This window comes from Piliocolobus tephrosceles, chromosome 18 (assembly GCF_002776525.5).
Source record: "Piliocolobus tephrosceles isolate RC106 chromosome 18, ASM277652v3, whole genome shotgun sequence".
In the NCBI taxonomy this organism is placed as follows: Eukaryota; Metazoa; Chordata; class Mammalia; order Primates; family Cercopithecidae; genus Piliocolobus; species Piliocolobus tephrosceles.
Window position 1 is genome coordinate 34,337,570 of NC_045451.1, and position 144,179 is coordinate 34,481,748.

The 144,179-nt window shown below is 38.0% G+C and overlaps 1 protein-coding gene and 1 pseudogene across 5 annotated transcripts; both read left to right on the forward strand.

The window, feature by feature from the left end:
- The first annotated feature begins 13,456 nt into the window (after window positions 1-13,456).
- LOC111539582 lies at window positions 13,457-13,708 on the forward strand (annotated as a pseudogene).
- A 9,119-nt stretch (window positions 13,709-22,827) lies between these two features.
- Window positions 22,828-117,722, forward strand: SMAD2 (SMAD family member 2). 5 transcript variants are annotated; one of them, XM_023207590.1, is made up of 12 exons: window positions 22,828-23,216; window positions 23,584-23,669; window positions 55,452-55,740; window positions 81,642-81,731; window positions 82,770-82,963; window positions 83,733-83,867; window positions 87,081-87,155; window positions 101,034-101,087; window positions 102,974-103,186; window positions 105,547-105,684; window positions 105,859-106,003; window positions 109,381-117,722. In XM_023207590.1, the coding sequence occupies exons 3-12, from the start codon at window positions 55,505-55,507 to the stop codon at window positions 109,502-109,504; spliced, it is 1,404 nt and encodes a 467-aa protein (XP_023063358.1). In that variant the 5' UTR covers window positions 22,828-23,216; window positions 23,584-23,669; window positions 55,452-55,504; the 3' UTR covers window positions 109,505-117,722. The 5 variants fall into 5 exon arrangements, with proteins under 5 accessions (XP_023063358.1, XP_023063361.1, XP_023063359.1 ...); XM_023207592.2 differs by lacking the exon at window positions 22,828-23,216 and adding an exon at window positions 33,082-33,180 and having other exon boundaries at window positions 23,419-23,669; XM_023207593.1 differs by lacking the exon at window positions 81,642-81,731.
- The last annotated feature ends 26,457 nt before the right edge of the window (window positions 117,723-144,179 follow it).

The following is a 144,179-nucleotide window of genomic DNA, read 5'->3' on the forward strand; positions in this document are numbered from 1 at the left end:
AAAATTAAGGAGGCCCAAATTTGTTAATCTTTGAATTTTTATTGTACGCTTAACTTTACAGAAAATAATTTTAACTGAAACACTACCCTAGAATCTCTTCTGATCTTGTTTGATATATAAACATATTTTATTATTTATTTACGTATTTATTTAGAGACAGGGTCTTGCTCTGTTGCCCAGGCTGGAGTGCAGTGGCGATCACAGCTCACGGCAGCTTTAAATGCCTGGGCTGAAGTGATCCTCATCTCAGCCTCCCGAGTAGCTGGAACTACAGGTGAGTGCCATCATGCCCAGCTTATTTATTTTTATTTATTTTTTATTTTGTAGTGGAGGCGAGGTCTTGCTGTGTTGCCCAGGCGGGTCTCAAACTCGTAAATGCAAGCAATACTCCCACTCTGGCCTTCCAAAATCCTGGGATTACAGGTATGAGTCACCTCACCCAGTTACAAACACATTTTTTGAAATACGTATTGTATTTTTTATTTCAGAGGTGATACATGTTTTTATAAAAGGGTAATTGTATTTTATATTATTTTTATAGACATTTGGAAAACAGAAATATATACAGAAAAAATAGAACTCAGGAAAGAGTGAAACAAAGAAAAAAAGTACTGTGCTAGCAATGTTGCAGATTACTGAAGTCACACTTGGCTGTATTAAAAATGTGGTTTCATTTTGTTTTAATATTGAACTGATATTCAATATTCAATATTAATATATCATCAATATATTTCTGATATTCCCCATGAGCACCTCCTCATTGGACAGTAAGGAGCCCTAAGGCTTCCCAGTGAATAGTATTCCCCTTTCCTCTAGTTTAAACATGGTACTTTCAATTTATAAATTCTTACTTCTCAGAGGCCAGTCCCCCACAAGGTGTCAGCTGCTCAGGGATTGTATCAGAACCTGTAAGTGCTGAATAGTACCTACCCTGACCTGGCCTCTTGGGATTCTGTGCTAGCACATGTTGCTGGGGCCTTTGAGCCCAGCAATTTAGCCTCACTTACTTCTGCCGGTCCCCTGACCTTCTCAGCACTATTGCTTTCTTTACCAGGGCATTTGGCTTCACATGGATCCTCTGCTATCTGTGAGCAGACCATGGACAGCCAGGAGCACATGGTCCATCTAACTGCCTATCACCTGCCAAACCTGTCTCAGTTTCCTCCGTGCTCAAAGTAGCCACAGGTAGGGTTTCTCCTGTATTGTGTCCAGGGAAATGAGCTGCTAGCCCTGATGTCCTTGCACTTCCCAAAATCTATTTAGATGTGTAAGTGCCTGCCTGTCATATGTGGAGAGGAAAATAATAGGGATTCAGCACCTGACCTGCTTGCACTACATCAGTCTTTCTCCTTTGTTCTTTCACCTGAGCAGGAAAGGTCTGTCTTTTGATGTTCTGCTGTCTCTATATATGTATAAATATACACAGAAGATATACGGAGACAAATGTATATATTATATAATAGATTATATATGTTTTATAAAATATAGATTATATATTATATAACAGATTATGTTATATAAAATAGATTATATATTATATAATAGATCATATATGTTATTATATAATATATAATATATAATATGTTACATAATAGATTATATATTTTCTATATTTGTCTCCATATAATATCCTCTGTGTATATCTAGGCATATATGTAAGTATATTCAGAGGATATTATATGTATTATATTTTATAAATATATTTATATATTTACATATGTACTAATATGGATAACTAATATATGTATATGAATATATAAATTTATATATTACATTAAATATATTAATATATTTATGTAAATGTACTTATATATTAAATAGATATATATTAATTATTCTGTATATATAGATTAAATATATTTATGTAAATATAATTATGTATTATATGAATATATTAAATATATGTATGTAAATATAATTATGCATTGTATGAATATATTAAATATATTTATGTAAATAAACATTTATGTAAATATATTGATAATTATATATTGATATTATGTATATATTTGTGTTTGTATAATATCCTCTTTGTCCTTTCTCCATCCTAGACTGTAAGGTTAGCAGACATCATAGTTTAACTGTTATAGGCAGTGAAACTTTCTTCCACAGTGAAAGAGACTACAGAAATTTAGAAATCCTGTTTCTTCTGACAAAGTCTGTCTCTCCATGCTATAAAACCCAATTTTGGTTAGCAGAAGCAAATTATTAACTCTTGCCTTTTGTTACAGTAAGACTTCTATCTGCCCCACCTGACAGCCTCCCACCCCTAATTCCTCTCCTTCCCCTTTACCCAACACAGATGGATTTTGTAGGCTGATCATGGTAAGGTCAAATGCATAGAACCATTAAGAGGGGGGTAAAAGCACATTAATGTGCTTAGAAATATTACTCCAGCTACAACGTCTTTAAATTGCAATGTTTTGGTAGTGGCTAGGAAGATTAAACATTTTTTAAAACATCTCATGTTATATAAATATGAAATATTTTATTACTTTATAACAGCTCTGTATATAGTAAGGCTATTAACTCTTTGCCTTGATGCACATTTTTTTCTATATAATGTTTTCAGTCTTATAAAATTTCCATTTCTTTCATAATTTTATGCTTAGAAAACTTGTCCCCAAACTTTATCTTCTTTCACATTTTTCAGTCACTAAAATTTTTATGATTTTATTTTTTCTCCTTAATATATTGGGAATCTATTCTAGGATATACCGGAAGGAAAAGATCTAACTTGATTACTTCTAAACTGCCAATTTTCCCAGAATCATGTGATGAATATTCTAAAAACATAAGTATTTATATCGCTGTGTCTCATGCAGATGCACTTGTTTGTGCTTTTCCTCACTTAACCGTTTTTGAATGGCAAGCATATGCACAACCTCTTCTTTCCTTTCCAAATGAGTGATTCCCCTCCTGTGTAATCTCCTTAGAAGGTTACTCAGTTATTCTAAGGATGCTTCCATTGATGGAAGATCTTGCTTTTTTATTGAACCCCCAATTACTGCAGCTTGATTACCTGATTTGCCAGGTAATGTGTCTCCAGATGACTCCTTCCTATTTCCAAAGAGCAAACACACTTCTAAAGCATATTGAAGGAGAAAAGGATAACCTCAGTTCTGCTATGTTTGTGTTAAATTTAGTCTTATGACTTTGTAGTTACATGTGATCAGGTGTATGTATGCACATACATGAATAAGGTTTAATCTTCCTGTTCTGCATATTTGGCTGTAACTACAAATTAGAGTCATGTGCACTCGGGAGGAAGATGACTTTCTAAAGATACTGGCCTCTAAGCAAGCTCAGAGGGCAAGAAGAACTCCTCCCTTCTCCCTCCAAGAAGAGACTCATTGGATTCACCTACAGTGGGATTCACCAATGGGATAGTGAGTGATTCTTGGAAACAGATTAGCTCTGCATGTCAGTAGTAGAGCCCATGGTTCCGTTTAATTTTTTTTTTTCCAGTGCCCTATGTATTTCTAACAACAACACTGACTAAAGGAAAGAAATGCCAAAACTGATATCCCTCTGGATTTTATAGATTTCCTAATTTTCTAATTGCTACACTCCTGCCAACAAAACACAGTGAAAGAATGCCCCATGAGGAGAGGTCTCAGAACACACCACAGGATGGGACTACAAATTTCAGTGATTACAAACAATTAAAGCAGGCAGCCAACATGTAATTTTCTTTTTAGGCATGGACATAGAATGAGAAACGACTTACTGGGTTGGAATAGATAGACACAGAGCTGTTTCCCTTTGTGTAAAAATCACACTTGATCAAATAGAGATTACAGCTAATGTGCCCTCCCCCATTTGCCTTTAAAATTGAAGGATGTGGAAATTAGTGAAATTAAATTCACAGCTGCATTATTTGCAAATAACAAAAATTCTATTTGATCCTGCAGAAGCCAAAAAAGGAATGTTTTGCCTTGTGGAAAAAAAGAAAGAGTTGAACATCCAAACAATGGGAGAGGAAGGCATACACTTCTGGGAACAACTGGAATTATGACCCCAAATATAACTGGAACTATCTCCCTCTGTTCTGCATTTTGGCTTCTTTCCACACATTCACTTCATCCTGTCTCACTGTAGACCAGCCTTTTCCATGTATCAGAGTGGATGTCTGCCCTAAGCTCCTGAATTTTATTGTCTCTGTACTGGAGAGATACTGCCTGTCATATTGTTGGTAGTCTGAAGTTCAAAAATCCTGCCGTTGGAGTTACTGCAACAACCTATGGGTGCCACATTCCCCATAAACATTGTAGATTTCAACAGTTTCCTAACACAGGGTATAAAGTGTCTTGAGGAAGGGCCACTTTTTTCCTAATTTACACAAAAGTGCCATACGGACTCATGGTGGCCCTGGGTAGAGTTCTGATGGACGCAGGTTAGGTTAGACGCCCATACCTGGACAAATCACTTATGGCCATATGGTTGAGGTCCTCTAAGAATATGGTTGTCCCTATAAGATTCTTATAAGCAGAAGAGGAACAGTTTATGGAGAAGGGAGATGTGGTTCCCTAAAGAAAAGTATGTGCTGGCAGGCAAAATATTAATTGTCCACTATGCCACAGTAGGAGTTTGGTGAGCCTATTTTACATTTTCTTTCTCCTTTGAAAAAATTTCTTGCTTCTGTTGTCCTTCTTTGCTAAATTTAAACTCTGATAGGGCAATGACTGAGGCTACATATTTTTCCAGATCCAGGGCCAATACTATTTGTTAAAGAATATACTAATTTATTTATTAGGTGGTGCTATGGTTTGAATACTGGTGTCCCTCTAAAATTCTTATTGAAATTTAATCTCCAATGCAATGGTATTAAGAGAAGGGGCCTTAAAGAGGAGATTAGACCACTTCCTTCTTTAAAAATGGCATGAACTTGAATACACTTTACCTGTTGAACACTGTACTCCCAATCTTCTTCTTCTTATTCATAATATTAATTTACTCTCCCTATTATAAGCATGGATCATCAGTTATTTTGATTTTTGTTTCAGTCAATATTAAATTTATGGAAACATATTTTCTTATTCTGTCCTCATAATATTTTCTTCTGTTCTGTGTCTTTAGTTATCATTCCTTCATTTTCTACTTTTTCTTCTTCCTTTCTTATTTCTTTGGATTAAAAGGCATAAGTGTTCTCTTTTACTGAGAATTGAGGGTGGTAAACTCTCTCAGGTTATGTGTGTGTGCCTATATTTTGCCATCTGTTGAACGGCAGTTTAGCTGTGTATAAAATTCTAGCTTGCCAAATATATTTCCTTGCATTTTGAAGATATTATTCCATTGTCCTTTGGCCTGATTTTTTTCCAATTAGAAGCCTATTATTAGTCTATCATTCATTATTAGATGATCTGTTATTTTCATTACTAATTATTAAGGACTTTTGTTTATCTTCTGCAGTTTCACTATAAAGAATCTAAGTGGGGATTTAGTTGTATTCTTCCTACTTGGTACTTGGAACACACTTTCAAACCAAGGACCTATATCATTGCTTAATTCTGGCAAATTTTTGGCTACTACCTCTTCAATTATTACTTCTTCCTTATTCCCTCTATTCTTCTGGAACTCCTATTAGATGTATTATGTGGTCTCTCAATTTATTCTCCATGTCTTTTAATTATTATTTAAAACTTTTTATATATTTTGCGCTGCATTCTGAGTGAATTTTGTAATATTGTAATTCAGTTCATTAATTTGTTCATCAACAGTGCCCATTTCTGGTCTATTAAATTTTTAAATCTTTGTTTCCATTTCAAAATTTATAATCAATGTTTTGTTTTATCTATATAGTTCTTATTTCTGCCTATTTGCTTGCTTTTTTTTTTTTTTTTTTGAGATGGAGTGTTGCTCTGTTGCCCAGGCTAGAGTACAATGGCACAATCTCAGCTCACTGCAACCTCCGTCTCCCAGGTTCAAGCAATTCTCCTGCCTCAGCCTCTTGAGTAGCTGGGATTACAGGTGTGCGCCACCACGCCCAGCTAAGTTTTGTATTTTTAGTAGATACGGGGTTTCACCATGTTGGTTAGGCTGGTCTTGAACTCCTGATGTCGCTATCTGCCTGCCTCAGCCTCCTAAAGTGCTGGGATTACCGGTGTGAGCCACTGCACCTAGTCGCTTGCTTTTTTTTAATGGATTTTAGCATCCCAAGCATATTTATGTTTTAGTCTTTCTCAGAATAACCCCTAAAATATATTTCTAATAAAGCAAATTATATTTGAATAACTGATTTTTTATTCTGGTCTTTCTTAATGTTTTAGCTTTCTTCAAATGCCTTATAATGGTTTTAGTTTGTATCATCATTTTGAGAGGGAGACTTGTTTCTATCTCTCTTCCCTATTTAGCAGGTTTGTGATAGCTTCTACTTAGTTTCCCCCACCCTCGTGCCAGTATTTCATTCTAGAACCAAGTCTTAGGTTTGTGGTAGGGGACTCCTGCCCTATAATTACACTGAGGATGCTTCAGATCCAGTCACTAGCCCAGGAGGCAGCTTGTTCCAGTTCCTAGTTGTGGTGTTATGTTTCTGTCTGCTGCCTCCCTAGGTTTCCCTCCTGCTTTTCTAAAAGCTATAAGCTCACATACAAGTCAAGAAGAATTTTCTTTTTCAGCTTCCTTTCATGACCAGGCAAATATTCCTGGCTTTAATACCCCATCTCATGTGGGATCCACTTGGTCCCTATTATTCTACAGGACTGAGCTCCTAGACATGACTGCTGCCTCTGCACGAGAAGCCCAGAGCACCATAGTTTTAGCCCTATTTACTTTGTTTCTGGGTCATGGAGATTTTTATCTTGTTATTGAGTCCAGTTGTATTACTTCATTTTTTTAAATCATCATCTATTACTGCTATATTTTTTAGTCAAAGGAATGCTTCTGAATTTACCATTTCCAGTAAAAATTTAAACTGTATCACTTTACAGTAAAGAATCACACAAAAGGTGAAGGGATATTCCTCAGGTTGAATACTAGTGTGTGTACTCATTCTTTTATCTTTCATTTTATTTCTTAAAGACAGGGCTTGTGTATGTTGCCCAGGTTGATCTTGAACTGCCAGGCTCAAGCAATGCTCTCATCTCAGTCTCTCAAGTAGCTGAGACTACAGGCATGTGTGCCACCATGCCCAGCTTGTGTGTACCTATTTATTTATTTATTTATTTTTATTTTTTTTGAGACAGTCTCACTCTGTCGCCCAGGCTGGAGTGCAGTGGTGCCATCTTGGCTCACTGCAAGCTCCACCTCCCGGGTTTATGCCATTCTCCTGCCTCAGGCTCCCGAGTAGCTGGGACTACAGGCACCTGCCACCACGCCCAGCTAGTTTATCGTATTTTTTAGTAGAGACGGGGTTTCACCGTGTTAGCCAGGATGGTCTCAATCTCCTGACCTCGTGATCTGCCCGTCTCGGCCTCCCAAAGTGCTGGGATTACAGGCTTGAGCCACCGTGCCCGGCCTTACCTATTTATTTATACTTTTCTTTATTGCATAAATAAGGATTTTTTCTATAGCATTTATAATAAATAGTAAAATTTAAATAAGATATTAAAATTGAGTTTAAGGAAAATATAAATTAGAATATATTCCTAAGATTAGGAGGAAAACATAAAATTTCCATATTCACATTGCAGATGATAAGGTCCCACATGTTGGGCTGTGTATTTGCCTCTGAGCTTCCATATAGCCAAAGTGAATAAACACAATTGATTCCTTAGTTCTCTCTTGATTCACGAAGAAAACCCTTCCCAGTTCTTTGAGAGAAGTCCAGTTCTTCTGGTAACACATTCTAAAATAAATTTCTCCTGTGCATATCATAGAGAGGATACTGACAGGTGAATTAGATGATGCCTTCAAAAACTTAGCTACAACATACGTTAGCAAGGCTGACTTTTAGAGATTCTTCAATGAAACCCTAAGGCACAATGCCCACTTCATTAGCACATGGCGGTATTGAGACAAACTCAAGTATCAGTGGTTGTCAGATGTTCTTTAAGCCTCACAACACTCCCTCCTCTCTAGGGCTTTATTTTTTTTTTATTTCTATTTATTTATTTATTTTTTATTATACTTTAAGGGTACTAATGAACCCTGCATTAGATCACTTTGGCCAGCCTGAGGCAAGAGGTGAATTCCCTTATTAGTCATTTGATTGTTTTTATTGTTGTTGCAAATGACAGGAACTCAACTCAAATTAATGAAAACATAAGAAAATTGAAATTTTTAGTTTTGTTAACTCCAAAACTCAACTGAATAATTGTAGGAAAAGCGAAGATAAGGAAGTGAATACAGGGAATTTATTAAGCAGGTGTGTGGAACAGTCCTTAGAATTATTCCCTCCCCCGCCCAAGGGCAAGGAAATTGTAGTATCCCATCTATTATTAGCTAAAAGTTGCTCCCAGGGGCTTCCTAGCACTTCTGGCCTATTCTAACACAGGCCAACAAGAAGCCCTTCCACAGAGAGCTGCAGGGGCTTGGTGTGAGAAGCCAACAACGTGTGCTGTTATGGGGAGTGCAGAGTGAGGGTAGGGAATTGAGGACCATTATAGCCATTCTGTTGGAAATGCCCTTGCTCATATTTCCAGCCATTGTACTTCCCTAGTAAAATCCCAACCCTGGTGAAACCCAACCACTGCCTAATCCGAGCATCTGAATGCAGTTAGAGAAAAGCACACAAACATACTGACTGATCTCACCTTAAACAGTTCATCAACATCAAGTGAGTCTTTAGCCAATTCCCTCTCTGACCCTCCAAGATATCAATTTCAAACTTTCTTATCTCTTGACAAACCTGTAAAACTCCCATTCTCCTTCTCATATTTGGTTCTTCTTGCTTCTTATTTCACTAGGAAATAGATGCTATCAGAAAAGAGCTTCAACACGTTTCAAACATCTAAACACCTGAACATCAGAACACTGATACCTACTCATATACTCTCTGCCTTCTCTCAAGTTACTGTAGATCAGTGTTTCTCAACCTTTTCTTTTCATTATTGCCCCTTAAAGAGTCTTTTTAGATACTTTTTTCCTAGTTGCCTCATGCCATAAGATTATGTACTGCATGTGTATCTGTGCTTTGTACATAAAAAGACTAGGAACCAACTTTTGTCCTCATTGAGGATACGTGCAATAGGTGAACCATCCAAGTTGCTGTCTTAGGCTAAACGCTCCCAGTGCACTGGGTCCCATTTCCTTTCACCAACTCTAGAGTACCATTCTCACTGTTATCTGTACTCTTTCCTATACTATCATTTCCCCCTTTCTACTGGTTTATTCCCTTCAATCTATAAAAAATATTCTATGTTCCATCTGATTAAAATCTTCCCTTAACTGCGTATCTCCCTTCACTGGTCTTTCCTATTTCTCTATATCCATTCCCCTTTACCAAAGACTCAAAAGACCATGTGTAGGTGTGCTGGCCAGCAGCCAGCATCACCCACCAGACATGTGAGTGAAGATGCCTCCAGACAGTGCTAGCCCCAGCCCCAGGTGTGAGAAGGGCTTTTCATCACCTTCCTTGGAGCTAAAGAGTAGAGATGCAAGAAAGACTCCTGAAAGCTAGCTATAAGATAATTCAACCCCATTTTCACTCAGCTGAACTGGGCGATTGCCCATGTGACCACACTTGGTATATATTTCCTGGTTTTCACCTCAATTGGAAATGTCCACTGTGGCTTGTTGATCTTGGGTTATTTTACCTCTATGGGGACTTCTATTATTTATGAGAAAAATACCTTCCTAATAGGGTTATTGGAAGATCAAATGAGATAAAGTGAGCTTTAGGAACCTTGCACAATGAGAGGAGACAATAAATGCTCCCCCAACCTCCTCTATGCCACCTCTCGTATTCCCAGTAGAATTTTATTGAGAGAAGGAACCATACCTACTATTCCTTTACATTCTTCATAGCCCATAGGACACTACTTTGTCTGTAATGTATAATAAATGCTTTTTAAAAAAATACCCCTAGTGTTCATCCCTGAATTGGACCAGAGGATAAAAAATTTCCAAAGCAAAAGTAATTAAGAGCCTTCTTAGTTGAAGGCCCCTTGGTGTAGGGCTCTTTAAAAAATTGAATTAATTGTAATTGTGCCAATGAGGGACACTAATGTTGATACACTTTGAATCTTTGGTGGTGCCTCTTCTTCTGAATAAGAAATTTATTAAATATGTATAATATGTAAAATATTATTGGTTTATTTATGCACCAATTATGTGATTTAACACTTACTGCCTTCAAGTGAGGAACCAAGCCTTGTGAAACATTTTGTAGCCTCAGAGATTGGAGTAATCTCTTGTACATAGGAGGGTCTACACACATATTTGTTAAATAATAAAAAGAAAATAATTTTAAACATTACTATTATTACAAGTTGACACCAAATTTGAAGATTTTGATTAAAAGAGAAACACATTTACTTCTAACATGAAGACTAAAAAGTGGTATTTCACAAATTCCTTTTCATTTTGTACATTTTTCAATAAGGTTTTGTGTTTGTTTTGTGTTGAGAGGGTCAAATGTTTGATCTGTTGATGTTTTTTTAATCCTTCCCCTTCAAGCAGAGCAACTTTTCCTTAGCATGGCTTTCAAAGCCCTTAACAATGTGGCTCTTCTTTACTGGTTCAGCTTCATTTCTTTCCACAATTCCTCATATCCCTCCCCTCTCTCTCCTTTCCTTTCTCCCTCCCTTTCTTACAAACATGCTCCTCTCACATCTGGGCCCTTGCTCATGTGTTTGCCTTTGCTCTCTTGGCTCTTTTCCTGGCTAACTCCCAGCAGTACCATCCTGCCTACAGTGGCCTTCCCTGACCACCAAGACTGGGTGAGTTGCATCCCCTACAACTGTCTCCTGTAACAGAACAGAAGATCCTGGAGGACGAGGACTGTGTCCTAATTCTTGTCTTCACAGTACAGTACACAGTCTTTAGCAGATAAGACTCTCCAAGAACATGGTTCCTTGGCATCTTTTTGTTGTTGTTGTTTTGTTTTGTTTCGAAACAGCCTCACTCTGTTGCCCAGGCTGGAGTGCAGTGGTGTGATCTTGGCTTACTGCAACCTCTGCCTCCTGGGTTCAAACGATTCTTGTGCCTTAGCCTCCTGAGTAGCTGGGATTAGAGGAGTGGGTCACCATACCTGGCTAATTTTTGTATTTTTAGTAGAGACAGGGTTTCACTATGTTAGCCGGGCTGGTCCCAAACTCCTAACCTCAAGTGATTCTCCCACCTTAGCCTCCCAAAGTGCTGGGATTACAGGTGTGAGCCAACGCACCCAGCCTTCCTTGGCATCTTTTAACAGGTCACAAAATGTCATCGGAGATACAGTTGTTTCATTAGTTCAGTGAAATATTTTCTATATTGGTAATAATTACAGTAACAGGAAAGCTAAATCTTTGCCAGGTAAACTTTAGGCCTTTGATAACCATTAATAATCAATTATAAAAAGCCTAGAAGAACCTTGTAAATTACTGGAAAGCCTACTGAGAGACAAGAGAGTCAGAGGAGTGGAGGAATTTTTGAAACAAAGTTATGATTTAAAAAGTAGTAGAGAAACATATGTGCATGTTTACAGCAGCATTATTCATAAGAGACAAAAAAATGGAAACCAAATGCCCAATATGGTATATCCATATCATAGAATATTATTCAGCTATAAGAGGAAGTCAAATACTGATACATGCTGTAACATAGCTGGACCTTGAAAACATGCTTAGTGAATGAACCCAGTCACAAAAAAACCACATACTATATGATTCCATTTATATGAAATATTCAGAATAGGCAAACCTATAAAGACAAAAAAAGTAGATTAGTAGTTGGCTAGGGTCAAGAGTGGGGGAGAGAAGAATGGGGAGTGAATGCTACCAGTATGGGTTTACTTTTGAAGTGACAAAAATGTTCTAAAATCAGATTGTGGTGATGGTTGCACAGCTCTGTGTATACTAAAAGCCATTGAACTGTACCGTTTAACTGATTGAATTTTATGGTATATGAATTATATCTCAGTAAAGCTTTTTTTCTTTTTTGAGACTGAGTCTCACTCTTGTCACCCAGTCTGGAGTGCCATGGTGCGATCGTGGCTCTTTGCAACTTCTGCCTCCCAAGTTCAAGTTATTCTCCTGCCTCAGCCTCCCAAGTAGCTGGGACTACAGGTGCTCGCCACCACGCCTGGCTAATTTTTCTATTTTTAGTAGAGACAGGGTTTCACCATGTTTACCAGGCTGGCTTTGAACTCCAGACCTCAGGTGATCCACTTGCCTTGGCCTCCCAAAGTGCTGGAATTACAGGTGTGAGCCACTGCACCCAGCCAATAAAGCTGATTGTTAAAAGTAGTATGGAACGTTTGTTGCAAAGTTAAATCTCAAGAGGCCGTGAAAAAAATAATTTTCTACATAATCTTTGCTGATATAGTTCTACTTTGCACTTCTCGGTAAGTGAAAAACCAAATCTCTAAAATCTGGGCCTTTGAAACCCTGTGCATATAGGCCAGAAAGCCCCCTACTCAGTGTTGACCAGCCAAGTGGGTGAGAAGTCACAATTGCAGGATGCTAAAGATGACAGCAAAGCTGGTGCTGTGTGATGAACTCAAGGGAGAGAGCTGTAAATCAGGTGAGTGAAACGATTATTCGAAGGACATAGCATAATTAATGGAAACAGCAAAATTACATTTACAGTGTAAAATGTAAACATACACCTGGAAACTGACAGCTTGTAGAAAACGCAACTGTTTTTGTTGTAGACGTCTCTCTGGCTAGCCGTCAGATTTGGAAAGCATTCGTTTCTGACGTCAATATAATTGGGTGTAGTTGGAAGGAATCTGGTCTGGGTCTTGGGACACCCAAGTTCCAGTTCTGGCTCTCTCATTTATTCACCATTCAACAAACAACTGTTAAGCCTACTGTGTGCTAGGCACTGCAGCTAGCCCTGGTGACCCAAAGTTCAAAGACACACTTGTTCCTACCTAAAGGATCGTACTGTTCAGAGAAAGACAATTTAAAATATAGTTAAGTAAGTGCTGTGGCAAGGACCAAGGTACATCTTCCATCTTGAGGCGTGAAGAAAGAAGGAGTAGCTGTGAGGGAAAGGTTTGCCACAACTTCAAGTTGTATTGTTTCCTTGTTAACTCTTTTTTTAAATACAGTTTTTGTAGAGACAGGGTCCCACTATATTACCTAGGCTGTTATTTAACTCCCGGCCTCAAGTGATCCTTCCAGGCCTCCCAAAGCTCTAGGATTACAGGCATGACCAGTGGCCACTGGCAGCCACCTTGTTAACTCTGCTGTCCCACAAGCTCGTCAGCTCCTTGAGGAAAAGGAGGCTTTTTTTATTACATTCTTTTTTTTATAAAGAGCTTTATTAAGACATCACTCACATAGCACACAATTCACTCATTTAAAGTAAATGAGTCGGTCTCTCGCTGCAGCAACGCGAGTGGGAGCACTAGGATCCCGGGCTTGGAACCTGACTACACAGATTGTTTTAAGAAAATGGCAGACAAACCAGACATGGGGGAAATCGCCAGCTTCGATAAGGCCAAGCTGAAGAAAACGGAGACGCAGGAGAAGAACACCCTGCCAACCAAAGAGACCGTTGAGCAGGAGAAGCGGAGTGAAATTTCCTAAAATCCTGGAGGATTTCCTACCCCCGTCATCTTGAGACCCCAGTCGTGATGTGGAGGAAGAGCCACCTGCAAGATGGACAGGAGCCACAAGCTGCACTGTGAACCTGGGCACTCCGCGCTGATGCCACCAGCCTGTGGGTCTCTGAAGGGACCCCCCCAATTGGAGTGCCAAATTCTCCGGTTTGCCCTGGAATATTATAGAAAATTATTTGTATGAATAATGAAAATAAAACACACTTCGTGGCACAGCAAAAAAAAAAAAAAAAAGTAAATGAGTCAATGGTTTTTAGTATATTCACAGAACTATACAATCATCACTGCAATCTAATTTTACAGCATTTCATTATCACAGAAAGAAACCCTGTACCCATGAGCTGTCACTCCCCTTCCCCACCTCCACTCCCAGACCTTGCCAAACACAAATCCACTTTCTATCTTTATAGATTTGCTTATTCTGGATGTTACATATAATGGAATCACACAGTATGTGATCTTTGTGACTGGCTTCTTTCGCTTAGCATAATGGTTCAAGTTTCAATATTCATCCATATGGCAGCATGTCTCAATACTTCATTACTTTTCATGGCTGAATAATATTCCATTGTATAGATGTGCCACTTTTTACCATTGATCAGTTGGTGGGCATGTGGGATGTTTCTACTTCACGGTCTTAGGAATACCATGAACATTTGTGCAAACGTTTTTGGGTGGATATATGTTGCTATTTCCCTTGGGTATATACCTAGAAGTGGAATTGCTGGATCATGTGGTTACTCTGTTTAATCTTTGGAGGTATTAATACTACCAGATTGTTTTTCAGAATGACTGCACCATTTTACATTCTTGCCAGCAATATATGAAGATTCCAATTTCTCCACATCGTTAGGAACACTGGTTATTTTCTGCCTTTTTGATCATAGCCATCTTAGTGGGTATGAAGTGGTCACTTTATTCATTTTTGTATCCCTGGTGCCTCGAAGACAACTTGGTTCAGGTAGATGCACAATTTATTTGTTGATCAATTTTGAGAACATAGTGGACATTTGTCATTTAGGGGCTCCCCAGAACCTGGCCCCCTTTGTTTAGATAATTATCTGAGGATTACTGGAGAGAAGCGGATCCCCAATATAATATAGAAGCCTACCAAAATGTTAGCTCCTTACTTTCTCAACCCTGCCTGCAAGTAGAGCATGCAACATAGGCTAAGCTTGGTTGACCTAATGGATCTGCCCTGGGCTTCAAAGACAGGGCTCTAGTAATGCAAAATACAGGTGGTGCGGAAACAGTCCCGGTGGCAGTAACAGGCACTGCAGTGATATCTGGTTGCCAGGAACAACAGTGCTGACAGTGAGAGTGGTGGGGAGCGAACGGTGGGTAGTGCCCAGTGACACTGACTTGGAAGTGAAGCCCATGGCATCCTGTGTGGAATGGTGGTGCCAGTGATGGTTGCCTTCCTCCCCCAGTATGCGGTCCTGTATCTTGGCTGTCTTCCTGGCTGTTGCCTAGCCTTCCTTGTTTCTGCTTATTGTCTGAGCCTGTTTCTGCAGCCTTCCCAGCAATTGTGTCAGTCACCCAATATCCTTTCACCAAATTCTCTTTCTCCGTAAGTCAGCGAACATCAATTTCTCTGTTGCTTGCAACTAAGAACCCTGGCTATTACAATAAACACTGAATGGCTGTGTGTGTGTGTGTGTGTGTCTTTGTATGTATGAACAGAGAGATCAATGAATGAATGAGGGTACTGAGGCTCTATACAGAGCTTCGAAGGGTGTGCAGAGGTTGGTCAGGCACCACAGGGCAAGTGCTTTCTAGCAGAACAAAGAGCACAGCACAGGCACTGGGGAATGAGAGAACATGGTGATTAGGGAAACTGTCAGGAGTTCAGTTTGGCTAGGGAAAAGGGAGCAAGGTGGGGAGTGTTGAGATGTGACACTACAGAGACTGGCCTGGGATGGATCATTAAAGATCTTTAGGTTATGCTAAACAGTCTTGATTTTATCTTGGAAAAAAAACAGGACGAAGGCCACTATTAATCAAGGTAGTGATATCAGATTTACATTTAGAAAATATGCTATTAAAAAATTCTGGCAGCAGGAAGGAGGATGAATTGGAAGGGAGCAAGAGTAGAGACAAGAAGATCAGCTGAGGAGCTAAAGCAATACTTCCAGTGAAAGACAGTGAAGTCTGAATCGAGGCAGTGAGCTTGGAGAGGAGGCATTGATCTGAGATACATTAAAAAGGTAGAACCAACGGAAATTTTGTCTTTGATATACAGGAATTAAGAAAGAAGGAAGACCATGGATGACTCCAAGGTTTCTGTTTGAGTAGATCTGGCAGGTGGTGGTGTCATTTATGCAGGAATTTATTCAACAGAAGTTTAATTAGCACGTAGTGTGGTAGGTGCTGTGTATCATGAAGTGGATAAAATAAACCTGGTCCTACCTTTGCAGTAGTAATGATTACCCTATGTCAGCCTTAATTTACATGTCTTCTCAGATTTTCTGGGCCTTACCATCTCTGGGACCCTTGACCTCTTCTTCTGTTTCACCTGCTACCACTAGAGACTTAGTTAAGTCCCTTGTGGTTTAACTGCCTGAGGTCAACCAGCCACATACCCAGTTTCTTCCCACCATTTCTGAACTCCAGGGCATGGGACCTGGCTTTCTGAGTGACTGTCAAAGAAAATGGATAACCCAACTGGGAAGTGAGAAAATTTTTACTCCCTGAAAGACAAGCTATGACCAACAGGAGACAGGAGACACAAGGAAAAAATTCCTTCCTTCTTCACATTGTTTCATGGTGTGATTTCTCCATACTGCCTATCTGGAGATGTCCTGTATGGCCAAGTGGCTGTACCTGCCCAAGAGACAGGCTGTATTTCTTTAAGGCTTTTCATGGAGTAGTGTTTAGCACAGTAATGCATTGCTGTACCTTGTTCCCCATTTTTCTGGTCTTTTCCCTCATACTGTTTCCCTGGGATTATACCTTCTAAAAAAAAAGCATCAAAACTTAATCCTTGCATCAGGTTTGTTTTCTAGGGAACTGGGCTAAGACATACACAGACAGGAAAACAGAAGGAGATGATCATTTCCAGTTGGATATGCTGAGTTTGAGTGAACTTGAGTGAAAATTATTCATCCATTCAAAAATATTTATTGAGTGCCTCCATGTATGCTTGAATTAGGGATACTATGGTGAACAAAACAGACATATTTCCTGCTCTTTTAGAGCTTACATTAAGTGTTAAGGGGTGACAAGTAATAATTCAGTACAGAATAAGTGGACGTGATGATTCTACATAATGATAAAAGTTTTTAAAGAAAAAATTTTAAAGGTGACGTGATAGAGTGTGACATGTGTATGTTGGGAGGGACGTGTGTATGTATGACCACCCTGGACAGGGTGGTCAAGGGAAGAGACAGTAAGTGGAGGAAAAAGCTTATCCAGAGGGATAGGCAAGGCTTTTGAAGAAAGTGGCTGGAAGGGTCGGTCTGGAGACAGGTACATCTGTCCATCATTGGGGGTTCAGGTGTGGGTAGGAAATTTGCCTCTATTTTCACCACGAAATAGTTGGTGAGGACATATGCTTACAAAGTAATGGGAACTTGGAGTTTTGTAGAGCGGCAAAGGTTCAGAAGTGTTGTTTTGCAGCATGGGTGTGCATGCAGACCAGGAACATGAAGAAGAGTCAGTGGGCAGTGCCAGAGCAGAAAAGGCAGATACTACGTGCACAATGCATGGCACTAAGTGGTCACAGGACTTTGGAGAAGGAAGCCTCAGCCTCAGTTTCCTCAACTGCAAAATAAGAGCACTGAATCAGGCTCCATGATTTTACAAAAGCAAAGAAGAGTTGATACGAAACCACTGTATAGCTATATAATTTTTCCTTGAAACTCACCAGTGAAGTCTTTAGGACCCAGTAGTAATTGGCTCTCTCCCACCATTAATTACATTCTGGCCACTTGTCAGCTAACACAATTGTCAGACTCCTTCAGCAAATGTCTGTTTCATAGCAAGGACCGTTTACAGTAAGGACAAACAATTGGGACTCATTAATTCAATAATTAGGACACTGCTTATGCATCTATTGTCTACTCTAGTCAGCTATGTTAAGTAAGCTCTTCAGTTTTCATCAGAGCAATTATGCTAATAAGCTTGAAATTTTCCAAGAGTATTATACCTTCATACACTTATCCTGCCTAGCAGCAGCCTGGCTCAGTCAATATTGTCACCCACAGACAATTATAATGGAAGCATAAGGCCCTATTGTTGGCATATGACTACCAAATAATCTCCCCTCACAATAGAACTTCAAACAATTTCGATATTGTTCTTTCAGGGTTTAGAAACTGGCCTCTTTTATTCTTTTTCCAAAATATGTAGATCTCAGATATTTAAATGCCTTTATGGGAGAGCTCATTGCATTGGAATTGTATTGTAATTTTCCAAGTAATATTTGAACAGTCACTGGGTTATCCAATGATCTATTCTTCTAATCATTATTTATCCATTTAAGTGTAGAGATAAGAAATAGAATACTACGATGCCTGGAGAATGATGAGAAATATAATTTGTTTTGCCATACATTTTTGTCTTTATCAGAGCCAACTTCTCTTTTAATCTCTTTCTCTCTTTAATTATAAAAAATCCTACCTGTCTTATTTCGAGTGACTTTGGCCAAAGAGTGAGAATTTTCCACCAAGATCAACCAATGCTTCTGTGGTAGGTGCATGACAGATACCTGATGAACACTTGTTAAATTTCAAGTTTTTTCCTCACACATGCCTTATTCCTGTCTCCTGCATATTCTATCAGATGTGAAATACTTTTTCTTTATAGCAAAAACTAATGTGAATAAGGATTGTGTGTTGGGGGGCCGCATATGTTCAAATCTGCAACATAAATTCATTTGGAACCTGAAATTTCATTGTATCAATATAAAAATCTAGCTGGTTTTGGATTTCTTCCTTATCATTTACAATAAAAGTAACCCCACACATTTGTTCTTTAAAATTTTTACTTATCTCATTTAATCAGCATCCTCTCAGTTGCAAATAACTGGATCTTTCCTTAAGTAGTAATACTCACTGCAATTTAATCCCACTAGGATGAGCAAATGATGTTGAAAAGAGACCCAACAGTTGTATGGAGGGCCACTATAAACCGGAAGAATGGACGCAAAGCTGTGTAGAATGTTTGCAGACCTGTGGCATGTTTTTCTTTTATACGAATGCTGTATTTCATCTTTCTTCAATTAGTATTTTGGTAAGGGTAGGGGAAGACAAGTGAGAATAAGTTGTCCTTGTCCTTTAGGAATTTACAATCTAGATGGGGAGACAATACATATATACAGAGGAGAAGCTTAAAAAAAAAAAAACTGCTCAAGACTAAATGCATGCATCAATATATTAACCAAAGTGAAGTAATGGTATGTATATCATTGTAGGTATGAGAGAAAATTCATACGTGAATGGTATAGCTTTGGGCTGGGGAAGCCAGAAAGGGCTTTAAAAATTGACCAGAGAGGAGAGAATGAGTTGTTTTTTGAAAGATCACGACTGTGTGTGTGTGTGCATGTCTCTGTGTGTCTTTGTATGGACAGAGAGATCCATGAACGAATGAGGGTACTGAAGCTCTATACAGAGTTTCGAAGGATGAGTAGAGCTTGGTCAGGCAGCATAGGGCAAGTGCTTTCTAGCAGAACTGAGAGCACAGCACAGGCACTGGGGAATGAGAGAACATGGTGATTAGGGAAACTGTCAGGAGTTCATTCTGGCTGGGGAAAAGGGAGCAAGGTGGGGAGTGTTGAGATGTGACGCTACAGAGACTGGCCTGGGATGGATCATTAAGGATCTTTTTTAGGTTATGCTAAATAGTCTTGATTTTATCCTGGAAAAAAAAAAAAAAAACTGGAAGAAGGACACTATCAATCAAGGTAGTGACATCAGATTTACATTTAGAAAATATGCTATTTTTTTTTTTTTTTTTTTGAGACGGAGTCTTGCTCCGTCGCCCGGGCTGGAGTGCAGTGGCCAGATCTCAGCTCACTGCAAGCTCCGCCTCCGGGGTTCACGCCATTCTCCTGCCTCAGCCTCCCGAGTAGCTGGGACTACAGGCACCCGCCACCTCGCCCGGCTAGTTTTTTGTATTTTTAGTGGAGACGGGGTTTCACCGTGTAGACCAGGATGGTCTCGAACTCCTGACCTCGTGATCCGCCCGTCTCAGCCTCCCAAAGTGCTGGGATTACAGGCTCGAGCCACCGCGCCCGGCGAAAATATGCTATTAAAAAAAATGCTGGCAGCAGGAAGGAGGATGAATTGGAAGGGAGCAAGAGTAGAGACAAGAAGACCAGCTGAAGAGCTAAAGCAATGCTTCCAATGAAAGACAATGAAGTCTGAACCAAGGCAGTGAGCTTTTTCACCAAAAAAATCAAACTACAAAAGAAATAATGATGAAATTTAAGTTTTCCACTTATGACCCTCAGGCTCTTTCCAGAAGAAACCACCATTATCATTTTTATGTGTCTTTCTAGTGCACTTTACTACTTTTGAATTGGATTCTGAATTGATTTAGATGTGATTTTGCAGTGTCATGTTTAATGAAGGGTTAAACTTGGTCTCTATCCATATAAAAACAAGACTCATTCAATCTAATTTATACAATAGGGACTTACTGATAGATCTTGAGGTACCCTAGTGGATTTCCAAGCTGTTTGTTGCCATGGCAATCCCTGCTTTATGTGCCTTCAGTTTCTGTCTTGACCCACTTTGGTTTAGAAGCATTTCTAGCAGAGGGGACAGTAGGCATGCTCCCATTTCTAAACCCCTTGGGGACTGCGTTAGTAGCCAGATTGTCCCTCCTCACTCTTCCTCAATTATACATCCTGGAAGGCTTCCTAAATGGAAGAGTTATGGACCCAAAGTCTGAGACTTTGGATAAATGGTCTAAGTTAGACCTCAGACATACTACCCACTTAATTAGTGTAACCTCAAAGTACCTAACTCGCATACTAGGAGTACATCTGGAATTCCAGCCAGACCTGCTTTTGTTCCTATTCCTACTACTCAGGTGGACACCCAAATCCCCACCTTGTTCACATAGGAGAAAATACTTGTGTGACCAGGGAGCTTTTAATATGCTACTTCATATTACAACTGTTGACTTGTCTTAGCAGTAAGACAGAACAAAAACCAGAAACAGCCTTCCTCCTTGTAAGTTGAACAGCCTTTGCCCTAGACCGGCCTCCCTAGTGGCTCTGGAAAGAGGAAACAAGACAGAGGAGGTGGGACAGCTCCACCAATTGGGCTTCCTGGGTCTCCTTCACAAACCATTTTCATTAAGGGGTTAGTAGAGCTATCTCTTTTTTTTTTTTTGAGATGGAGTCTCGCTCTGCCGCCCAGGCTGGAGTGCAGTGGCCGGATCTCAGCTCACTGCAAGCTCTGCCTCCCGGGTTTATGCCATTCTCCTGGCTCAACCTCCTGAGTAGCTGGGACTATAGGCGCCCACCACCTCGCCCGGCTAGTTTTTTGTATATTTTAGTAGAGACGGGGTTTCACCATGTTAGCCAGGATGGTCTCGATCTCCTGACCTCGTGATCCGCCCGTCCCAAGTGCTGGGATTACAGGCTTGAGCCACCGCGCCCGGCCCTGTAGAGCTATCTCTAAACTAATAATGGAAGAAACCACCCTGGAAGGGAATTTTTGGAGGAAGAATTTCTGCTGAGTAGGTTCGTCTTAACATAAATGTTTGCAAGCAACAGAAGAGAAGTTAATGATCGCCGACTTTCCTTGAACTTCAAAGTCCTATGCTATTTACTTTTATTTTATTATTTAATCATCACACAACTATATTTAAGTAGGTGTCGTTGCAGGCGAGTTCCATTTGCAAAGATTACAGATCTGGAACAGAGTCGTACTCTCATCGCAACTTTCCCGTGAGAAAAGTTCCTCTATGTGAGAGGAGAGAGACGGTGGAAAGGACAGAGATTTTCAAAGGACATCTGGAAAACTTGTATGACTCAGGGGATGGCCACATCTCTCTTAAGGTCCATCTGAAGGCACCCTCCTCTGGGACACGTTCATTTCTCAGAGGAAAGAGTATTCTTCAAAAACTCTTACTGTTTGGAGTGCTCATTTGGTACTTCCTGATTACTGATTTGTATTGCTACTGCTTCTTTCCCGCTTATTTGAAGTCCCCAATTATATCTATAAAGTAAGCCATACATGAGAATGAATTACTGGGCAGGCACCCCCCAAAAAACCGTGTTCTAGTCTTGTCTCTGGCACCTGTGTGAGACCTAAGTTTCTTTTCAACTTTAGTTCTACGGTACTCCCTGCCTGTGTCACAGTGGGTACATAGTAAACACCTGATGTGATTAGTTGGGCTCAATATTTTCTCAGCAGAGGCCTGGGTGCTCCTAAGGGTAAAAGCAACAAGGTTTTCCCTGGGTGCGGTTATGGCCTGGGCAGTGTTAAGTTTAGGGCCTTGCTGCCTCCTGTAGGGCAGATGTGCAAGCTGGGGCCTAATCGCCGCAACGGGAGAAAAAGGGGAAGGGAAGATATCCCAGCCATTAGAAGACATCGTGACATGCGTTTCTTTTAGACTTCACAGACCCTTTGGGACGTGGATTATTGATATCATTTTTACTGAAGACGGAACCAAGATTTAGGTTAAACACTTAAATCTGGCATCCCCTACCCGGGCCCTAAGTGCTCTCCAAAGACTCCACCTCTGGGCTTATTTACATCGCGAACCCACCCGCGTTCAGCAACACGAGGGCCCCGCCCACTCATTTGCATAGGGCGCGCCCAGTCGCGGGACGGGTCCTCGGGCTTCTCCCAAACCCCCTTTCTCTCCTAGGCGCGTCCTCCGGGCTGCCCGGGGCCTCCCAGTGAGATGAGCACGTGTCCGCTGCCGGCCTCACGACGGACTGTGGACGAAGCGGCAGGCCCCCACAGGCCCCACCCCACGACGCTAGCGAGGGATCGGGCGGTCGCCGGGAATCGTCTTCCCGCACGGCAGGGCGCAGGCCTTCCCCCCGCTGCCCCCGAACTCCGGTGGGAGCGCGCCAGAGTCCAACTCAAGCGAAACCGCGGGCGTCCAGCCCCGCCCGGCCGCGCCCCGCCTCGCCTCACGCTAGACTGGGGAGGCGGGACCAATCAGCGAGCGACGTCTCCCTTCCGATTCGAGGCCCCCGACGCGCGGCTCACACCCCGAGCTCCCCGCGTGCTGATTGGCTGCGGGGGCCGCCGGTCCGGCCGGGAGGCGGGGCGGGCCGTAGGCAAAGGGAGGTGGGGAGGCGGTGGCCAGCGAGTCCCCGCGCCCCGCTCGCCCCCCGGCCCTGCCCGCGGCGCTCGGCCTCGTTCCATTCCTCCTCCGCTCCCTCCGTCTTCCGTGCCCGCCCCGCGCGGCTTTCGGCCGGCGTGCCTCGCGCCCTAACGGGCGGCTGGAGGCGCCAATCAGCGGGCGGCAGGGTGCCAGCCCCGGGGCTGCGCTGGCGAATCGGCGGGGCCCGCGGCCCAGGGTGGCAGGCGGGTCTACCCGCGCGGCCGCGGCGGCGGAGGAGCAGCTCGCCAGCCAGCAGCCCGCCAGCCGCCGGGAGGTGGGTGCGTGGCGCCGCGGCGGCCGGCGGCCGAGGGCGGAGGGCGGAAGCGGAGGTGGGCTGGCGGTGGAGGGCGCGGCCGTGCGGGCGGCCGGTAGGGCTGCGGACGCGCGCCTGAGGGGAGGAGGGGCAGCGCGGGCGCGCGCGTCCTCACCCCCTCCTTCCCCGCGGGCGGCGGCCAGGCTCCGTCCCCTCCCCTCCCCTCCCTCTCCTCCCCTCTCCTCCCTCCCCTCCCTCTACCCTCCTCTACCCTCCCGCGCGCCGGGGCAGGCGGCCAGGCCCGGGCCTGGGGGCGGGGCGGGAAGACAGCGGCCGGGAGTGTTTTCAGTTCCGCCTCCAATCGCCCATTCCCCTCTTCCCCTCCCAGCCCCCTCCATCCCATCGGAAGAGGAAGGAACAAAAGGTCCCGGACCCCCCGGATCTGACGGGGCGGGACCTGGCGCCACCGTGCAGGTAAAGCCTGAGCGCCCGCGGGCCTCCGGCTAGGGGTGTGTTTGCGTGCGTCCGCGGCCGGAGCGATGGGCTGTGTCACATGGCCGCGGCGGGTGGGGGCTGGGGTGTGGTGAGTTCGGGGGCTGTGGGTGCGCCGGCCCGGGCATGCAGGTTCGGGGGCAGAGAGCCGGGGAGGTACGGTGCTCGGCGGCCCGGCGCTGCCGCCTAGCCTGGCGGGGGTGGGGGTGCCTGCGTCCCTTCCCCTCGCGGCTCTAACACTCCATAGTTTGTGGTTCTGATTTTTAAAGCCGAAGGGCCAGAGCACTGGTTTCAGGAGTTGTCGGGAAGCCTTGTTAGGGGTGCGTAATACTTTACCTCCACTTTTTTTTAAGGTCCCCTAACCTTTGTTAACCATAGTAGTCTCGGGTTTTCCATGGCTTGTGTGTACTCACAAACACGCACACAGCTGATAACTGTGATCATCCTTCACTCACTTGTGAAAGTTGTTCTGCGGGTGGAGCCTATTAGTTTTTATCACACGCTTTTGGAAAAGCCCTCGAAGTGATTTCTTGTATTTCAAACTTGGTTTTCAAAATTGCAACTTCGTTCTCTTGGAGGGGATACTATCTTTGGGTCAGGTCCTTTTTTGTCTTTTATTTATCCTTACGATTTCCTTTTGATCCTAAACAGAAAATACCTGGGTTGGTTTTGTTATTCCTTCCTCTTAACACTTTAAAAGCAAAATACCACCAGTGTATTGTCAACCAAATCTTTTAAAAAGAAATCTCCGGGGAAAACGAGTTTGCAAGCAGCATTTTCCATCAGTCATGTCTTGTTTGTTACAATTCGGACTATCTTAAATTTGGGTGTGTGAAACTTTTAAAACGACATGTGTAAAATGATTGTTAATAAATAAATAACTTGGAGTAGTTACATCTTTTTAGAAATAGTCCTTGCAATGTGAATTTCCAAAATTCTTTTTCTCTCTTCTGACTTAATATGAATTGAACCTGATAGTTTCGTATGAATGAATCGCTGATAGGATGTTTTCCTTTAGCCTAATAATAAATTTGCTCTTATGCTGAAAATTTGCTATTCTACTTTAACCCCCGTTAAAAAAGTTTCCATCTTACAGAGAAATTAGTCAAGTTGTTAAATGGAGTTTCAACAGTTTTAATACATGAATCAGTGAAGCAGAGATGGAAGAAATAATTTAAAATGAGCTTCATAAATATACCATAGTTTGAGGGTTTTTAAAAAGTTTGCCTTTGGAAAACCCATACAAGATATATAAAGAATTTCCTTTGCCAGAAGATCATTTAGCAAACGTTTATATTAAATTCAAAAGTAATACTTTTATTTTTAAAGTTTCTTATCCTTTGCCGTAAACTTACATTTGGTAGTAAATATAAATAGTTCACATCTTTCGGCATTTCTAAAGAGTGTACCCACTTTTACTATAAATATTAAATTCTATTGGATTTAATTGAGTTCAAGGCAGTTCACTGGCCAGGTTTAATGTAATGTGATTGGAAACTTTGATTTTGGGGTTTTAGTAAGAAAATGCTCTTAGAGCTTGGTTTTTATACTTAGCCACACCTTCTTAAGTGTGGCCACAAGCATTGTAGGTGTTCAACAAAACTTTGGTTTTTCAAGGTTGTAACCTACGTATACTTAGTCATAAGTGGTCATGTCTCTACACAGTCTGTACGCTTCATGAAATAATAGTCTTTTAAGAAACCGTGCAGGATAATTTCCTGTTGTTTGTGACTTACCGGGCTTGGTATGTGTTTTAATTCTTGTGTAGGAATATTGGGGATGGTTTTGTGTATTTCAACAAAACTTCTCTTTGATAGGAACAAAGGTTGTTTCTATTCTACTTCAAGATGGCCAGAGGTGGTTGTCACCTTTTCATTTTCACATTGTAAATATTAGAATCATGTTGCTATAATCTGGTTACTTCACCTTTGGGGGAATATATGTGAATGGAAAAGCTCAGTTTAGCTGTGTAAACTGTTGGGCAAAGACCTATTGAATTTTTACATTTTGCAAATTTTGTCAGTTTTAAAAGACTTTCCTTATTCTTTTTTGGTTTTGATTCTGTTGGTTTTGTGCTTTAGGGCTCCAAAAACCTCGTTTTGTAGCAGCTTTAAATACAGGTGTTTTTGTAATGCATATAAAAACTGTATTTAGTGCAGCCTGGCAGATGGAGATTTATTCATATTCTTGGGACAAAGAGTCATTTTTAGAGGGTGGAGAGGGACATGTCTTTTAGATTCCTAGCCTTCTGATGGGTGTGGAAGAGCCATTTTTAGGCCCATAGTTTCTGTAAGAGGTAAGATGTTTTCCACTAAGTATTCCAAAGGTATGTCAGAAAATGTGAAACGTAAAGAATTTAAAACCAGTTTAGGAGAGGTTATGCATTTATTTTCAACAAATAACTTGTATTGAGCAAGTAGCATTTGTTCATTTATTCAACAAACAGCTTTTTCTTTGTGTCAGGCTCTGGACTAGGCAATAAAGTATCTTACCAGCAAACAAGTACACCCCTGTTCCTTAATGGAGTTAGAAAAGTGGAAACTCATGTCCCTTGCCCAATTCTCCAGTGTTCAGAGTAAGACAGTTGTTAGTGTACAAATCAGGGGCACATGCGTTACTGAGCCATTCCTAAAGTATGCTTGCCTTGCTTCCTATCACATGTAACGGATAGCACTAGGGAAGATGTGAAGTGTTAACTCAGTGTCACTGGGAACAATTGTCACCAGTTTTACACAGCTTATACAAACTGAAGATACAGCCAGTCTTTCAGAAACATGTTTATTGCTGAACAGATGTACACTTGTAGAACTAAGCTTCATCTGACCTTAATTTGATCACTTATTGCCCTTTAGTTACAGAAACTGGTTAAGGAAAGAAAGCAAAGTTGAATAACTCAGGTTCCAGTGGAAGGATCAGGAATAAAGTGTAAAAACAGGTAGTTAAACCGAGACCCAGGATTGGACAGCAGTCTCGTGTAGTGGAAAGGCCTTGGGTTTTGGAATCAGAGAGCCCTAGGCTAATATTTTGTTTCTCAGTTACAATATTGGGCAATTTACTGCTTAACCCCTGACGGTTGGTTTTCTGACAGAAAATGGAAGTAATAACCCCTTCCTTATTCAGTGATCACAATTAAAGTACCTAGAACATTGCCTGAGACATAAGGGTCCTCCCAAATGATTTCTTCCTCTCTTGTAGTTGTGGGTTTGTTACTTGGGCTTTTTCTAATCCAAATGATTTGCCTACACTATTATTACTGACCTATCATAAAATGTATATGAGAAGCAGACAATGAACAACAAAGGCCTGGGATAGCCAAATTGTCCCAGTCGATCGCTTAAAGCTTAGGAGAGCCTTGGAGCCCCTTAATAAGAACGCATTGGCATTTACTTAAAGTGTTTCTAACAAGCAAACTTATCTGGCTTCTAAACCTGCACTAGATTAGAAACAAGTAGATTATGGGTACTGGGGGAGGTTTAAAGGGGGTGTGGTGGGGGCTGGGTAGTAGGATGTTAGACTAGTGTCTCTTGTAAGAAAAAAACAGATAACAGCCCGGTGAGGATAACAGAGATAATCTACAAGACACAAAAATAGTCAAAGCCTGACTAGCATGTCTGGGGCCATTGAGTGCAGGACCAGACCTGAAAGCATAGTAACGAATGTTCATCAATTAGCTTAAATCATGTTTGGGAAAATCTTTTTAAGAGTGCAGTTATCTACATAATATACTTTAGATTGTCACTCAGAATGATTAAGAAATGTTCTTAAAGGGGTTGAAGATTGTGCTATAGCTTACGGTTTATTTCATGAAAGATCCACAGTACCTGTTATGACCAAGATGTTTTCATTTGTTTTGCCATTCAGACAGCCATTCAGATTCTAAGCTGAAAGGATAGCCAGCAGTAAAGAAAGGCTGTCTCAGTGTGGTAGCACCCTATGCCACCCCCTTTCTTCAGAGTAAGTAATTTTTTTGTCAGTCTACAGAAGTATCATAAAATTTCACTTGTGCTTTGACAGTAGCGTATGCTTTTCACTGTGCTTTGAGACAGAGTATGCTCGAGATTTCTAGGGTAAAGCAAGAGTGGATAGTTGGCCAGTCTCTTTGTTGAGGGTTTCTTGACTCTTGTAATGTCTGCCCAGTATTAGCATTGATAATACTTCTGCCCAGTATTAGCACTGTTAAGTTTTTTGATCTCGTTTCTTCTAACCTTATTTCAGGGTTACTTTTTAAACCATCTGCACCACCAGATAATTATTGGTGACCTTGTAATGTGTAGCCTTGGCTGTTTTTAAAAATCGGATTTTTTTTTTTTTAGCAGTAGTACAAAAAAAAGTACTAGCCTTTTTGGTTTAAAAATGCATATTTGGAGGCTTATTGCTTGTCACTGATCAATTTTGATCATTTTTTTCAGGTTGGTGTAATTGTGATGTATTCAGTTAGGACATAATTCAATGCTGATTCTAGATTTACATCTCAAAGATAGCTCTCAGCTTCAGTTCAGCAATTTCATGTAGGAAGAATGTAATTTTTCCAAGCCAGGTGGATTTAGACACTGCCTTTAGTTTGGTCAGATAGCCAGAAATACTAGGACAATTCTGTGTCTTCTGTGCTTGCCTCACATTGTACAGTGTGAGTGGTTCTCCTTGGCTCTGTGGGTTCCTCTTATTTGTAACTGAGACACATTGATAGGACAGGTGCTTGATGTAGCTTTAGATTTGTACTCTTAAGAAAATAGAAATTCTAATGTGATTAATTCTTATCAAAGTTTGTAAATTTATTGTGTAATTGTCATTAATTCTCCTAGGTAGCCCTGTCATTTTTCAAAATCTGGTTTTACATTGACCTCAAGGCTGTAGAGTAGTGGAAAGTGAGAACAGACTTTAGTTGCTTCTTTTTAGTACACGTGTCTACCTTAATGTAAAAATGTGCATTTCCTTGAATAATGTACAATGTCATACCTTCCCTCATTTTGTGGGAAAGGGGGATGTAGTTTTACATTTAATATATTCAGTAAGAATAATCCTGAGTGAACCACTGGTGTTCCATCTGTTCATTAGTTTGAGTCTCTTAAGTCAAAAAAGACTCTTGCTCTGAGGAAGTAGCATAGTAAATCTGTGATCTTATAGTTTGCCTATATTTAAAAGTAAACTACATTTTCATATGCTGCTTCAGCTACTTCCAGAAATTCTATAAAGACATAATGGTTAAGGTCTTGTAAATGTCAAGGAAATGTTCCGTCCTCATCACATCTTTCATTTCAGAATGTGGAGTGGTGAGGCCGAAGGCAGTGGCTCACGCCTGTAATCCCAGCGCTTTGGGAGGCCGAGGCGGGCCGATCACTTTGAGGTCAGGAGTTTGAGACCAGCCTGGCCATCATGGTGAAACCCTGTCTCTACTAAAAATGCAAAAATTAGCTGGGTGTGGTGGCAGGTACCTGTAGTCCCAGCTGCTTGGGAGGCCGAGGTAGGAGACTTGATTGAACCGGGAGGCCGAGGTTGCAGTGAGCTGAGATCCTGTCACTGCACTCCAGCCTGGGAGACAGAGTGAGACTCCATCTCAAAAAAAAAAAAAAAAAAGAAAAAGAAAACGTGGGGTGGTGAATCTTTTTTGCAGAGTCCCCTGTATAAAATCCTCATAAATGATGCTGTGGAAGCTGGCCCCGTGAGCCTTCTCCCTTGACTTGAATGAACTATTGAAACTTTTTTGTTGACTAGAGGTACTTTATCTGTGACAGTGAATGCAAATTTTCCTTATTGAGATCAGCTTTTAAAATTCTCTCTCTTTTTTTTTTGAGACGGAGTTTTGCTCGTTGCCCAGGCTGGAGTGCAACGGTGCGATCTTGGCTCACTGCAACCTCCGCCTCCCAAGTTGAAGCAGTTCTCCTGCCTCAGCATCCCAAGTAGCTGGGATTACAGGCATGCGCCACCATTCCCTGCTAATTTTGTATTTTTAATAGAGATGGGGTTTCACCATGTTGGTGAGGCTGGTCTGGAACTCCTGACCTCAGGTGATCTGCCCGCCTCGGCCTCCCAAAGTGTTGGTATTACAGGCGTGAGCCACTGCGCCCAGCCTAACATTCTTAATAGGCAGTTAGGTTGTAGTTCATTTTAGCTGATCAGTTAAACATTTTTTTTTTTGTAACGTTTTAGTTATCAGGAGGGTCCAGCTTTGGCCTGAGGTTGTGCCTTGGCCTTTTCTGCTCTAAACCAGTAGTAGTCAGACTTAAAACATGCACACACCTGCGCACACAGCAACAACTAGAAAGCCTTGAGAGAGAAATACGCAGGGTTTCAAAATGTAAAGCAGATAAAAGGAGTAAAGCTGTTTTGTAGAAGGAAGAATAGGCGGTTGTTGAAGTCCTGCCTGATCAGTTTTCCTCTTATCCTCACCACTAGGAAGCCTTTGAAGCACTACTGAACAGTAGGTCTTGGAGAAATTTTTGCTGTAGACCTGCTGTATCTTAACAGGTAGCTGCCAGCCACATGTGACTATTTAGCACTTGAAATGTGGTTGCTGTGACTGAGAAACTGAACGTTAAATTTTATTTAATCTAAATTTAGATAGCCATATGCAGCTGATGGCTACTGTATTAGACAGCACAGATGTCCAAGGACATTTACATCATTGTATAAAGTTGTGTTGGGTGGCACTACTCTAGACTTTCCTTTAATTGAACTTTTACGGCCTGGGGACCCCACTCACGTGATTTGACGTGATATTAGTTGCTGCTTCAGAAGAGGGTCAGGATAGACTGGGAATTTGAAGAGCAGTTGGAGTACTTGTACTTTATATTTGTGCTGATTTGAGTCTGGGCCTGTGTAGTGTTGTCATAGGTGCTTTTTTTTTTTTGTTTTTTTAAATAATCTGGGAGTGATAAACCAATATGTAAGTTATATGTTTACAAGTTGATTATAGAGTTGTGGATTCCACAAAACTCATTATAGGTGATAGGAATATAACTCCTAGGTAAAAACAAAAACAAAAACAAAACAAAACAAACAAAAACGAATAGGTAGTCTCTTTACACAGCAGTCCCTATTTAATGTGAACTTTTGCTAAAATAATAATTTTCTTGAATTAAATTCAAGCTTGCATTAGGTGTGACAGTCCATAAAGTTGAACACATCAATGTTTTCTGTTTGCTTTTGTTTAAAAGAAACCACCCATCATTCTCCATGAGGGCCAACCTAGGTTTCCAGTTGGCAGTGTCTTTCCTCACTAGCTTACGCTTTGGAAAGAACATAGTTATAGTGATAATTGAAAAATCTGTTTTTAAAAAATTGGCTTTTATGTATTTTAATTTTTTTGAGGTTTTCTGTTATCCCAGTTACTAATGAATTATTTGACTAAAATTCTGCTGCTTTTTTCTCTGCCTTGTAGTATGTTTGAACATATATTGCTAAAAATCTGGGTCTCCATAGAGGATTGCTTCCAGGACCCTCCTGCAGGCACCAGAATCTGAGAATGCTGAAGTCCCTTATATAAAATGGTGTAGAATTTGTTTTATGCACGTTTTATTGTTATTCTTAAATTGTCTCTAGATTACTTAATATCTAATATAATGTAAATAGTTGTTATTCTGTATTGTTTTAGAAATGATGAGAAAAAGTCTGTGCATGTTCAGTACAGTCACAGTTTTTTCCTGAATATTTTTTATCCATGGTTGGTTTGATCCGTGTATTTGGAACCCACAGATAAGGAGGATTGACTGTACAGTGATTTTATATTATTTCTAGTATAGATGTTGCAGATGAGGCAGCACCATCATATTTAAAGTATGTTATATTGAAATAATTAACTTTGGTTTTCTTTTGAAATAAAAATTCACATAGGTATTTGGGGAATATTTTGTATTTCCCTGCAGTTTGAAGACTTGAAATTTCTCTTCCCTCCATACCTTTTAAAAGTGCAATCTACATTTGCATTCTACATTTAGTCACTATCTGTCCTTGACTTCAACTTTGAGAAATTTTTTTTAACCATTTTTTTTCACATTTCCCTTCCTACTGGCCTTCCAGATGAACTGCCAAGTTTAGCAGTCTCTTCTCAATGATCATACCTTCTTCAGTGTTTGCTGTTATTGTTTATACTGTCTTTATCTAAATTTCTTAAAATGAGACAGACACAAGTTAGGCCCATTCTTCCTACTGTAAACAGATGAAAATGTTGGATAAAATATGAAACAAGTTTTCTCTTATGTATATAGGTTATCTTAAAGGGGGAGGGAAAGTGCCCAGGTACCAGAAACTTAGAAAAATCAGTCAACTTTAAGGAAAGTCTGGCTGTGGGGCATTTACTAGAGATAGATTCAGTAGCTGGGGCTGAGATTATAATACCATTCAATGAAAGGAGACAGAACTCTGGGAACTGTGTGCTTAAAAAAATTAAAAAATAAAAACTGTTCTCATATCATTGAAACATCTGGGGCTTCTGGGAGAAAGAAGCCTCAGACCTCTCTATGGAGGAACTGGAAAAACAGGCTTTCGATGGACTTAAATATCACAGCAAGGCAAGGCAGGGTCAATGAAAACAAATCTACAGCTGCATGTGGAATAGTGAATTTTTATATACATAATACATGACTGCAATCCAAAATTCAGGCATATGCATTGAAGAGTCTCTTTATCAGTCTGTTCTTTGCCATACAGTTGCCAATCTCAAAGTTTTGGAATTACAGGTGTGAGCCACTGTGCCTGGCCAGATGTGTGAATATATCGTTAGTCCTCTGTTGAACGTTTAGATGATTTCCAGTTTTGTGGCATTAAAAACAATGCTACAACAAATAACTTCGTTTATATAGCATTTTGCTCCTTTGCAGGTTTGTCTGTAAGATAGTTTGCTAAGAGTAGTTCAAAGAATATCTACATTTGTAATTTATTTTAGAGAATGTGCTTCATTCATTTTTTTCGAATAACACATGCACATGGTATAAAAGTCAAAGAGAACAAAATAGTAAATACTGAGAAAACTAAGTCTCCTTCACATCTCCTACCTCCCGGTGCCCAGTTGTGTTTTCCAGAAATGTAATCACTGTTACTAGCTTCTCGTTTATCCTTCTAGAGTTGTTCTGTCCAGTGTGATAGCCACTAGCCACACGTGGCTATTGAACTCTTGGAATTGAGATGGACCACAAGCGTCAAATACACACTAATTTTCTAACAGTACAAAAATAGAATGTTGAATATTTCAGTGGTTTTTAATACCGATTGCAAATTGAAATAGTATTTTGGATATATTGGGTTAAATTAATAAAATTATTAAATTATGATTTCATCTTGTAATTCCTGTTGTGATGGCATCAGGAAATGGGATCTTTGGGAGATAATGAGCCCTCATGAATGGGATTAGTGCCTTCATGAAAGAGACCCTTGTTAGCATTCTGTCCTCCATGTGTAGATACCCGAAAAAAGCGGCAGTCTGCAACCCAGAAGAGGGCCCTTACTTGGAACCTAACCATGCTGGTACCCTGATCTCGGACTTGCAGCCTCCGGAACTGTGAGAAATAAATTTCTGTTGTTTATAAGCCACATAGTCTATAGTACTTTGTTATAGCATCCTGAACTGACTGAAGCACACCTGTTTTCACTTTTTTAATGTGGCTGATAGAAAATTTAACAGTACATGGTTTGCATCCTGTTTCTGTTGAATAGCACTGGTCTAAATAAATCCATACATATATAAATATGTACAAATATAAGAATTCTTGTTTAAAATTTTTTTCTTTTGCATTGTAATCTTTGGAATCAGAAATCTGCTGAGATGTTGGTAAAGAGTGGTTAAAAACTGTTCTTTATGGCCCCATCAATCACCCTTATCCATTTATCATTATAGTTCTCATCAGTGAAGGTTATGCTTCCATTGACATTTACGGTGTTCACTTTGGAGAGAAGGTGCCATTGTTTTGGCTTCGTCTTTTTTTAACTTGCTCCGATTTGCACTGGTTGCCTCTATACCTAGTACACAGCAGTCATCCTGAGATTCGCCCTCACTAGCATATTAGGGATTGCCTTCATTTTTTCTTCTTTGTTAGATCTCCTGTTGTTTCTTTATGTGTATGTGTATGTGTGTGTGTGTGTGTGTGTGTGTGTGTGTATATATTTTTTTTTTTTTGAGACAAGGTCACACTCTGTTGTCCAGTTGGAGTGTAGTAGGGTGATCATGGCTCACTGCAGCCTTGCACTCCTGGGCTCAAGTGTAGATCGTATTCCTTATTGTTTTGCTAGTATCTCCTTTTGATGAGACATATTCTTCAGGACCTTCCTGGAGAGTGTGCTGGCGTGGGGAGGGAGGGGCGGGGGCAGTAAATACTTGGAGATATTGCATGTCTGAAAATGCCTTTGTTCTGGGTAACATAAGTCTAGGTTGGACTTTTTTTTTTTTGAAAGATTATGAAGTCCAGGATTACGAAACCATTGCTCTCTTGACTTTATTTACAGTGTACTGTTGACAAAACCAAAGCCGTTTTGATTGTTTTCTGTATAACCTATTTTTTTGTTTTTTTTTTTCCTCCTTGGAAACTTTAGGCCCTTTTTTTGTCCTTGGCATTCTGGTTTCGCTACCATGGGCATTCACGTAGGTTTGTTTTCATTTATTTTACTGGGGTCTTGATGGGCCCTTTCCATCTGGAAACTGCCATCTTTCAGTTCAGGGGCTTTTTCTTAATTTATCTATTTGACCCCCCTACTCTGCATCTCTGTATTTGAAATTGCTGTTGGGACATTGGACCTCTGGAACCAGCCTTCCAATTTTTTTCGCTTTTTCTCTACTCTTTCCTGTCTTTCTTTTCTCATTTCTGGAAGATTTCTTCTACTTTATCTTCTAGCACTTCTATTGATCTTCCCCCCTATTTCTGCTGTCATGAGCCATCAAGCTACGCAAGAGCTGTTCAGTTCTCTGAATGCTGTGTTTGAGAGCATGCTGCTCTTTCTTCAGGGTTGCTAAGTCTTGTTTCTCTGGCCATATTGATGTTTTAAAAATGTTTTCTTCCTCTGTATAGTCTTTTCTTGAAGCTGATTTTTTTCTGATTTTGTTTGACATTTTTCCTCAGATAAAGTAATTCTTAAGAAGTGGGGATCTAAAAAGCTGATCAAAAACTGAACGTGTGGGTGAAACTTGTATCCTTTCAGTTTCACTGGAGAGGGATCTGAGCAGGCTGTTTGTTGGTAAACTCCCAGTATTAGCATCTGTATGCCTTTCCTCCTGGGTTGGTCAGGTACCCTGGTGAAGTCTTTTGATCTGAATAACTGGGCGGAGGTCTGGCTGCTAGTATTTGGGAGCCAGAACCCAGTGGAGGAAGAGGTTTGGGAGTTGACGTTTAGCATAGTGTGCTTATGTTCATTAACACCCTCTTTTCTTTCTATTTATACCCAGGCCATCTCCTAGTCCAGGGATTGTTGTTTTCCCCTTTGCAGAAAGTAAACGTTGAGGCAGAGGATTAGTTAACCAGAGACAGTAGGGGCGCAAATCTAAGAACTGAATTCTTCTCTACAAAGCTCTAACAAGTACCACCTATTACTCCTTCCCCCACCTGGCCCTCAGTTCTTGCCGTGACTTGCTGTTGGTTCCTTAACTTTTTGAGGATTTCTGTGTTAATCGTTTGTGTTCAGCTTTCCCTACAGCTAGCCTAGAGTTAGTAGTTTCTGATCTGTTCAATTACTACTCACCCATTTTCCAGCCATTAAAAGTTTGCTTCTGTTTTCTCCTTACCTCTTCTCCCTATCATGAGGTTTCTGCTTTTTAAATATTCCCTTGGTCGGGTGTGGTGGCTCATGCCTGTAATCCTAGCACTTTGGGAGGCTGAGGCAGGAGGATCGCTTGAGTCCAGGAGTTAAAGCCTGGGCAACGTAGGGAGAACCCATCTCTTAAAAAAAAAATTCTTTATTATGGTTTTTAATAGACTGTTTTCATCTGCAATGCAATGATAAGTTAAAGTTTTCCATTAAAAATTTTTTACCAATAACTCTCCAAAAGAATTGAAATAGAATAATGTGTAACTCCAAGTCAGTGGGGATGAGGGGTGCAAATGAAGAGAATTTGATCACTCCAGTATAAGGCAGGGAAGAATAAAAAAGCAAAGAAAAATGGATAGATACTAGAAAACACAAAATAAGATGGTAGAAAATAAGCTCAGATATCTCCATAAACTCAATACGTAATCTCAGATTAAACTTGCTGGCTAAAGGAGATCAAAAATTTAAAAAATCCAGCCAGCTGTATTTTACAAGTGAAGATGTTCCTAAAAGTATGATGACATAGTTTAAAAGCAAAGGAATGGAAAAGAGATACTAGGTGTAATTTATAAGGTAAAATTGGAAGAATTACAGGGATAAATCAAATCTGTAATCGTAGTAGAAAATTTTAATGTAACTCTCAGTAATTTATGAAAAGGTACATAGGTAGATTTAAAAAACTACAAGGTTATAAAGGATTAGAAGAGTACAATTAGCAAGCACCCAACAATTACAGTTGATACATTCTGTAAGGAGAATCGCTTGAACCCATGAGGCAAAGGTTGGAGTGAGCTGAGATTGCACCACTGCACTCTAGCCAGGGCGACAGGGTGAGACTCCATCTCAACAACAACAACAAAAATAGTACCTTTGGTTTAGTGTATGTAACTAAGTTGAAAAGAGTGCCAAGATTGATAGAGGAGAAAAAAAATGGACAAATGTATTGGAAATGAAGAGGTGGTGTAACTGCAGACAAATTGAGATTTTAAAACTGCAAGAATACTGTGAACAGTTTTATTTCTTTAAATTTGGAAACAGGTAAAGTGGACAATTTCTAGCAAAATAAATTACATAGTTGGCTTAATAAGAATTAGAAACTTCACTAGATTATGATTTAAAAATTTAAAAGTCGGCCGAGCGCGGTAGCTCACGCCTGTAATCTCAGCACTTTGGGAGGCTGAGGTGGGCGGATCACGAGGTCAGGAGATCGAGACCATTCTGGCTAACACGATGAAACCTCGTTTCTACTAAAAATACAAAAAAAGTCAGCCAGGCCTGGTGGCGGGTGCCTGTAGTCCTAGCTACTTGGGAGGCTGAGGCAGGAGAATGGCGTGAACCTGGGAGGCGGAGCTTGCAGTGAGCCGAGATAGTGCCACTGCTCTCCGGCCTGGGCGACAGAGCAAGACTCTGTCTCAAAAAAACAAAACAAAAAAAAGAAACATAAAGTCATGTTGGAAATATACCTATACCAGACTGGGCGTGGTGGCTACCACTTCGGGAGGGTGAGGTGGGTCAGCAGTTCGAGACCAGCCTGGCCAACATGGTGAAACCCCATCTCTATCAAAAATAACAAAAATTAGCCAAGCATGGTTGCAGGCGCCTGTAATCCCAGCTAATCAGGTGACTGAGGCAGGAGAATCACTTGAACCCAGGAGGCAGAGGTTGCAGTGAGACAAGATTGTGCCACTGCACTCTAGCCTCGGCGACAGAGTGAGATTCTTTCTCAAAACAAAACAAAATAAATATACCTGTACCAATATAAAATTTTAAGTCCTCAAGGAAAACACCAGACTGCAAATGAAAACCCCATATGGACAAGTGCAACCAAACATGAGGAATTAACTCAAATCTTACACAAAATGTTACAGAAAAATTACTTTGCAAGGCTACTATAATCTTGATACCCCAACTGGATAGTGTGAGAAGGGGATATAGGCTGCATTCTCACCAATGAATGTGGCAATAAAAATTGTAGTTTGTAAAATGTTAGCATTTACTCAAAACAAAAATACCATGACTAATTAGGGTTTGTCTCAGGAATGTAGTGATGATTAAACATTAGAAAACTCGTAAATGAAATTCATCATGTTAACACATTAAAGGAGAAAAGTCATATAACTTTGGACAACGGGAAAGCATATGATAACATTTAGTGTTTCTTCGTGACAAAAATTCTTAGAAAACGAATACAAGAGAACTTTCGAAAGAGTGTTAAAAAAACACAGAGTACTGACAGCATAATTCCATCTATATGAATTTCTAGAACAGGTAAAATTAATACTCAGTGACAGAAGTCAGTAGTTGCCTGGGATGGGGAGGGTGGACAGACTGAAAAGGGACATAAGGGAGACATCTGAGATGCTGGAAATGTTGTCTTGTTTGGGATGGTGGTTACATGAGTGCAAACATTTGTTAGAATTATTGATTTCATGCTCACTCATGGCTCACGACCCTCAGTTTAGAGAAATTGTAGAGTGCAGCGTGTGGTGAAATGTCTCATCTAGATAAGTGTGTGTATATACTAGCTTGCAGTGTAAAATGTACTTTTTACTGTGGGACTTTTTTTGGTTAAAAAGTTTGAAAGCTTCTGCCCTAGAAGAGCTTTTACATAGTATAAAATGATATATGCCAGCGTATTAGTAGCAGGTTGTGAGAGAGGAAAATTGGGAACCTAACTAATCATCCAGAGTGAATGGACAATGAACTGTACTAGTCATAAAATGGAATGCCATGTGACAGCTAAAATGAATGAACTTAGGATTTAGGATTATATATGTATCAGCATGTACTGAACAGTATCAGACTTTCATATAAGTTTATAAAATGTACAGAACTGTATTGTATGGATACAATATGTAGCAAAACTGTTAAGTGACCATGGGGGAACATCAGGATAGTGATTATCTCTGAGAAGCAAGGGGGGGGGGAAATGGTATCAAAAAGGAATGCATGGGGAGCTTTAGCTGTATCCATATCTTGTCTTATTTCTTACATCTGATCAAGTACTGCAAAATGCTAAGATATGACAGCTAGATGGAAAGTACAAGAGTGTTCGGTATAATATTTTTGTACAGTTTAAGTCTCCATTTACAATAAAAACCAAGATACCTGGAGAAATAAGGAAATTTAACAAGATGTAAGGTTTTTTATGGAGAAAATTATGCAACTTATCAATAGATAAGAAATAAATGGAAATATTCACTTGCATAGTAGGAGTACTTGATATCATAAATATGTTTTCCATAAACTAATATAAATTCATTGCACTTCCAGTCAAAATCCTGTAGGATTTTTGTAGAACATGCTAAACTTAAAGTAAACAGCAATACTACACATCTGAAAAGTAAGGAAGGAGGATCACCCTGGCAAATATCAAGACTAACTAGAAAGCAGTAGTAATTAATATTCTCTTACATTGATGTTAAGTGTGAACAAATAACAGAAAGTGTGCGATCAGTACTTTATTTAGTATGAATTTGCTATGCGGCAGAAGTGGCATTATGACTTAGCGGAAGGTAAACCTGAATACACAGGCTGTCCTTATGAGAGATGGTTAGGTCACTGTCTCACCTCTTAAAACCAAATTTCTGATCTTTCTTTTAGAAACTTTATTTGAAAAGTAAAACTGAAGTGTCCATAAGAATATCTAGAGGGGATTCTCTGTATTACATTGGGGTATTTATTTGTGCCTCACATTCCTCATTTGTAAATAATAGTACCTACCCCAGTTGGTTCTTAGGATTTGGAATTCTTGCTTACTGGACTCTTAGTCTTAAGCACTCAGTAAATGTTTCCTACCATATTTAGAGGCAGAGCAAGATTTCTTTGAAAAGAGGCAAGGTTGTGTCGTAAAAGATTTTTAATTAAAATATAACTTTATGTGTTCCAAAAGACAATATAAAATGAAAAGTCATTCTAAGGATTTGGAGATTTTTTTGTAATACATACTCAGTGATAGAGTTATGTCAGAATAAAAACAGTAAGAAAAGGACCACGTAGTTGAGGACTCTGCAAAGAATATGTACTGTTTAATTAAATGTGCAGAGAATGCTATTTGTCAACCTAGAGTATAGAGTTAATAACTTGAAGGCTTTACTACAAGTTCAGGATAATTAGAACTCTTACCTTATTGAAACTTTTCGGTGAGTAATCTTAGAATCCTAATTTTACTGAGATATCATTTGGTAAGCTGACTTATTCAACTGTAAAGATAAAGTCTTTGTGTTCTTTTGAAATCTGCATTATGTAAGTATCACTTATTTGCTGAAATTAGAATTAGTGTCTGAACTTAGATTTCAATTCTGCAGATGTTGAACATTTATTTCAGTAGAGAATTTGCTGCCACACCATTGAAGGAAATCTCTATATTCTGTAAATGACTCATTCATATTTTGATGGCAACTTGATCATAAGTCTAGTTTTCTTTTTTGTGTTTCATTTGTTTTTAACCTGGAACACATCGTTATCTGTTCCTTGTCAACCTACATTCAGTCTATTTACACTTCAAAAATATTGGCTAAAAATACTTCAGTTTTTAAAATAAAAGCTTAACTGAGATGTATTATCAGCATTACTTAACAACAAATGTTATTTTATTACATAATTTTAAAATTTTCCAGAGATATTAGACAGATGTCAGCCAGCTGTGGTTACTGAGATATGCAAAGGTAAGGCTGGTAACTTTAAGTGTTCGCTTAGTTCCAAAATGGTTTTAACTCCTCTTGGAAGACATGGGACACTGAAATCATGTGGCAATACCAGGTCATGTGGCCATTCAGATGACCCAGAATAGGCTTAACTTAAGGTAGTTTCATTTCAGTGAAGAAAAAATACTGTAAAGGTTTTATAGAAAACTTTTAGGAATACAGCTTAACTCATAAGAAACATTTCTCCTGACAAAAGTGTAACAGAAGCTGGGTGCGATGGCTCATGCCTGTAGTCCCTGCGCTTTGGGAGGCCGAGGCAGATGGATCATCTGAGAGGTCTGGAGTCCGAGACCAGCCTGGCCAATATGGTGAAACCCCGTCTCTACTAAAAATACAAAAAATTAGACTGGCGTGTTGGCACCTGCCTATAATCCCAGCTACTCCAGAGGTTGAGGCAGGAGAATTGCTTGAACCGGGGAGGCGGAGGTTGCAGTGAGTCAGGTCACGACCTTGCACTCCAGACTGGGCAACAAGAGTGAAACTCTGTCTCAAAAAAAAAGTGTTACAGAAACGATTTACTCTCATTCCTCCTAATGCTGGAAATCACTTTTGTTTTTGCTGTTTATACAGAAGCTTCATTTTTTATTCATTTTTTTAAGCTAAATTCTTATGAATGGAGTAATTGAACAAAAGATATAGATACTTCTAGAGAGATTCTTCTTAAATTTTGCTTTTTCTATCAGTTTTTCGCAAGGAACAGAGATATTACTCATGTTAACTCAAAAAGAGATTTTGTTCTGAGGATATGATTGTGGAGTTGGAACAGGTCTGGACAGTCCTCAGAAACCAAGCCTAGAGACTGGCCGCTCTGCTTTTCTTCAAGACACCAGTTGTCTCAGCTAGCCCCAGCACACACCCTTACTTATACATTGATTGCTGTCTCCCGAGTCTACTGTATTTTATGCTGTCTCCTGGCCATGTGATGAACATAGTTACTTACATAAAGGCATGTATAAAACTGACCCTTTAGCCTTCAGGGTTGTTTCTCTTTCCTCATTCCAAATAGTGATGAATGTACCACTACATGCTACATTAGGTAGTTGGTCTCATTAGTTGTGTTTCAATCCTTTTCCCTAAACTGCACATCCAGTAGATCAGCAAAATGCAAATTGTCACTGAAATAAATGAAGTAATACTCCTATCATTAGCAGTAATTTCTGTCTTCAGCTTTTTAATCTGCACTGGTCTTATTTTCCCCTCATCTTCTACCACAGTGCTTCCTGTGCACCATATTTTAGTGATAACCTAAATTTTTCATCTCTCCTAGAACATTTCCTGTCTTTAGAAAACATGCTGAACTTCCCACCTGGTGTACTCTCTCTCTTAATACTTGTGCTCTGGTGTCAACTTTAGTGACACCTTTCCTTTCCAAAGGTTGAATTAATCCTGTTCTCCGTGCTAGGATAAGACTGCTGCATACTACGGTGTCTGTAGTTGGCTCCTCTAGAGCATATTTTGTGGCACAGAGTAGGATTCCAACAGGGGCCAAAGGTAGCCAGGTACACTTTTTGCTGCCCAATAGTCCCAGGTCTTTAGTTGGTAGATTATTACGTGTGTTTGATGGAGTTTTGTGTATTTGCTTTGTTTTATCAAGTTACATACTACAGTGCTTATTTGTGTGTTGTATTACAGTTTAACCGGGCTACTGTTAAGTTCACTGTTGCTCTTTTATTTGCATTACAATTCCCTAGTTATGTGCAAACCTCACTTTCCCACCATTTCTACTATATTGCTGAAGAAAGTTACATAATCCTATTATTGACTCCTTTCAAATTTTTAGTGTTTGAACCCTAGTTGGACTCCCATTGCTGATGCAGTATTGTTACGTGGCATTCCATACATCCCTAAAAAGGTTGACATGGCCAAATTTAGGAAATTTGGCATGCTATGTTGCCTCTTCCTGGAGGGAGGCCTTGGGACCAGTCTCCTGAATTGAGCTTGAGGACGCATTAATTTTTTTTCTGTTTTGAGTGGCGTGAGTTTGATTATATTAGGTTGTGGCCATTCTTTTCTTTTCTTTTCTTTTTTTTTGAGATGGAGTCTTGCTCTGTTGCCCAGGCTGGAGTGCAGCGGCGTGGTCTTGGCTCACTGCAACCTCTGTCTCCTGGGTTCTCCTGCCTCAGCCTCCTGAGTAGTTGGGAGTATGGGCACTTGCCACCTTGCCCAGCTAATTTTTGTGTTTTTAGTAGAGACGGGGTTTCACCATGTTGGTCAGGCTGGTTTTGAACTCCTGACCTCGTGATCCACCGGCCTCAGCCCCCGCCTTGGCCTCCCAAAGTGCTGGGATTACAGGCGTGAGTCACCACATCCAGCAGTTAGGGCCATTACATTTTCTAACAAATTATACCAAGGGCTGAATATCTTCAGTTTGAGGACTTTTTTGAGAACATTCTTTTGATCATTTAAAGTTCTTTTTTGAGCTTTTACTTAGTTTCTTTTTTAGTAAATATACAGTTGACCCTTGAACAATGTGGTAGTTGGGATGCTGTCCTCCTGCACAGTGAAGAATCTGTATATAACTTTTGACTCTCTTAAAACTTATTACCTGCTGTTGACTGGAAGCCTTACCAATACATAAACAGTTGATTAACCCATATTTTGTATGTCACATGCATGATAAACTGTATTCTTTAAACTAGAGAAAAGAAACTAAGAAAATCATAAGGAAGAGAAAATACATATACTATTCACTTAGTGGAAGTGGATCATCATGAAGGTCTTCATCCTCATTGTCTTCATTCTGAGTAGGCTGAGGAGTAGTTGGTCATGCTGTCTCACAGGTGGAAGAGGCAGACTGGGAGTCAGGCACATTCAGTGTAACTTTATGAAAAAAAGTAATTTTTGCCTGACTTTTTTGCATTTTCATTTCTCTGAAGATGTTTCTGTGTGGTACCAATCCTCCTTACACCTTTTGCTTTAGTTTCAGTGCCCATGGCATAGAAGAATCTGTGTTATAAGTCAAAAGCAGCCTTGAATAACTGGAACCATATATATATATATAGCTAGATTGTCCTATGTCTTTTGTTTTCTGGCACTGCTTCTTCTGCATCTTCTTCCTCATCATCTGGAGCTGATTTAGAAGCACTGGTCTTTTGTCTTCTGTTAATTCCTCTGATGTGGAGTCTGTTAGCCCTTGAATTTCTCTAAAAAGATCCGTATCTTGAAGCCCTTCACCCCCCCCCCCCCCCCCTTTTTTTGGCCATATCCACAGTCGTCTCTTATGATTTCCTCCATAGGCTCTGGTGTAAATCCTGTGAAGTCAGGCATATCTGTACACTGTTTTCTCCAGTAGGAATGTATCATTTTGGACTTGATGACTTTCGTGGCTTTTTTCTATAACAGCAATGGCATCTTCAATGGCGTAATCCTTCCACACTTCAGTGACACTATCAGAGTTCTTTTTTGTAGCATTGACAGTCTTTTCCATGGAGTACTGTGTGTAATAAGACTTAAAGGTCCTTACGACTCCCTGATCTAGAGGCTGATTTAGAGGTGTTACTAATGTCCTCTGGGACAAGTAGATAACTTTGACACATTTGGTGTTGGAATCATGGGGTTATGGGTTACCAGGGGCATTGTCCAATGTTAAAAGAACTTTAGAAGGTAGTCCTTTACTGGCAGGGTACTTGACCTCAGGGACAAAGCATTGGTGGAACAAATCCAGAAAATGGGTTCTGGCTGCCCTGGCCTTTTTGTTGTGGCAGCTGGTATTTATCTTTTCCCTTCAAGGATTGGAGGTCAGCAGCCTTATAGAGAAGGGCAGTCCTAATCATAAACCTGACTGTATTTGCACAAAACAATAGAGTTAGCCTGTCCTTTCCTACTCAAATCCTGGTACTTGCTTCTCTTTTTACTAATAAATGTCCTTTGTGGCAGTTTTTCCCCCTAGAGTAGAGCACTTGCGTCTGCATTAAAATCCTGTTCAGACAGACACCCTTTCTCCTCAATGATTTTCTTAATGGCACCTGGGAACTCATCTACTTTGGTTGGCAGAAGCTCCTTTCCTGTTATCTTGACATTTCTTAAGCCATACCTCTTTCTAAATTCTCAGACATCTTTTGCTTTCATTAAATTTTCCAGCTTTAGATCCTTCACTTTAATTTTGCTTTAAGTTGTCATATAATGACTGCACTTTTTCTCAAACCATATGATAGTCTATAGGTACGCCTTTCTTTATAGCAATCCTGTACCCACATAAAACCTGAATTTTCAATATGAGATAAAAAGTTGTTTCACAGAAGGTGCAAGGTCTTCACACCTGCTGGCGTAGCTGCAGTGACAGCTTCACAAATTTCTTTTTTTTTTAAACAGTAGTTCTTACACTGGATTCATTTGTCTCGAAATGGCGGGAAACTGCAGCTGCAGACCTCAGTCTGCGGTACATACCAAGCAATTGGAGTTTTTCTTGTAATGTCATGATTTTTCTCTGCTTCTTGGGAGCACTTTTAGCATCCCTAGTGATACATCATATGGATCTCATGGTGTTAGTCAAGGCTTATGGTCTTGCACTACACATGGTGAAAATTACATGAGATATGTGAGAGATCACTTTTTACTGTGATATTCAATTTACTGGAGAGAAGAACTGCTCATGCAGAGATGATTAGCCCCACTCAGTGGATACCCACAATACTTCTGCTCACCATGATAGCAACAGGAGGTGGCGATGAAATTATTACAGTAGTGCAGTATGTACTACCGTTAATCTTATGTAGTTACGATTTAATACTTCATCTGAATGTTTACATTTCTCTTGACTGTAAATGGCTCCATGTATGGTCTGTGTTTGTGTAAGTTTTGATCAATTTTAACTTTTTATAGTAGATTTTTGTATATCATGGTGGTAAATGATAGGCTAGTATCTACGTGTCTTTTATGCATTTATAACATACGTTTTCTTAGTTTTTTTCAGTGTTTCTAGGCTACCTGGTTTTTCTGAGTTTTTTTTTTTCAGATTATCTCAGATCTCCAAGACATTTTGCAATGTTTCTTGAATAAAATCTGTGTATAAGTGGACCTATACAGTTTAAACCCATGTTATCCAAGGGTCAATTGTATAGCTGTTAGAACAACCATTTTGTCAGTGCCTCATGTAAGTTTGTGATGGCTGTCATTTGGGCTCTCAATTTTTGTCCTCAAAACAATACCCCTTCCACCCTCCATCCATGAACATTTGCCTACGTGTACTTGCAGAGGCTATCTGCATGTACACTTCTGCATAGACCCTTCTAAGCTTACATCTTTGGTTACTTGCAACCTCCTGTCTTCTGAAATTTACAATGTGCGTTGACATGTTGAAGCTTTTGAGAAGTTCTTCAGTAAAGAAGTCTGTTTATTTAGGAACTTCTTAATATGTTTGTCCAGCACCTTTTTAATTTTTTTGAATTGTAATTTACATTGCTAAAATGCACAAACTTTAAATGTTCAGTTCTGTGAGTGTTTTTGAGATAGAGTCTCACTGTCGCCCAGGCTGCTGGAGTGCAGTGGGATGATCTCGGCTCAGTGCAACCTCTGCCTCCTGGGCTCAAGTGATCCTTTCAAGTAGCTAGGACTATAGACATGCACATGGCTAATTTTTTTCTGTATTTTTTGTAGAGAAAGGGTTTCGCCATGTTGCCCAGGGTGGTCTTGAACTCCAGAACTCAAGCGATCTGTCCGCCTCAGCCTCCCAAAGTGCTGGGATTATAGGTGTGAGCCACTGGGCCTGGCCAGTTCTGTAAGTTTTGGTAATTTGTACTCACGTGTGATTACCTCTCAAACAAGATAGAAAACATTCAGGAATTCAGTGGATTTACAGGAGCGAGGGAATAAAACAAAGATAGGGAACACTTCTATCACCCTAGAAAGGTACTTTGTGCTTCTGTCCAAACATTTCCACTTCTCTTCCTCAATGCCTATGAGACGATCATTTTGACTTGTCATTAGATTAGTTTTGCCTGTTGTAGGAAGCCATGGGTGAAATCAGTCTATATTTTTTTGTCTTTTGTCCAGCATGTTTTTGAGACTGATCCATGTTGTGGAGTGTGTAAACTCATTCATATTTGTTCCTGAGCAGTATTCCTTTTTATGAGTACACTATAATTTTTTGTTTTCTTTTGGTATTTTGACTGTTTTTAGTTTTGGGCTATTATTAACATGGCTACTATGAACATTCTTGTACAGGTTTCTTTTTGTGGACATATGTATTTATTTTTCCTGAATGTGTGATACAGGGTAGATCTATGTTTAACTTTCTGGAACTTGACGGTTTTCCAAGTGTGCTGTACCATTTTATACTTCCATTTCATTGGTATATGAATGTTCTAGTTGCTTGATGTGGTAGGCTGAATCATGGTCTCCAAAGATATTCAGGTTCTAATCCCAAGAACCTGTGAATGTTGTTTTATATGACAAAAGAGACTTTACAGATGTGATTAAGTTACGGATTTTGAGATGGGGAGATTATCCTGGATTATCTGGGTGGGCTTTATATGGAATGCCAAGAGCTCTTATTAGAAGGCCGTAGAGGGAGATTTGAATGCAGAAGAGAAGGCAGTGTGACAATGTAAGCAGAGATTGGAGTGATGTGCTCTGAAGGTGGGGAAGGGAGCACAAGCTAAGGACTACAGGTAACCACTGGAAGCTGAAAAAGGCAAGGACAAACTTCTCCTCAGACACTCCAGGAGGATCAGTCCTGCCAACACTGTGACTTCATTGAAACTGATTTTGCTAAATTTGTGCTGTGATTGTGATTGTTACAGCAGCGATAGTATACTAATACACTCCACATCCTCACCAACATTTAGTAGTGTCAGAAAATTTTTAAACCATTCTAGATAGTGTGAAATATTGCATTATGGTTTTAATTTGCATTTTCTTGATGATTGGTGATACTGAATACCTCTTAATGTGCTCCTGTATCCTCTTTTATGAGGTGTCTGTAATTTGTTCTTTTTCTGTTTAACAAAAAAGCTGAGGTTATCTTTTTCTGTGATTTTTAAATTTTGATGGTTTATGTTATATACACAGTATCCCTTATCCAGAATGCTTGGGACTAGAAGTGGTTCAGGTATTTTCCAATTTTTAGAATATTTGCATTATAGTTGTATACTACAATGACCATTGTTTTTTGGGTGTCATGTTGGTACTCAAGAAGTTTCAAATTTTGGAGCATTTTAGATTTCAGTTTTCAGATTTGGGATGCTTGGCCTGTATTTCTTTTTCTTTCTTTCTTTCTTTTTTTTCTTTGTTTCTTTTTCTTGAGACAGGATCTTGCTCTGCCTCAGCCTGGAGTGCAGTGGAGTGATCTTGGCTCACTGCAGCCTCCACGTCCCTGTGCTCAAATGATCCTCCCACCTCGGCCTCCTGAGTAACTGGGAGCACAGGCACGCACCATGCCCAGCTATTTTTTTGTTTTTTTAGTAAAGATGGGATCTTGCCATGCTGCCCAGGCTGGTCTTGAACTCTTGAGCTCAAGCAGTCCACCTATTTTGGCCTCCCAAAGTGCTGGGATTACAGGTGTGAGCCACCATGCCTGGCTCAACCTGTATTTCTTTTATGGTTAATGCTTTTTATGTTTTAAGGTCATGAATGTATTGTGTTTTCCTCTAAGAGCTTAAGATTCTGCTTTCCCGCTGAAGATGGTATGCACTTGTGGTTGAGGCTTATTATTTTCCATGTTGTTGAAAAGTTGTTGCAAACTATATTAACCTTGTGCTTTACTGGAAAATGAGTTGACTGTATATGTGTGGGTCTATTTCTAGACTTGTTCTGTTCCACTGAGCTTTTTTTCTTATGCCTACTCTATACTCTTGATTACTAAGTCTTTTTAGTAAACCTTGAAATAAGGTGGTATAAGGCCTCCAATTTTGTTTTTCAAGAATGGTTTGGTTATTCTAGTTTTTTTTTTTTTTTTGTTTCCATATGAATTTTATATCGTATGACTTTCTTAACTCTGCTGGAATTTTGGTAGAGATTACATGAATCCATATATCAAATTGGAAAGAATGGACATTTAAGCAATATGAGTCTTCCAGTCTGTGAACATGGTCTCTCTTTGTTCAGTGTTTTTCATTTTTCTTAGCAATATTTTTTAATTCTTAGTGTTGAGATCTTGAGTATCTTTCTTTAGATATGTAGAAAATATCTGTTGTTTCAAGCATATTTCTTGAAATTTCATTTTCCAAATGTTTTTGCTTGTAGGTAGAAATAGCTTTTGTATATTGAATTTGCCTCTTGACCCTTTATCTTGAAACCTTGCTAAATTTACTTACTAGTTCCAGTGTTTTTGTAGATTCCATGCACTTTTCCATGGAGACAGTCATATCACTGTAGAATAAAGTCAGTTTTATTTATTTCTTTCCAGTCTATCTTTTCTTTGTTGCCTAGTTGTCCTGGCTAGAACATCCAATGCATTACTGAATAGAAAGGGTAACCGTGGATATCCTTGTCTTATTCCCAGTTGTAAGGGAGAGATTTAATGTTTCTTCATGACATATGATGCTAGCTCTAGGTTTTTAATAGATATCCTTTTCAGATTGAAGAACATTCTTTTAGTGTTGCTGGGAGTTTTAAATTATAGATGAGTGTTGAATTAACATTTTCAAATACCTTTTTTCTTGCTCATTTGAGAGAATCATAGGTGTGTTTTCTCCTTTGTCCTATAAATGAGGTGCTTGATTTTTGAATGCTAAACCAGTTTTTCTCCTTGGGATAAATCCTGCTTGGTGATGATGACCTTTTCTCTTACGTTGCTGGATGTGATTTGCTAATATTTTGTTAAGGGTTTTTGCATCTAGTAGTAACAGACCTTTGCTATGTATTAGTATGGGATCTTGGGTCCAAGCCAATTTGTTGTCCCTTTTTAAATATCAGACAGCTGTTGTTTCTCATTCCGCAGCATCTCTGTACCTTTGTCTGGGACTGGTGGTAGCAATGTTTCCTCGCTTCCCCTGGCAGTAGAATGTGGTAGTTATTGTTACAGAGTGAAAGGTATGTTTGTGTGTGGGAGATGGGCAAGTAAGTTGTGCTCCACACATCCCCCAACTCAACAGCACATGTCTTTTGCTCTACTTTTCCCCTTGAGGCAGGGGATCTTTGCTTGGCTTTGGGTTTGGTAGACTTTCCTGCATCTCCCGTCATAGTTGAAGGCATTTGCTTTATACGAGATGCCACCAAGTGGAGAGGAACGAGCTCTCGCCCATTTTCTGCCTTTTTTCAAGAGCACTCAGTTGAGGCCCTTGGAAGAGAGCTTGCGAATGAGTGCAAATTCTCTTTCTGTCTGGGGCTCCCAGGAATTCTTAACTGTTGTCCTAGCCTGGCTTTTCATCCTTACTTTTATCTTTAATATTCAGCAGGTTGACCATGGATGTGTTTTCTTTCCATATGTGGGTATCTGTCATCTCTTGAAAAGTTTGTGACCATTATCTTTTCATACATTTTTTTTGTTCCCCATTCTCTTTCATCTTCCTCTGGCACTCCAATTAAACCCAACTGACATTTGGTTTTGGATATTCTGAGTTTTTTCCCTACACTGTTTTTTCTCTCTTTGTGTTTTAATTTGCATACTTTAATTTGGCCTGTCTGCAAGTTCACTGCTTATTTCTGTTAAGCCCATCTAATTATATCTTTAATTTCTAATACTGTATTTTTCATTTCTAACATTTTCCTGCGATCTTCTTTTGTAACTTTGATGTCTGTGATGAAATTTTTTCATTATTCATGTTGCCATCTGTTCCATCAGCTTCTTTAGAATTTTTATTATAGTTATCTGATTTTATTCATGTTTTGACTGTTTGCTACTTCCTGTATCTTGTAATTTTTGAATGAATGCTGAACATTTGTATAAAAACAATGGAGATTGAAGTAAACAATATTTACCTTTAGAAAATGGTCCATCATTTCTTGTGTTGTCCAAGTGTGATTTTGGATCTCGTTTTGGTTTATAGCTGAGCCATCAGCTTTCTGAACCATGAGAGATTTCTCTACAGCTCAGCTATCAATCTCTTGGTCATTCTTTCTTTCTTTCTCTCCACCCACCCCCTCTTTCTCTATTTCTGTCTCCCAGGTTTTGTGCCCAGTGAGAGATCTTTCTGCTCTTAATACCTTCCAGAGGTTTCTTTTAGCAATCCTACCCTGTCTTCAAGTTCACTGCTCATTTCAGCCTTGGTAGGTCAATGTCCTGAGTATCTGGGTGAAAGTTTTTCTCATCTCTTCTGTCCTAACCCAGCCCTTGGCAGCTCAATGTCTAGAGTCTCTTGGGATCATCTTTTTCTCACCTTTCTTGCCTGTCCCTCCCCACCATCCCCCATTGAGAGGGTAGATTGTTTGCATTTGTGGGAGATCTTAAGCTCCTTAAGGTTTCTCCCTCAGCTTTCCAGCCATGTTCCCCAACCTTTGACATACTTTTGCAAATACTTAGTGGAAACCTATGGGAATGAGTGGTTGGGATGGATGCAGTCTTGCTCTGTGGGATCCTTGCAATTTAATATGTCATGTCAGTGTACATGTAGGCTGGTTTCTTCTTACTTTCATTCATGGCAGGATTATTCCTCATTAGCCACTCCACCAGGAAAGAGACCATCCATGCAGCCTCTCTTCTCTCAAGGCTCCACACTTTGGAATTTAGTTCTACTTAGGCTACTTTGTATCCTTAACTCTCTGGTTCAGAGAGACCATAATTTTGTAGCTTATCTGGCTAGTTTTGATTATTAGAATGAAAGTGATGCTCTGTTGTAACTTTCTACATCCTAATCAGAAGTGGAATTCCTTCTGTGGAGTACTTTTAAAATATATAGTCTGATAATATATACCTGACATATTTTCTGTTGTTTCATTTTGGTTGATTTTTCTCAGGGCTAGGTTTCTAAATTTTTCCCATTCTTCTCAAATCTTAACTCTCCATCTCTGTCCTCAAGTGGTACGTGATCTTGTGAAATAAAGTCATGAAATTATTTCAACTCACAGATTTATAGTTGTAGAATACTTACTAAAATGGAATGAGATAATTTTGGGGGCCAGGATGCAGTAGTTCTTGGTAGTCCAAGACTCTTAATAAAACAACTAGAAAAGCCAGGTAATTTACAAAATTTATATATTTAGATAGAGAACAGTGGGTGTAAAATGATTAAAGAAAGGAAAATTTTGCAACCTGGGGGAGTACCTCTCACAAGTGAGCTGAGAGAGGTCTGCAGCTGATCGTTGTTCTTCCTGGGTCCAGACTAGAGGAGGCTTTTGGGTTGCAGCCTGAGTGGCAGAGTGGAAATATGAGGAGGCTTTAAACACAGAGAACCCCCTCAATATATTCGCTAAATTCCGTAGTTCAACTGGGCGGAAGAGATAAACCAGAATCTCAGAAAAGGAGATTGGGATATTTTCTAGTCCTGTGGTGTTGAGATAAAGATTGTCTAGGGGAAACAACTTGAGAACAATAGGTGAGAGTTGAAAGCGTTTGAGGAAGTGGTGAATACACACTGATGATTTTCAGCACACCCAGTTTCTTCCCCCGTAGACATTTGCTAAATTCTGAAGCTGCTTAGGCTAGAGAGCTAAACCAGAAATCTCTTAAAAACAAAGCAATTCTTGTAGTATCTAGGTACCTAGAAGATAAGCATCTACTAGCTTTTGAATAAAAGCTCAGCAGAGTCTTATCCTAGGAACAGGGACAAACCAGAGGTAGTCTCGTTCACAGCAAAACTGCTTCTCAGCAGTGTTCTATGATTCTACCATTACAGAGGAAGTAGTAAAAGTATATTTATGAAATTGTATTAAGTGAAGGATGAATAAGGAAGTATCTAGGGTAAACACTAAAAGAAAAGAATGTAACAAATGAATACAGACAAAAATTGGATATAGAATATGTGATAAAAAGACAAGAAAGAAAATATAAAACAAGCAGACAACTAAATTAGCAATTACATTACATGGAAATGAGCTAAATATTCCAAGTAAATGGCAAAAATTATCAGACTGGACAAATAATAATTACCTAAATATAAGTACCTAGGAAGATTGAGAGAAAATGATGGGAAAGGATATACCATCCAAATGCTAACTGAAGGAAGTAAGCGTGGCTGTACTAATCAAGCAAAGGAGACTTTAATACAATAAACACTAGTAGAAAAAGAGAACTACATTTTATAGTGTAAGCAGATTGATCCACCAGAGTTATCACAATCCTTAATCTGTACCCAGTAAAACAGCCCGGACATCTATAAACCAAAAATTTTATTTTGAACTAAAAGAAACAGACAAATATGCCATCACAGTGGATGCAGGTATATAGGACGTACATACATCACAATTAGCAGGCTTGATCTAATTGTCATATGTAGAACATTGAAACTATTAATGTTGGTATTAACCATCTTTTCCCTTGCACATGGAAATTGTATTAGAATTGACCATAATCTGGGGCCATAAACAAAGCCTCAACAAATATCATTGATTTTAGTAATTGAATATGTTGTTTGTATTATAGTAAATAAAAAGAACAAAAAATAACTAGAAAATTCCCAGCTGCCTGGAAATAAAGTACTATGCTTATGAAGAACATATGGCTCACAGAAGGTATGATAGCTATTAGAAAATATTTTAAACTGATTGAAAATGAAGATGAACTACAATGATCTGGAATGCTGCTGCTGAAATGCTAAGATGAAATTTATAGCCTTAAATCTATGCATTGGAAAAGAAAGCTTTTTTAGGAGGTAGAAAAGGAATAGGAAATTAAACCTAAAGACAGTGGAAGAAAGGAAATAATGAAGACAAAAGCAGAAATTAGTGAATAGAAAGTAATTCCTACATAGAGAAAATTGACAAAGCTGAGAAAAAGTTGGTTCTTTGAAAAGATTAATGTAATTGACCACTTAGCAAAACTGATCAAAAGAGGATGGGGAGGGGGAGAGAGAACATAAATTTAAATATTAGGAATGAAAAATGTCACATTACTACGGATCCTACAGTTGTTAAATAGAGGTGTTTATGAACAGTTTATAGAGAATATGGGATAGGGGGAGTAGGCAGAAATTTTGAGTAGTTAGGGCTGGACCATTCAATATGGGTAGGCAATACCTTTGTGTCACTATTGAGTAGTTGAAATGTGGCTAGTCCTAGTTGAGTTGTCCTGTAAGTGTAAAGTACTCAACAGATTTTATAGACTTAGTATGAAAATTTTTTTTATATTGATTGCATGTTGAAACGATGGCATTTTGGATATATTGGGTTAAATACATCATTAAAATGTCGCTTGTTTCCTTTTACTTTTAAAAATGTCACTAGAAAACTTAAAGTACATATGTGGCTCATATTACATTTTTATAGAGGTTGTTATATTGGCTTTAAGATAGGTACTGTTATCTCTGTTTTACAGCTGAGAAAACTGAGGTGTATAGAGGTTGCCATGCAGCTAGTAAGTGTCATCCTTGGGATTTGAACTTGGCCAGCTAGCTTCAGAATCTGTTCTCTGAAGCATTGCACTGTGTGTTCTTAAAGGATATTAAGTCATTTTACTGTTATTTTTTGCAAATATTGAAGGATTTTTAGTAGTAGGGTGACATGCAGTATGCATTTTAGAAAGCTGTTTGCATCAAAGAAAGAAGATGGAGACTGAAAGACTAGTTAAATGATTTGTAGATTGAGAAAGGAGTTGGAGCTAAATGTGTTATTCTAATGCTATCTAATGGACTAATTTGTTAGGCACAGATAGCTCCGTTGATAGTATAAAGAGCTCAGCCTTTAATGGCTCTTTTTAGGTCTCCAGATTAGCTCCAGATTGTTATGTGCAACACAGTGTATTGACACAATTAAGTACTTGTTCTCTGGCATCATGCTGCTTGATTCATATTCTAGTGTTGGCACTTAAAAGTTGGGTTATCATGTTGTGTTGCTATAAATTGTCCTTTGCATTCATCACACCTTTCTCCCTAGTCATCCACTTTTTTCCTCCATTTGGTAACTCCTTTATATGTATTTCTTAGAATTTTTTTTCACTTAACTTGGCGATTTCTGAGCTCTCCCATATACCAGTGTTTCATTACCACGTGACCAATTTGATCTCTGTGGTAAGCCTCAGACCTTTGTTTCTACCTGCTTATTGGGCACCTCCTGGAATTTCATAGTCACAGCAAATGTAGCTTGACTAACACAACACTTATGTTCCCCAAATACTTCATATTTTGGCCAATTGTATTTTCATTCAACTGGTTTTTCAAGCAAGAACCTGTAATTTGTAACTTTTTCTTTATCAACTCTGATCCTTCTATCTCCCTAATATCTATTCTTTCCTTTTGTGTATTGCAGTTCTCTGCTGGTTGATCTCTCTGCCCTTAGAAATTTACCCCTTCTTCTCCATTCCCCACTGCCAATACCTTGCTACAAAGGGTTTCTCTTCTTCTACCCATCCCAACTCAAAAGTGTAGTCTGCAGATTAATAACACAGATTGGATTTGAGAATAAACAGGTAAATACAGGCACAATAGATGGGCCAAAAATGACCTACAGAGAATTAAGCAAAAGAAAAAATTCAAGATATACAAAATCAAGGATTATTATGCTACTTTTGTACAGGAATAAGGTGGTGGGAATGTGGATAACTGTGTGTACACATGTTTATATTTGTAAAATGATGCTGAATAGACAAAACAGCTTAATAAAAATGATTCCTATGGAAGAGAAAAGACAAGGTACAATTCCTTAAATTGGGAAGAGAAATGATCTGACTTTACTCACTATGCAAATTGTTATTTAGATGAAAATGAAAAAAATATGTCTTAAAAAATTTCTCTCAAGGGCAGGTGAAACCACACAACAGCTTTTCTCCACAGACTCTGTTTGCCATGTTTTTTTCTTTATTCTCGATTACTTCACACTTGATGCATTTTCCCTTCTTGTAACTGTAGATTTTGCCTCCTGTTAGTTACGAAAGTTTAAAACCTGGGGGAGAGTGGGCTTACAAATTTTCAGTGTATTTTTGTATAGTCTTTTGAGAGTAGATTGAAGTTCTAAAAAGTGAGAAAACCTTTTTTTGTGAAAATATTTTAATTGACACTATTAAGAGTTTAAAATAGTATTGGTAGTGAAAAATCATCAGAAGTATCTGATTTGACTTGCAAAATTACTGTATTTTCCCACAAGAGGTGTCCTTATAACATTCTTGCTTTTAGAAGAGTTTGTTTCCATAATTCATTTAAATTCATAAAGATAACATTTTCATGGGTAGAGAAGTCTGTTGGGAAAGTCATAATTTGAATTTCTGTCTTGTTTTGCAGTTTGCTTTCTATGATAAGTTGAAATTATTACTTGATGTTTGATGTTCAAGTTAGTCTCTACATTATCCTTTCAATATCTTTGCTAGGTTTGATACAAGAGGCTGTTTTCCTAGCGTGGCTTGCTGCCTTTGGTAAGAACATGTCGTCCATCTTGCCATTCACTCCGCCAGTTGTGAAGAGACTGCTGGGATGGAAGAAGTCAGCTGGTGGGTCTGGAGGAGCAGGCGGAGGAGAGCAGAATGGGCAAGAAGAAAAGTGGTGTGAGAAAGCAGTGAAAAGTCTGGTGAAGAAGCTTAAGAAAACAGGACGATTAGATGAGCTTGAGAAAGCCATCACCACGCAAAACTGTAATACTAAATGTGTTACCATACCAAGGTAAGTTTTGTTAGATCCCAAGTTTGATCAAATTGTGTCAAGGAATCTGAAGGAAAGTTACTGAATTTGTGTTCCTTTCAAGTTGGCTGTAAAAAGTGATGATTAAAATACGACTGTTTTTAACCTTGTATAAATTGTTTTTACTAGCTGACTTGTTTGTTTTATAAATTATTTTCTTGAATAGTGAGAAGGTTTAATCAAGCTAAATAAGATACTTAGATTTATTATCTTCGTTGCCTGAATTTGTGTTTTCCTTATTTCTGTGATTGAATGATACTTGAATAAAGAATTGAAGCTTTTTCTATCACTAACATAGTAGCAGCCTACAGTTTTCTCCTCCGTTGGTCAAAACTTTCATCAGTCAGAGGTGAAAAGAGGCTGCTTACTTTTTAATGAATTTTATATCGTTTTTCTTTGCGTTGCAGCATTACTTCCAAGAAAGAATAGTGTGTTAGGTGGCTTCTTAAATGTGGTAGGCATTAGTCAGAACCTGTCTTAAAGACCTGCCTCTTAGGTTAGGAGGACCTGTTACTTTAAAAGTCTGAAGTTTTCTGAGGATAAATTTAATCATTTACAGATAAGTACCACTGTCATAAGTATTGCTTTTTAATAAAGTGGCACATGTTTTAAAATATGTTTTACTACTTGTGTACATTACAGGTTTTGGGGGGAGTGTTAAGAAATGTTAGAATTCTCTAAACTGATTGTTTGCAGTGTCATAACGTGGGCTAGCATATAGCATGTGAAACCATTCTCTTTGACTTTGAACTTTGAGAGGTACACTTTTGATGCTTGTAGATAACAGATCCCAGTAACACCAGTGCAGCCTGTCTAGTTACAAATACTAACAGCAGAATGTTTCTTGCCTTGTTTGGTAGACCATCCATTTCTTTCCCTTACTTGTTTTATGTATATCTTAAAGGTTGCTTTTTTTGGTTTGTTCATTTGTTTTACAAATGCTTATTGAGTGTTTGCTGTGTAGAGGCACTGTTTCTAGACATATGGGGATACAGTGACTAACAAAACACAAAACTCCTGCGTTCCTAAGGGATAGAAATACACAATAAACAAGTAAACAAATTAATTATAATTTGATATGGTAATGAGTGCAAAGAAGACAACCAAATGCAGTGATATGATAGAATGAAGTATTAAAAAGCTCCTTTGGGTTGGATTGTGATGCTTGCGCAGAGCTTCGAGAAGCAGCAGCCAACTGAGGGAAGAGTCTTCTAGGCAGAGGGAAGAGCCAGGGTGAAGACACTGAGGTGAGCTTCTTGTATTAGAATAATTAAAAGGAGCCCAGTGTAGATGGAGGACAAGACTTGCCCAAAGCTTATGGCGGACATCCTAGGGTGTGGTGAGAGTTTGAATGTTAGTCTAAATATGACAGGATGCAAATAAATTTATTCTGATGGATTTTAAAGAGGATCTTACACATTTTTACAAAGATTTTTCTGGCTGCTGAAGAGTGGTATGTGTGTAGTAGGGTAGATGGAAGCAGGAACATGAGGAGACTGTGAGGAATCTAAATGCAAGATGATAGAGACTGGACTGGCGTGGCGGCCGTGCTAGCGCACGAAGTAAACAGATTTGGCCTGGGTTTTAGAAGTGGAACTGAGGACTTCCTGGTGAATGGGCTGAGAAGTCAAGCTGTATTTCATTCTTCATTGTGTAGTGTGTGGGATTTCAGTTAGGTAACCATTTACCATATGCCCACTACGTGCCTGGTGTGCTCCTCCTCACTGGAGTTAAGATACAGTGTTTGCTTTTAAACTACTTTCTAGTAAGGGAGATAAACTTAAAAAAAGAAAACGATGGTTTCATAAGGCTTGGTAGATGTTATAAAAGAAGTATGCTTTGGGCTATATCCAGAGGAGGCTTGTGGAAAGTTTCCTTCTGGAGGAATACTGGTGCTTTTGGGTTGAGCAGGGTAAAGGAGGAATTAGGAGAAGCCTGTTTCATCACATGTAGTGTGGTGGTGTGGAGATTGGCAGGTTGGGGAGGATTGGTGAAGTGTTCCAAACAAGTTGGGTGTCCTTAGAGTTTAAAGTAAGGGATGGCAAATGGCCAGAGTGTGTGTAGGTAGTAAGGAGTCACTGCATGCTGTGCCAGAGTTCACACTTAACCTGAGGGTGACTGGTGAGATTGGGGCCATTAGGTGCCTTAGGGTCTGAAGGCTCAGAAGTCAAATTAATTTGAAGTGCAGTGTGGGTTGCAGTGAGAAAACTCCTTATGAGGCTGTCGAGAATGGAGGCCAGGAGATTGGTATCACTTGATCGAAGGGAGCTGTGATACAGGCAGAGATCGAGCCATGGTTTTGCACAACTTCAGTAAGGCTCAAGTTGCCATTGCAGTGAGGTTATCCACAGAGCAGAGCCTGAGAGAGTCTAATCTTTTAGGGAGGTACAACAGTACTAAAATTGGCCATTGCTGGTATTTAACCTGTGGAGGAGGTAACCTTAGTCGTAGCTCTTTTCCTTATTTCCCATTCTTTTTACAGCTTCTTTTGGAGATAGAGATCTCTGAGAGCTCATATTCTAGAGCTGCTTCATCATTAAAAACATTTTTTTCTGCCCTTTCACCTAATTAATGAAGTTGAAGTGATAGTTCTCCAGTATCTTGTTTCTCACTATTAAAGTTTCCTTGAAGTGTAGAAATTTGCCTAATTTGGTGGTTTTTTTAGATGTTGCAAAAATGGAGATTTGTTATTGATCATGGTCTATCAAAAAAATTTTAACTTTTTATACACTGTAGCTTGGTGCCATATATTTTATAAAGCCTATTTTTAGTAGTAGAACAATTAAATTGTGTCAGATTATTAGTCATTTCTTAACAGCTAAATATTCTTAAATGTAAGAAATTTAGTTGGAATTCAGGGAACTCATTTATATGTAGAGTGTAAAAGATGGGAAGCGGCATGGAAAAAGGTCTGTTATGGGTAAATCCAAATCTTAGCTTAAACAGAATTATTCAAAATGTGATACACAATGGATTTGTAAGTACGTTTACTCAGAATTTCAAATAAAATGTTAATAAAGTGCCTTTATAGTTTTATAAGCCAAAAAAAACACTCAGTTCAACTAATGAAGAACAGGAAACAAATTGCTTAATTTTAAGAAATGACAAATGTTTTCTGTTGAAATGTTTACTGAACAGTTCCTCCTCTCTACTCTCAGCCTCTTAATATTAGAGTGGGGTTAAAGTTAGGACAGAAACGTAGTCCTGGCTTTGTGTACCTCCCACTCCCCTCATCTCATTACTCTTGTTGCCTCTGGCAGTTTAGAAGCTATAGTTATAGATATGTCACTGTTGCTTCCTTCCCACCATTTTCTATGGTGACAGAGTAATTTATAGGTAGAGCTTAACCTCAATAAAAGCTGCAGTGAGCTAAATAATAAAAAATTTCAGGAAACTTTTTTATCTCAAGCATTTTTGAGTCCGAGGAATGGGAGACCACTTGGTTGTGAAGTCAGAATGGTAGTTGAATCAGACATAAGGAAAAAGCTTTCAATATGTTATTATCCACAATAAAGCAAAATTGAAATGGCAGTGGGGATGGAGTTCTGTAAAGTTAAAAGTAAGGACTATGCGGTGTAAAATGACTATTATAATATTGATTATACATAAATGTATAGGAATGCAAAATTTATTTTCATAAGCATAAATTAAAAGGACTTTCCTAAGGTGGTAATCTGACCGTGTAATCGTATTTTTGATCTTTCATCCTAAGGAAATAATCAGAATATTGTCAGATTTCTGATGTTCATTTCAGTATCATTTTTTCTTTTTTTCCACCAGTCTGTTGGAATCTGTATTGTTTTTAGTATGAATTAGAAAAAAAAACCCAGTCCTAACCTTTAGTTTCTTTAACTCTAATAAAGAACACTTTTTATACCACAATTAAACAAGGATAGCAAAAGAAAAGTTTATACCACTGTTTTATAAACATAGATGCAAAAGTCATAAAATATCAGAACTTAGAATTCAGTGGTTTATTAAAAACAAAACCACAAAAACATAACTAGGCACAGTGACTCACGCCTGTAATCCCAGCATTTTGGGAGGCCGAGGCAGGCAGATCACCTGAGGTCAGGAGTTTAAGACTAGCCTGGCCAATGTGGCAAAACCCCGTCTCTACTGAAAATACAAAAACTAGCTGGATGTGGTGGTGTGCGCCTGTAATCCCAGCTACTCGGGAGGCTGAGGCAGGAGAATTGCTTGAACCCAGGAGGCACAGGTTGCAGTGAGCCTAGATTGAGCCACTGCACTGCAGCCTGGGCGACAAGAGCGAAACTCTGTCTCACAGACACACATACACACACACACAAATGACTAGGTAATGTTTATTGTTGACATTCAAGGATGACTCAACTACAGGAAATCTGTTAGTATAAGATACCACATAATCATGTTTAAGAAGCACTTTATGATCCTCATGGATCTACAAAGGGCTTTCTATAAAATTCACTATTCATATTAACAAATTAGAAATGAGTTTTCTTAGCTTGATAAAGCATACTTCTAAAAATGTTAACACTTAATTTGGAAACTTTTAGAGATTAATTGACCAAATTTTTAGTAATGAGTATGGATGACCCAGAAAAGTCCTGTAGTTTTTTTCCTAATATTTATAGGTAAAAGTGTATCATTTTTGTAGTCAGCACAATTACATGTTTAAATAGGACTTTTGGGCAATTTGATTCTTGCCTATTTATGACAAGACTATTCTTGTCTCTTTTCTTTGAAGTCAGTTTTTTCTGTTAAAGGGCATTTCTATTTTTTTTAGCTTTCTCTTTTGATATTTGTATGTTTATGACTATTTTTGCTTTCAAAAAGTATATTACTAGCCAGACGTGGTGGTGTGCACCTGTAGCCCCAGCTGCTTGGGTGGTTGAGGCAGGAGGGTCACTTGAGCCCAGAAGTTCCAGGCTGCAGTGTGTGGTGATTACATCTGTGAACAGCCACTGCACTCCTTACCAGACAACATAATGAGAGGCTGTCCCTTTAAAAAGAAAAAAAAAAGTTGCTTAAAAACATAAAGTAACATGTATATAACTGAAAAATCAACCGTGATTATACAGTGGAAAAATTGGTCTCCCTCCCACCCCAGTTCGTTTGTCACCCAGGTTTCCTCTGTAGTGAACATTGTATTTACTAGTGTCTCATGTATCCTTCAGGATGTTTCTTTTTAATGCTGACATTAACATTTGGATTTTGTTTTGCCTCTTATAAACTTTTTTTTTTGAGACAGAGTTTCTCTTTTATTGCCCAGGCTGGGGTGCAATGGCGCGATCTCGGTTCACTGCGACCTCTGCCTCCCAGGTTCAAGCAATTCTCCTGCCTCAGCTTCCCGAGTAGCTGGGATTACAGACATGCACCACCACGTCTGCCTGATTTTGTATTTTTTAGTAGAGACAGGGTTTCTCCATGTTGGTCAGGCTGGTTTCGAACTCCTGACCTCAGATGATCCGTCCTGACCTCAGATGATCCGCCCGCCTCGGCCTTCCAAAGTGCTGGGATTACAGGCATGAGCCACCACGCCCAGCCACCTCTTACAGACTTTTAAACATCAGAGTAATTGGTAACTTTATGCAGACTATCTTGGAATAGAGCAATTCTAATTAAAAAAACTGTCATATTTTATTTCTGACTTCATGTTCATACCCTTTTGCTTCTTTAGGTAACCAGGAATAGCTAAAGAGAAGTCTTTTTGAACCCAATCTGTGGTATTCTTCCATTTTTAAGCGAGTGCTTTTTCGTAATAGGATAATTCTTTCTCCTCATTCATACATAGGCGTGTGTGTGTGTGTCTGTATCGTAATATGTATGAAGCACTATGGTGGAGGGAACTCTGAATTTCAAGTTTGATAACCTGTTTTTGTGTCAGCTTCTTCAGTATTGATGAGTGTAGATCCTGGGGAATCTGTACTTTTTACTATTCACAGCTGTGAAAGGCAGTAGTGCTATCTGAGTACTTTCACAGTATGACTTTTGGGTCCATTGAAATAATGTAAATGAGCTTCATAAGCTATAAAACATTATAGCTAGGAATATGATTTATTGGAAATATTCAGATATTCTAGGTCTTCGTTTTCTTTCCATTTTTGGTTTTCAAGAGAACTCACATTAAATTGTAGACATTAAAATGTATTGTCTCTGCTTAGAAAAAGTGTTTGCCAGGCAACATTGCGTGATGTATAATTTAGTTTATTAAATGTATAAAATTTGTGGATAAAGTCAGAACAGCAAAACTTTATAAATATGAATTAGAACTTTGAGGTTATGGGGAATAGGAACCTCTTATCAGCCTTAGCATCCAGTTTGTCATACACTGTTTATAAATGTGAAAGCATTTGTAATGAGGTTGAGTATCATGGGAAACACACTTTGGAAGGCTTTTTGCTAAACCCTGGACCTTATCTGGTGCCTGCATTTACAGCTGGATATTCCCTTGTGTATATGATAGCTTCTTAAATGGTACATTTTTATCACTTACCTTACCAGGGAAAATACCTACCTGCCCTAAGACTTTGTCCCTTTATAAAAATTACTGAATTATACCCAAATTAATCAATTTCTGTAATTTTATCATGTAACACCTGATGCAATGAACAATATACTCACTTTTCTTGTGCTATTAAATTAACATATTAGCTTCAGGAAAGAGAGTCAACCTCGCTAAAATAGGCATTTTAAAAATTACAATAATCTTTTGTTTTCCCAACATCCTTGGTCTGTTTCCAGTCTTTTTTTTTTTTCAGACGGAGTCTCGCTCTCTCGCCTAGGCTGGAGTGCAGTGGTGTGATCTTGCCTCACTGCAAGCTCTGCCTCCCGGGTTCATGTCATTCTCTTGCCTCAGCCTACCGAGTAGCTGGGACTACAGGCACCCACCACCATGCCCGGCTCATTTTTTGTATTTTTAGTAGAGACGGAGCTTCACCATGTTAGCCAGGATGGTCTTGATCTCCTGACCTCGTGATCTGCCCGCCTTGGCCTCCCAAAGTTCTGGGATTACAAGCGTGAGCCACAGGACCCGGCCGTTTCCAGCCTTATCTGGAACCGTTCAAGTATACCCATGTTTTTTGTTTTTTGTTTTTTTTTTTTTAAAGTATTTACCATCCAGCCCAAAATGTCATACCCAGGCCATTTCTATGTGACTACATTCTGGGGAAAAACCATACTGTTTACTCCTTCCCCTTCCTGTCTTGTGGTAGAGTCCTTCCAGGCCTGTGTGGTCCCCACTGGCAATGTAAGTAAATGTATCACCATCCAAAGTGCCTGAGATAGACAGTACCCATACATGGACTGTGGAGAGGTGAGATAATAGTAAAACAGCAGTTTAGGATATCTTGCTTTAAATCTTCTCTTGTACTTGGGCTAAAATCAAAACGTCTCTTACAATCTGTTGTTTTCATTTCCTTTTTTTTTCTTTTCTTTTTCAATTTAGATATTTTCTATTGATCTACTTTTGAGTTTACTGGTCCTGTTTTTGTGCTGTATTCAGTCTGTTAAGCCTATGTAAGTTCTTTCAAATATTATATCCTTCAGTTATGGTATGTTCCTTTGATGTTACAGATCCCAAATCTGTTGAAATTCTCCATCCATTTTGTCTATTTCCGTAATATATTTATAATAGTTACTTTAAAGTCTTCTGTGTGGCAGTTCTAATGTCTGGATCGTCTGTTGGTCTGCTTCTGTTATTGTCCATTCTTTTCTTTCTCAAATTTTCCTGCATTTTCATGTCATGCAGTATTTATTGTATGCCGTATATTGTGTACATTATGTAAAGTTCACCCATAAAGATCTTGCAAACAATGCTTTCCCCAGAGTATTTGACCTTTCCTACCTTTACCATGTAGATAGAGAGGATGCTCACCTTAATCTAATTAGCAACTGAGCTGGGTGGGGCTAGACTGCCATTTTAATTTGGTTTAGTCTGCCACTGGATTATACCCTTTCTGCAAACAAAGCTTTCCAGGGATTTTGATTGAAAGCTTGTTAGAGTGTCACCTAACCCCTGAAACACTGGGAGATTCACTTCTACTTTTTCGAAGTATGAGGTGACTTTCAAAGTATGAGCTCTTTAGCCTCAGCTTTAAGATCTGATGAGTGTCTTGAGGGGCAATACTCATGTGACTGTCAAAAGTTCTCCTGTTTTATTCCTCAGAGGTTCTTTCTCAGACCAAGCCTTCAGCCTGCACCTAGAATCTGCACATGACCGCAGGGGAGGAAGTGATAGGCCTTTGTCAGTTCACCTAGAAAGCTGCTTTGCTGCAGTTTTAGTTCATCTGGATCTCATTAGTTTGATAGCTCTCCATTGTCTTTTGAGCAAGTTTTTTTTTTTTTTTCTCCTTCTTTTTTTTTCCCCCTCTAGTAAGAACATTGGACTGCTGTGACCTGCTTATATTTTACCTGGAAGTGGAACTGTAGCAGAATGTTATAATAGGATCTGTTCTGGTATTTACCAAATCTGATGTTTACCCCAAATCTGAGAACAGTAGATTGCCAATAACCTACATTCAAAATTGAGGTGCTATGGCATTCGTACAGGACTTGCAGAAAAGATACCCTGAGTCAAGCAGTGCTACAGTTAAAACCTGTTACTCACCTCTAGGCTGTATAAGGATGATGAGTTCAGGAGAAAGGACCCCATAGTGAAAAGATTTTTGGTGAGAGTAGTATATGTTAAGGTATTTCTCCCTTTTGTTAATCCATTTTGAAGGACTTGACAGGAACTTCTCAGTTTGACGTGTCTGCTGAGGTTTGACAGATAAATAGACTGGTACTTGACTTCTGTCTGAAAAAGCCTAGAAAGTGAGATAAAGGCCGGAGCTGCCCCTGTATCAGTAGAATGAAGAAAGGGCACAATGGGAGTGGCCAGCACTTGGTCAGAGTTCGATGGGTCAGAGCTGGAAGAATTACCCCCATGGACTTTAGTAAGACATAATAGTTGAAGTTGGCTTCCCTTGAAAGGATCAAGAGGCCATACTTGGTTGGAGGGTCGCAGTGATCCAAGCAGGCCAGCCTGAGAAGTTCCTGCATCAGGAACTAATCTGTAGGTGAGAGAGTCCGCATTTAGACTTCCAGCCTCCACAGGACTCCGTCACATTACTGTCACAGCAGATCACAGTCTAGCCAGCCACATAAGATTGTGCCCCTTTTCTCTCAGACTCCCTCTTCCTGCTATTTCAGAACCGGGAGGGGCCTTAAAAATAATAGCTGGAGAGTATTGGAAGAGGTAGCGTGAAAAGAATTAATGTGATAGTGAGATTTTGGCTTTGCTCAGGCTGGATTTTTAATTTCCGAAAACGTTTGCTGTTAATACAGATATCTGGACATGACTGGAAAGTGTTGAAATCTTTTTGGGATTTTGTGCGGACAGGATAAAAGCAGCTTGAGAAGAGCTTGTTGGAGAGCAATGACTAGAGTGGTGGCGGGAGGGAGCTCACTAAGTCTAGCTTGTTTCATGAGCTGTCTGTATCCTCCTTTTGAAAACTGAGAATTCCAAATTTAGTGGTTGCTGAGGACAGAGAGAATATGTGGGGAGAAAAAAGGGATGTTACGTGTGTCTGCATGAAATATGTGCCATTTTAACAAAAGCCTTTTTTTTTTTGCATATAATCGTGATACCGGTTAAATTAGCCAGTGATGTTTTATTTTCAAATAAATGTTACAACTACAGTTTTCTTCTATTACCATCATCGTTTTCCTTGAAGTGGTAGGTTAGTCTTTACTCTCAAAATCCAACTTTCAATTCTGACTTTGGGTTATTATGGGAAGCGCTGTGAAATGCTCTTGGTGCTCTTATGAAACTGTGATCGCTAATAATACTTAAATTAGAACTGAAATATGTAAGGAGACTTCTCACTAAATCCTTCACCCCAGCCTTTTGTCTTTTAGAACTTTGCTTATCTTTATGGCTATATATATATATATATGCATATAAAAGGATATAATTTCTCTGAAATTTACTAGGACAGTGGGGATTGGGGGCAGTGAAAGGAGGTTATATTTTTATTTAGGATGATAGGGAAATTGAGAGATACTGAACAAAAATTTATAATGAAGTTAAGTAATTTAAAAGGGTTTTCCTGTAATTTTTATATGATGCCTTATATAATTTCCACCCATAGGTATAAAACATTAATCTATGTGCTTAAACATTTGCCTAAACATTTTAACATGTTATCTAAACATAACCTCTATGAAAAGCAGTTTATCACATTCAGAGTGCTGTACAAATTTGAGTTTTTATCTTGTGGGATGCTAATTTTCAAAAATTGTCAGATTATAAAAACATTTTATGATCAAAGTCAAGCGTTATAAAACTATGTAACCTAAAAAGTTGAATTTCATGGAATCACATTCTGTATTGCAATCATTGTTTTATATTTGATATACAGTCATCCCTTGGTATCCTTGGGATACCCCATATCTCCAAAATCTGGAGACGCTCAAGTCTCTTATATAAAATGGCATAGTATTCGCATGTAACCTATGTACTTCCCCCCACATACTTTGTTTTGGAGGCGGCAGGGAGACAGCGTCTGGCTCTGTCGCCCAGGCTGGAGTGCAGTAGTGCAATCTTGGCTTACTGCTATCTCTGCTTCCTGGGCTGAGGTGATCCTCTCACCTCACCCTCTTGAATACCTGGGACTACAAGTGTGTGCCACCATGCTAGGCTAATTTTTGTATTTTTGGTAGAGACAGGATTTCATCATGTTGCCTGGTCTGATCTTGAACTCCTGGGCTCAAGCAATCTGCCTGCCTCAGCCTCCCAAAGTGCTGGGATTACAAGCGTGAGTTACCATGCCCAGCCTGTATTCTTTATTGTTGTATTGCTATTTTATATAGTTTTTCCTCTAGTACTTTCTATCCATGGATGTGATATCCATGGATGTGCACAGATACAGAGACCAACCATGTATTCCAGATTTTATGCACTTAATTTTAATATTAGAATGACATGTTACTTATATTTTATATTTATTTTGTCATCTATGATACTATTTTTTTTTTAATTGTTAAAAACAGTATATATTGGCCAGACACGGTGGCTCATGCCTGTAATTCCAGCACTTTGGGAGGCTGCGGCAGGTGGATAACTTGAGGTCATGAGTTCCGAGACCAGCCTGGCCAGCATGGTGAAGTCCTGTGTCTACTAAACATACAAAAATTAGCTGGGCCAGGTGGTGTAATTCTAGCTATCCAAGAGGCTGAGGCATGAGAATTGCTTGAACCCAGGAGGTGGAGGTTGCAGTGAGCCAAGATAGTGTCACTGCGCTCCAGCCTGGGTGACAGAGTGAGACTGTCTTGGGGGGGAAATATATATATATATATATACACACACACACACACACACACACACACACACACGTACACACACACACATATATATAAATATGACTAAATCTAGAAAATCAATAAGCTATGTTATTAAAGTAAATGTACCTGAACCCTTTCAGTGTTAGCTTTTTTTTTTTTTTTTTAAGTAAAATGTTTGTATTTGGAAGGGTTTGAAATACTTCAACCATTTTTAGAATTGATATTTAAATCTTTTCAATAGTAGAGACTATTTTATGCATGGGAGATATTTTGTTTTTCAGAGGCAGCAGAAATATGAAGCAGTATCTGGGAGTAGAGTTTTTAATACAGCATTTGGAGGTGGAGGTAGAAAATATTGAGAAAGTTTTTTTCAATCATCACCTGGTCCTTTTCCTTCTAAGAAAGGCTATACTATATCAAAGATGAGTAGAAGTGTCAATTTTATTCTCATAGGACTAAGTGACTCGTAGTGTGATTATGGAAGTTCTGTTGTCTCCCCCTATTTTTTATTTAGTTATTAATATTTGGAAACCTAAGCTGCTTATTTTAATTTGGAAGGGGCTCTCTCAATTTACTTGTCCAAAGAAATTTTCTTTCCTGAGAAAATACCTCTTACGGTGAAATCTTCAGTTTTTATAATTAAACATGTTATGTAAATGTTTTACCTACCTGGGATATGATACCAGTGTTACTATTTTAGTTTTGATTTGCTATGTTTATATTACTTGTTTCTTTTTAGTAACTATATATGGGCCGGAATAATGTTAGTAATTCAGAATGTGGCCTCTGTTTCTGCCACTTGCTGGCTGTAGGACCTTAGACGTGTTACTTTGTCTCTGTGCTTCCCTTACCTCATTTGTCAAATGGGGACAACAATGCCTGATTCATGGCATTGTTGAAGGATTAAGCGGTTTAATATGTGTAAGAGCTTAGTACATAGTTGGTGTTTAATAAGTGTGAACTATATGTGGGATGGGATTTTATATATAAAATTTGATTTTGGTGTGAAACTAATGATGTCACCTATATTACATGCACCAAGAGGGCATGAAAAGGTTTATTACTCACATAGTGATGCTTTCTGGGTGGAGCACGGCAGGCTTCCAAGTTGGTCCAAAAATGACTTGAGAGAGCAGTGATAGGAGACTGGCTTGGGGTTTTATGGTGGTTAGGGAATGGGGCTGTGAGCTGGTTTTTACACTACATATTCTGAGACTTGCCTGGTTTGAAATTTCCCTAGTGTCAACAGGTGGAGCACCTGGGCTTTCTTACCAGCTTGCCCAGATTCAAGGCAGAAGGGGAAGAGGAAATGGTGGGGCTTGAAACCTATCAGCAGTCAAATAGCAGAAATGGAGTCAGATTTCTTATTCAACTCAAACAACATAAATAAGAAGAAAACCACATTTAGATGTATCATGGTCAAACTAATGAAAGAGGGAGTCTTAAAGCCGCTGGTGAAAAATGGCATGCAACATACGAATGACGGGTGATCAGCAACAGAGTCAGAAGATTGTAAAGTGACATCTCTAAATCACCAACTATCTGCTTAATGAAGGAACTTAAAAATACCCGCAACAAAACTGAGTAGAATTAATGGAACAGAATCACAAATCCACAATTGGAAAGTTCAATTAGAACAAAAAAATCAGTAAAGACATAGAAGTTTAAAGTTACATTATTAACTACCTACGTGGTATTTATAGAATACTAAACCCAACATGAGTAGAAATACAAGCGTTTCAAGTGTTCATGGTAACCTCATCAGGAAAGATTGTTTACAGGGCACAATTCTCAGACAATTTTAAAAGATTGAAATCCAAAGTATGTTCTCTGCCAACAATAGACTAAGAAATTAATACCAATAAGACATCTGTTAAGAAATGGAAATTAAACCTTAAAATTCTGACTTATGGTTTATTTAGGGGAAAAATGAGGTAAAATATATATTTAAACCAAATTATAATGAAAATACAGCATATCACATATGTGGGATGTAGCTGAAAGAGTGCCTAATGGAAAATTTTATAGTTTTAAATAATCTGCTAGGAAAGAAAGTTACCTAAAAAGATAAAATAGTAAGTAGAAGGAAGAAATAATAAAAATAAAGAGTAGAAATCAGTGGCTAGTAGAGAAAGCCAGAAGCAGGTTCTTTGGAAAAATAAACGCTTATTAGACCAATCGAGAAAAAGACAGAGAGCCCAGAATCACAAATGACCTGTATTAGTACTGATGGAGGGATTGTCGTGGTGGGTCCTGCAGACAGTAAACATGTTATAAGCAATTATTATAAACAATTTTATGCCATTAAATTTGATGACTAAATGTAATGATGAAATTTAGGTTACTCCCAGCTGATACGTGAAGAAATACAAGATCTGGGTAGCCCTATAACAGTGAAAGAAGTTGATTTCATAGTCAAAAACTTTCCTGCAAAGGAAACTTCAGGCCCACATGGTTTTACTGGTAAATGTAAGCATTTTTGCAACAAATATCACCAATCTTATAGACAAAATAAACTCAGAAAAATGCTGTTTTATGAGGTTCACGTAACCCTGAAACCAAAACCTGACAAAGATGCGACTAAAAGAAAAGTTAAAGATTAATATATCGCTAACATACATGAGAAAAGAATACATCATAATTGAGTTCTATGTATTCCAGCAATGCAAGGTTAGTTTATAACTTTCAAAAATTAATCAGTGTGAGCTAGGCGCAGTGGCTCATACCTGTAATCCCAGCACTTTGGGAGGCCAAGGCAGGAGGATTGCTTTAAGCCTAGGAGTTCAAGACCAGCCTGGGCAACAAGGCAAGACCCCATTTCTATAGACAGATAAAATTACCCACCCAGGCATGGTGGCATGCCCCTGTGGTTTCAGCTACTCAGAGGCTGAGGCAGGAGGATCACTTGAGCCCAGGGATTGAAGGCTGAAGTGAGCTATGATTGCACCAATGCACTCCAGCCTACATGAGACATTGGGACCTTGTCCCATACCCCGCAAAAAAGAAAAAAGGCCAGATGCGATGGCTCACGCCTCTTATCCCAACACTTCGGGAGGCCAAGGCAGGAGGATTGCTTGAGAGTTAAGGAGTTTGAGACCAGCCTAGGCAACATAAGACTCCATCTCCACCACAAAAAAGAAAAAAAAAGTCAGGCATCGTAGCGCATGCCTCTGGTTTCAATTATTTGGAAGGCTGAGGTGGGAGGATTACTTGGGCCTGGGAGGTTGAACCTGCAGTGATCAGTGATCACGCCACCACACTCCAGTTTGGGTGAAAAAAGCAAGACCCTGTCTGTCAGAAACAAAACAAAACCAAAAACAAAGCAAAACTATGTAATTCATTGCATTAACCAAGGAGGAAAACTCTAAGATCACCTCACTTGATCAAAAGCATTTGACAAAATTCATCATCCATTCATGATAAGCACTTCGAGCAAATGAGAAACGAAGAGACTTTCTCAGTCTCATAAAGGGTATTTAAGAAACACCAACAGCTAAGGATATACTTAATCATGAAATACTGTGTTTTCCCTCAAGAACAAGACAGGGATGTCTACTCTTGTGTCTTTATTATTTTAATAGAAGACCTAGCAAGTGCAGTGAGTCGGGAAAACAAAATATAAAAGGTTTAAAGATATGAAGGAATGTTTTAAAATTCTGTTTGTAGATGACATGCTTATTTATTTATGAAATCCTAAGGAATCTATAAATATAGCCACCAAAGCAAATGAGTAAATTTAGCAAGGCTGCAAATTTATAGGTTCAGTGTCTAAAAATTAATTGTATTTTTGTTAATACTAGCAGCAAATAGGGGTGTTAAGAAAATTCATGAATAGTAGCGTCAGTACTCAACTACTTAGGAATACATTAAACACACACACACGCACACGACCTCTGCTTAAAATGTCAAAACCTTGCTGAGAGAAATTAAACAAATGAAGAGGGAGTTGTGATTCTCATTTGGCCAGGTATGCTCTTACCAGACTGACACTCCCTCAATAACAAACTGCACAAAATTCTAAAAATAACATGAAGTACTGGAGAATAAACAAAAATAGGCATGTTTTAGAGGGGATTGACACTTGGAAGAAGGAAATGGTGCAGGTGAATTTTCTGTTGTACAGCGTTTGTCCATGCAAAGTGTGCAGGGTAGCTAAAATTCCAATACAAAACCAAGTCTTTCTGGCCTTGAAGCACCATAGGTAGGACTTGGGAGAATCACGGCTACTGGAGAGTGAGGAGTGAATATCATCAGCAAGGAGAGTTTCAGAAAGAGCGCCCTGGATTCTGCCTACAAACTTTGCCAAAATCACCTGTTGACCCCACATGTGTGCGGTAGACAGTACAGCCAAATAATCAGTCTGATTTGAATTGCTCCATGGCAGAGTTTGTGGTTTGAATACAACCAGGTTAATTTTCTGGTGAAACAAAAATGAAGACTTTGGAAGATAGTAACAGAACCTCTAACTTCCATCAGATAAAATTCACAGTGTCTAGCATACAATCCTAAATTACTTAACATACAAAGAACAAACAAAATGTGACCCTTTAGCATGAGAAGAGCAACCCCAGAAGACCTACATGTTGGAATTACCATGCAGTAAGCTGACCGATTCCCTTGTGAATTGGAAAACACAGTAATAAGTTAGAGTATTTAAATTATGACTTCAAGAGTCACCTTGAAGCCATAGTAATCTGTACAGTGTGATACTGACATAAAAACAAATAAGATAGCCCCAAATAGATAAACACTGTGTGCCTATTTGATTTTCAGCAAGGTTGCCAAAGCAACCCAGTAGGGAAAGGAAAGTCTTTCAACAAATAGTGCTGGAACAGCTGAATATCCATATGGAAGAATGAACATGACTCCACCTTACACTAGTGGAAAAAAAATAATTCTGGATAAATTGTAGTCCTAATTAAAGCTAAAATTATAAAGCAATAAAATATAGGAGAATATATTTGTGACTTGGGGGTAAACAGAATTGTTTAAAGTATGTAGAAAGCAGTAACCATGAAAGCTGCAAAGTTAGACTCCATCAGTATACAAAGCATCTTATGAAAATACATTGTTAAAAAGTAAGTCAGAGTGGGAGAAAATATTTGCAAAACATTTCTGAAAGGATTGAATCTAGAATTTGTAAAGATTTCTATAACTCAGTAATGGAAAGATAGCCTAATTTAAAAATGGACAGTAGTTGGCTACTTCACTCAAGATAAAGGTCCAGTAAAGAAGTGGAAAAGTGTGTAATATCAGTAGGCTTCAGGAAAATGAAAATTGAAACCACAGTGAAACACCACTGCACAATCATCAGACTACCTGTAATTAAAGACTGACCACACCAAATGTTGATGAGGCTTTGGAATAACCAGGAGCTCTCGTACGTTGAAAGAGGGAGGACTGTAAAATCATACTTCCGCTCTGGAAAAATATCTGGCGATTTATTGTAAAGCTAAACACGCATCTACCCACTGACTGAAGATTTTCACTTCTGGGTATTTACCCGAGAAAAAAGAAATCATATTTCTATAAAATGACATGTACTTTCTTGAATGTTCATGGCAACTTTATTCACAATAATTAAAACCTAGCAACAGGTCAGGTGTCCATCAGTGTAAGAATGACTAAACAAATTTGCTTGTTCAAGTAATGGAAAACAACTGCACACACACACATCATATACATTAACATGGATGAATCTCAAAATCATGCTGAGTCCAAAAAGCTAGACCCAAGTGAATATGTATCATATTCCATTCATAGACTTTCCAGAAGACACGACACCTGTGGTGAAAAGATCAGATTAGTGGTTGCCTCTGGGGATGGGGGCATGGATGCCAGATATTGAGAAAGGGACATGGGTGATGATCTTGACAGGGTTGAGAAGTGTACAATCTATGCATCTGAGAAAACTCAAATGGTACCATTAAGATACGTGTCTCATGCTGTGTAAATTTCACCTAAAGAAAAAAGGAACCGCGAACTCTACTTATGTGCATTCTTAAGTGTCTAGATTTGTGGTATCTGCAACTTTTTTTTTTTCTCTCTCTCTCTCAGGGTCTAGCTCTGTCATCCAAGGTGGAGTGAGTGCAGTGGTGCAGTCTCACTGCAGCCTCCGCCTACTGGGCTCAAGCCTTGGCCTCCTGAGTACTAGGAGCACAGGTGTGCACGAGCACACCCAGCTAATATTTTGTATTTTTGGTAGAGATGGGGTTTGTCCAGACTGCCCAGGTACAACCTTATTTTTAATGTTCCAAAAAGTAAGAGATGGATAGAGATGTTAAGTAGATAGATGACAGAGCAAAGGAAAACAAATGCAAATTGCAGAATCTAGCTGATGAATATGTAGGGTGCATACGCATAACTTTAATGGAAGCTTGAAATTTTTTGTAATACAGAACTCAGGAGAAGATGGAAAGCTTATTCATGGAAGTATCTGAGAAGTTGGAGTAAATACTTGGAAACTGTTGAGTTTTTCTTTTCTGAGGTGTTCCTCTCCGAAAGTTTGCTTGATTCTTTTGTTTTATTTTTTAAAGATGGGATCTCACTGTTACCCAGGCTGGAGTGCAGTAGTGCGTCATAGCTCACTGTGGCCTGAAACTCCTGAACTCAAACCGTCGTCCTGCCTCAGCCTCCCGAGTAGCTGGGACCGCAGGCACATGCCACCATGCCTGGCTAGTTGTAGAGATGGGGTCTCACTTTGTTGCCCAGGCTGTTTGCTTGCTTCTTAAGAACGTGTAGGGATATCCAGCTCTACAGAGCTTTCTGCAAACTTTCGTGATAGAATTAGTTGTTAAAATTGTACTTATTGTATGAGCATCGAAGACCTTTGAATAAAGCTGTTCCTGACATATCTGGACATATATTTGGACTTAACTATGTTATTGATTAGGAAGACTTGACATTAGTTTATTTTTTGAAATTCTGTTTTGTGTGTGTTCTTGTAAAATTATACAAATAACAGTACCACAGCATTGTGTGGTGAGCTCTACTTAGAGCTGTGTACAGTTTGGGTATCTGGAATGTAGACATGTTCTGTTGTGATTTGAAACTTAGAATGAAACCCTGACATACTGGGATGCACATTTGGTGACCCTGTTTTTGAATGGTTACTATTTCATTGCTACAAGATAAAATCGAAAAACATTTTCTACAGAGTGAAGGTTTAAGCCAGTTAAGGACCCTGTTAAACTGTCTCCAGATTTAATTACTGCCCAATTATGCCTTAATTATGAAGGAATGTGAGCACTTATCAGCTATTGTTGATGATTCAACCTTTTTGAAATAAATTTCTTACTATATTTCTTTTGTATTTTCAGTTTTTATTCAGGAATATCTCAGGTTTTCAAGAGATAGTTTTTTGCATCTGTAATACAGCAACTTAAAAAATCATTTGCACCTACTTGTTTCTCAATCAGGATTGTCTACGTTTTGCAAACAATGTAGGGAAGAGACTGGATTCTGAGGCAAATAAAAGGCTATCATTCTTAAATATTAATAATTTAAATTTAATCAAAGTAGTCACATTGTTTTCAGTGATGTGATAAATAAATAACATTTAAACATTTGTAGTTGAATACTACAATCTATTTTGTGTCTTCCAATTATATTTGTAGTGAAGATAAAATACACAGCCACACATAGTACTTGTAATTATGGAGACTTAAAAAAATTATTACAGTGATTAATTCTTCATTCCTGAGCTGTTTAAACTTTTAGTCTTAAGTCACATATAAAAATGAAAGGATTATTTTAAGTAGAAATAATTATGGATGCATAGTTACAGATTATTCCCCTAGAAGTCTATATGAAATGAGTAGATCAGTAATCAAGAGCTGGAACCTCAGGAAAGTTCCTTTTGTTGATAATATTCTGCTAATGAATTTTACTAAGTGTTCGGCATGCTTTAATCTCACCAAGGTAACAACTTAGGTTACCCCTTTTGATTTCTTAAAAAAAAAAAAAAAATACACTGTTTAGGCAAGAAGATCTTGAAAAATAACAAATTAGTAAAACAATGGGGTTTATTACTTCCGATATGGATTGTCTAACTGCAGCAGTAAATCTTGCAGGTATGGTAGGAACAGTAAAACTGGTTTAAAGGGTTACCAGATTCTGTGATACAAGCCACCTTTTGCCCAAAGTTGGTAGCGTTTTCTTCAGCTTCTCACTGCTTCTCTTTTCTTTCTCCATAACAAAGATGTGAATAAATATCTATATCCTTAATTCAAAAAAGTAGTATATTAATTGACACAAACATAATATCTGGATGATTGGAACAAAGTGCAAAATGTTCATTTAGATGTGTATATATGTAGGCAAGTGTGTACTTTGTAAATTGTACACTAGATATTAAATTTTAACTTCAGTTTTCAAAAGTTAGCTTATTCTTAGATGAAGAAAATCTTTGTTTTGCTGAAATACTTACTGTAAAAGTTATTACTAGGAAAATTTGATAAGGATTTCTATCAGGTTTACTACCAAGTCATCCTGTTAGTTTAGTGATTAATATACTGTATGCCAACAAATGTAGTTGCTATTTTAGTTTATTTATGACTTTAATAGCTGTTTTACCTCTCCTCCCCACATCTTTTTCATTCAAGCTGGATATATAAGCAAGAACATTACACAGTTGATGGGGGATAGTCTGTTTTTAAGAAACTGTTCAATGCAAAGAACTTTGGGACTTTGCATGAGATCCTAATATACGTATGCTTGTTCATTTGCATATTGATGCAGGGACATCATTGTAGTTAATGGTCTGTTACATCTTATTTCAACATATTGTAATATTTCACATTAATTTGTTAGTAAGCAATATCAAATTTGTTCAGGCAGAATTTATGAGACCAATTTTTGCTGATATTTTTCAGTACATAAGAGTTTTGAGAATATCCTGACGTTAGGTGGTCAAATAAGCTTAGGAAACGTTGAGCCAATGTGTTTGGGATATTGCTATCATTGTTATAACTTAATAATCTCTTTGGTTATATTGTTGATTTCACATAGCAAGTAGTCTTAGTTTAACATTTTCAGACCTATTTTCTGTCCTTAGTACTTTGTAAACAGCTTGATGTTGTACAGGTTTATGTTCTTCACTTTTGAGTAATGTACAGACATTTCTTGTGGACTTCCTTTAATATTAAATGTATAGAAACATACTTGAGTGCAAATGTATGCTAACCAAAAGACAAATTTATACTCGGTTATATAACCCACAATCTTCCAATTAACATCAGTTTAATAGGTGATGGATACTAGTTTTACACAACTTGCAGGTTACTTTGAGGTCAATAATCCATTTAGTCTTACACAGTACTTGATATAAAGTAGCTAGCCTATGATAATTGTCATTAAATATTTGTAAGATGCACTTTTTTTCACTTTGAGATGCCCCTTATAAATAAAATTGAAAGAGGATTTTCAAGTGTTCCACAAATAATGTTGCATTTTAAAGTAGATAATCTTAGATTAGTGAAATTTATTGAATGTGTAAAAGGCTTTTTATATAGTTGTTACAATCAGTGCTACTTCTCTAAAATTTTTCCTGTATTTGTTTCTTTTAATATTTTTTTAGAAACTGGCCATACCTGCAAGTTATAACTTACACTTTTTATTAACAAAATGAAAACCTGGGAGATACAGTTTTTCCCCAGTGTTACTTAGAATGTTATGATTTAATGTGACTAGGAATATTATAATCCACTTTTTGTACTATGAAAATACCAGTTGGGTCATCAAATACGTTGTTTGCTGGGTTTGGTACACACAGGCCTTTGGGAGCTCAGGGTGTTGCGGGGAAATACATTGTGGTTAGATAGAATCTTTAAGAAGGAGTAGGTGATTAAAACTGCCTAATTAAAACTTACCAAAAGGCATCTTAAAAATTGACCTAATTTGCTAGACATATTAAAGAATTAGTAGTAAAAGGTGGCTAGGAAGGGGCAGTTAACATAAATGCACATGGAAGAAAATTGGTACCAAAGGTTCATGTGAGACAGAAAGGACATTGTGTGAGAAAAGAATGATCAGGGCTCAGGCTGGCATGTTACTATTTGTCTGTTATAATAATGCCCAAACTGTGCTTTAAATGATGCAGTATAGGAAGTAATGTGCCTCTGATGTTTTAGAACTGTATCTTTTTATAGAAGTGTCGAGAAGATGTTGACTTGCATTTAATTCTCTGGCAGTATTTTCTTGTTTTATTTTTACAATTTTGGTGAAAGGCAGTACATTCACATGGCTCAAAAATAGTATGTTTATATATGTATACTACAAACGTGTATACACAAACATACATTGGAACCTCTCCCTACTCTGTCTGCACCTCACGTAACTACTGTTCATGATGTATGTGTGTCTTTATGCATATATTAGCGAGTAAGTACAGATCTTTTTACCTGTCCTTTTTTAATACAGGAAGTAGCATGTTTTGGACCTTTCCGTATCAGTTCACAGGGTGCCTTCATCATATGCTAAATTGTCCTATGAATTTTTTGTTGGGACTTTTTCTGTTTTGGTTTTTACTTTTCTTTGTGTTCTTCTGTGTTTTTCCTTTTTTCAGGTAAAATTTTCATATGGTGAAGTGCACAAATCATATATTCGGTTTAGTTAGATTCAACAAATGCATATACCCGTGTTTTAAGATAAAGAACATTTCAATCATCCAGAAAGTTCTTTCATACTCTTTCCTAGTGATTCTTCTGGAAACAACCACTGTTTGAAATTTTTCGCTTTGAATTTGTTCTGCCACTTCTAGAACTTCATGTAAGTGGAATCATTCAGTGTGGATACTTTACTGTTCAGCTTCTTTTGATCACTATATTCCCAAGATTCATCCGTGGGTCAGTAATTATTTTTCAAGATTGTTTTGCTATTCAGGATCCTTAGTATTTCCATATGCATTTTAGATCAGCTTGTCAGTTGCTACAAAAATATTTTTGCTGAAATGGTGACTGTAATAGATATAAAACAAATCGGCAACAATTCATTAGGGAATGAGGGCAGATGGACATTCTTAATATTGACTCATCTGTGAATATGCTGTATCTCTATATACTTAGCTTTTAAAAAATATCTTTGAGCAAAGTTGAGTTTGGGCAGAGTTCACAGTCACATTTTGATGTTTTTCCCTTGTGCCTCTTTCTTTACAGGGTATCTTCCTTCTTTTTTCAAACTCTCTGGCAGCCCCAAATGTGTCCTCTGATTCTAGGTCAGTAAAACTGCAGTTTTCTAAAAACAAACCCCCTGCAGTGTTCTGTTTGAATTCTAGTTGCCCTGCCTAGCTGTGACTGGGGAGTGCCCTTGGGTACACAGCCACAGAAATGCAGCTCTCATCCAGTACAGTTTGCACCTTTGACGGGTGGACCTCCCTGCAGCTTTTGTCTGTTTTTGATCTGTCTCCACTGTTTTCAAATAGTTGATTATTATATTTTGTTCAGAGTTTATCATTGTTATCTGAAGGAAAGTTAGCCTAATTGAGGCTGCTCTGCCATTACTGGAAGTAGAACCTCCATTCTGTTTTGTGTATTCTTTTAGTAATTGCATACTGTTTTAATTATTGAGAATTTGTAATGTGCTTCAGAATCTGGTAGGACAAGTCTTTTGTTAGAATTTTTCTGGTCATACTTATTTATTTTGGCTTATTATAGTATTTGGACTAATACCTGGATTTTTAAAGCATTTATTTTTATTGAGATTGCATCAAATATGTAAATTTGGTAGAATTAATACCTCTATGATGGTATCTTCCTGTGTAGGGTCATATGTTTTTCTTTTTGCTCAGTGCACTTTTGTGTTCTTTAGTTATGTTTAAAAATGTTTCTTTGTATAGTTTGACACAGTTATAATTACATTTATCTAGATGCTGCTTTATACAACTCTCACTATCTAAGGGGGATTGGTTCTAGGATTTTTCACTCATACCAGAATTAGTGGATGCTCAAGTCTCTGATATAAAATATCATTGTAAGGCTGGGCATGTTGACTCACTTCTGTAATCCCAGCACTTTGAGAGGCTGAGATGGAAGGATCACTTGAGTCCAGGGCTTCAAGACTATCCCTGGCATCACAGTGAGACTTTGTCTCTACAAAAAGTGTTAAAATTAGCCAACTGTGGTGACACACGCCTAAGTCCCAGCTACTCAGGAGGCTGAGGCGGGAGAACTACTTGAGGCTGGGAGGTCAAGGCTGCAGTAAGCCCCATTTTAAAAATAAAATGGCATTGTATTTGCGTATAACCTACACACATTTTCTCATACTTTAAATCAGCTGTTCCCAACTGTTTTGGCACCAGAAGCCAGATTCATGAAAGACAATTTTTCCACCAACTGTGGCGGTGCGGCAGTGGTTTTGGGATAAAGCCATTCCACCTCAGATCATCAGGCATTAGTTAGATTCTCTTAAGGAGTGCCCAACCTAAAACCCTCACATGTGCAGTTCATAATAGGGTTCTCACTCCTATGAGAATCTAATGCCACTGCTGATCTTCCAGGAGGCAGAGCTCAGGTGGTAATGGTCTCTCATGTGCTGCTCACTTCCTGCTGTGCATCCTGGTTCCTAACAGGCCGTAAACTGGTATCAGTCTGTGGCCTCTGAGACTCCTGCTTTAAGTCATCTCTATATTATGCATAATATGTAATACAATGTAAATGCTGTGTAAATTGTTGTTGTACCATATCGTTTTTAAATTTTGTATTTTTCGATTGTATTATTTTTAGTTTTTAAAATTTATTTATTTTTGCTACTTTTTGATCCACAGTTGGTTGAATCCAAGGATGTGGAACCCTTAGATACAGAGGGCTCTATGTTTTATTATAAATTGGTTTATTTTAAAAAATATTTTTTATTATGTAAACAGGTAATGAGTTTACTAGCTAGAAGCAAATTTGATATTTTAAAATAAACCTTCCAATTTTGTTAGGCATGATAATGATGGAACTGAGGCTTAAATATATCCTATGGCAGCAGTTGGAAAGTGACCGAATTAGGGTTGGGGTCTAGATCTGTCTGCCTCTAGATTGATTGCAAGTCCTTGACAATTACTGTTTATTCTTCTCTGATTCCTTTCAAGGATTAAATAAAGTACAAATTAAACTTCATGCTCTATTTTAGATTCTGGTTCTCATGTCAGTCCCAGAATAACTTGAGTGAAATGTTCCGATAGCAGAGAATAGCCTCTTGCACTACACTTTTGTTAATTATTTTCAAAGAAGAGTCTGCTGTATACCATTTCTTTCATAAACTGAGACTTGCAAGTCTGAAGAATTTAGGTGATTCTGTTGTGATTTAAACTACATTGTGCTGTATGTTTCCAATAGATATTTGACAAGTATCTTTTAAATAAACCATTAATGTCATGGTTTTTAAATCAGTGTATCATTGGAAAAAACGAAAAGGTCTAAGCCTTAATTTACCTGGCTTTTTCTGACTTTTATAGTCTGGTAAATTTTGCAGCCTGAAAAAGCAAGAGAATCTGTAAAATAACTTCAATGAGGTACTGGAAAATTTCTTAACAGGTTTTGTTGTAAACTGTCCAGTCACTGTAACCCCCAAAGCAGGGCATGACGTGTTCCTGCAGCCTGATAGCTATGTGACAGCACCTGTAGCACTAAAGCCAAGGATGCCAGGTGGTTCTGTTGCCTTGCCACAGGAAGCCAGCACTTCTCACCATTGCCCTTTGAACTGTTGATCCAGTTAAGCTCACTAACAATGTGTAAATTTGAAATTTAATCAATTGCTTGGTTTATTTTCAAAAGATGTTTTGAAATACTCCTTACTCCGCATTGAAGTTTTGATGATTTTGTAATATGTGAGAAATGGACTTTTCAGAAAAGTACAACTTAGTACTTGAGACATTGGCTGTCAAAGTTCCATTCCAAAACTTCCTTTTAAATTCTCTTTCCCTTCTCCCACTGACCAGAAGTTACTTTGAAATAAAGTAGAGGTAGGGAAAAAGGGAGAATTAAATCTGAGCTGCCCATATTCTGGAGAGAAATGTGGGAGAAAAATTTTAAGGTGGTATACTAAATTAGAATGACTTCAAAGTCTATTTCTTTGTTTATTCTAGAGATAAGAGAGCAAAATAATTTTCAGTAAAACTTAAAAGTATCATGACCAAATAACCTGAAAATCTTAACTGTGGATGTATGTCTGTTTTTATGGGGATTTTTTTCTATATTAAAATCAGATGACATCTGTTTTTAGATAATTTTTTAAAAAACTGGATTATAAAATGAAGCACTGTTAGTAAAGCTGATGGCAGAGGTTTTAGATCTTTTCAATAGAGGAAAGTGGTAAGGGCATTATAGGTATGATTCATTGAGCTAGAGGGCATTGGTGTTCACATTTTAGAAACATAATCATGACTTATCTGGAGTCACATGTTCCATTTTATTGGCTTCCTTCATATAGAAAATATAGTAACCAGCACTACATGCCTGTGAAAAAGTGAAGCAATTGTATATTTTCTGGGTGAAGGAAGTATTCTGTACATTCTCCATGTTTTACATCATGGTATTTTGAATAACCATGCTTCCATGTTCACATCAATTTTTTGTTTTTCAATTTATGCACAGCACTTGCTCTGAAATTTGGGGACTGAGTACACCAAATACGATAGATCAGTGGGATACAACAGGCCTTTACAGCTTCTCTGAACAAACCAGGTGAATATTCTGCCCTCTGTTGAATCCTAGAGATCTTGTGGGAGGGGGGTATATTTTGAAAGACCTATATGGGGTTGCTTAGTGTAATTTTGCCTAGGATGTTTCCTTAATGTAAAATAAGGCATAGCATTTAAAATATCTGCTTGCCAGTATAAAAAATATATTAAATGTTTCAGCTGATGTTTTAATCAATGCAATTCTAGTTTGAATCTTCTTTAAATTGCTGTGTCCCCTAAAGAATAAGAATTTTGATAACTATATATTTATTTTAGCTTGAGATCAGATTATAATCTGTTGTTGGCCTAATTTTTAAGTAGATACATGATCAGTTTTGCTAAATTTCTTGTTATCAAAATCTCATCTTTATACTAATAAATACATATTTAATGAACCCCTTTTATTACAATTAACAGTAGGTTAACTCATTTTTATGTTACTTTTTAAAATCACTTCATTCTCTTTTTTGCGTATATGGTATTTGTTCATTTCATCTCATCATATTCATCACCATCTACATTTATTTGTGAACTACATATATATACCTCAGTTCTCAAAACAGTCACAACTGGGTAATGAGTTGTAGTAGTCTGAGGAAGTTACTATCACATCATTGTTGGTATTTATCATTCTTCACACTAGTTCCTTTTTTGACTATTCAGTCACCTCCAGAATTAATACCCTTAGAAGCATCTCCAAAATGAGTTTGATTTTCTAAACATAGAAGTTAACAAAGTTTTTCAAGCGTAATTGCATAAACTCTCTTTTTTTAAAAAATCAGTTTTTCCCAAGTAGTTAGCCTTTCATTGGCATTTGAGTCATTTATGTGACGTATTTATGAGAAACATCTGCTAGTGCTGCTGCATACTTTTATCAGATCCATTAAATAGTACATTTTTCTTCTTGATTCTCACTAAAACTAACTAAATGGCTGTCATTCTTTTCTTTATGCTTTTGCTGTACTAATTTAGTCCATTCGACTACACTTTTTTTTTTTTTTTTTAAAGTTCCCTCCTTTGTTTTCCCCTTGCTTCCCAATAGGTCTCTTGATGGTCGTCTCCAGGTATCCCATCGAAAAGGATTGCCACATGTTATATATTGCCGATTATGGCGCTGGCCTGATCTTCACAGTCATCATGAACTCAAGGCAATTGAAAACTGCGAATATGCTTTTAATCTTAAAAAGGATGAAGTATGTGTAAACCCTTACCACTATCAGAGAGTTGAGACACCAGGTAGGAACAATGCAAGTTTTTTTCTTGGTTTTGAGTTAAATGCCTGAACTTAAGTATATTTAAGTAATCTTGTGACCCAGGAAAATTTTAGTGTAAATTCTAATAAATTACCTTAAATTGTGCATATTATTTGGTGGTAATTACATTTTTTAAATTTTTTTAAATTTTTAATGGGAAAACATATCTTGGAAAGATGTGTCTGTTTCTTGGAGTAGCATATGATTTGGCATGAAAGTGCATATCCAGGAAATCCTGTAGATTGACAGTCTGCTTAGAGCTGTGCTGATGTGCTTCTACATATCCCTGCTGCAGTAACTTATTTTCAAGCATTTTGCACTTGGAGTGCTTTTAGAAGTACTTTAATGACATCATTTGTATATACGCTGTTTAGTAAAGCTTGTAATAAGACTTCATTTAGTTGGCTGTCTACCTGAAACTATTAAAAAATATAGCAGTAGCTGTATTTTTGGAAATTTTTCTATATCTGATTGTACAGATAAAGACAATGTTAACTTATCCAGTGGGGATTTATGAACTTTTATGGTAATATAATATTACCAGGATCACATTGTTTCCAAAAGTTTGAGATAAATTAGAACTTGAAAATTTGGATAATTAGACTACATAAGTTAAAGCCGTAATCAGATTTGTCAGACCCTAACTTTAAAAATTAAGCTACAACTTCTCTTCTTCTTGTTGAAACTTTAAAAAAGGTTCCCCCACTCCCCTTTGCTCTTTGCCATAACTAGGCTTTCTTGAACTTTTTCAGTTTTGCCTCCAGTATTAGTGCCCCGACACACTGAGATCCTAACAGAACTTCCGCCTCTGGATGACTATACTCACTCCATTCCAGAAAACACTAACTTCCCAGCAGGAATTGAGCCACAGAGTAATTATATTCCAGGTATTTTTGACTTCTGAATCTCCTAAAACTTGGATAGATACAAATGTGTTGTTCATAAGCATTCAAGTATTAGTTAATTATGGTTTCACTTTTTTTAAAATGCTTTTGAGTTTTTATTAGAAAAATCGGATTTGTTGGGTGATTATTTTGTGAAATGTGTAAGTCTAGTACATTAAACAGTTTTGTTTGGAGAAGAGTTTTACTTTATATTTCATTTTCTTTTGCAGTGACTTTAATCAAAGTACTGTGAGAAGCAGAAAAGAAAAGATCTTAGTAAGTTTGTCTTAGTGTTGAAGCTAAGCGAGATGCAGAATGTAAGCAAAACAAATGATGTAGGAAAAAAGTACCCCTGAAACACATGTAACTGAAAATCCACCCAGTGATCACTTTTTCTTAGGTAACTTGGTAATATTTAACAGAAATGTAACATTTCTATAAGAAATATAATACTTAGTTCTATAGACGTAGCAGCACTTACATATTATGCTGAACATCAGAAAACCTCTTTTAATTATGTTTCGTCTGCATCTCAGTAATTCCTGATGAAAAATGAATTCAGCTACATGGTTCTCAAATTTTGTTCTGATATATTGTGTGATCCAGTAATACTCCACGATATGGTATCTGGCCTTTTCGTTTTTTATGGTTTTTTTTTTTTTTTTTTTTTTTTTGGAGAACGACTAATATTTTGTTACTTTTCTTGTATGTTTTCCTTTTTGTTTTGTTTGATTGATTTTTCTCCCTAGCAGAAACAGCATGATGTTAGGATGAGGATTAAGCTATCGTGTCTTGATTTCTTTCTTACTTTTATAATACTCTTCTATTCCACTCTTATTTTATACACTAAAAATATGTAAGGAACTTAAGAGCATTTACAAAATTTTTAAAATACAGTTTTAATACATTTAAACAATTATTTCTTTCATGTATCCATCATGGAAATAATGCTTATGCATTGAAGATAATTTTTAAAATGTAAGGAAGAAAAAAAGAAAGCTAAGAAAAGATAACTAAGAAAAGTTTTTTTTTTTGGTAGCTGGTTTTACAAATGGGAAGTGGTTTTTGATATTTTTAGTTTGATTACTGTTTTATTCCAGAAGAGGACTTAAAGCTGCTTTTTGGGTTGCTAGGAAATACAAACTTACTGAAGTTAAGAGAGGGAGAAGGTGGGGTATCATCATCCCCCCTTGTATGATATACTAGGATGAGGGAAAACGCGGGACTATGAAACAGGGCAGTTGCCAGGTAGAAAAGGGAGTGGAGTTTAGTGAACGTTGGTGTGGTTTTGGAAAGGGAGGCATTTTAAGTCGTTAGTGTGGAGATTACTGTTCTTCAGCCAACAGTACTAACCTTAGGTATAAGCATGCAGTCTTACAGCACGCATATCCAGTAATTATTTGGAAGGATATTCACCAGAATGTTTAGTGGCTTTCACTTGTGAAGATGTTTGGGCTCATTTTTCCTTTCTTTTTTATTCTTTTAATTATTTAGATTTGAGTATTTTATAAAGTAGAAAATCAGAAGTGGATTATACCCATTTGCTTTTCTGGACAGTGGGGCTTTATCCAGTTTCAAGCAACAGCAAAACCAAAGGATTCATGTTTTATTCCACTTAAAATACATTTTAACGTTTTCTCAAAAATGCTAATAGCTTTATTATTTATTACAATGGAAAAAATGCAGTAAGATAACGTCTTTTAAGGTTCAGCATTTCTTTCTGATTAGATCTTTGAGATACTGGTTAAACTCAAAAAGCTTAGCACCATTTAACTTTATTAGCTTTAACTTTTAAAATATGCATAATGATATATACACTTATTTTTATGTTCTTTTGAGTATATGAAGCTAGTTTATTCTTAGAATTTTTGTATTAAAAATTTTGGGGTACTGACACTTAAATGAAAAGTTTGATACTTAAAGTTTGTGTTTAGCTTATTGAATAGATATTGTAAAAGGTTATTGAAGGAGACCCTTAACCTGTATCTTCCCTCTCTCCGTTTTTTTTTTTGTTTTGTTTTTTTGAGACGGGAGTTTTGCTCTTTGCCCAGGCCGGAGTATAATGGTGTGATCTCAGCTCACCACAACCTCCACCTCCTGGGTTCAAGTGATTCTCCTGCCTCAGCCTCCCTAGTAACTGGGATTACAGGCATGTGCCACCACACCCGCTAATTGTGTATTTTCTTTCTTTTTGGTAGAGACAGGTTTCTCCATGTTGGTCAGGCTGGTCTCGAACTCCCGACCTCAGGTGATCCGCCTGCTTCGGCCTCCCAAAGTGCTGGGATTACAGGTGTGAACCACCGTGCCTGGCCTCTGTCTTTTGATAATTTTAAAATTCTGTTTGGATATGTGTCTGTGTTATCTTGAATTGCTCAAAAGTGTTCAGCAGTGTAAATGTTGAACTGATGAAACTCTTTTGAACTTATTTTTCCTCCTTGGAATTACAGTTGATGTAATTGTATACATGTTTTTATTTTACATGCAGTTTATTCAGCTATTCAGATGCCTTTCTGAATATAAATGTTTTATTCAGACAACATAGTGGAAATAACATGTTAGAATCCTAAAGTTTATTTTCGGGGAGCATTTTTACCTCTTTATACAGTAGTCTATATTTGAATTGAATTTTTTGCTTCAAACACTTAGACTTTACCAGTTAGGAATCCTTGGAGAAATATACTTTTTAGGTAGAATTCAGCCTGGACCAATCTGGAACCATACTACCATATTTTACCCTATAGAACTTAGTATAAGTTGTAAGCTGTATTATTTAATACTTTTATAATCCAGAATCTTGTGTGTTTTTTTTATTTTCTAAGTACTCATAAAATAACGATGTTCATTAGATTAAACAACAACAACAACAAATTGTAGTTATCAGTGGTTTTGCAGCCTAAGCCTACTGATTCAGATCTGGGGCATTTTTGAAGTTACATTTTTGGCTCTTGTCACAGAATATGTACATACAGGAATGAGCGAGATATGTAAATAATATATATGTCCAGAGAGTAGGATTTTATTAAAAGTAGATGTTAAGGATTCACTGCAAAATTTGGACAAGATCTGAATTATAAGTACCCCTTCAGTATGCAATATTACTTTCTGTAATAATGTTATGTAACATTATTTGTTATTTGGAGTGATTCATTGGTAGCTGGGAGAAAAGGTAGTGAGATTATGTTGCAGCTGTGCTTGATTTATTTTACACTTTTGTAGAAACGCCGCCTCCTGGATATATCAGTGAAGATGGAGAAACAAGTGACCAACAGTTGAATCAAAGTATGGACACAGGTAAAAAAAAGTCTTTGAAAATTCCTCAGTTATTAGATATACATTTCTTGTTTTGTTTGAAACTCACAAAAGATGTTACTCTTAGAGAAGTTGAGAAACATACCAAAAAAGATGATCTTCTATCTTGATTTAACATATCTGAACTGCTTACCAAAGGAGTCCATGTTGTCCCTGAAAAATTAACGTATGGTACTCTGCAGAATAATTATTTTTTGATTAGAGTAAATGAAAATTTGGAAACATGCACATGCTTTTATTTTTAAGTATTTGCTTCTGTTGAAAGTTTTAGTTAACCCTATGACTAAGTATCTCTGTGATGCAAGACCATAATTACTCAAATAACAGATTTTCAGAGGAATTTGGGGGTGAAGGATGAGGAACAGCTTTTCACTGCTTTTTTTTAACCTAATAGTTAGTTTTGAATTATAGTAGATTAATTTCTTATACTTAACTATCAACTCCAAACAGTGATGAAGAAAAAAATTAAAGCTTTAAATCATGTCTTATGTAATAAAATGTATAACTCAGCAGAACTAATAAATTACCAGTGAAATCACTTTGATGTCATTGTAATTGTCCAGTTTGATTCATTTCACTCTATCTGTATCTTAACTATTGGACACCTTAATATTACAACCTGACAGATTATACCATCATCTTTGTCCACATCTCAACACTAATGCATTCTTGGTTATGATAATCTAAATTAATTTTTAAATGGATTAACGTTGGTGGGGGAGGGAGGGGTTACAATAATTCTGTTGTTTAAATCCGGTTTTTAGACTCCCAGGTAAAGAAGTTTCTGCTGTAGCTAATCATACATTTGGGTCTTTACGAGTACCAGATAACTAAGAAAGGTAGATAATCTAATGAACATTGGAAATGACATGTTATACATCTTAATGCAGATATCTTAATGCACATGGTATTTGACTTTCCACATATGTTTTACTGAAATTAGATGTCAACTTTCTTCTTGAAGCAGTAATATCTTTTTTGCCTGTGATGGACAGCTGTTACTGTGACATTTAAAAGTGAATGTTAAGAAAAGATACTGAATGTCATAAGCCACAATGAGATGCTACCTCACACCTACTAGATGGCTGTAATCAAAAAAAGGACAATAACAAATGTTGGTGAGGATGTGGAGAAATTGGAGTCCTCATATATTGCTGGTAGGAATGTTAAATGGTTCAGCACTTTGGAAAAGTTTGCTGTTCCTCAAAAAGTTAAATACAGAGTTAACATATTGTGACCAGCTATGTACCCAAGTGAATTGAAAACATGTCTACTCAAAAACTTGTACATGACCGTTTATGCAGGCGTTATTCTTAATGTTCAAAGTTAGAAACAACTCAGATGTCCATCAAATGATGAATGGATAAATAACATGAGATACGTTTCTGCAGTAGAATTATTCAGCCATGTAAAGGAATGATAGTACGGCATGAAGTGTGGCAACATGGATGGACCTTGAAAGCAGTATGTTAAGTGAAAGAAGCCAGGAAAAAAAAGGCTGCAGGGATTCTAATTAGTGCACATACACCTATTCAACAATATAACTGAAACACAGGAGGCGCAATGAGTATTGGTTATGTATGATAAATAAATCAAAGTCAAAAATGGAGAATAAACTGAATCAGCCAGCTAAAATAATTGCAGTGTTGGGGCTAACTTTGAACCCAACCTAATATTTCTGTTTCAGTGGAGCAATGTTACTGGCTTTCTGAATGACACATTTAAAATTACTGTATGGCAATGGGAATATGTGATTCATGAGATGCCAACAGTTGGTTTGGCTGCCAGCCTCTTAACCAGTATCAGTTTCTCTCTCGGGGCCATGACAAGAAACACAATTCTGACTGATGCAGGGCTCCAATTTAGAACAAAGTTGGCCACCTCTCTAACTGGTTTATACCTTCCAGAGGGAAGGACATAATTAAATTCATCTTTCATAACCTGCTGGGAAAAAAAATGGATTGAAAATTTTTTTAAAGGGCAACCAGAGGATAAATTAGGCATAATAAGTAACTATATGAACAAGTACTTGTTACTTTTTTCTTTTTCTTAAATTGAGATTTCTCTGATTAAGACTTTATTCTTCCTTTATAGTCTTGTGGACATTAGAGGTCAGGCTGGACATCGTAAGAAATTTAGAAGTTTGATTAACCTCTGTAATATTGTATAATCAGTCCCTTTTCAAGTCATGATTTTTATGAACATATTTATTCTAACAGGTATATAGAGAAATATAATAGATCGTAAGATGTGGATTTCATAACTCACAATTCAGTTTTGTATCTTCTACGTACACTGTGCTTGGTCCAAGATATACAAAGAGACTTACAGGGTATTTTTAATCTGCCTGTGTCCCAGAAGATAAAATGAGATCCTGACCTCCAATACCTCAGAATATGGCCTTGTTTGGAAGTAGCATCTTTGTAAATGTAATTATTTAAGATGAAGTCATACTGAAGTGCGATGGGCCCTAATTCCATATGACTGGTGTCTTTAAGAGATAGGGAGGAATGTGCCATATGAAGATGGAGGCAGGTAACTGGAGTTAGCACCTGCAAGCTGAGCAATTCCTAGGATAGTTGGGAAACCCAAAAGCTTAAGAGAAAGGCGTGGAACAGATTCTCCCCTTGAGCCTTTGAGAGAGCATGGCTTTGCTGACATCTTTACTTAGGACTTAGGTCTTCCAAAGCTCTGAGAAAATAAATTTCTGTTGTTTTAAACCACCCAGTTTTTGGTATTTTGTTAGAGCAAGCCCCAGGAAGCTGATACAGTGAGTATTAAGATTTTGAGAGTATCCTACGAGTATGTATATTTAATTATTTGTAAGTTATGTACAGGCACTTCATGTACATTTTAAAATATATACAAAAATTAGAAATTGAAGGATAAGATTAAATAGAAAATATGTTTTAATTTTTTCTTTTTGTAAACTAGTAGTTTTGTGTACTCCTAGACAGTGTTCACATACACTCCACTTACAAGACTACTCTTCTTAACCAAATGCATATAATCAAAATAGCGTGGTGAGACTCTGAGCTTGACTACCTGAGTTTGAAATGTTCCTCTTCCATATACTGGCTAGGTAGCCTAGTTTTTAAATCTGTAAAATAGGGACAATAATAGCGTTTAACTCATAGAGTATTAACAGGTCTTATATTTATAAGGCATCTATGTGTTCCTAACCTGTAATAAGCACTGTATGAATGTAGTTACAGAAAATGTTAGGAGGAGTTAACCATTAAGAAAAAGGAAGATAGTGGATTGCACAAAGATTTGAAGGAAAGTGAAGAATTGAGATCCAGACACAGAAGCATTTGACCTTTGTTGTTTAGGATCATCTCTATAAAATAGGAAAGTAAGATTTTTGTCAAAAATGAGGGGTCAGGTTTGACAACTTCAGGATAAAAGTCTTCATAACAATGCCTTTTCTCTGCCATGTGTTAAACAGTTTTTTATGTAGATGTATATAGCATGTCTTTCATTAGATAAATTTTTTAGTATTTTATACTTTCAGTGCTGTTATACACATTTTTGTTATTACATTTTATTTTCCAATTGTTCCTAGGATATGGGTAATATTTGCTTTTTGTATATTAATCTTTTCTTCTGTATTCTTGTTAAATTGACTTTTTGGTTCTAGAATTCTGTAGATTCTTGAGGTTTTCTGCATACACAACCATGTCATCTGTTGATAAGGACAGTTTTTCTTTTTTCTTTTTTTTTTTTTTTTGAGATGGAGTTTCACTCTTGTTGCCCAGGCTAGAGTGCAATGGCACGATCTCAGTTCATTTAACCTCCGCCTCCCAGATTTAAGCGATCCTCCCAAGTACCTGGGATTACAGGCATGCACCCCCTCACCCAGCTTATTTTTTGTATTTTTAGTAGAGATGGGGTTTCTCCATGTTGGTCAGGCTGGTCTCGAACTCCCAACCGCAGGTGATCCACCCGCCTTGGCCTCTCAAAGTGGTGGGATTACAGGCGTGAGCCACGGTGCCCGACTGACAGTTTTTCTTTTTTTCCCCTGTCTTTATGCTTTTTTCTTTTTCTGTCCTAAGACCTACAGTAAACTGTTGAAGATATAAGAATGGACATTTTTGCATTGTTCTGATTATAGGAAGAATACATTTTGCAATTCCCCCTTTAAATATGATGTTAATTGTGGATATTTTGGAGATTGTATCTGATTGAGGAAGTTCTTTTTCCTTTTTGTTCTTAATGTTTTAAGTGTGTTTTATGAATGGCTGTTGGATTTTGTCCACTGTTTTTTCTGCATTTATAAAGAGGATCATATAGTTTCATGGATTTCAGTTGTTTTATTTTTGAGAATTTTTCCATCTAAGTTTATGAGAGATTGGTCTGTAGGGTTTTTTCCCTTGTTATGTGGTCGTTAGTTTTAATATCATAAAATGTGTTGGAAAGGACTTTCTCCTGTTTTCTGAAAGTGTTTCATTAAGGTTGGCATTCTTTCTTTCTTAAATCTTTGATAGGGCTGGGCATGGTGGTTCTTGCCTGTAATCCTAGCACTTTAGGAGGCCAAGGCTGGAGAATTGCTTGAGCACAGGAGGTCAAGACCAAACTAGGCAACAAAGCAAGACCCCATCTCTAAAAAAAAAAAAAAAAATTTTTTTTAATTAGCCAGGGTTAGTGGCATTCACCTGTGGTCCCAGCTACTTTAGAGGCTAAGGTGGGAGGGTCACTTGAGCCCAGGAGGTTGAGGTTGCATTGAGCCACGTTTGTGCCACTGCACTCCAGCCTGGGCAACAGTGAGACCTTGTATTCAGAAAAAAGTATGATAGATTTTACCAGAGAAACCATCTCTTGTAGCAAAGCGTTTTTTAAACTATGGATTATTTACATTTTTAATTTTGTGTATGTATTTGATAAACTTGTATTTTGTTAGAAATGTGTTCATTTCATCGAAGTTGTAGGATTGATTAATTGAGACAGGATCTCACTTTCTTGCCCAGGCTGGAGTGCAGTGGCCTGGTTGGCTCACTGTAGCCTCAACCTCCCAGGCTCAGGCAGTCTTCCCCAGTATAGCCTCCCACAGAGCTGGGACCACAGGAACATGCTACTGAGCCTGGTTAATGTTTGTGTTTTATGTAGAGATGGGATTTCACCAGGTTGCCCAGGCTGGAAAAATTTATTGATACAAAGTTATTTCTGATATTTGTTATTCCTTTCGTGTATGTGAGATCCATTTTAAAATTTATAATGTAATTTGACTTTTTAATTTTTTATTAGAACATCTTGCAAGGGATTTATCGGTAGTCTCAAAGGACCAATTTTTTGTCTTGTTCATTTTTGTCTTTGTCTCTTTTTGTTTGTATTCATCATCTTTTTGTCTACTTTTCATTTACTGCTCTTTTTCTGTCCTCTTGTGGTATACATTTAGATCATTCGTTTATAATGTAAGCATTTAAAGCTATAATTTTCCCTCTAAGCTTTTTTTTTTTTTTTTTTTTTTTGAGACGGAGTCTCACTCTGTCGCCCAAGCTGTAGTGCAGTGGCCAGATCTCAGCTCACTGCAAGCTCCGCCTCCCGGGTTCACGCCATTCTCCTGCCTCAGCCTCCCGAGTAGCTGGGACTACAGGCGCCCGCCACCTCGCCTGGCTAGTTTTTTTTTTTTTTTTTTTTTTTGTATTTTTTAGTAGAGACGGGTTTTCACTGTGTTAGCCAGGATGGTCTCGATCTCCTGACCTTGTGATCCGCCCGCCTCGGCCTCCCCCCTCTAAGCTTTATGTTAGCTCTATATTACAAATTTTTTGTTGTTTTTTAATTATCACTTAATTATTTTCTAATTCTTCTTGATTCATGAGTTATTTAGAAGTTTGGGTTTTTCTTAGGAGTGTGAGGATTTTCTAGATACTTCATTGATTTTTAATTTAATTCTGTTATAGTCCAACATATAGTGTGTGTGACTTTAGTCCTTGGAAATTTGTGAAAATTATTTTATGCTACAATGTGTAACTTGTCTTGATAAGAGTCCCATATATAGTTGGAAAGAATGTATATACTATAGTGTTCCAAATGTCATTTAGGTTCAGGTGTTTGATGGTGTTTAAATCTTCTTAATTCTTTATGATTTTAAAAAAAATCTCCTTATTTTGTCAGTTATGATTGGTGTTAAAATCTTCAGCTCTGATTTTAGAGTCATCTGTTTCTGCCTTTATTTAGTCCTGTCAGTTTTTGCTTCATGTATCTTTAACCTCTGTAATTAGAAGATATACCTTTAGAATTACTACATCTTCCTAATGAATTTGCCCTAATTATAAAACGCATTTCATATTAACATCACCATATCTTCTTTCTTACCTCTGGTTACATGATATATTTTTAATTGTTTCAGTCTATCCGAATCTTTATATTTATGGTGTGTTTCTTGTGGCCAGCATATTTTTGGTTTCATTTCATCTAACAATTTTTGTCTTTTAGTTGGAAAATTGAGTTCACTTATATTTAGAGGAATTATTGATACTGGGTTTAGGCTACCATTTTGCAATTGTTTGTTCTCTGTAGTTTTTGTTTATCTGTTTGTTTTCCTGCCTTTTAGACTAATCAAATAATTTTTGTTTCATTCTGTTTACTCTCTTGGCTTTTTACCAATAACACTTAGTATTATTTTCTCAGTTGGCATTCTTGTGATTACATTGTACTTACCGTGTTATACCTAGAAGGTTACTTAAGTTGTAATATTTTACAATGTCATGTAAAATTTAAGAACTTTACACCACTCTGATTTCATTCATCCACTTCTGTTGTTTGTACTATTATTGACATGTATTTTACTTAACAAAAAGGTATAAACCCCAAAGTATAGTGTTATTTTTGCTGTTTTTTTTTCTTTTTTTGAGACGGAGTCTCCCTCTGTCGCCCAGTCTGGAGTGCAGTGGTGTGATCTTGGCTCACTGCAAGCTCCACCTCCTGGGTTCGTACCATTCTTCTGCCTCAGCCTCCCGAGTAGCTGGGACTACAGGTGCCTGCCACCACGCCTGGCTAACTTTCTTTTGTGGTTTTTTTTTTTTTTTTTTTGTATTTTTAGTAGAGATAGGGTTTCACCATGTTAGCCAGGATGGTCTCGATCTCCTGACATCATCGTGATCCACCCACTTCAGCCTCCCAAAGCGGTGGGATTACAGGTGTGAGCCACCACACCCGGCTATTTTTGCTTTTGCTATCAAGTTGATTTTTAAAGAAAATTAGAAGGGATAAAAAGGAATGTTTTGTATTTACTTACGTATTTACCACTTTTGCTCCTTTTTGATGCTTTTTGTTCCTTTAGCTACAGGATATTTCTTTCAGTTGTTTTAGCACCATTTTGTAGAGACTCTCCTTTCTCCATTGATTTACATTGGCTCCTTTGTTGAAAATCAAGTGATAATATGTATGTGACCCTGACTTTGGGTCTTCTTTTAATCCAATTAAATGAATTTTTCATTTCAGATCATTTATTTTTTAGCTATATAATTTCTGTTTTAAAGTCTTTGATAATTTATATCCAGTTAATATGTAACATGGCCTGCTTTTGTTGACTGTTTTATGTCTTGATTATGGGTCATTCTTCCCCCCTCCATCTTTGAATATCTCTTGTTTTTTAATTGGATAGTGGGTGTTGTATATAAAATAATATTTGAGGCTAAAATAGATACACTTTCTTTGGAAAGACCAACTCTTTTCTCTCTCCAGTTGCTAAGTTGAAGAGCTGATCCTTTCCTTGCCCTTAGGATTTGAGTTGAAAAGGTGATAATTTGGTGCTTTAATATCACATCACTCAGGTTTCAAGGAGGGTCAGTTCCCTACCTTATCAGGACTTTCAGATATGAATATGGCAAGACTGCATATTCTCATTTCTTTCTAGCCTTGCCCAAGACTTCCTATGCTACTATGTACTCAGCTAAAGACATGGGTTGGAACCGACTGGTGAAGAGGAGCTCTGTGCTTGCAGCTTCTTAGATTCCCGTCATCTGTGCATGGCCTTCTGAAATTTTAGTTGGCTTCTCCTTTGGCAAGCTCAGTCCTTTGCCTGTGTCCTGACTTGGCAGTTGCTGTCAGTAGTAAAAGTGATTACCACTCTGTTAACCAAGGAGGAGCTCATCCCTCTCTGTAAATTAGTTCATACGGACTTACTTGGATCTATATCTGTATGATAACTTTAAAGAAAAATAGGATTTTTTTTGTTTGTTTATCCACTATTTTCTTACTATTTCAGAAGCAAAGATTTTCCCTAATGTTCTACATACTAAGTATAAGGGGAACTCTGTAGGAGTTTCTAATAAAAACAAAAGCAGCCTTTTTTCTCATTATGAACAGAATTATGCTCATAGAAAATTTGGAAATATATAAAACCTAAGATACTATCACATTGGGGATTAAGTTTTTTAAAGCAAGAAATGAGAAAATGGTCATTCATGCATTATATATTTCATAAGCTGAATTTGACAATTATAATGTTGTATCACTTTGGCAGGGAAGCTTAATCTCTTATTTCTACCATTATTCTATGTCACATAAAAGTTAAACAGTGTTCTACACATAAGATTATGATACAGCATTTCAAATTATACAACAAATGGATGTTCATTATAAAAAATTAGGCAGCATAGGCAAAACAGGAAAACTTAAGCATTACATATAATTGCATCTAGCAAAAAATTAAAATTTTAAAAGGTTCAACTTTTACCAGAAATTAAAAACACAATGCTGTCACGAACCTATTAAAAAATAGCTAGAAAATGTCAGAGAAATTCAGTAGGATGTCAGATTCTAGAGTTCCTGTTCTTTAGTACACTGTATCTCTGGCTGGTTTTAGGTGACATGGGGGAGAAATGGGTGCTTTTGATACATATTGCTGAGGGTTAGAATATGACTAGTAATCATATTTGGGATAAGGTTGAAGAAGCAACCCAGGATGATTCCCAGTTTTCTGGAAGATTTGTGAACACTTTGGTCTGTATTCAGTAAATTAGACTTTTTAAAGCATACATTTTTCTTGTGTATGTTTAAGGTATATAACATGATATTTGGTGTATGTCATGAAGTGGTTATTGTAGTCAACTAAATCCATCATCTCACATAGTTACCTTTTTATGTGTGTGATAAGAGCACCTAAAATCGACTCAGTACATTTCCAGTATACAACACAATATTGTAACTGTAGTCCTCAGGTTGTACATTAGATCTCTGGGCATATCTTACATATCTGCAACTTTATACCTTTTGACCTATAGTCCCCCTGTTTTTCCCCCAACCTGTAATCTCCATTTTATTATTTTCTATGTATTTGGTTTTAAAAAAAAAAACCCCACATATGAGATTATGTCATGTTTCTTATTCTGTGTCTACCTCATTTCCCTTAGCATAGTGTCTTCCAGATTCATCCATGCCAAAAGTGTTAGGATCTCCCTTTTTAAGGCAGAATAACATTCAATTGTGTGTATAACCCACCATTTGTTTATTCATTCATCTGTTGATGGGACACTTGGGTTGTTTTCTGTATCTTTGCTATTGTGAATAAAAGCAGCAAGAGAAAAAGCAGCGTGCCACATAACAAGGGAGTCTTCATTAGTCAGTCAGATTTTTCAGCAGAAAAGTTTGCAGGCCAGGAGAGATGGGTGGTGTATTTAAAGTGCTGAAAGAATTAAAAAACAAAGAAATTAGCTGGATGTGTTGGTGTGCACCTGTGGTCCCAGCTGCTTAGGAGGCTGAAGTGGGAAAATTGCTTGAGCCTAGGAGGTGGAGATTGTAATAGTAAGCCAAGATTGTGCCACTGCCCTCCAACCTGGGTGACAGAGTGAGACCTCGTCTAAAAAAAAAGTACCCCCTGCCAACCGAGAATACTATAACCAGTAAAACTGTCCTTCAAGAATGAAGGAGAAATAAAAAATTTCTCAGACAAACAAAAGCTGAGGGAGTTCATCAGTGCTGGTGTGATGAGGATGGGGAGCAACAGGCATACTCATTTATTGCTGGTCAGAATGAAAAATGGTATAGCCACTTTGGAAGATAGTTTGGTGATTTCTTACAAAACTAACCATATTCTTACCATACGGTTTAGCAGTCTTGCTTCTCCTTGGTATTTACCCAAATGAATTGAAAACTTAGGTCTACACAAAAACCCACAAATGGATGTTCATAGTAGCTTTATTTATAATTTCCAAAACTTGGAAGCAACCAATATGTCTTTAATAGGTGACTAGATAAATAAACTGATACATCCAAGTAATGTACAATAGGTCCTCAAGTAATGTCATTTTGTTACAATGTTGATGATTGGGGAAATTTGGTTTTGTTGTACAGTTATTTTGCTTAAGTTGTTTTCCAAAAAACCTATGGAAGATGTTAAATGAAGACTTACTATATATGAATGACATTCTGGAGAAGGCAGAACTATGGAGACAGTAGAAAGATAAGTGGTTACTGAGGCTTTGTGGGAGGAAAAGAGGACTAGGTAGAGCACAGGGCATTTTTAGGGCAGTGAAACTACTCTGTTTGATACTGTAAATGGACACACATCATTATACTTTTGTCAAAACCCAGAAAATGTAACATAGTGAGCCCTAATGTAAATTATGGACTTTTGGTAATAATGTGGTATAGGTTCATTATTATAACAAATGGACCATTGTAGTTTGCGGATGTCGATAGGGAATTTGGGGAAGCAGGGCTGGGGTCATGTGGGAGCTCTTTGTATGAAACTTCTGTTCAGTTTTGCCGTGATCTTGAAACTACTCTAAAAAATAGTCTATTTTTAAAATTAAAACAGTTTTAACAGATTTTTTTAAAAAAAATCCTGGATATTTGCAAATAGATGACAAGTCTAAGAACTGATTTTTAAGTTTAAAAACTTACAAATCAAGAAGAAAAAGATAGTTAATAGAATTGGCTAAAAGAACAGGAATACACTATTTACAACAAAAACAAGATATTAAAAAATTGTTTCCTTAAAACCTATCATATTGGCAGATGTCAACATGTAGTGACACAGTGTGAAGAAACACTAGCTTTTAAATTCTTGGTGAGATGAAACATTTTTGAGAGGGTATTTTGGCACTTATAAAAGTTTAACACGTTTCATTTGACATTTGTTAATTTGTCAAAGGTTTGACAAATGTATCCCACAAATATCTGTAAGTTTGTATGCGAAGATACATGCACAGGGATTTCTCTAGATGGTTTAGCTGTAAGTAGACACTGCTAATTCACACTGGATCTCAAATAGGATATTTATATTTCTCCTAAGTGGAAGACCTGTGGTAGGCGAGACTTCAGTAACAGCATTTATGTATGAATAATTCATAGGCTAATCATCAGTTACTTGCCTCTGGTTTTTTTTTTTTTTTTTTAATTTTTTTTAAAGGCTTCTATTAATTGCTAGCTTATTTTAAGTTTGTAAAATTTGTCTTTTTTGTAATCTGTAATTCTAACTTATCCCATCTGACTGAACGCCTATTAATTTAAATGATCCTAGTGGTCATTTCTAAGTATTTAATAGAGGAGTAAACAGTTAAAAGATATTAATAATTGTGCAGTTTCCTCCATTTCTAATAGTGCCTTTGTTTATTTTATATTGGCTTCAGGAAACAGCAGTGAATTTTAGCTTATTGTTCCAAATATATTTTGACCTTTCCTAGTTGTACCTGTTGTGACTTGCCAATAGATTTTTCAAACTGAGAAAAAAGGAACATAATTATGTTGTGGAAGACTGTTCTGTCTTGTAAAAAATAAGCATCTCTTCTCTGTTTCTGATTCATTTATTTATCTAGGGCTGCTGTTTCACCTTTATTGCCTGGTGTTTTATGTCATGGTTATAATGGTGTATGGTAGGGAGGAGGTATGTAAGACAGTCTGACCTATCTTACTCTTTTTTTTCTTTTGAGACAGAGTCTCGCTCTGTTGCCCAGGCTGGAGTGCAGTGGGATGTCCTTACCTCACTGCAGCCCCCACCTCCTGGATTCAAGCGATTCTTCTGCCTTAGCCTTCCGAGTAGCTGGGATTACAGGTGTGCACCACCATGCCCGACTAAGTTTTGTGTTTTCAGTAGAGATGGGGTTTCACTGTGTTGGCCAGGCTGGTCTCAAACTCCTGACCTTGTGATCCACCCACCTCAGTCTCCCAAAGTGCTGGGATTACAGGTGTGAGCCACCATGCCTGGCCTGACCTATCTTGTTCTACAGTTATGCTCTTGGTGTACATTTGAAGCTTGGGTCATGCTCTTTTAGATAACTTTCCCTAAACGTGTAGAGAATGATGATCATAAAACATTTTTTATATTTTTAATAAGATTATTTAACAACACTTACAGCAAATGTGTTTTAAAATTGAGTTGCATGGAATTGAGTAGACTAGTCGCACCTTGATTTTTCATATGTTGTCTCTGGTGGTTCTTATTTTGTATATTTGTGCCCCCTTACTTTCTTGATTAGATTTAGCCTGTTTACCCAGAAGAAAAAACATCATTTTCTAAGAAAGTGTAATTTACCAAAACTGACTCCAGAAAATAGAGCTATCTGAACAAGTCACCCTTCATAGAATAATGTCTCATAGTAAGCCCTAGAAAGTTACTAACTATAAATAATTTCACAGAAGAATTCTACCAAACTTTTGAAGAATATGCTGTTATAATACTGTTTAAACCTTTTCAGAGGATAAAATTGCTAGATTGTAATAACATTAACCACAGAGCCTTACAAACATAGCACTCATGTAAATCTTCGGGCTCATATTGCTTGAGACTATTGATGCAAAAATCCTAAATAAATATTTTATTGCTATCAGCCTCAAAGCCAATGCCATGCTTAATGGGAAAAATGGTAGAAACATTACTCTAAAAGTCAAGAGTAAGATACCTACCATCATCACTGTTTTATCCCAAAGTGTGACAGTAACCCAAAGATGATTGATAAATCATGTAGAAGGGTTTTTTTTTTAGTGCTACATGATCAAAATTAGGATTAAGAGTCATAAAACCAATGACTAAATATTTGTAACTCATACCATAAGAAGTCTCATATCCCTAATATGTATAAAGAGCTTTTGAACGGTCAGTAAGAAAATGATCAACATCACAGAAAAAAAAAAAAAAAAAAAAGAACAGGCTATTACAGAAAGGAAATACAATATAAACGGGTAAAGCTACTCAAAATTAAAACTGTACTTGTGACCATGTTTTCATCTAGAAGCAATAACACCACAGGTATCCGTTTACTGTGTTCTGACTGGGAATGTAAACTGGTACAACCTTGATGAATGATAATTTTACCCAAATCTATCAAAATTGCAAGTGCACAAACTTTTCGACCTGGCAGTTTCTTTAAGAATGTGTCCTTCAGATGTGATTGGAAGCATGCAGAATGGTCAAGATTAGTTATTGCAATCTTAAAGCATTGGTTCTTGTAGCAAAAGATTGAAAATAGCCTAAATATCCATCAGTATGGGATCCCAATGTTATGTATCTAATAACACATTGTGAACAATCTGGTAGAATAATATAGAAGATTAAAAATGGTTACCACTTGTGTATGAAAAGAAAGGACACAGAACAAAAATGTATTTGCTTATGTGGTTCATAGAATATTTTGGAAAGATACCCAAGGAACTGTCAACATTAGATATCTTTGGGAAGGTGAACTGGTGGGCTGGAAGCCAAAACTGTCGCACCTTTTATACAGGAACCCCCCACCTTTTCTCCCACCCACCCCCCACAAATTAAATTTAAGCACTGTATATTCTGAATTCTTGGTATTTAAATTATCTTTGTATTATTGTTGATAATTATTACCAGATAAAGCCAGTTTTATGATTACTTGATCAGAAGTTCTGGAAATACTTCATTTATTTTTAAATGAAATCCTTTTGTTTTAGGCTCTCCAGCAGAACTATCTCCTACTACTCTTTCCCCTGTTAATCATAGCTTGGGTAAGTTGCAAATATGTTACCCTCATCATGTTTATACTGTATCACCTACTTAATAATAAAAATCTTCTCTAGGAGTTATTTTTTATATATCGGAGAAAGGGATCCTAATGAATAACCAAATAATTATATGTGTGGTTTACGATAGTGCTTTTTAAAAAGAATATTGATGCCATCCCTCAAAATTATTAAAAGTCTTTTCTGCTGGCACACATAAGAAATAGGTATAATCTTTTTATTATTGAAATCATATTCCTCATAGAAAATTATGTAACCTATTATGGCTAGATTTTTATGGTTATGTTTTATGATGTAGCAATTAATAACAGCTATGGTATTACATATATATATACATTGACATAAATATGTATATGTAGTATGGGGGTTATATATATGAGAGTGTGCATGTATATGTACAAATGTGTATGTGTATGGTCCCTTCATAACCATGAGTTCAGCCTACAGATTCAACCAACTTCAGACTGAAAATATTTGGGAAAAAATGAAAATAACAATACAACAATAAAAACTAATACAAATTTTATTTATTTATTTTTATTTATTTTTTGAGACAGAGTCTCACTCTGTCGCCCAGGCTAGAGTGCAGTGGCACGATCTCGGCTCACTGCAACCTCTGTCTCCTGGGTTCAAGCAGTTCTCTGCCTCAGCCTCGCCTCAGCCTCCTGAGTAGCTGGGACTACAGGTGCATGCTGCGACACCCAGCTAATTTTTGTATTTTTAGTAGAGACGGGGTTTCACTATGTTGCCCAGGCTGGTCTGAAACTCCTGGCCTCATACGATCCACCCACCTCGTCCTCTTAAAGTGCTGGGATTACAGACGTGAGCCACCGTGCTGGGCCCAAATTTTAAAATACAGTATAACAACTATTTGTATAGTATTTACATTGTTAGGTATTTTAAGTAATCTAGAGATGATTTAAAGTATACAGGATGACGTGAATTTAAGTTACATGCAAATACTATGCCCTTTTATGTCAGGGACTTGAACATCTGAGGGTTTTTAGTTAGGAGGAGCTGGTCCTAGAACCAATCCCCTGTAAATGCCAAGGGATGACTACATGTACATTTCTATATTACTATTATTATTTTTGCCCTCATTTTACCCTGCTATTTCACAATTTCTCTTGGGTTGTTACATGTTTGGAATTTATTTTACACAATTATGAGATTTTTTTTCTTTTGCAGTAGTCCTATGGTTTTAGTCAAAATTGCAGCAGCTAAATACATAGTTTTCCAGTGAAATAAGTAGTCTTTTGACTCTATGGTCTGTTTCCACTTCTGTGATCTTTGTGTGTTACTGCTTTCTGGTTCTCATGTGTGAGTGAGAACCAGACATGGTTTTCTCTTTTGTAGCTAGGGTATCTCACCAAGAATTTGATGTTAAAATAGACAAATGTAAAAATATATCATATTTTGTATCCTTTTATTATGTCTGTTTTTCTTTGTGTGGCTTTTGACTCGTTACTCTTTGCGCTGGCTTTATCTTACCCCATGTTAGCTTTTTTATGTGCTTTAGAAATGCACCAAGTATGGCAAGTTGACTGACTTTGCCTATGATTGTTTTGTATTTGAACAGGAGCTAGAATAAAACTACTGGTAAAACAAAGAATCCAACAAAAAGTGATTTAATGACATGGGGGAAATTTGAAAAAATCTGGTATGATATATGAAACTGGAGTTTTGGGTGAAAAATATTGAAAATCTGGTATGATCTATGGAAACCGATTATGTCTGCTTCCTGAGCTTTTGCCAGTGCAGGCTGGCATAGAGCATGTAAAGATGATTATATTCAATCTAATTTTGGCTTGAATTGTTCACACATTTCTTCCTTTTATTTATTTTTTATTTTTGTTTTTTTTCTTTTTCAGACTTACAGCCAGTTACTTACTCAGAACCTGCGTTTTGGTGTTCAATAGCATATTACGAATTAAATCAGAGGGTTGGAGAAACCTTCCATGCATCACAACCCTCACTCACTGTAGATGGCTTTACAGATCCATCAAATTCAGAGAGGTTCTGCTTAGGTTTACTCTCCAATGTTAACCGAAATGCCACAGTAGAAATGACAAGAAGGCATATAGGTATGTTTGTTTTTTTTTCAGTTCCTTTATATAGCTTCCAGGTTTTTTCCCCCTTTGGTGAGTTTATATATTAAATGAAATCTGCTTGCTGTTCATCTGAAATGAGATATCTAAAACAAGAACTGCGTTTTATATAGTTCAAAATATAATTCAGGGACATCTCAAAATGTGGTTTGGGGACTTCGGGTAGTCCCAGAAACCCTTTCAGCTAGTTTGTGAGGTCAAAGCTATTTTCATAGTAGTACTGAGATGCTTTTTGCCATTTTTACTCTCATTCTCTCATGAGTGTACAGTGGAGTATTCCAGAGCCTACATGCGTATGATTTTGCAGGAGATGAAATGTAGATTTGATAGTGAGACTCCAATTCTGTTACACTAGACATTAAAGAGATTTGCAAAAAGGTGAAATGTGGCCACTGTTTGTTTTTGCTTTGGAAATACAGTTGTTTTTCATAAACATTGTTTATATTAATATGTAATAGATTTATTATTTGATTTTTAAATGAGTTTTTTAAATCTCAGTTTTTATATCTAATATAGTCATTTTCCATAATATTCACATAAACAAAAGCTCTTTGGGGTGCTCGGTATTTCCTTAACAATGAAGTGAAAAAGTGTGAGAGCCATTCATAATTGAACATCATTCTCATCACCTTAAAGTAACTTATTTTAACAATAGTTTGCTTCTGTTTTTTTTTTTTTTTTTCTGATTAACCATCACCTCCTGTGAGAAGTAATGCTGGTTTTCAAAGGCTGATTTTGATACTGCAAAATGATAATGACTAGAAGATCTATTACTTGGTTCCATGTGGAAGTTCTCAAATCTTGCTTGATGTATAGATTTGGATAATCTTATTAAGACACCCAGTGGCACTGTAGGTGCTTTAACTAAAATAGTTAGTTTTTTGTTTTTGTGTCTTATTTGGGGTTCTGCAAAAAAATTTAATGGGTTTTTTCCTGCCCTATTCTCTTCTCCCTCCAAAGTTTTAGATTGCTGTCATTATTAGATTTTTTTTAGTTTTGATTTCTAGTTTTATAGGTGATTTTGATCAGGGAATATAGCCTGAAAAATCTCTACTTTTGGACTTAATGTTTTTCCAATGACCACATGCATAACTATATTACAAATATTCCATAGTCTTAACAGAACCAGCGTACCAGGTTCTGTATTTATTAAATCTGGAATATTAGTTGTTTATTAGTTTTCTTTGCTGTGTAACAAATTACCGCAAACTCAGTGGCCTAAAACACCAATTTTTTACCTCACAGTTTCTGTGGGTCGGGAGTCCAGACATGGGTTAGGCGGTCTTTTCAAGGTTTAACAAGGCCAAGATTGAGATGTTAGCTGGCCTGTGTTCTTATCTGGAGCTTGAGGTCCCCTTCTAAGCCCACATGGTTGTGGCAGAATTCAGCTCCTAGATGCCACCTGAATTCCTTGTCACATGGTGCCATCCATCTTCAAAGTCAGCGATGGAATGCCTCTTGTGTTGAATACTTCTCATGCTTTGCGTCACTACCCTATGACAGTCTAGTCCCTTTTAAAGGATTGCCTGATTGAGTCAGGCCCACCAAATATAATCTCCCTTTCTTAAGGTTAACTGATCTGCTGCTGCCTTAATTACATCTGAAAAACTCCTTAACAGCAGCACCTAGTGTTTGATTAATTGAGAGTGTATGTGCACCTCAGGGCTGAGACTCTTAGGTGCCGTGTTAGAATTCTGCCTCTCACAATTTTTTTTTAAAATTCTTATATCTCATATTATTTTGCATCTGTGATCTGTCATACTCTGAAAGAAGTATATTAAAAATCTCCCAGTAGAATTTTTTTCTCACTTAATCATGCTTATACATCTAGAGGCTTGGTTTCCACCGTAATATATAGTTTTTAAAATGGGAAATGACTCTTAACCTCTTGATGTTTTTATATCTTTTTTCTTAATGTTAGTGGGATCTTTAAGAAAATACAGTTGTAATGAAGGTATATTTCTCCAAACAGTGAATTCCTTCAAAAATTAACTCAATCTTTTACTTATTTTAAAATAATATATATCATTTGTATGAAACTATTTTACTATCTGTGTACTTTTTCTACATTGTTTAAATACTTTCGGTACACATGTATTTTAAAATCAATAAAACTGTTAGAATATTCTTGGAGAAATATGTAGTATTCTTGGTGAAATAGTGTTCTTGGAGAAATATACAGTAGTATATTTAAAGTTAGACTTCAGAAAGGCATTATCTGTGAAAAAGATCCTCAATACTTTATATCATTTTAGAATTTTCCCAAGAAAATGCTTCTAAAGTCACACGGAAATAGTAAATGTTACAAAACTAATCTCCTTTGTATTTTGTTTCAGGAAGAGGAGTGCGCTTATATTACATAGGTGGGGAAGTTTTTGCTGAGTGCCTAAGTGATAGTGCAATCTTTGTGCAGAGCCCCAATTGTAATCAGAGATACGGTTGGCACCCTGCAACAGTGTGTAAAATTCCACCAGGTATGCATTCAATAATGTAAATAAACCTATCATGTCAACTTGCTTAGTTTTTCTAGTTGCTAATTTTAGGAATTGGTAGATGATTGCATGCTCATATTCTAAAACTTGTAACCCTTTTAAAATTTTTAATAGTGATACTTTTTTGACAGTTTCTTTTACCTTTTTAAATCATAGGCTGTAATCTGAAGATCTTCAACAACCAGGAATTTGCTGCTCTTCTGGCTCAGTCTGTTAATCAGGGTTTTGAAGCCGTCTACCAGCTAACTAGAATGTGCACCATAAGAATGAGTTTTGTGAAAGGGTGGGGAGCAGAATACCGGTATGAAATACATATTTGGTTCTTAAATTTCCACAGTGTAATTATGTTTCATTCCATTTTTGCATATTCTGGAGTTCATTTGTACCTATTTTCATTGAGGTTATAGAGTCAGCTGATCTTTATGTAAAATAAAGTTGGAGGCCTCCAAATTAAAAACTATTGCAAATTACTGAGCTGCCATTATGGAAGATATCATTAAAACATGCACGGGCATGCATTTTGAGATAATGCAGAGTGTTAAAATACCGTAAAAGGGGTGTATATGAAGAGTTATGTCAGTTTATGGAAGGAGATATGTTTGCACACAGTGCTCAAGAAAAACTTGATGGCACGGGATCTAGTTGTAAAAGATGCGTTGGATTTCAATAGTCATAAATGGGGTGGGCAGAGTTGGGAAGTGATAATCTTGAGAATAGCATAACAATTCAGTTTGGAGAATAGAAAAAATAAGGCTGGACAAATAAATTAAGATAAACTGAATGTAGGTTAAGAGGAGGAACTTCATTCAGAAATAGGAGGAATACTTGCTAATGTGACAGGCACTGTGCTGTTTTAAGTGTAGTATCTAAAAATTACTATTTCTGTTGTCAATTCATTCTTTGTAAGGTTGAAATATATGAAATTGCCATCCTTGCAGGTAACAAATGGTTCAAACTAATAACATATTTGTAAATAGGCATAGAAAGCTGGTAATTTACCCAAGGTTACATTATAAGTGGTTGAGATGGGATTGGAAGATAGTTCTCCTGGACTCTTAACCTATTCTATAAGGATAGTAGTAACAATTATGTATTTAAGTTTTACAAAAACTAATTTGTCATCAGTGGATAAAATAGTCTAGATTATTGATAAACAGTAGATTGGATTTCACATCAAAGAGAGGGAAGACTTCTTTACCATATTTAAGAGTAGGAATTAAGTAAAATACTTAGTCTTCAATTTGTATTGCTTTCTCTGTATGCTTGTTTAAGAAATCTTCATGTAATAGAGTGATTGTATTCCTGCTGCTTCCGGCAATTTGGTCTCTTCCAAATTGATATGTTTTGGACTTGCTTGTCTTAACTTATGTTTTGTCAGAAATCTGACTTTTGAGAGTGAGATCTACTTGTTGAATATATTTTAAAATATATGTTATGTATTTATATCAGAGAATGAAGACTTGTCACTCATTTTTCTGAGTTATATTGGTAGAATCATTCATTTTATGATTTTGCTATAGTTCTGTTTTGATTATTACCCTTTTGAGATGTTACCTGTAGAGAATGCTGAATGCCATTTTTTTAAAACTTTAGACTTGACCTGAGTTGATAGCAAAATTAGATTTAAATTATGTTGTCTAATAATATTTCAGGTCAGACTTTTTTTCTTCAAAAGGTTAGAATAATGCAAAATATGGTAGGAATTTAGTGGAAGTAAGAGTGAATTACAGAGAGAATTCCATGTATATCTATAGATCTTCTGCTAAGAGCAGTTTTACTTGGTAAAGATACTGCCCTTCTTCATTCACTGTGGACTCTGCTATTCTTTAACTCAGAGATAAAGTAAAATCTGTAATTACAGAAGCAATAATATGCAGTATGTTTTTATGAGTATCGGGAGTCAGGTACATCTGACTTTGGAAGATCAAGTGGTTTCCTCTAACATTTACAAATCAAAGTGGCAAATACCCATCTATCTGTGGATATGTGGGTAGCTACCGGGAACTTACTGTCTTTAATCATTCTGGAGCTGAGGAAATAGACTTAATGTTTAGGTTTCTAAAACTATGTTTTTTAAATTTCTTTAATGCCATCTTGGTTGTTAGCATAAAAATTAGGAAATGTAGTAAACAGGGAATTTAGATGTATGAAGAATTCGTATTTAATCAAGAAATATATCTGCGTGGCAGCCTTCTTAAACCTACGGGTGACCTGGATTATGACTTATTCCTGAAAGGGAAGTGGGACAGGGGAGAAAAGGGCAGCCAGGACCATTGTTAAGCCATCTACCACAGTGGGTGGGTCACTAGAACTGACACCCTTGGGGAAACTTTGGGAAATAGTAAACAGTCTACAGAATTATCCTCCCCAGGGGAACAGAACTGCTGGGCATGTAAATGTCAATTTCTGTTTCCTTGGTTGAGGGCTGCTCCTGGGGATGTTAATTTCCTGGCACCTCTAGCCTTTTTGGGTATATCAGAGAAGTTCCTGGGCACAGAAATGAAGATACCTGCAGTTGGAAGTTGCCTAGAGCACACTGAAAAATCTGAAGGGTATAGTGGGGCACTGATGCCATCTGCCTCAGAAAATGACATCCTTGGAAGTACAGTTTTAAATTATATTGAACATGTGTTGCTTGGAGATGAAGAGTTGATAATGGGCTTTTCTCATATTTGAAGGGCTGTTAGTTTATAGAAGCAAGTGGATTTATTGACTTATTCTGTATAGCAAATCAGATGGAACTAAAATCAGTGGATGGAAGTGACGATGTCATTGAATAATTTGTAATTCCCATAGAGTTGCCCCTTTTGTTGAAGCACTATGAAAAGCCCGAATGGTGTTGCTAAGACGGATGTTCATTGGCTTTGGCAGGGAAAGTTGAATTCCAGCTTTTAACACTCTATGGTATGGGTTTAGCTTGTACAAAATTTTGTTTTTGCTTTGGTATACTTTTATTTAGATTCCATTTGATGTTTGAGTATCTGCTATTCTGTGGTTGTTTTGATAAGTACAGTGACTGTATGTCTTCATTTGCTTGGACAATCCTTATTCACGCCTCTCCTTTTGGCCTGATTTACCCCACGAGACGAAGTCTCGCTCTCTCTCCAGGCTAGAGTGCAGTGGCATGATCTCGGCTCACTGCAACCTCTGCCTCCTGGGTTCAAGTGACTGTCCTGTCTCAGCCTCCTGAGTAGCTGGGACTACAGGCACGTGCCACCACGCCCAACTAAATTTTGTATTTTTAGTAACACAGGATTTCACCATGTTGGCCAGGATGGTCTTAGTCTCTTGACCTTGTGATCCGCCCGCCTCGTCCTCCCAAAGTGCTTTGACCCAAAGTGCTTTGATTACAGTTGTGAGTCACCACGTCTGTCCCTGGCCTGATATTAATAGTATCTACATTCACTCTCAGGTGTTCCATTTTGGATGATGGTGAATAATAAGATCACCTTATTAATTTTAGTTTGATGAGAAAAAGATGTTCTTGTAAATCACTTCTAAAATAAGATCATCAGAAGTACTTTGAGGATCAGCCATTTTTTGAAACAATCGTGTCCAAAATTATATACACAACCTTTTAATTTCTCTAAATTTTTAATGCAGTGTACCTAAACATAGCCATTTTCCTTGCCTGTGGACTTGAATTTCATAACCATTTTCCTGTATTCTTTTAAACAGAAGGCAGACGGTAACAAGTACTCCTTGCTGGATTGAACTTCATCTGAATGGACCTCTACAGTGGTTGGACAAAGTATTAACTCAGATGGGATCCCCTTCAGTGCGTTGCTCAAGCATGTCATAAAGCTTCACCAATCAAGTCCCATGAAAAGACTTAATGTAACAACTCTTCTGTCATAGTATTGTGTGTGGTCCCTATGGACTGTTTACTATCCAAAAGTTCAAGAGAGAAAACAGCACTTGAGGTCTCATCAATTAAAGCACCTTGTGGAATCTGTTTCCTATATTTGAATATTAGATGGGAAAATTAGTGTCTAGAAATACTCTCCCATTAAAGAGGAAGAGAAGATTTTAAAGACTTAATGATGTCTTATTGGGCATAAAATTGAGTGTCCCAAAGGTTTATTAATAACAGTAGTAGTTATGTGTACAGGTAATGTATTATGATCCAGTATCACAGTATTGTGCTGTTTATATACATTTTTAGTTTGCATAGATGAGGTGTGTGTGCGCTGCTTCTTGATCTAGGCAAACCTTTATAAAGTTACAGTACCTAATCTGTTATTCCCACTTCTCTGTTATTTTTGTGTGTCTTTTTTAATATATAATATATATCAAGATTTTCAAATTATTTAGAAGCAGATTTTCCTTGTAGAAAAACTAATTTTTCTGCCTTTTACCAAAAATAAACTCTTGGGGGAAGAAAAGTGGATTAACTTTTGAAATCCTTGACCTTAATGTGTTCAGTGGGGCTTAAACAGTCATTCTTTTTGTGTTTTTTTGTTTGTTTGTTTGTTTTTAACTGCTAAATCTTATTATAAGGAAACCATACTAAAAACCTCTCCAAGCCTCTTTTTTCCATTCCCTTTTTTGTCCTCATAATCAAAACAGCATAGCATGACATCATCACCAGTAATAGTTGCACTGATACTGCTGGCACCAGTTAATTCTGGGGTACAGTAAGAATTCACATGGAGAAAGTCCCTTTGTCTTATGCCCAAGTTTCAACAGGAATAATTGACTTGTGTAATCTAGCAGTCTGTTGATTTATCCTTCCACCTCAAAACAAATGCATAGGTGGCAGTATAATTATTTTCAGTGATATGCTGGAATTACTTCCACATACATATCCCTTTTTTAAAAAGCTAATCTTTAAATACCCATTTTTCAAAAGATATTTTAAAATATTTCAACAGCAGACCTTCTGCTCTTCGAGTAGTTTGATTTGGTTTAGTTACCAGATTGTATTATGAAATAGACGTTTTGTAAATGTAATTATTTCTGCAAAATACCTAGAAAAGTGATGCAGAGGTACGATCAGCAGATATGGGCCATCTGTTTTTAAAGTTTGTTGTATTCAATTTATAAATTGATTGTTATTCTACACATAATTATGAATTCAGAATTTTAAAAATTGGGGGAAAAGCCATTTATTTAGCAAGTTTTTTAGCTTATAAGTTACCTGCAGTCTGAGCTGTTCTTAACTGATCCTGGTTTTGTGGTTGACCATATTTCATACTCTGTAGTGAGAGATTTCCGAAACTCTGTTGGTAGTTCATTCTACAGCAAATAATTATGACATCTAATATTGACTCATTGCAGTTTAAACATTTCTTTTTGTTTGCATCTTAGTAGAAATGGAAAATAACCACTCCTGGTCGTCTTTTCATAAATTTTCATATTTTTGAAGCTATCTTTGGTACTTGTTCTTTGAAATCATATTCACCTATCTCTACAGGTATCATTTTTCAATACTTTCAACATTTGGTGGTTTTCTATCACGTACTCCCCATTTTCCTGTATTTGTGTGTATGTGTATGTATTTATGTAAATTTGGTGTAGTAATTTTTTATTCGTTCAACAAATATTTATTGTTCACCTGTTTGTACCAGGAACTTTCTTAGTCTTTGGGTAAAGGTGAACAAGACAACTACAGTTCCTGCCTTTGCTGAGACAGCAGTTACACTAACCCTTAATCATCTTACTTGTCTATGAAGGCGATAAACAGGGTACTGTACTGGAGAATAACAGATGGGATGCTTCAGGTAGGACATCCAGGAAAGCCTCTAAGGAAAGGATACATGAGCTAATACCTGACATTGAAGAACCTAGCCAAGTGATGAGCCAGGAGAGATAAGCATTCCTGGCAAAGAAAATACCTTCAAATGCATAAAGGTTCACACTAAAGGAAACTCGTGATTAGGTATTAATGCTTTATACAGAAACCTCTATAAATCCAAACTTGAAGATCAGAATGATTCTATAGTTTATAATATTTTGAAGGTGGCCTTATTTTGTGATCTGCTTCATGTCATTCTCACTAGTATATCTTCTTCCTCAACCTTTGCTGTAAAAATTGCTTTTGTACCACATACTAGTTAATTTATCAAGCTTTTGTTGTATAAACTCTCACTGTTTTAGTGCCCTGCTGCTTGCTTCTAGACTTCGTGCTGTCCAGTAATTATGTCTTCTACTACCCATCTTGTGAGCAGAGTAAATGTCCTAGGTAATACCACTATCAGGCCTGTAGGAGATACTCAGTGGAGCTTCTGCCCTTCTTTTACTTACTTGGGAACTTGTAATGGTGTTAGGGATCAGTTGTAGGGGCAGAAAACAACTCTGAAAGTGGTAGAAGGTCCTGATCTTGGCGTTTATTCTTGCATTACTGTGTTAAGTGAAGCCGTGCCTACATGCTATTTCAGTAGTGGAGCACATCTCTACATTTCTGGTGCGATTTTTCTGTACAGTGTGAAATTGGGACTCAACTCTTTGAAAACACCTATTGAGCAGTTATACCTGTTGAGCAGTTTACTTCATGGTCGTAATTACATTTGTGTGAATATGTTTAATGCTTTTTAATGAGACGATGTTTTTTGTATTTTATCTACCGTGGCCTAAGTTTTTTTGTTTTCTGCCCCTCCCCCACATTTATAAGTGTGGTTTTCATTTTTCTAAGTGATAGAATCTCCTCTTTGTTGAAAGTTTGTCTTTATTTAAATTTGCAACATTACTTAGGATTTATTCTTCGCAGTACTGGTAATTTTCTAGGTGTGATGACCTCAGAACTGAATGAGTATGCTTTCTATCACATTTCTAAGATGAGCAGCAGTTTTTCCAGTAGGTTCCACAGAGACACCTTGGGGGCTGGCTTAGGGGAGGCTGTTGGAGTTCCCACTGACTTTGGTCTAGCCAGTGGCATCTTTATTCTGTATTGAAGTACTGCATGGTGTTTCTTTTGGAAAGAGTTTCATTGCTTTAAAAAGAAGCTCAGGAAGTCTTTATAGCCACTGGTTGAGATTAGAAAATATAATTGGATTTAGGCCTACCTTCTGGAATACCACTGATTGTGCTCTTTTTATCCTACTTTAACGAAGCTTTCATGATTAGATTTGAGCTATATCAGTTATACTGATGATACCTTACAATACACATTCAGTCAGTAAACATTTATTGATGCCTGTTGTTTGCCCAGCCACTGTGGTAGATATTGAATAATAAAAAGATGACTAGGATGGGGCCCTGACCCTTGAGCTGTGCTTGGTCTTGTAGAGATTATGTTTTTTCCCTCAGGACCTGTCACTTTGCCAGAAGAAAATCTACCTAATTTTTCTTGAAAGTTAAATTTTCTTTGTAAGGTTTTACAAATTGTTTAATACCTAGTTGTATTTTTTACCTTAAGCCACATTCAGTTTTGCTTGATTTGTCTGTCTTTTAAACACTGTCAAATGCTTTCCCTTTTGTTAAAATTATTTTAATTTCACTTTTTTTGTGCCCTTGTCAGTTTAAGACTAAGACTTTGAAGATAAAGCAAACATCAGTTTTAGTCTCTTGCTTGTTGAAATCAAATAGAAGAGAATATATACGCCATTGGATTCTCTACCTCTTCCAAAAGCTTCCCATATATACCTTTAAGATCCTTCTCTTTTTTTCTTTAACTACTAAATATTTTCAGCATTTATTCAGCGTTAGATACCCTCATAGTCTGAGGGTGGGGTAGGTTTATGGTGGGATATAAAGTAACACAAGACAATCTTCACTGTACTTAAAATATGTCTTCATGTACAGTCTTTGCTTTAAAAGACTGAACATTCCAATGTGCGCCCTCCATCCCAAGCCCCTGCCCACCAAGTATCTCTTTAGATATCTAATCTGTGTACTCGAACAATGAATGACTTTTTTTCTTACTCTGATCTAAGGCATTGATATTTAGACATATCAAACATTTCTTCCTTTCATGTACTTTACTTTGCTGAATCTATTAATTACCAGAATTTTATTCTTCCTTTCCTCCTGACAGCTCACATCCAGGTAGTACTTGCTGGTTACCCTCTTGCTTGTTAGCCATGTTTTTATCTGTATATATCAGAATGTTTCTCTCCTTTGAATTTATTAACAAAAAAGGAACATGCTTTTCATACCTAGAGTCCTAATTTCTTCATCATGAAGATTGCTTTTCAGATTGATTCAATCATTTTAATTTTACAGATGGCTCAAAAATTCTGTTCAGTAAATGTCTTTGTGACTGACAAATGGCATAAATTATGTTTAAGATTACGAACTTTTCTGACAGTCGTAGCCAATGTTTTCCCTACGATACCAAATTTCCATCTTGGGGCATGTTGGATTGTTGTATTTAAGACATTCAGGAATAATGATAGTGTGTGGTCTTCAGAGGTAGTCAGAATCCTGCTATTGAGTTCTTTTTATATCTTTCTTTTCAATTTTTTATTACCATTTTGTTTGTTTAGACTACACTTTGTATGTGGGTATTGAGGGGCAAATTATCTCTTGGAGTGGAATTTCTGTGTTTTGAGCCTTAGAACCAGGAAATATGAGCTATACTAGATAGCCTCATGAGAGCATTTATGATAAGAACTTATCTCGTGTGTTCATGTTATTTTTTGAGTAGGAATTGTTTTATCTTGGATATTGTAGCTAACTATATATAGCAGGACTGCCTCAATCTTTTTAAGTATGAAGTAATGTGTGTGTATGAATTTATATATACGTATACATTCATAGACAAACTAACAGTTGGGGTCATTCTAACAGTGTTAAAACAATCGTTCCATTGTTTGAATCTCAGATCTTGGTAAAATGTTCTTAATTTGTCTGTATACATTTTCTTTTCATGGACAGACCATCGGAATACATTAATTTTCTTAATCTGCCGTTTGGCAGTTCAGTTAGTATACCATTTTTTGGCAACTTGGTAACAGAATCACAGCCAGAATTCGTTATCATCAAAGAAAGCTCTGTCATATACCCCGTTACTAAATTATTATACGTCCAGCAGACTCTGGGATGTACTAACTTAGGGTTAACTTTGTTGTTTTTGTTGATAATACCTCCCTCTTTAATTCTTCCTCTGGTGTAAGTTTGCTGCTTAAGTTACCCTGGGAAATACTACTACAAGGCCAAATTTTCCTGTATTTGACAGCCTGATTGAAGGTGATTCAGAGCTTTGCTCAACATAAATGGATTTTCCGAGATTCTCTGGGCCATCCTTGAGCCACAGGTGATCTCACTGGAGTATATTAACTTGACTTCAGTGTCATTTGGTTTGGTGCCATGAGATCCATAATGGACCCAGAACTTCACTGTTGCTTAGATGTTAAGAGTCCCTGGGAGGAACAATGCCATTGATGATGGGGGTCAGAAAGGTGTATTAACTCAACATAGAGGGCTTTTAGATTTTTCTTCAAAAAATTTTCAAGAAAAATATTCTTTTACCCTCCAAAAAGTAACAGCTCTTAGTTGCTCCAAAATATGCTCTTTGATTTACTTCTTATTTTTAATTAAAGATGGTAATTTATTGAACAATGAAATCCATAATATATTGATTTAAGGACAAAAGTGAAGTTTTAGAATTATAAAAATACTTAAATATTATATATTTTCCATTTCATAATTGTTTTCCTTTCTCTGTGGATTTGAAGTTTTTGACTATTTTGCAATGTTAATCACTAGGTAACTTGCCATATTTCTGGTTCTGTATTAAGTTCTACCCTTTATAATGCTGTTATTATAAAGTTGGTTTTTAGCATTTGTCTGTAGCAATAGAAATTTTACTAAGTCTTTGTTCTTCCAGTAAGGTTTTTCTTTTCTCAGTAAGTCCCTAAGAAAACATTTGTTTGCCACTCTTACTATTCCCAGTGTTGAATTGTTCAAGCTGAAAAAACTTTGGTGAGAAACAGTAGGGTCCTTTGTTGGTGAATATAGGTTCCTGCTTTAAGAATGTGGAAATCCATTCCTTTGTATAACTGATATACACACAGATTAATTAAAATTGTGAGAAATAATTCACACGTACCAAGTAGGTAACATGTGTGAGTTTTGAATTTTTTAAAAAACCTTTAACTGTTTGACAAAATGCAGAACCCAAATTAGTACTTTTCTTAGACCAGTGTAACCTCACGCCTCATTTTTGCTTTTCCAACCCTGACTTTAAAGGCATATTTGTATCTTTTCATTAGTGATAGTGAAGCTGTGACACTAACCTTTTATACAAAAGAGTAAAGAAAGAAAAACCGCAGATACTAAGATGAAAACAGTTCTGCAGTTGTTGAACTAGATCACAGCATTGTAGGCAGAATTAAAAATGTTCATATCTGAGAATATTACTTTCACCATCTTTTCCCAAGGCCAGACCTCCTGGTGGAGCACAGTTAAAAGTAACATTCTGGGCCTTTGTAATCAGAGGGCTGTCTCTCCGGCTGGCAGTCTTTGTTTCAATATATAATGCAAGACTTTGGAAAACAGTTGGCATAGAATATTTTCACCTAAAAAAAAGAAAAAGGCATACAAAACTGGATTAATTGCAAAGAGAATACAGTAAAATACTATAGAACCAGACAAAGCTAGAAGAACCTTTAGAAGATAGGTCTGAAAACAGGTTTCAAGAGTGAGCTTTTATACACTGCTCACTAATTTGCTTGATTACTGCCAACTCTTCTTAAAGTTAACAGCTTTAAATAAGGTATTTCTGGACTTCCTAGCCTTTTAGCAAGCTTGGAGGAACTAGCTATTAGCTAGTGACGTAAAAATATTTTGGGGACTGATGCCTTTAAAGGTAGCCTTATGCCCTTGAAAGTTCTTACCTTTTCTCTAATGATATTAAGGAAAGAGTGAGTAGTGTTCTCAGTGTGACCAGCAGCCCTAATGTGCCTGTGACTGAGGGTTTCCCTAGATGCGGGACTTTTCAGTGCTAAACCCAAGCAAGTCCCAGGCACACCTGAAGGAGCTGACCACCTTAGGTGTTCTCGTGATTTACCCTCACTTCCTTATGTTGTCATAGTTGCTTCTAAACTCAGCTGCACTATGGCTGTCAACATTTCTGATACTTACTGGCACTTACTACTGTGAATGGAACATGAGATTTATAACACAGGTAATCGCTGAAGGTACCAGCATGGTGGTGAGACTCACACTTCGTGATCCAGCAAAGGTAACTGATGATTTAATGAAACAGAGAAGAGGCCAACTAGATAGTAAGTTCTTCTGAACCTATGTGTATATGTAAGTACAAATCATGTGTCCTTACGGGGTTAAACTTAATCTGAAATTTACATTTTGCATAGTAAAAGGAAACCAATTGTGGTTGCAGATTTCTTGTGAGGAAATACATGGCCTTTGATGCTCTGGCGTCTACTGCATTTCCCAGTCTGTCCTGCTCAAGAAGCCAGAATGTGTTGTTATATTTCTCTGTGAATGTTGTGTTGAAATGATTTAATGCATCAGCCAATGGCAAGTGAAGGAATTGGGTGTCCTGATGCAGACTGAGCAGTTTCTCTCAATTCTGGCCTCATACTCATAAGGTGCTTACCAGCTAGAACACTGAGCACGTGAGGTGAGATTTTTTTCTCTGATGGCATTAATTTTGTAACGCAATATGATGGATGCAGACCCTGTTCCTTGTTTCCCTCTGGTAGTCCTCAGTGGCTGCATCCTTGGTGCACTGTGATGGAGATATTAAATATGTTCTTTGTAAGCTTTTGTTCTATGATTGTCAAAAGTATGATGTGGTCCCTTTTTTATTTTTATTAAACAATGAGCTGAGGCTTTATTACAGCTGGTTTTCAAGTTAAAATTGTTGAATACTGCTGTCCTTCCCCCACCTACACCAAATATTTTAGTCTATTTAAAGTACAAAAAAAGTTCTGCTTAAGAAAACATTGCTTACATGTCCTGTGATTTCTGGTCAGTTTTTATATGTATTTGTGTGCATCATCTGTATGTGCTTTCACTTTTTACCTTGTTTGCTCTTACCTGTGTTAACAGTCCTGTCACCGTTGAAAGGTGGACAGTTTTCCTAGCATTAAAAGAAAGCCATTTGAGTTGTTTACCATGTTACTATGGGACTAATTTTTAATTGTTCTAATTTTTATTTTTTTATATGGGATTACATTTTGGTGTTCACTCCCTAAATTATATGGAAACCAAAAAAAGTGTATTTCACATATGGACGTATGATTTTAAGAGTGCATGTTTTTGTTTTCTTAATTTGGTGTTACATAAAAGATTATCCTATCCCCCTGGCAGATAAATTTATACTACTTAATATTGCCCCACAACAGGCACACACCACACACTGCACAGTGCTATTTATACATTTTTACTAATTTTAGAGTTTGCCTATGCCACATTAGCACTCTAATACATAAGATCTATGCTGTAAACAAAAACGTCTTCAGAGTTGAAATTTGCTAAAATATATTTTTAACAAAATAACATTTTTAAGGCTTCATTGAAAAATACTAGATAAGATATAATCTCATATAATCAGTATGAAATAATTTTAAAAATGAGAAATATTTAGGTCAGCCACTCTTCCTCTGTGCCTTGCAAGAATTCAGTTCTGTGGATGAATCAGTATTTTTCTGGTTGGCAGACTGTTTTCTGCAAACCATTTTAAGCATGCTTTAGTATGCAACAAAAAGGGACCTCAAATGCTAAAATACACTATTCTACATGGCATTGGGTAGCCCTGGGACTGGTACAGTTTTATCAACACTTTTTTATCATGAGGAAACCCAAGAAGATTTACTGTAATTGCTACCACCTGCCACTATGTAAACAATCTAAAAGGGACCTCCCAACATTGAACAACAACATTGAGGGATGACTAGAGGAGATCCTTCTACATTGTCACCTCACCCTTGCATTGCCTGCCACTGCTTAGCTTGAAGTAGTGACACTGATCTGTATCAGGAGATTTTTCTGTTGGCCCTAGCATCCATAATTCCACATGTTCATCAAGTGGCTGAAGAGTATGAGAGAAGTATTAAGGTCTGTGTTTGGGCTGTCTCCCCACTTGGCGTATTTTTTCCCTCTTCAAAATAGATTGAAAGCCTCTTAGTGCAGGAAGCAGGCATATCAGTATCAAACTGATGTCATCCAATGCAATTATTGTAAGCCCCAGGTTTGTCTAAGTTTGGATGAAGAATGTGTTCATGAACATGTTTGCAACATACAGTTATCCAGCTTCCCCTTTGACAGAGTCACCCTTTTCATCAAAATATACAGTAAGCCCAACCTAAAAATTACAAGTTTACAAATACAGGAATAGAAAAACCCAAAAAGCTATTTTGCACATAAAAATTATCTTCTGCTGCAATAAATGGGTATGGAAATATTTGTAGAATTGGTTTAACTGATTTTGTAAAACAAATGTCATGCTATTTTGCCATAGTGAGACATGCAGTAATTCTTAAAATCACATTAATAGAAGGCAAGAACATTGAATCAGACATAGCAGATAACAGGTTCAGTTATAAATGAACAATAGACTAAGCAAGCTGTTTAGGAAGCTACATGAGAACAGAATGTATTACTGTGCCCCAGTCTTTATTGGTTATAGAATAAATGGAATTTGAGATGGAGATTTGCCAGTTTTTACAGTCTGTCTTCAATAGTTTTGTTGGCTGCCTCTGCACCTTTCTAAGTGTTACGTGAAAATAAAATTACTTAAGTTCTAAAGTAGTTTAGGAAAGAGATGTGATGACAAGAAAAAGAAGTTAACTTCTGAACAGTTTGGTCCAGGAAGAAGATGGGCAGAGTACAGTTTAAGCCCAGGTTTGGAGAATACATTCCATTTGGAGAGGTGGAGAAGACCTTTGAAGAAGGTCAAAATGAGATATTGGAACAGAACTCTCACCTGTGTGTCTGGATGTGCATGAAAACTGGACAGTATTATTGAGCTACTGCTTACATGGTGAGCAGAAAATTGATAACCACAAGCTGAGTAGGTTCTGCTATGAAGCCCACATAAAATCACAAGGCCTAGATGGCTTGGAGTTAAAAGCCAAGGATAGCTGTATAGTTTGGGTTCCATAGTTTACAGTGAGATTGTGCTACTGAGCAGTCATTTTAGGGGCAGTGGTTCTGAGATTACAAGCCATAACCCAGCCAAGAATGGGCTACATGTGGAATGAGGATGAGGAAGTTGCATATACACCCTAGTGTGTGTGTGTGTGTGTGTGTGTGTGTATGTATGTGTATTAAGTGAAACGTAGTTAACTTTTTTGCTCACAGCCAAAGATTATTCATCTAGAGAAGCCATTGGAATTTTAGCAGAGTTCTGTATGTATGTGGATTTTTCTGATAAGTAGTAAATCAGAGGCCTTAACCACTGCCCAACAGCGATTCTCCATTGAGAGTACATGTCATGAACTTAAGAAATTCATTTGCTCTGATTTTAAATCTTGTAAAGTTTTCCTTCATGAGAGGCCTTGTCTCTAAACTATTTTGTGGCAGTATCTGATCAAACTACTTAAAATATAAGTACCACGTAAATAAGGTTTTAATACAAACGATGACTCACTTCTAAATGGTTTGCTGTTTAAAAATGTGCTGCTGTGGGAAAAATGATTTTTTTTTTTTTTTTTTGAGACGGAGAGTCTTGCTCTGTTGCCCAGACTGGGGTGTAGTGGCACAATCTTGGCTCACTGCAGCCGCCTCCTCCCAGGTTCAAGTGATTCTCCTGCCTTAGCCTCCTGAGTAGCCGGGATTACAGGTGCACACCACCATGCCTGGCTACTCTTTGTATGTTTAGTGGAGACGGGGTTTCACCATGTTTGCCAGGCTGGTCTTGAACTCCTGACCTCAGGTGATTTGCCTGCCTCGGCCTTCCAAAGTGCTGGAATAACAGGCGTGAACCACCGCGCTTGGCTGAAAGGTGAAAATTTAAGCCTAGCTTACCACCTGGAATAAAAATGTTTTATAGGAATGTCTAGGTTGCTCTTTTATATTAAAAAAAAAAAAACACATATTAGTGTGTGTTTTACCCAAGAACCACAAGTTACTTCTTTTAAATCATGTTAAATCAAAGTTTCAACTTTTAAATCATGAATAATAGCATGTGTTATCACCACATTTAAAAATGTATATCGTCAATCACAAACACATATTCCAAGGAATTGAATTTTATAGAGATAATTGAATGCTTTCATCTGTGAAAGAATTAGTGGCCTGTAAACCACTGTGAATTCTTGCTATGCTTTGAAGTTGTTAATGGGGGAATTTGCTGCTGCAAGTTACTTAACACTTGTAGGCAAAGGGAAATTCAAATTTTTAATTCTAAAATGAAAACCACTGACAAAATGTTATACTCCACAGGTATAGTTATTAGCTTAGTCATTATTTTCCTGTTCTTTATCATTTCAGGATTCAGATGCTTAAATTTAACATAATTATTTGTTGGTAAAATATATAAAACATAAAATGCTATATTTAGTAAACTAAATTTTAGGATTCAAAGTCTCTAACAGTTTCTCTGTGACATGTCATATGGTGCAATTTTTATTTGCCAAAATGTCTACTTCATACTACCTGTGCACTGCTTCCCGTTTTTATCTCTCTACACCTAACCCCCTATAATTAAAGAAACCCCTAGACAACTGCCTTCGTTTAGAATACCTAATTGATTCCTTTAAATATTTTTTTCAGAATCAAAATTGCAAAAGGGAGAGATATCTGAGAATCTGGCTTGTTTATATTCTTTAAAAGATTGCGTTTGATTGAAGGTGGGTGCATTATTTTTTATAGCCACTCTTTCCCCATTTGTTATGTGACCATTGTAAAGGTGGATGTGCTTTTTTTCTAACCAATATTGCCACCAAGTAATAATGTCTTAATTCGAAATTTACATAGTGACTGGCTGGAGAGGGATATTGAACATAAATTTCATTTTAAGATTAAACTGGGAAATGGATGATTTACATGACTTTAGTCTCTTTAGTTGTCTGGGTATTTCTCGACTGGGAATAGCAATATCTTAAAGGCCATTTTTAACAAGAATACTAAGGATGGAACGCTTGAAGCAAACAGTCCTATACAGTCAGTTATCTTGGGTAATAGAATGAAAACTCCATTGCCTACTTTGAACAAAATTTTTTTGGATTTTAATGGCTGGACAGAATAACATTCTGCTAATTTTAATCCTTGGTCATTTCCGATGTAATGGGAAATGCAATTTGATTCAGAATCAGAGACCTGGGGTTTGGACCCTGACTGTGCCACTTTATGTGACTTTAGATAAATCTTTTCATCAGTCTGCCTTAAAGTTCTTCATTTCCTCCGGTTTCCTAAAATGAGGAAGTTAGTTTTCAGGGTAGTTATGAGAATTAAATGAGAGCACTTGAGAGTTCATTCAGCCCAAAGTGGGTACTCAATATTGGATGACTGAATCTGCACAGTCTACAGAATACCAGGCGAAGGTTACTCTGCTAGTGACAAATCTTTCTCTAAGAAAGTTTGCAAATAAGATGTCAAATTCAGAAATGTCACATAAAACATATTGGAGCAATTGTTGCCACAAAAGTAACTTGTAGCAACCACAAAAACCCAGTGGTGTGCAGCAATAAGGAGTTTATGAATTAGATAAGTGATTTTGGTGTCTCTGGAGCAGTTGTAGTCTTTCCTCGTTCATGAGGGAATTGGCCTCAACTGGAAGGACTTGGCATTTTTCCATGTGCCTCCTATCCTCCATTAAACAAGCGTGTTTTTGTGGAGGTTGTAGAAGGCAATAACAACCAAGCCCAATCCCATAATTCCCTTTCATGTCTGCATGCTTCATGCTAACCAGCATTCACCAGAAACAAGCCACATGGCTAAACCCAGTGTGGGAAGGCACTACAGAGTTATTAGACCAAGGGAGAGAACACAGGAGGGATGAAGAATTGGAGCCTTAAATGCAGTCAATCTACCACACCCTTGCTTTGTATTTAACAGGTTACTATGCTAGTTTGCCAGCAAATAATGGAAAATGTGGAGAAGCTGAAGAGTGCTCAAGCTGGGTCTTAATAGAATGGCCTATTTGGTTCTAAATGTTTTAACTCATAGAGGATTGAATAGAAGCCTAATCTAACATACATAAGGAAGACAAAAGCAAAGGAATGTGTTTTCTATCTAAAGGTTAATCATTGTGGTTGCTCCTGGCCATTATCACATGACTGGAAGTTAACACTCTTAAGTCTGAGCCTATCCTGTCCAGCACTAGAAAGTAGACAGAATCATTCAATTCAGGGAAACCTTTTTCTCTTAATGTGAACATTTACGTTAATGCCATTTCCAAAACCTTTCTGGGACTTCTTAAATGCAAAGATGCTATCTGCTTTACTTCATGCTGGCTGTTGTTAGAAGCTTGGAGTGCTTTAGGAAGCTTCCCAGTACTGGTTTAGCAGTAATTTGGTTGACTGATCAAGGTATGTTTTAACTTTGACACTGAAATTTTTAAAAGACAACAGTTATCTTGCCCGGTGAGTCAAGTTTCTGCTTCCAAGGAGGTCAGGAAGTGAGCTTCTCTTTGGTGATGTGGCTGTATTTGGTAGCCCTCAAAAGTGGAGTCGACATCAGTCCTCAGCTTTTGTGTGCCTTTGTTTGTTTTGTGTTACTATAACAGGATATCTGAGGCAGTGTCACTTACGAAAAAAGCTCACAGTTCTACAGGCTGGGAGATTCAAGGGCATGACCCTGGCTTCTGGCAAGGGCTTTGCTGCTGGTTCATAGCTTGATGGAGAAGGGCAAAGGGGAAGCAGAAGTGCAAACAACCCACTTTTTAACAACAACCAAACAAGTCTCTTTTTAACAGCCCACTCATGGGGACTAGTCTAGTCTTGAGAGAGTGAGAACTCATTGCAAGAGCAGCAGCAAGCCATTCATGAGGTATCTGCCTCCGTGAACCAAACATCTCCCACTAGGCCCCAGCTCTCAACACCACCACAATGAAGATAAAATCTCATGATGTATTTGAGGGACAGTTTGGGAGACAGGCCATAGCAGTGCTCAGTATTTCTACCCAAATGTTCAGGTAACTTAATTTATTTTTCCTTGAATATATGTTTAAATGGGCTTCCCTTCCCTGCACTCATCTTGAATGGTCCCACAACAACTTTTGATTATCACGTTCCTGTAAATACACAAAAATATTTTGTGGTCTTTTACTGGCAGCGCAGTGGATGGGACTTTAAAAAATCACCCAGATTCCAACAACCAGAGAAAATGACTGTTTGGTGTATATTTTTTCCAGTCTTTATTTGGATATCTGTGTATATTCAATGGAAAGTGTTTGAAGCTTCACTCAGCACATATCCATTAGAGAAAGCTACTAAAATCATAAGGAAAATCTAAAATGCAGTAAGCCAGTCAGCAAGCCATAATGGGCATATGAAAACAAAGTTTTTTACCATGATTTGTGGACCACAGAAGATCTGTGTTATTGGTCTATTTCAGTTTAGTGTTTGAAATTAAATATAAAAATTTTAGACATACTTTTTGTGTGATTTTTAAAAATATGTACTGTCTATATTGAAAAGTGAGTATACTGTAATTAGTGTGTTTGGAAGCAGATGTCCCCAAATAAAAGTATACAGTAGAAGCAAAGAATTTTATTGATCAGCTAGCATTTAGTTTTCAGGTGTAATAACTGTCAACCTAAATAACAGAGGCTTTCTAAAAGAAAATGATGTTTATTTGGGAATAGGGCATTGTGAAGTCAATATACATGTAGTAAACTGTGTGTATTCGGGAAGGTAAAGGAAGACAGGTTTTTAAAGGACAGATAAAGATTATATAATTCTCTTGAAATAGTAGTTCTTGGCAACAAGGATTAATAACAAGGATGCCGCCAGCTCAGGGTTGGACAATGACCTTCTAGGCAGGTGTCGCAAAAGTATTTTCTGTGTAAGGTTGCGAATAGTGTTTGTGCAAGCTGGCATGGTTTCTTCTGGGTCTTTGAGGTAGTGTGTAAGAACCCTCTCTTCATGGACTCCCCTGGCTCCATTTGTCAGGGCTTTTGGAAACATGACTCCGTTTTGATTCTAACAGCTTTCACCTTTCCCTCTCTTGATCAAGATATTTTTCCGAAAGTATCTATGATCAATTATCTTGTAGTTAGGCTTTGGTTGTCCCTTGGTGACAGAATAGACCTTTCCCAGATTATTGGTCTGGTCCTGCATCCTGCATTGGCAGGAGAGATTGGCAACTAAAAGTCAGTGTTAAAACCCTTTTAGCCACCTTTGAGTGCAGGGAGGCTTGAAGGGAGTGGCACTTAGGCTAAGTCCACCTGGAGTTTATTACTAAGTTTTTAAAATTTTTTTCCTTAGTCCCTCGTTGTCCCCTCAAAGTGCTGGGCTCTAGCATTATCTGTTAGGAATTGTACTTCTTTCTGCAAAAAATTTGACAAATAACAGAAAGTTTAAAAAGGAAATATACAAAGTAAAATTAATAGTAATGTAACAATCCCAGTTTGCATAATGGTTTTGAGCCCTGAATCTGGGCTTAAAGGCAACCAATTGAATAAATCAAATTCTAATACAATTCTTGCTCTGATGTCTTGGGGAAAATGTCTACAGCCCGAAATCATCAACTTTTTGTCCTGGTTTGCAGTTTGAATGTCTCTAGCTATGGCATTGGTTGGTGTGGTGAACTTTTGTGTGACCCATACATCACCATGAGACTTGCTCCTTTAAAAATTCATCACATCTTAACTTATAGGCCTCAGAGCATGGGAATAGTTTTTATTTTTTTCCTCTTAGAGAGTTGTAGCCAAATGTTGAAGGAAATTAGGAGGATTCAGGAGCGAATCCAGTCTGCAGGTGGATAACAGGAGTTTCAAAACAGAGTACAGAGCTGCGATCTAATAACAGGTATATATAGCTTCCTTCAGAAACATAAAGTTATCCGAATTTTTACCAAAGATGTTCAGAATAAAACAGATTTGTAAAATTTATCAGATTTTGTCTGCAAGAATAGTAGTATGGTCACAGTAATCTCAGATTTAAAAACCTCTTTGAGGCTCGGAGGCTAAATCAAGGTAGACTTAGATTTTACCTATAGTTTTAAGGTTCCTGGGCCTGCCAGGCGATGACGGTTTTTAATTCAGTGTAATGCTGAGAACACTGAAGCCAGGCATTCTACACATTCTCAAATATGACATTTCAGTCAAAGTCTTGGTAATACAACCAGTGTTTCCAATTATATCCTGTTATAATGAGAGCAGATTTTTATTTAACTTAAGCAAATCATACTGCCTTAAGAACACTCACAAATAGGCTGGGCACAGTGGCTCATGCCTGTAATTCCAGCCCTTTGGGAGGCCAAGATGGGTGGATCACCTGAGATCAGGAGTTTGAAACCAGCCTGGCCAACATGGTGAAACCTCCCCGCCTAGCCACCGTCTCTACTAAAAAATACAAAAATTAGCTGGGTGTGGTGGTGCATGCCTGTAGTCCTAGCTACTTGGGAGGCTGAGGCAGGAGAATTGCTTGAACCCTGGAGGCAGAAGTTGCACTGAGCCAAGATAGTGCCACTGCACTCCAGCCAGGACAACAGAGCAAGACTCTGTCTCAAAAACAAAAACAAATGAATACTCAAATATATTGTTTCCAAATTGGAGGAATCAAGAAGAAAGGAAAAGCAAATATTTCCACCTTTGTTCACAAAAGTATTCCAAATTGCTGTAAACTATAGATAGCATGAGATAATTTCCTTTAATATGAAAAACAAAACATTTAAGTAAAAAACCAATAATGCTTTACATGAAAGTCACAAACATCTTCAGTTACTCAGTCTCATGTAACTTTTTTGTTGTGGTTGATCTTAATTAGTAGTTACATGGACCCATTCAAGTTCTGAAAAAATATTTAGTCCATTGGCCTTAAAGTTATTAGTAACCTGTATTTAAAATGTGCTAGCATCTTTTTCATGAATCTGATTGCAAATACTTTTAGAGAAAAAGCAATAACTGGGAATGACAAAAACTTAGAATAACCATGATTAAAAATCTGATGAGAGTTTACCATAACCAAAAATAGACAAGTAGTTTTGGTTATTTTTGTGGCAAACAGCATAATCAGAATTATGACTGATGACAGATTTCTAACGGCATTATACAATTTTGGAACACTCATATCAGTAACATACTCGTAAATGTAACTGTGTCTAGTATTACATCATTAGACAATGCTTTTCATACAATTTAATACATCAAACAAGCCTAATTAGCTAACTTCTCTACCAGATGGCATACACATACTCTGAGGCTTTCCAGAGCCCCAAGTGGAAAACTCCAAAGGTAATTTTAAGTCAAAAACACCTAATTTAGAACTTGATCCTAGAGAAGGCTGTCAAAGATGTCAAAGGGTTCAAAACAGAATCACAGGTCACTAAAATATTTAACAAAAACGATAATCAAAAGACCAGAAGTAGTACAGAAAGTTACATACATTTAAAAACCTTCATCTTTTCAAAGCTTCATTTTTCCTAAGCAAAAACAAACAAACAAACAAACAAACAAACAAACAAACAAACAAACAAACTGAAACACTAGAATTTATCTTGATAGAACATAAAATCTTTCTTAGGCCAGTTACCAAAATGGTAAAGAAAAACCTCTGGCAGTGTGACTGCCTTTCCTTTCGGGAAGCCTATTTGGACATTCTGAAAGTTGAATCTGATGAAAAGGTACTTGAATTTAATCAGACACAGGAAGAGTATTTCCAAGGTTGTGAGTGTATGCCTTATAGAGGAATGTAAAGAAAGCTAGTATGTTGAGTAGAATACATGGCTCTTGGAAATATTACGAGAAATGTCCTGGTTGCGTGGAACAATTCAAACAACAAGAAAAGCCAAGAATTCAGAATCAAGTTATACGGGAGGAAAACATTGCTTTTCTAGGCCTTCTGCAGAACATTTCAGTATCAATTCGTAACAGCAAGAGTTAGAACCAGAGGGAAAAAGGTTACAGGAGCTAATGAAAAAGTTGAGTTATCACCCCCGCCAAACAAAAAGATGTACCTTCTTAAGGGGAGAAAAAGCTGAAGGCAATGATGTGTGACTTGCAAATAAGGTGCAGCAAGATACAGCAAAGGTTGAGCTTGTAAGATATAAATCAAGATCTTCAAGAAGAAAACTCTACCTCAAGAAATGAAATGACCATTTTAAATGAAAAAAGGCAGCCTTTCTAACCTGAATCCAGGGGAAATTAAACGGATCTCAGAAGAAAATATGGCAGAAATTAAAACTACAGTTTAGAAGATGGCTGATTTTAGAATTAAAAATTAAAACCTCAGCCAGGCGCAGTGGCTCACCCTGTAATCCCAGTACTTTGGGAGGCCGAGGCGGGCGGATCACGAGGTCAGGAGATCAAGACCATCCTGGCTAACACGGTGAAACCCCGTCTCTATTAATAAAGTACAGAAAATTAGCCCGCCGTGGTGGCAGGCGCCTGTAGTCTCAGCTACTTGGGAGGCTGAGGCAGAAGAATGGCGTGAACCCAGGAGGCAGAGCTTGCAGTGAGCTGAGATCGTGCCATTGCACTCCAGCCTGTGCAACAGTGCAAGACTCCATCTCAAAAAAAAAAAAAAAAAAAAAATTAAAACCTCTTTCAATCTTATTAAGACCAGATCCTTAAAAAGAACTTTGTTCTAACATTAGGGACCAAATTTTTAGTGTGTGTGTGTGTGTGTGTGTGTATATGTATATATAAAAAATGTGCATGTATAGCATTTACACTATAGTGTATATACAAATATATAGCATATGCAGAGAATATACTGTATTGTATATATACATATGTGTAAGTATATATGTAAGCTCAATATCTTAAGATTCCATTCTAACCTATAGCCAACTTAATTACACACAAAACTCCTTTCATAAATATATCCTTCATGAACCTTTCATGACCTGCACAGACCTTCAGTGACATTCTTAAACTTTCTGCTTTGTTTTATACTTCCCCTTAAACAACGGGTCATCCTGCTTTAGGACAAAAATTTAGTGTGCAAGACTCATACAGAATTATTCTGTTAACTTTGTAACCTTCCTTACCAAAGGTACATTCTCACACCCATTAACTTCCTTCATGTTTCTCTTCTCCTATTTAGTGGTTCCTTTCTATCTTGTTTCCATATTTGAAACAACCTCTAATAAACTCTGAATTTAAACAACTATTTTTTCCCAATAAAAAGCAATTTTTATACCTTACAACTTTTCTCATCAAAACACATCTTTTTTAGTACACTTTATATATGGAATTCTATATTTTCAAATTTTAACTCTTATTAACCTTAATTTTTAGTGAAAACCTAGGAAGCAAAATTTTGAACTATTATATCAGCATTTTATAGATGAGAACCATTTTATAATTTTTAGAAACATGTTTCCTTATAACTTTGTGTATTAATAGGCCCAAATATATTTAGTCTTTCTATAATTTAGGAAGCCAAGAACAAACTAATATTTTCAACAATTTATGTATTGGTTTTTATTTTATTTGGAAATGATCCATTTAATGAATATTAATTTATAAGATTTCAAATACATGAAAAGTTCATTAACATCCTATTTTTAAAAACATTCTTTTGGTTTGTTTTTTAGAGACAAAGTCTTGCTGTATTACTCAGGCTGGAGTTCAGTGACTGTTCACAGGCACAATTATAGCACACTCCAGCCTCAAACTCAATCCTTCTGCCTCCATTTCCTGAGTATCTGGAGCTATAGATGCATACCACCATGTCTCACCTTTGCTTATCCCATGTATACCCATCCTATTCATTTTTAATAATTATTCTTAGATTACTTATAAAAACTGAGATACTAGACATAACTAATCATTTCAAGTGATTTTCCTGTTAACCACTTTTATTACCTGTGAATATCATGTGTTCAATTAAGAACCATAAAAATGAAATACATGAGTATTTTGCCAGTAACTCAGAGGATACAGCTGTTTTCATTAAATCAATCATACTAAATTAGTCCAACTTACAGTTACACAAAGATCATTCTGTTTTGAAGTTGAGTTTATAGTTTTATGACCTTAAAACGTCTAACAGAGACAAATATAAAACTGAGTAGTATAATTCAGGCAAAAATTTTAAAGACACTTATTTTTGATTTACCAATTATTTTAAAACCAGCTTATCAAATGTTTACTTAAGTTATATGAACTAAAAGGCATTTGTGTTAATTACTATATATTTTATATTAGCACTCGTTTATCTGAGCCAACATGAATAGAATTCCTTGGATTTGTGGCCAACTATGCCAGATTTTACCATGTAGACACAACATATAATATATGTACATATGTGTAAACACACCTAAACATACACATACACAAACATAGCTTTTATTTTAGAATTTTAGTCATACGATAGTAATACAGACTTGCTGGTTTATAAAAGACAGTGATTGGATTCAAATTATATTTCTGAGAAAATGGGACCTGCTCAACTGGGTCAACTTACAGAATAGGTAATCTTATGACGGCTGTGAACCAAAAATTTCAGTAAATAGCAGTTTGGATTTTTAAGAAACCTCTTATCCCACCTCCCCAACCCCTTTTTTCCCTCTTTTCAGTTTCAAATGAGTTTAATGTTAAATATTTAAATGCTTACATTTTTAGCTAGGACTAGCTGAATTGTATAAGAAAAAACAATCTCCAAGTGGCCTTGAATTTTTAGTAATGAATTTTTTGTTTGCCATTCTGGTTTTTTTGACTAGTGAGTGCAGGCAGGGAAGTGTTTTAGCAGTTGTGGATGGGGGATTTTGGTTTGGTTTTTTTTTGGCCTTTGCATAGCAGGCAAACAATTTTTATGCTAGACCAGAGATACCTTGTATTATTGCCCTGAGCTCAAGATTTTGACCTGATTGAGAGCCTAATTTTTATAAATATTTATCTAGTTCTTTTAGGCTATGAATCCTTTAATTAACTGTTCTATCACCCTAAGCAGTTATTAAGAAAACCTAAATTTACATTAAATGGGATACTTGGAGCTGTTGTAATTTGTAAAGCCATTAATTTGAAGACCCTTTAAGACCTTTTTTTTTCTTTTTTTGGTCTTGGCTGGAATGCCGTAAGGAACTTAGAAGATTCTACATGTCAACTCTATAGCTGTAGTCTCTGGATACTAAGAATAAACAAGCTTGGGGAGTTTAATCTCTATAATGGTCATTGATCCAAAAACATGCATGAGAAAAGCCACATAGCTGATCTGAAGTCCCAGAAAAGCGGGCATGCCTTAATGTTTGAGAATTTCCATTTTGTTTCTTCTCAATCTCTTAAGAGCAAAGAAAATTCTGTAAATCCTGACAGATAAGTCAGGTGTTTGGACTTGTGTTTTAGTTGGTGGCAACTGCCCTAGTGACTTAATGAGCCATTCTGTACCCAAAATTTAGAATGTTTATTTTCACTTCTGGGAGATGCTCAGAAATGGGAAAAGAGCCAAATCATTTATTTACAGGTGCATGTAACCAAAACAAAACCAAAATCAGTGTTCCCAAAAGTTTTAACCCAGTCATGCAGATTAAAAAATATATAAATAACACAGAAGAACCCAAAGTAAATTCACCAGAAAAGGCATGCCTCAGAATCCAGAGTACTCGGCCAGGCGCAGTGGCCAACGCCTGTAATTCCAGCACTTTGGGAGGCCGAGGCAGGATGATCTCTTGTGCCCACGAGTTCAAGACCAGTCTCAGCAGCATAGTGAGACGCTGTCTCTAAAACAATTTTTTTTTTTTTTAAATCCAGAGTACTCAAACCAGAGGGACACTTGTCTTTATATCAAAAAGGACTTGCCAGGAAAGACAAAAAGTATTTTGTGTAAAGTCCTCTATGAAAGTGGTCTTAGAACCAAGACAACGCCAAAGTCAAGTCAAAACGCCTCTGCCAAAAGTGGGAGCCTTCGCCTGAGAGAAGACTCACCAGGGCAGAACAGATAAGCTATGTAAGTAGAGAGCCCAGAGGGCTCCTGTGAGTACTGCATACTGGTTCTGAGATCACCAATTCCCTCTGAAATGTATCCTCCTTCAGGTCCTACTGCTGAACACCATTTATGTCAACACAGAGAGGCTCTCTAAAAGAAAACTCTATTTGGGAATACAGCATTGCAGTAGAAATACGCATGTCATGGGCCGTGTGTGGTGGCTCACGCCTGTAATCCCAGCACTTTGGGAGGCTGAGGCAAGCCGATCATGAGGTCAGGAGTTTGAGACCAGCCTGGCCAACATAGTGAAACCCCCTCTCTACTAAAAATACAAAAAATTAGATGGGTGTGGTGGTGGTCACCTGTAATCCCAGCTACTTGGGAGACTGAGGCAGGAGACTCACTTGAACCTGGGAGGTGGAGGTTGCAGTGAGCCAAGATGTGCCACTGCACTCCAGCCCAGGTAACAGTGCAAAACTCCGTCTCAAAAAAAAAAAAAAAAAAAAAAAAAGACCCGTGTCGTGATAAACTATGTGTGTATTCAGGGAAGTAAAGGAAGACAAAGATTTTAAAGAAAAATTAGGGTTGCATAATTGTTTTGATATAATTGTCCTTGGTTACAAAGATCAATAGCAAGGGTGGCGCCAGTCTGAAGTTAGACAGGCAGTGGCTAGGCAAAAGTATTTTCTGGGTAATCTTTGTGAAAAATTGCAGTTTCTGCAACCCAAGTTACTTTATTTTCCCAAAAACTTTCACAGTACATAGAAAATATATTGGACATGTATTAAATGTGTCAAATTGATCAGCAGTATTACATTAAAATACGTTGTTAATGTTTTTAATAAGTTGTTTAGGCAATTAGACTCTATCTTTTCTCATTTTCCAATTTATAAGTGTATTATCCAAAAGTGTTAGTTTTAGGGTGACCACTGTATATTTTGGTATTTTTTAAAGCTGCCCAATTGTGTATAATTTATAAAAAACTTTTTTTCATAAGACCTAAAACTTCTGAACAATACATAGGTGCAAATAAATAAATTCCTTTTTATCTCAAACTCATTTCCACTGCCTCCCTGAAGAAAGCCTTTTGTTACTGTTGTCTTGACTAAATGTGGCATGGGAGCTCACATTTTCAAGGGAAGCTGATCTTATCTCCGGGCTCTAGAAGCCAAGACATGAGGTATGTCTTTACCATCTCTTAGGTGACTCTCCAGAACTTTCATTCTCAACCTCCTCCCTTACTGCCAGTTTCTCCTCAGCTTCTTAGCCAAATGGCAGAGGAAAAATGGTCTCTTATGTCAGGACTAAGCCGTGTGCTCTGAGCCCTGGGTAAGTCTGCAAGGCTTCTCTAGAACTCATACATACGTCAGTTATTCCTTCTCTGAAAATTTAAACTCTGGCACCTACATGGGCTCAGTAAATCCTCCTCTGTTAAGACAACAGGAAACAGGAAAATTGAGACAACGTCCTTGCAACCCCCATAACTACTTTCTATCCCTGCTATTCACAGCCAAGTGTGTTGAGACCAGTTCACACAAACGATGTTGATTTTCAGTTTCACCCCCTCCTTGCTGAATCACCCCTCTCTTTGCTGCAATTGCCCCTGGGTGCTGTACTCAGATTTGGAGGAAGTGCTGTCTTATTCAAGGCCAGTTTTTGTACTGGTGGTGAAATAAGTGGTTTCCAAATTGGAGTCACAAGGAGAGCTTCTAAAATGCAGGTTCCCTGGCCTCAATTATGGGATTCTGATTTAGCAGGTCTGAAATTGGAGCACTGGGATCTGCATTTTCAGAAAACCCAAAGTGATTATCAGCCAGGACTTACCTCTGCTTTAGACCACATTCCCTGTGAGCTTTCAGATTTTCTATCAGTGTTCTTCCTTCTTCCCAACTCCCACACATTAAAACTCAGATCATGCATAAGTTACAGTTCCTTCATTTCACATCAATTTCTCATGCATCCCATCTGGTTTTGGGAGGGTGTGGGAAGAGGTGGATGGCCTTAAACTTGCCAATCAAAGATAACATTCTCTTTCAATTCAAACAGCCTATCTCAGGCTTAAAACCAACTCTTTGGATAAATGGTCAGCTTTTCAAAGGTTCTTCCTATCTTCCTCATGATGGTATCTAGTGGGTGAGGAGAACAGTCATCTCCAGGTGACATAGGAAACAGTTTCTCTAATGCATGTGCTGAGGTCCTTGACAGTCCTGCTGTTGCTCATCCTGCCATCTTTGTTGGATCTCACTGAATCTACTGGTTAATGTAAGTGGGTCCCTGACTTTTATTCACATGCTGTCATGCCCTTCTGCTGACCGCAACTCTGCCATTGCCTTTGGTCTCAAGGTCTCTACCTTAAATAGCTTCCATCTCCCAACTATGGGACTATTAATCTGCTGGGCTTTGGAGTGGGTGGGAAGGGATGATGTTGGAACTTTGGGATGTACTGAACATCTTGCTCAAGCTTTGGGAAGCCAATATTTTCTCAGACTGACTAGACACCACCTTCCACCAATGCTGAGCTAGTGCTCCTGTGCCATACTCGGTAAGCCTCTAAGTCATGAGTAGGACTTTCCTAAGTGGCTTGCAGTCTTCCCCAGGCTATGCCAGGAAAGTAGTTGACTAACCCTGCTGGTCTAAGACTCACATACCCATCCTGCAGTTTCTGTTTATTTCCCAACGGGGCAATTGCAATCTCAATCAATCTCTCACTTTCTCTGTTTACTATCTCCTCTTCCTTTCTGAATCTTTCTCTCCCTGCCCTGGGAGTCATTCCACCTCCTACCTAATGAAGAGACTCTTCTCACATCATATTCTGAGTTTCTCTTATCCATGGCTTAGAGTAAAACTCATGTTCAGTTGTCCAAGCTTTGCTTTTAGTATGTGAATGGAGCTCTTAGAATATAGAACTCCCTTTTCATTCTCAGTAAAGCCTGACTTTGAAGACTACTTGTCATCTTCCTAGAGATGCCAAAGAATAATCAAAATAATAAAAGGCAGGCTCTGAGGGTCACAGCTGAGTAGCGACTGTGCTGTTACTCTAGTACACACCCTCTCCTTTCCTGTGGCTGTCAGGCTTCAGGGCTTACCTTGATTAGAAAGACAGCAGGGGGGCATATATGAAGAAAATTGAATCTTTAATATTGTCAAAGTCTTGACCCAACAGAGACATTCTTGCCCCAGAGTCTCTTTCTGGCTTCAGTGCCTTTGCCTATTCTCATCCTAAGTACCTTGAATATCATTCTCTTGATGCCCTGATGTTAAACTGTTTATTCCTCAAAGCCAAGTTCAGGTTATCACCTCCACCACAGACTTTTCCTTCCCTCCCCAAACTTCGTTGCTCCTTCTCATCACTCCCTTTGTAATTTGTTTATACTGGTAAGAGAGCATTCATCATATTACAATTAGGCCTATCTATGTCTGACTTTCTTTTTAAATTCTGAGCTCCATTCTGCCTTGGAAATCAATCTGGCTTTTGCTCTGCGCTTCCAAATGTATCCATTATTCAACACCCAGGTTTCCAGCCTGATGAACGTAGCAAGACCCCATCTCTCAAAACAAACAAAAAAGGGTGGGGCCTGGTGCAGTGGCTCACGCCTGTAATCCCAGCACTTTGGGAGGTTGAGGCAGGTAGATCATGAGATCATGAATTTGAGACCAGTCTGGCCAACATAGTGAAACCCCGTCTCTACTAAAAATGCAAAAAATCAGCCGGGTATGGTGGCAGGTGCCTGTAATCCCAGTTACTTGGGAGGCTGAGGCAGGAGAATCCCATGAACCCGGGAGGCAGAGGTTGCAGTGAGCCAAGATCGCACCACTGTATTCCAGCCTGGATGACAGTGCAAGACTCCGTCTAAAAAAAAAAAAAAATAGCTGGGCATGGTGGCAGGCAAGTGTAGTCCTAGCTACCTGAGAGGCTGAGGTGGGAGGATTGCTTGAGCCCAGGAAGTCGAGGCTTCAGTGAGCCATGATTGTGCTACTGCACTCTAGCCTGGATGGCAGAGTGAGATCCTGTCTAAAAATAAGGACCCAGCTTATTTTATTTATTATTTATTTTTATTATTTAGTTATTTTTGAGACCAAGTTTTACTCTCATCACCCAGGCAATGGCAAGAGTGCAATGGCGCAAACTTTGCTCACTGCAACCTCTGCCTCCTGGGTTCAAGCAATTCTTCTGCCTCAGCTTCCCGAGTAGCTGGGATTGCAGGTGCCCGCCACCATACTGGCTAACTTTTGTATTTTTAGTAGAGACGGGGTTTCACAATGTTGGCCAGGCTGGTCTCGAATTCCTGACCTCAGGTGATCCACCTGCCTTGGTCTCCCAAACTGCTGGGATTACAGGTGTGAGTCACCGTGCCTGGCCAGAACCCAGTTTAAATTCCATCCTCTCTGCAAAGTCTTCCTTAACCACCCCTGTTGAAAGTTACGCCTGCTTGCCACAGCGTAACTTTCCAAGTGGTACTTGGATGTTCACGAGATACATGCACAAGGCTCCTTTGGGGGTCCTGGGAAGACAGTGACACGGACACTCACGAAAGAAACCTTGGAATAGCGAGTGTGTGTGCTACAAAATGTGCTTTAGATTTGATTACCACCACTTAGGTTATGACCTCTGATACGGTTTGGGTCTCCGTCCCCACCCAAATCTCATCTTGAATTGTAATCCCTACGTGTTGAGGGAGGGAAGTAATTGTATTATGGGGGTGGTTCTCCCGTATTGTTCTCGTGATAGTCAGTTCTCACAGGATCTGATGGTTTTATCAATGGTAGTTTTTCCTGTACTTTCACACGCTCACACTCTCTCCTGCCACCTTGTGAAGAAGGTGCCTGCTTCCCCTTCTGCCATGATTGTAAGTTTCCTGAGGCCTCCCCAGCTGTGTTAGTCTGTTCTCATGTGGCTAATAAAGAGATACCTGAGAATGGGTAATTTATAAAAGAAAGAGGTTTCATTGACTCATAGTTTTACATGGCTGGGGAGGCCTCACCATTATGGCAGAAGGCGAAGGAGAAGCAAGACACATCTTACATGGCATCAGGCAAGAGAGACCTTGTGTAGGGGAACCCCCCTTTATAAAACCATCAGATCTCATGAGACTTACTATTACGAGAACAGCACGGGAAACACCCACCCCCATGATTCAATTACCTATAACCGGGTCCCTCCCACAACATGTGGGAATTATGGGAGCTACAATTCAAGATGAGATTTGGGTGGGGACACAGCCAAACTATCACCAGCCAGGTGGAACTGTGAGTCAATTAAACCTCTTTCCTTTATAAATTACCCAGTCTCAGGTATTTCTTTATAGCAGTGTGAGAACGGACTAATACAAGCCCCTTGAGATCAGAGGCTAAAATCACTTTTCCTCAAACATTTGCTTTTTATATATGCTACGTCTCTGTGTCTGCTTCAACATTTCCAGCAGTGCTTTATATATGGGAGGCATGCAATAAATGCTTCTTGATCGACTGACAGGTGCTCAGAAGATCTAGTAGGTTGATTGATTTTCTTGTGATGCCATCTTTTCCTGAGAGCTCATTAATTTTTAAGTTGTTTTCCTTGAAATGCATGGTATGTTTCCTCCACCCTGCTCTTTTTGCCTTTCATAGGGTTCCATCTTGATCAGCTGCTGTCATGGTCTGTTTTGTGATCAAAGGTTCTGATGAGCTTTGGAATATGTGTATGTTTGGAGTGAGGATGGGGGCCTGGAGGAGATGCAGGTTGAGGACCAATTCACCCAACCCAGCTTATAAAAGTAAAGTGGCCCCTTAGGAGCACTGAAGCATTGCTGTGGATTTTAGAGTTAGCTTCTTTCAAATCAGCATAGGCCTTCCAGTGTGGCAGGCCATAAGATCTGAGGTTTCCACCCTGTTCCTGGAAGCCAAGTGGACAGCAACTATTTTTTACCTTCTTTATTGCACATTTGGGGCTTGGGGGATAGAGTCAGATGTGTGTCAGTTGAAACTGTAGCTACTGCATTCCACTCCTTTGGGGATCGTAGTACTCATGCCAACAGAAAACTTCAAGGCCAATAATTACTGTCTTCAGAGTACAAGACAGGCACAGGAGTTGTTTTGGCATAAGAATACCACGATTTGCATCCCACAGTGTAAGAAAGACAATGCTGAATTCAGAAGATGGTGCAAAAAGTGTGACAGTTCAGTTGTGGTGACTGTTGCTGATGCATGGGGCTATTTTATTTACATTTCCTTTTTTCTTTTTTAACAGAGACAGGATCTTGCTGTGTTGCCCAGCCTGGTTCCAAACTCCTGGGCTCAAGTGATCCTCCCGCCTCGGCCTCCCAAAATGTTGGGATTACAGGCATGAGCCACCATGCCCGGGCTTTATTTATATGTCCAAGTCAAATGTTAGTTGGTCAATCAGTCTTTTTAAGCACCAATGTTGTGCCTAGCCTCGTGGGAACTGTAGGAAAAAAATACTCTGTACTGGGAGGACCTTGATTTGCTGTCACAGGTGCCACTAATGCCAATTATAAGGCTGTGTGGAATCAGGTGATTGAAAGCCCAGTCTGTAATATAAACTGCTGCAGGGTTCCAGTGGGGGCAATTAAGGTGGGCAGGGAGGGTGGGTAGCATTTGACTTTGACAGCATAGCCTGAGCAGAGGCACAGTGGGCATGGTGCGTGTGCAGTGGGAGGAAGGAGAGAGGTAAGTGATAGGGAAGAGGTGGGAGGGGGCAAGGAGAAGGCTCAGGAGGTTTTGGGACAGGGAAATGACTTGGTTGGTCACCACTTAGTTTCTTCTCACATGTGTACAATTTGGAATTCACTTGGTTCTTAGTATTCCTGGGTCAGATGACTTCTTTCCAGTATGAGAAACCATTTCCCAGGCCGGCTACCTGGGCTGTGGTATCTTCCAGTGCTCCTCTGTGATTGTACTCAGATCAGCTCGTCTAGGCAGGGAGGATGGCAGAAGCCCTCTGACTTCATGTCTGAAAGAGTACATGTTTCAACTCTATAATTACAGCATTTGACAGACCATATCAGCCCTCTTTGGGATGGCTTTTGGCAAATGGGCTAGAAGTCTATTCTGCATTTAAATGATACTGCATCTTTAAAAGGTTCCTCAGTGAGTCCACCCCACTCGGTATCCAAAGTATGTCTCAGGCCATGAGTCAAAAGGAAATGAGTAGTTCTTTCTGGTTGGAGAATTAAAAAGAAATCTCCACCCAAGTAACAGGTACATAGTGGGAAAAAATAACATCTCCCTGAAAGCTTAATCTTCAGGCAAAGAGAGGGTCGGGGGTGGGGGCTTAGTAATGGGGAAACCTCAGAAGATTTAAAAGAGAATTACAGACAGACAAGGCTGAACATTGGCTGTCATCCAACAAAGCTCTTATAAGATTGGAATCACTGCCCAGTTCTTGAGCTCTGACCTGGAGGGAAGAGGAGTCTGGAAGACTTGGCACAGACCGGAGTGCTTCATTGTCTTTCTGGTTCCAAGTCCTCCCTCCTTAGCTCACTAGGAAGGAGGTGGGGTGGGGGCAGGTAAGCCACTCTGCGTGAGTGCACTCATCTACACTGGCTAGTCTACTTCACAGTCCCCCTGCAGGTTATCCCCACCTCTACCTGGTTCCAGTTCCAGATTGGGGGATATAGAATGCCATCCCCACCACTCACCCTGCTTGCTGTGGCCTGGAAAACTGTCATTCCTTTACCATCAGCTGGCATCTGCCATATGCCTCAAGGAACTGAATAAAGGAAGGGGGGAAGAAGTAAGTAGAGAAACTGGAGTGTTTACTGTCTGACCCCCAAGTACAGGGACTGCCTCTTTCCGTAGCAGTACAGAATGTCTCCATCCCTTTGACCTCCATCTCCCCAGAGATGCCCGAGGAGGACAGCCTTGTTTCTGAGATCTGCTGTTGAGAACTGCTGCTGAGAATTCTTCCTTCAGCTCCGCCTTAGGCACCATTGGTTTTTCACTAGGTCTGCTGCAGGAAACGGGAATTACTTAGTTGACTACCATCTGAGGTGCTGTTTGGTGTTGGTAATAAAGAATAAAGGTGGAAATGAAGCAATGAGACTGCTTTTCTTTGTGGTTCGTAAGTTAATTCTGATAATAGTTTTTAAAAGAGAAGTCAGAAATATTTTGAGCAGAGCAAAGCTCACTGACATACCTAGGTGGTCTTATAGATGTAGCCAATGTGCCAGGTAGCACAGGACACCTAAATTTGTATCAGTGTATACTGTCACTAGTTATGAATAAGAATGCCTTCTTGCCACATATCCTGATTAACTCAGTATATTATCAAACTTATTTAACTCTTCTAGGCCAGGCATTGTGACTCATGACTGTAATCTTAGCACTTTGAGAGGCCAAGGCCAGTGGATTGCTTGGGCCCAGGTGTTTGAGACCTGCCAGGGCAACACAGGAGTTTGAGATCAGTCTGGTCAACATGATGAAACCCCATCTCGACAATAAATACAAAAATTAGCTGGGCATGGTGGCGTGTACCTGTGGTCCCAGCTACTCAGGAGGCTAGATGGAAGGATCACTTCAGCCTGAGAGACGGGCGTTGCAGGTTGCAGTGAGCTGAGATCACACCACTGCACTCCAGCCTGGGAGACAGTGAGACCCTGTCTCAAAAAAAAAAAAAAAAAATTAACTTTCAGTCTGAGAGGTGAAAAATGGTAAGAAAATTTGATCTTTTCAAAAGGTAATCCTGTTTCTCCCATGCGCAATACCTTCACTGCTTTCTTATTGTGCTTACAATGAAGCCAAAGTCCCTTAGCATGGTCCAGAAGGTGCTCATGATCTGGACTCACTACCTCTCTGACTTTATCTCATGATGCTAACCTCAGCCATTAGAATGGTTCCTACCTGGTGAGAAGAGATCATGTCCTTACAGATAATACCAACCAGTAAATGTGGGAAAAAGTCACCATAATGTAGCTACCATAGTAATAACTGATTCAGTCAAGGATCACAAGGATCAATGGACACTAAAACTCTTGGGTGAAAGTTATTTGGTGATTGGGATATTTGCACAGATTATTCATCAATTGCAAAGGGAGAAAGTGACATCTATACAGTGGAGAGACATGGTGGAAGACTCCTTAACGAAGTGATCAAGTTTAACATCACCAGTAATGGGACAAGTAGATAGCATGTGCCTCCTGATGCGAAGTACTGGGAAGATACACATCAATCACTTAGGTGAGTTTTCTGTCAAAATACAGAACCTGGTTCTAATCATGACAAAACATCAGAAAAGCCAAATCTGGGGACATTCTACAAAATAATTGTGAACAAGAGGGTAGGGAAGTAAGTAAAATAAAGACAGAAAGGTAACCGTGAGCCTTGTAGACTACTCGAAGTTCTTCGCTTTCCTAATAAGCTGGAAAGCCTTTAATGAGTTTTGAGCTGAGAGTGACATAATGTGACTTAATTTAATTTTATTTATTTTTGAGACGGAGTCTCGCTCTGTTGCCCAGACTGGAGTGCAGTGGCATGATCTCGATTCACTACAATCTCTGCCTCCCGGGTTCAAGCTATTCTTGTGCCTCAGCCTCCCACGTAGCTGGGATTACAGGCATGCACCACCATGCCCAACTGATTTTTGTGTTTTTAGTAAAGACGGGATTTCACCATGTTGGCCAGGCTGGTCACGAACTCCTGGCCTCAAATGATCTACCTGCCTTGGCCTCCCAAAATGCTGGGACTACAGGCATGAGCCGCCACCACACAGCCAATATGACTTAATTTTAAAATGACAGCTTTGTTCTAGCTGCTGGATTGAGAATAACCTATATAGGGGCAAGGACAGAAGCTATGTGCCTAGTTATGAGGCTATTGCAACAATCCAGGCAAGATGGTAGTGATGTAGACCAGGATGAGAAGTGGTTTGAGATATACATAACCTTAAACATAAAAATAGAGAACAGAATCACACAATCATATACCCATCACCCAGCTGCAACAATTTTCAGCTCATGGCTGATCTTTACACACCACCTATTTTATTTATACTCCACCTATTTCCCCCTGCCATTTTATTTATATGCAGATCTCAGTTGTATCATTTCATTCTGGATGTGCGTTTAAGAATTTGCTGATTGGTTGAATGTGAAGAAAAGGAGGAGTCAAGCATGTCTTCAAGTTTGCTGTGAAGGATGGAGGTACAAGTTATTGGGATGACAAAGGCTGTAGGTGGAGTAATGTGAGAGAAATGATTGAGAAATTCCTTCTGTGTACATATGGTTTGAAATGCCTATTTGACATTCCAGAAGCTGTTGAATATACAAGTCTAGATATCAGGGAGACAATGGGGCTGTAGATACAAATTTGGGAGTTGTCAGATTATAGATAGTCTCTAAAACCAAAAGATTGAACCTCCAGCTAAGTAATCACAGAGTATCTTGAGTCAGACTAACTCTTCTGCTGATAATAATTATTGTATAAACTCTGGAGGCATGGGAGAGTGACCCAAAGCAGACATATGCTGGAGGAGATTCAAATCTTGAGGAAAAGGAACCACGGTGGGTGTTTTTTACCTTTTCTTCCTGAGGGTACTCACTAGCCCCTACAGTACACAGCGAATAGAACTCAAGTAGAAAGTGGCAGTCCTACTGTTCTGAGGCTTCTAGAGAGGCTGGAAACTGAGGAGGAGAGAAGTCATAGAACAAGGAGTCCCACAGTCTCTGTATAAACTCCTTTTAAATCCTTGCCTGACTCCTTAACTCTGTAGGTGGGGGTCAAAAACTCCAAGATTCCCAGGGGAAAAGCAATAGCTACCAGGCTGGAAGCGCTGAGCAGAGATTTCAGCTTTCCAGGGCAATTTAAGTCCTTCCAAATTAGAGGAGCTTAGTAAGGAACTCAGACTTTCATTGAAACTTTGGAGAGCCCACACCTTCAGAGTAAGGACACATCTCAGGACTCAGCAATTCACACTAGGACTAAGGACCAAGCTGAAATAGACTCATCACAATAGAATTAAAATCAAGCCATCTCAGATTCTAGATGATCTGCTAGTAATTTAAAAGGTTGTTAAAACCATCCTCTTCAGAAGAAGATAAGAGAACCTAGAGTTTCTACAATAAATCCTCCATAATGGCCAATGTATCATCTAAAAATGATAAGAAATGGAAAAAAAGAAAAAAATCCAAAAAACAAAAGTGGAAGACGTGACCCACAGTAAAAAACAAAACACACATCAGGCAACAGAAGCAGACACACAGATATTGCATATGTTGGGATTATCAGACAAGAATTTTAAAACAAATTTGACAAGTATTTTGAAGAATCAATAGGAATTGGCCAGGCACAGTGGCTCATCCCTGTAATCCCAGTACTTTTGGAGGCCAAGGCTGGCCGATTACATGAGGCCAGGAGTTCGAAACCAGCCTGGTCAACATGGCAACCCTATCTCTACTAAAAATACAAAAATTAGCCAAGTGTGGTGGTGCACATCTGTAATTCCAGCTATTTGAGAGGCTGAGGCACAAGAATTTCTTGAGCCTGGGAGGCGGAGGTTGCAGTGAGCCAAGATCACACCACTGCACTCCAGCCTGGGCAACAGAGCAAGACTCTGTCTCAAAAAAAAAAAAAAAAAAAAGGGGGGGGAATAGGAATAATGAATTAATTGATGAAGATATAGAAAATTTTAGGAGAAATACGGAAACTGTAAAAAAAAAAACTATTACAATAACCTAAATAGTGAGGAATAATAATGTCTCACAAATAGAAGCCCCAAAGTAGCCCAGGCCCTGTATTGCAAAGGAGTTACTCCTGTCTCTGTGCTCCACTATCCTCCATTCATTTGTTCAGTCAATGAATGTTTATCCGGTGAATACTTTATGTCAGGCACTGCTCTAGGGGCTGGAGTCATATCAATGAAAAACCAAAATCACTTCTCTTGCCATTTACTTTCTATTTTGGAGAGACAGACAAAACAAGTGCACGTGGTGATAAATTATGTAAAAAAAATCAAGCTGGGCAAGGAGTAGAAAGTGACAGGAACTAAGGAGTCTCTTTCACATAGAATGGTCAGAGAGGACCTCTCTGATAAAATGGCATTCAGGCAGGGACCAGTGGAAGCAAGCCACATGAGTGTCTGGGAGAAGAACCTTCCAGGCTGAAGGAAGAGCAAGCACTGCGGCAGAGGGCGGAGTGGCTTGGTGAGTTGGCGATGTCAGCATAGCTGGGGTGCTGCAGGTGAGGTGTGCTGGGAGCTGAAGATGGGGAGGTGGAAGCAGTGGGCCAGCTCACACAGGCTGTGGAGGCCATGATAAGGATGCTGGATGTACTGAAGCCATTGGAGGATTTTGAGAAGAGGAATGCCTGGATTGACTGTGTCTTAAAGAATCACTCCCTTCTGGAAGAGGGCAAGTGCAACACCAGGAAGCTAGCTTAGTTGAATGGCGCTTGCAGTAGTCCAAGCTGGGCATGGTAGCATGTACCTGTAATCTCAGCTATTTGGGAGGCTGAGGCAGGAGGATTGCTTTAGCGCAGGAGGTTGAATCCAACATGGGCAACACAGCAAGACCCCATCTCTAAAAGAAATAAAAATAAAGCAAAAGACCAACAGGGGAAAATAATAGGCCAGGTGAAAGATGATGGACCAGGGTAGTAGCA

What these genes read in the sequence shown, in the direction of transcription:
- SMAD2 (XM_023207590.1), top strand. Translation starts at nt 55,505, where the DNA reads ATGTCGTCCATCTTGCCATTCACTCCGCCAGTTGTGAAGAGACTGCTG. An exon ending in CCCTGTTAATCATAGCTTGG is followed by an intron (nt 101,088 to 102,973) that starts GTAAGTTGCAAA and finishes TTTCTTTTTCAG; the next exon opens with ACTTACAGCCAGTTACTTAC. An exon ending in AGTGTGTAAAATTCCACCAG is followed by an intron (nt 105,685 to 105,858) that starts GTATGCATTCAA and finishes TTTAAATCATAG; the next exon opens with GCTGTAATCTGAAGATCTTC.